The following is a 144179-nucleotide window of genomic DNA, read 5'->3' on the forward strand; positions in this document are numbered from 1 at the left end:
CCTTAGATGTGCATGAACCTTACACTTGCCTATAACTACTAAAGCCTGAGCAAGTAGAATGAGACAGGTGGGAACATTATAGATATCCTAGATAGATCCCACATAGAGCCTTTGATAGATAAAGAAACCTCCAGCATTTCTGGGAAATTCTGGCATGTTTTTATTATGTTTAATTCCAGTTCTGTGTACTAAATGTAACAGGTTAGTATGAGCTGCAGGTAGCTTTTGGATGGGGAAAAGCATCTGCCAGAAAAAAAACAAACTGCCCGACAATTGCATGCTTTCCTAGGGTGGTATCTGTTAGTGTGTTGGGGTTTCCACTGCAGAAGCAGCAATCAGATGCTGCTTGGGGAGTGCCTGTTGTCAGGCCACCATTTCATGTTTAAGGCACCATTCTTCAGTTGTAGTACAGGTCGGGAAGGGATGGGTTACGTGAGGAATGCGGCGGTGGTCTGGTGGTTACTTGTCCGTATGATGGTGCTCTGCTATACGTTGCGTGAGAAACTCCACAAAAGAAGCCAGGGAATGGTCTCACAGACTCTTCTGGCCGTGTTAATAACCACAAAGGTGGAAGGAAGCACGAAAACTGGAAAAACATCGAGGACACCAGGGCAGCCGGTCTGCCTTGTAGCAGACATTTCCTTGCTGAGAAGTGTATTCCTTTGTCAGATTGGGGGTTGTCTGTCTTTTTGGGTGGCTGCTTGAGAAAAGCTGGCACAGAACATGGTTAGAGAGGGAGAGAGCGGCTGGAAGACTGTGTTTTGAGCGCAGGGGATTTGTGTGGGATTACAGACGATGTGTGGAGTTAATGGAAGTGCTGCTGAAAGCGTGTGCGGGGTTAACTCTGGTAGCAACCCGAAAGCGCTTGTGGGGTTAACAACACCAGGAGGAGGCGGAGGGACACTGGCGAACCTCGTTCCCAGCAGGGCCGCCTCCCAAACCACCTCAGCGCCTGGCGGCCGCCATTCCGCGGCCGCCTCCCCTCAGGGCCCCGCAGGCGGCGCCATGGCTGCGGGACGGCGGCAGCGCATGTGCGGGGCGCCGAGGCGGGGCCGGGGGCTGGCGGCCGCCGCCGGGCTCGGCGGGGCCCGGATGCAGCAGCGGGGCCCGTAGGAAGGGAGGGAGGGAGAGAGGGAGAGCGGCGGGGCCCCGGAGGTCCCCGCGGAGGAACTGGGGTGGGTTTCTCCCCGCTTCTCCGCCGGGATGAGCAGCTCGCGGAACAACCGCGTGATGGTGGAAGGCGTCGGCGCCCGGGTGGTGCGGGGCCCCGACTGGAAGTGGGGGAAGCAGGACGGCGGCGAGGGCCACGTGGGCACGGTGCGCAGCTTCGAGAGCCCCGAGGAGGTGGTGGTGGTGTGGGACAACGGCACGGCCGCCAACTACCGCTGCTCCGGGGCGTACGACCTCCGCATCCTGGACAGCGCGCCCACCGGTGAGGGTGGGGGGGGGTTTGTGCCGTGCTCGGCCTGCTGGAGCCACAGCTGCTGGGGAAGGAAGGGATAAAGCTCGCGTTTGCTTCCTGCATCAACACCCCGGCTGCTGGGTGTCGATGCTGTGAGCGCGGCCGGCTTGGACAATGGGCTGGGAGCCGCACTGGCGTGATGCGGCAGCGGGAGGCTGGCAGGGGAACGGCCCTCCCAGCACCTGCTGCCACAGCGAAAACAGAAAAATAAGGTCGTTTTGGCCTCCCAGAAATAGGTTCAGGTGGTATCGGGCCCAGACAGCTTTCCTCAATAACGAGGTGCTTGGTTGGGTTTGTTGGGGTGCTTGAAGGCTCTGCTTTTGCAACATATATTTCATCTAAAGTACGATGGAGAAGAGAGACCATCTTTGAGCCAGCTGCCTGTTGTCTTACAGGTTAGGAGATCATAGCGATGGATGGGAGCTAACAGACTCCTGAGGAGATGAGGATCGTAGGATTAATTGTAATTAACTACACAAATGTTGCTAATCAAAAAAAAACAACACCACATTGATTTTAACGGTGGGCCTTTCCAGATGGATCTCATTTTTCTGTGGCTGGTCCTCGCCCCTGCATTCCTGGTTGGTTTTGCTGTTGTTTTGGGAGTGTAGACGCTGTTAAAACTTGAGCTGAAAAGCTTTTGGAAATGGCTTTTTGGATGGGAAGTGAAGAGCAGTCCTTCGGGTTGTGGATCCGTGTCTTGCAGGTGTTTATGCTTTGAAACTTTCCCTGCATTTGATGTCCTGTAGAAACCAGTGGGACTGCTTTTGCTTAAATGCATAAATGTTGAATTTATGAGCCTTGTGTGCTCATTATTCCAGCCCAGCTTCACTGCCTTGGAAGCTGATGGTGTAGCCAGCTGCATCTGGAAATGGATGCTTAACGCTTATTTTGACACCTTAATTTTTTTGCTTCTTTATTCCTTCTGTGTTTTTTTTTTTTGGTTGTGTTTATGCTTTAGTATTAGAATTTTAGATTCTGCTTCAGGTAGCACAATGTATATTGCTTTGGGGTTAGGTCATAAATGTTGCTGTTTTCAGGCTTCGCAACTGGTATTTCTCCAGGTTTTTGGCCGGAGGGTGGATCATCCTCGCAGAACTACGTGGAGCTACCTGGGGTTGCTTTTTGCTACACGGAGTTACTGTTCAGGTCACAGTTCCCTTGGGAGCAGAAGAGTACAAATCTATAAAGTACAAGTAACAAAAAGCGGAAAGGAAGCACTGTCGCCTAGTGGAAAAAGCACAGGGTTATGATGCTGTCCATTTGGACTGAAATCTTGGTTTTACCACGGGGTTCACTTTATTTTCTTAGGCAAATCTCTTCCCTTCTTTACTTTTCAGCCTTTTAGTATTTACTTTTCTCCACAATGGTGGCTATCAGTTGTTTAGTTTAAGGGCCCCTGACGTTGGATGGTCATTTGATGGCATTGCTAGGGTCGTTTGGGTTGTTTTGATCCAAGAAATAACAGGAAAAGTGGGTGGCAGGAGTTTATAACTGTGGCATTGCTCATGATGCTGTTGAGCAAGGAAATGTTATAAACTATGGCATGTTCTTGGTTTGCATGGTGTTAAATCAAACCTGGCTCTTATAGTTTAACACTGGGAACAAGAAATCGACCCTGCTTTAGCATCATAACATGGGTTCAGGTTTGTACTTGGGGAAAAAAATACATCAGGAGAAAGCAAAATGAGATTGTTTATTGTTGGGAATTCTTATTATTATATATTCAAAACCAGGCTTGATTATAGGCTCCTAAAAGCAGTCCTTGCAGCCAGAGTTGCTGCTTTGGTGAGTTTGAGGCACGTGCAGTCAGGATGATGCATCAGGAACCCAGTGTCTTGCAGAAGCAATGGATGAAGCTCATTTTAATAATAATTGAATAATAATAAAAATTCAAAACCAAACAAAAATCAATTTTCATACACATATGTGTATACACATGAACATTTGGTTTGGTGCCAGGACGTTTCCAGACTCAGAAAACAAGAACAGTAGGAAATCACTAGTGTTTTTTATTACCAGGCTGTTAGCAGTATTGCAAGACTATGTTAACTTCTTATAATACTTAAGTAGTGTTAGGGCAAACACTTTAGGACTGTTTTCCTTAAAATAAAGTCTCATTGGTGGTTTATGTGAAGTATCTCTTAGCTGTTTGCTCCAGGTGTGTTTGTTTGGGTGGCAAATGATTGCTGGTAGGAGGTTTGGTTTTGGTTTTCAGGGAGCTGTATTAGTACTGGTGATCGTATTTACATTGCCCAGCATTTCTTTAGCGGGGTTGTTATTTAATCCCTCTTAGTTGCTCTAAGAACCTGAAAAGAAAGGAAATTTTAGTTAGATCCTGCGTGGTGGGCTCCGAAATGGAGTAAATGGTGGGATGCAGTGCAGTGTGGTTGTCCTGATGCTTGTGCAATAAATCCTGGTGGTTTTGGAAGGAAGCCTGTTGCCAGGATCTAAAGAGAGATCCGGGGGAGTCTTGAGAGCCCCCGCTTCCTGAGAGTGTTGTGGAAGAAGAAAAGGATTATTTTTCTGGGTTGTTGAACAGAAGCTATATCTGTCTCAAATTGAAAGGATTAAATATGAGCAAGTTGTGTATTTAGAAGGGAAGGCTGTACAGCAGCAGGTTTGCAAAGAGCACCTCCGACCACGTTCACATAATCCTTGTGATCATTACAGAAACTTTGTGCTTATTTGTGAGGATTTGTTTTCTGCAAAGCTGAGGCAAACGTTTGTCTGGCATCCGTTTCCTCTTACATGTTTGGTTCGAAGTAGCAATGTCACTTCCCTGCGTAAAATATTTACCCGCTAGTGCTTGAATAAGGGGAGGTGGTGGAGGAGCTGGGGTCAGGAAATGAAATACTGACGTGAGATTATCGTGTGAGCGAGTGTGCTGCAGCTCGGGGAAACTGTGCTGTACTCTGCCAGGGTTAAAAAGGTAGGTGTTACCTGCTGAAGGTCTCGGGGGCTTTCTGTGCTTGTATTTCTGTGCTTCTGTTCTGCTGTAACCTGAAGAGTTACACAGATCATCATGCAATCACAAATGTCAGAGCATTTTAAAGGGCAGAGCACCTTGGATAATTCATCCCAACTATTTATTCTTGTCTTTTAGCACATCAGGTGTAAATTGGGGCACTTAAATTGGGTCTCGGTCAAGATTTTGCTTGGTGGCTGTTGGTTAATACTCACAGAACCCCTCACAGCTAAAAATCCGATAGTTTGGGCAGGGGAACGTGTGAAGCCTGTTTGATATGAACGTGTCCTTTGTTCTTCCTGCCCTTCCCCCATGTCTCCTGCACAATAACCCTCTCCCTCCTCGCCTATCTTGTGATATGGGACTCACGTTATGGTAAGTCTGGCATCGCCTGCGTGTGAGGATTGGCCAGCTAGCTGCTGCCAACCACGAGAATTAACAGATGAGTTGTGTTGGTGGGGGCACCGATTGGGGTTTTCACACAATTTGGCTGAATTTGGCTGATGTCTAAGAATCCTTTGTTTTCAGTTTGCCCGAAGTCTCGCCACAGTGTCAAAATTATCTGGAGTGGAAGGATGGGAGGAATAAAGCACTCCTACAGCTTTGTAAATTGGGGTGTAAATTAATTTTATAAGGAGTTTATGGCATCTCTTGCCTGCTGGTAGCATTGCCATTATGTGAAAGGATTTGGGCTTGAGTTCTGTAGAGAGTGGTGAGTCCATTGGGTTTTGTTGGTTTTGAAAACTAATTTAAATCACCACTGACTTCTGTGCATAGCAGTGAGTGGTATGGAGATGTTAAAATGTTCTTTGTGTGGATAGTTGTGTATTGCCACCTTTGAAAATGTCTTTGGTACAAAGGTGAGATTCCTAAGAAATTCAAGGAGCAAGCTGAACAACAAAGCTTCTGTTACATTTTATAGCTTTAAGAGCAACCCTGGGTTTTAAAAGCACGTGTATGTATGTAAAGGCTGCAAAATTGCTATATTAAGAAGTGCTGGCAGGAATTGTGGCCTAGGTAACCTGAAGAAGATGACTGTGGCAGAGGCACAAAGGCAGGAAACTGATTTGAAATGCAAATAGTGAAAATGTTGTTGCTAAGTTGAGATAAGGAATACTGGGTTTTATGGTGCCCTAACTCTGGAGGGACATTAGGAAACGCCAGGTGTTTAAAAGTAGGTGAGCATGGTGAAAGTGCCCTTCTCGTACTCAGTTCTTTCTTTTTTTGGTGTGCTATGAAGGATGATAGGAAACATTTGAAATATTTTGCTCTTAAACTTGGAAGAATATTTGGAGGTTTGATTTTTGCATTATCTCATTTTACAGAGCTAAAATGCTCTTCTAGCTCGTAGCGGACCAGCTGTAGTGCTGGCGTTTGAAACCTGAAGTCTTCATGGCTTTAACATATTCCAGTAATTTAATTAAAGCATTTTTTTCTGAATGTAAGCTTTGCAAAGCTTGTGTTTCACAGCCTTTCCTGATCAGCCTTCCTTTGAGGAGCAGGAGCAGTCCGTGATGGATCCAGCTTGCATTTAGGTCAGAGTTCCAGCTTGGCTTCAGATCCTATGCATGATCCAGTCTGCTGGTTGTTCCTGCTGAGCTGTGCTTCGTTACACCTCCCAGGGAAGTTGCAGAGCATGCAAACAGGTTTATTTTTTGATGAAATTGGACTGAGAGATGTGATCCTGGTGCTGGTTGAGCATTCAGTCCGTTGGGCTATACCAGAGTGAGTCTGAAGGAGTGCCTCTCTCCTTCCCTCCTCTGAAATATGTGTAGTGCCAGCATCAGCTCCTAAGTTTTGGCAAATAGATTGATTTATGTTTCGTCACATTTGCTGAATTGTGAAGGGAGAGGCGTGAGGAGGAAGGGGCAGCAGAGGGGAGCAGAGGGTGGAGGAGGGAGTGAAGGCATGAGGCTGAGCCTGGCGAAGTGGGGGACGTGGGGACAAGGTGTTCCTGGCCTTGTTTCTCACTGTGCTGCTCTGTTTTTCATTGGCAATAAATGAAATTTTCCCCAAGTCGAGACTGTTTTTCCCTTGCTGGTGCTTGGTTGGTGACCTCCCTGCCTGTGCCTCCACCCGTGAGCTTTTTCACCTTGCTTTCTTTCCCTGACCTGCTGGAGAGGGGGAGTGAGAGCGCGGCTGGGTGGGCGTATGGCAGCCGGCCAAAGTCAGCCCACCATGCTCACATACCTCTTTGCTGCCTGGTTCAAGTTAAATCAGTCTTTCAACTTTATTTAAAATATATTATTGATTTAAGTAGTGCGTTTTCTTTGTATTAGAGATGTAAGTGTTTAGTTATCACATTTTATGGCCTAGTAGCAGCACAGTGTTTCAATTTATTTTTTTAGTGGATGAAGTTTAAAACTACAGCTTAGTTCACTGTCACCAGAGGCCTTCAAACCTGCTTCTCTCTCTGGATCACTAAATGCAGTGGTCAGATGTATCAGGGAAAGGGGTAGAAAGGCTGAACTTGTCTGGGTGCTCTTTAGGGGTCTGTGACATTAAATGTGTGACCCTTTCAGTCAGAGACTCCAAATACAGATACACACTGATCTCTTTTAAGTCCCGGGCACTATAGCCAAGTGACTTTTGAATCAAATGTCTTTGTATATTTTTTTTCTTGATCTTTCTTAAGGAATCCAACTTTTGCCTAAGTGGTTTGAAATGTTTACTTTCTATTTAAGTTCGCTGCAGGACGGTCTAGTTCTGTGTTACAGGACTCCTCATCATACTTCTTTGTTGCCTCCCTTCTCGGTGCTTGGACAAATTTAAGAATCATGCAGGCACCCAATTCCTCAGTTCTTTTACATCCAGAATAAATGCGATCCTTGGCAAATTGTCTTCCCTGAAGTTCAGCAACTGTTATTTTGTTTCCAAATATGCACAATTGCTCTGTATTTGAAATACTGATTGACTCAGCAATCAATTTTTTTTAAACAAAAGCAGGTGCCACCACTCAACCCCACCACCCCAAGCATCATAGCTAGATAGGCCCCTGAACCAGGGCAACAAAGTAGTAACCTCACTTTCATGCATCTGCTCTTGAAGACTGCCAAAAAATGGTGTGATGGTCCAATAGAAGTCATAACAGTGAGGCAGCCATCCCAAGATCATAGTTAATGCTATTTTTTTGACTGCTGCAGATGTCAGCAGATAGCAGACATCAAAGTCTCAGTGTACTGAACAGGAAAGATAGCTTCCTCCATGTGGGGAGCGAGGTCATCGATGGTGTTAGGGAGGGGGAACATGCATGGGTGACTTCGAAGTTCATGTTTTGTAGAAAAAGTTACATTTTTAGATGTTGTTATGAGGCAGCAAGTATTCTTTAAATATAAAAGAAGAGCTGAAATGAACAGGTATGGTATACAAAGTGTGTTGTCCGGCAGCTGGAGTCAGCAAGTAACATTACGGGTTATAGAAACTGTGTCAGACTTTCAAAATTTCACCACAGAATTTGTGGTCAAGGAGTGGATGCTGCCTGAGTCATGTGCTGCTCCAGCAATTACAGCTATCGTTTAGCATAACATCAGCAGTTTCAGGGTTTTTTGTTGTCACCGAAGGCTATCTTCAGCTGCCCTGAAATGCTGCTCTGATCTCTGTGGTGCGCTGTGCAGCTTTTGCTCCAAGTGTGTTGGCTTTTCCAGCCCTACTCTTTTATTGCAGTGTTCATGCGTCAGGAGAGTCTGTAATCATGAGGCCCTTTATAATCGAGGCTGGAAGGAGATGGAGTGAGAAGCTCTTTTGGTTAGGAGAAATGGTGAACGAGGTACACCAGATGATTGTGCTGTTGTTTAGAGGGGCCTGGCCAGGCTGGAGAAACGGGCTGGCAGGAGTCTCATGGAATCCAGTGAAGGGAAATTCCCAATCCTGCACCTAGGGAGGTATAATCCCTGCACCAGTACTGGCAGGAAAGCAGCTTTGCAGGACCCCCGAGGGTCCTGGTGGACAGCAAAGTGACCAGGAGCCGGCAGCGTGCCATGAAGGCTGAAGGCAACATGGCTGCGTTAGGCCAAGTGCTGCCGGCGGCCTGAGGGAGTTGCTGAGGCCACCCACCCCTGGAGAGCTGGGTCTGGTTATGGGCTCCCCAGCACCACAGGGATGTGTGGGCCCACCGGCTGGGTCACGGGAAGGGCCACAGCGGTGTTTGAGGTGATCTCAGGGCCTCGGAGATGAGGAGAGGCATGGGGACCCGGTGGTGGTTGGACTGGAGAAGAGAGGGCTTAGGGGGTTCTGTCAGCGTGTGTGGGTACCTGATGGAGGTCATGAAGAAGTCGGGGACATTCTCTGTGGTGTGAAGTGACAGGGCAAGAGGCACGGGGCACAAACTGAAATGCAGCAATTTCCACTGAAGCATGAGAAGAAACACATTTGCTATAGGGATGATCACACGCTAGCACAGGTTGTCCTTGGAGGTGCTCAAAACCTGAGTAGGGGCACGGTCCTTGGTCAGTAGGTTTGATTTACCCTGCTTTGTGCAGTGGAGGTTGGATTAGAGGATCTCCAGAGGTTAATTCTAGCCTCAGACATTGCATGAGTCTGTGAAATAGTCAGTCGAGAAGGCATTTCCTCCAGTTTTGCCTCTCCAGCTGTTGATTTTTCTTCAGTGCTGATGCCTCAGCTGTTGGGCACAAATGACTAACAGGTTTGTAGTGAATTTGGCCATCATTTCCTAAAGCATCCCTTTTGGAGGGGATAAAAAACACTTTCTATACTCATTAATTTCAGAGAGTTTTTTTTATGGATGAGTAATTGGAATAATGGCATATTACTCCAAACCTTTAGTGCTCAGTTTTGTCTTGTGCTAGGTACTTCGTACCAGTGCTTGTCCCTTCTGTTGCTCAGGTTTTTCCAAAGGAGCAGAATTTGATTATCTAAAAACAAACAAACAAACAAAACAAACAAACAAAAAAAAACTCATGGCTTTTCATTGTATTGAGGATGCATGGACTGAAAGTGTTTGTGGCTGATCGCTTTCAGGCTGCTGAAGCTTGGCAATTCTGCAAGCGTTACAAACCTGAGAACCTGGCTTTTGTGGGAGGCTGGGAAGGACACACTCCAGTGCCTTACACCTGGTGTGCCTTTGGCAGATTCCTTTTGAAAAAAGCAACATATAGAACAGAAAAAACTTCAAAAATGGTAACAGATTTCCATGAATATAATAACATCTATCTAATAGAGCCTGGTTTTTGTCTTATAGGCAGAAGTGTAGAGATGACCGCTTAGTTTTTCCACTGTACAAAGTGAAACCAAGCATAGCTCATAAAATTTGAGAGAAGAGGAAAATAAGATGGAATATTAAATGCAATGTCAGTGATCTTTTTCACTGATTCATATGGACTGATATAGTGTCGCTGTCAGGCTTTCTTTATTGGTCACTTTCTAGTCTATGGCTTCAGATTGTCCTTGTGTGCAACAGATCTGTGTAACCAGGTACAAATGTTTTTTTATTTATTTTTCCTGTTTTTAACAGGTATCAAGCATGATGGGACTATGTGTGATACTTGTCGACAGCAACCTATCATTGGCATCCGATGGAAATGCGCAGAATGCACAAATTATGACTTGTGCACGGTTTGTTATCACGGGGACAAACATCACTTGAGGCATCGTTTTTACAGAATTACCACACCGGGAAGTGAAAGGTAATTTTTTTTCCCCCTAAAACTAAGTAGGGTACATCTCATTGTGGGTAACTTCTGCAGGCTTGGTTATTGAAACTTAGATCGGGTAAGGTATTATCTTGACGTATAGACTCAGTTACTGGTTCTGCCTCTTTGTGAGGTACCTCAGATAGGACAGATCTTTTGAGTTTGGAAAACAAGAAAATTTAGAAAGAATGGAGTAGAGAGAGAAGTTAGGATTTGATTATTCAGTTTCTTTTTAAACTCATTGCATGCTTCTTAATTCTTGTGTTATTATATAGCAGGTTTAAAACAAAGAGACAAGTATCTTTACACAATGTATAATTACAACATTATTTATCAGTAAATTCCTGAACGTGCAAGTTGAATTAGGTTCAAAAATGTCATAGACAAATCAAGAATTTCCTTATTGTGGACTGTGAAGAACATAGGGGTCTGGAGACAAAATCACCAAATTGAACTTGCTGTTCATTACCGAAAGCAGAGGAAAAGATGCTGTGAAGGGTCATTCTACCCTTGATTTTAATGTTTATTTTCTTGAGCATCTGGTACTTTAGTCTCCTAGAGAAGAAACATGGGGAAAAAAATGGCTTTAGTTAGTTCTCACCTAGCCTTCTTATGTTCTCTGACTTTGAATAACTTGTCTAAATTCAGAGCCCCTTCCTATCATGATCTATTGACTGGCTGAGTGAGAACAGTGATGCTTGCCTGTAACTAAATACTTAAAGAGCTGTATGAAAATACTATGTAAGGGCTACATGGTGTGGTATCACCTGTGTGATAACTCTCTAAAGTACGCTTATTATATCATTGGAAGCCTCTTTAAATGGATGTGATATGCAGTTGAATGTGACACGTGAGACAGAACATTGTTTTTCTTCTTGGCGAAGTAAGGTTTACGATGAAGTTGTAATTTAATAGTGTGCTTTTATCAGCACTTTTACAGTTGAGAGGAGTGGCTGGAGCACAAGGACTGGATTCTCATTTATTTTCTTGTAGGGACTGTTTATTGTCTCAGATGTTTGCTTTTGAGTTTTAACTATGGCAAAAACGCCCATGTCCGTGGTTTAATCAAAAAGTAACTTCTGTTTCTTTGAGATTCGTGCCAGTAGTTACCAAATAGATAGCATAAGCTTAGTATCTGAGTCACAAAGTTCTAATGCAGAACAAGACATAGATGTCTGATCCTCAAGTAGAAAATTCTGGCTTAGGGTGATGAATAAGGACTAGGTAGTAAAATACAGGTCTGTTTTACTGCCTTTTTTTTTTTTTTTAAATAAAAAAATAAATAAAAATCTCATTGCTTCTGAGAATGCTTTCCAGACTTTTTCATTTCCTTTATAGCTGAAGTTTCCTCTGTAGTTTTATGTGGTCTCTTATGGTGCGTAAAGAATAATTTTGGAGATAGATTGTATGCGGTGTATGGAATTGCCAGAAATCTTTTGCATGTTGTTGCTTTCTCTCTGTCTTTGTTTACTCCCATTGATATCTGTCTTGCAACTCTTACGTAGAAGGTAGCTTTATCTGCCAAGGAGCTGTTTCTATTGGGTAAAACTTAGATGAGAAGAAAATTGATTAGGTTAACTTAATCAGGGAGGAGAAGAGGGCAAAGAGGGAGGAGAAAAGGGCAAAGCAGTACTAGGGAATTTGAGGGATAGCTCATATGAAGACGCATCTCATCATTTTTCCTACGTACAGATGAAGGAAAGCATGAGCTCCACCTATTTTATTCTTAAATCTGGAATACCACGGACTGCGTACTAAAGTAATATATGCTGTTTTTTGTCTCAATGTTTTTAGATGTTGAGATATTTCTAAAATGCTACTCTAAACAACATATCTTTGTGTTTTCTCTCACCCTTTTATATTAGATAAAAATTACTAATATTTTCGTATGCTCTTTGCGTTGGTTTTAACAGTTTAACTTTTTCCTTGTCTGCCATCTGCTGGATCTTTAAAGTTGAGCAGGAGGGTGTTATACTTCCCGGAGAGGTCAGGAAAGGTTCAGAATTTCGGCTGAATACTTTTGTCTGGCAACATTCTTGTGGCATGAAATAAAAAGTCAGTCCGATTGCATACGGGTGGCTTTTGACATGACCAAAAATGCAAGAAAATGTTTCTATTTGTAAGTCCCCACTAGCAGTCCCGCTTGGGCTTATCTACGTCACTTCTGACTTAAGTCTGAAGAAAAGAAGAGTTTTGCTTTAGGCAAATAGCGTGTTATGACAAAAATAAGATCAACAAAATAAATGCTGATGTATTGAATGAAATTTGTCAAGATTTGCAACTGTAGAAAGCATACGAGACACAAAGGGGGAAAAGATGTAGTTATTCCATTTAATAGCATGATTCCAAATAAAAATGGAGTTGCAGAAAAGTAATTTTGGCGTAGGGTGCATCTGAGAGAAACAAGAATATATTATGAGAGTCTGTATGTTCCTTTACTGATTTTGATAATATTTAAATAATATGAGTACAAATCTATATGTAGATAGTTACAGGTTGTTGTTGGTAGTAGGAAGTCTGGGGAAGAAATTATTAGAATTAAAAGCTAATTCTAAATATATAATAAAACAGACTTGTGCTCTGCTGTTCAAGTTGAGAATTTAATGGAAGTGATGAAATGTGCATTTATGCAGTTACTCTTATTTCAAGATGGTTACCTTCTTTTCTACCCTGAAGGATTTTTGGACTTTATTATCTTGACATTTTTGGGTGGTTGTTTGTTTTTTTTAATAACTTCAGGGTATTGCTGGAGTCTCGCCGTAAATCAAAGAAAATTACAGCAAGAGGAATCTTTGCAGGTGCCAGGGTGGTGAGAGGAGTTGACTGGCAATGGGAAGATCAAGACGGTGGCAATGGCCGTAGGGGAAAGGTAAAATAAAAAAATAAATAGTTAAAATAAAAAGATGCATTTCTGCATGTTCATGTAATGATCTCAATGACCTTTCTTACTGAGGAGAAGATAGATCACCATAAAAGTCAGTACCTGAGTTCCTTAGTCATTTCTGAATCTTGCTCTGTAATGCTCAAGCACTTAGGAGGGGGTGTACAGTATGCGAAGTTCACTTAAATTTACTTTTTTACAATTTTCTTTAGAAACCTATCTTGGTTGTCCTAGGGCAACCTTATAACATCAAGATCTGGAGTATATTTCAGTGTTACTGGAGAGATGATGTCAAAACAGTTCTTGAGCATAGCCCTTTCTGGTCGCTCCTGCATTCTGTGGTCTGATTGCTTGTGGCTCACCACATTTGTTAATCTCTTGGTTTTGGCTTTTAAGAGCTTGCACCCTGAGTTTTTGTTTTTCATCTAATAGTCTATAGAGAGAGACTTTGCTGATGTAAAATGAAAGCTTTGCAAGTGTCTGTTGTGGATGTTATATTACTGGCTTATTTAGGACATCGCGAGCTTTTGGTACAGTTGTATGATAAAAATAATTTGATTTATGGAAAATTGGATTGCATGGAAAGACACGGAAAATTTTGCTAAGGTTATGGTTAGCAACACTGTAGATTTAACTTGAGAACTACTGAGAGTTTGTTGTAAGTATGAACGTAAAGCAGGTTGTGGTAAGATAGGCAATGACTTACCACCGTACATGAGATACTATTGAATGAGAATTGGATGCCCTTCTGTCTGGGTGAACTGATGTTTTTGTTTATGTTTAGTATCCTTAAGCAGCCTTTCAAATAAAGTGAGAAGTTCTGAATAAAATAGTCTATTTCATATCCTAGATGTTTGTAGAAACTTTAGGACCTCTGAGGATATCATTTTCAATTTTATTGAGGGGAAATAATATAAATCTCTTAAAGCAAAGGGTATTCAGATGTATCTTTCTTCTCATCTTGATTGGTTTACCCCTTGCTATGAATTTTCCAGGATGGTTTGAAATCTCTGAAACCTTGCAAAATGAGTCTTAGCCTGTGTTTATTTAATGTACTAAACTAGAATTAGTGGGATATTTTGCAATCTGAAGGTGTGTATAAATGCATATAAAGTGTCTTCATGATGGATATAAAGTAGGAAAAGCAAAAAGCAGAAACAGCTTTCAAATAAATAAAGGTAAGAATAAAGGCAAATTCTGAAGTTGATTCTTTGAGTAATAGAAGTGGTCTAAGAAGTTGCTGCGTAGCCTCATGATTTCAGAAATGTGAGGGAAAGTCCTTTTCACTTCCTTTCTTTTGTCCTGCTGTTAAACAAATTGGCTCAGGAAATAAAACCTTGTCTCTGCTACTGCCACCAGGCTAACGCAGGTTATACAGACAAATTGGAGCAATTAAAACGGTTTTCATCCTGTTTTTCTTAGTGCAACAGTAATTTTAGTAAGAACATGTCAAAGCATCATAAAATAAATGTTTACGGTGCTGATTTTATTTTGTACTTAAGTAGCTAGGTTATCTACTAGATATATGGAAGAAAGATCTACAAAGTACTTAGGCTTATTAAGACACCTAGGGAATGTTTGTATCAACAGATATGAAGCTTATTAAGATTTTTTTATTAAATTCAGTAAAATTGATGGTATTGTGAACTTGTCTGAAGGGGTGAATAAGATTTTAAGTTCACATCGTGTTTCTGAGTGTTATTTTTTTTTGTTACATAAACACTTTTCGTATTTGTAAATAGGTAACTGAAATCCAAGATTGGAGTGCGTCAAGTCCACATAGTGCAGCATACGTTCTTTGGGACAATGGTGCTAAAAACCTTTACAGAGTTGGCTTTGAGGGCATGGTAAGTATAAAAGAACATAAAGGGTGAAATGCTCGGAGGGGGAAGGGCGGTAAGAATAACGTGTGCTATTCTGCTGCTTTTGTAATATCCTTTGTCAGTGCGCTGCTATTAGTCAGGTCATTGTGAATACAGCTGTATGGATCATGCATATGCATTAGGAGGAAAGTCTGATCTGGGAATAAAACACAGGAGTGATTTAAAGTTAAGAGCTCCTTTTTGCCTGAGTATCGTAAATATTTACGTTGCATGCATAATTATCTTATTGTGCTAATACTGTGCTTAAACTGAAATTCAGAAAAGAAAAAAGTTTAATTGTAAACTTTTTAAAGACCCTGTTTTTTTTCTTCAAGTTCACTTCAAATTTTGGTGTGATTACTGCAAGATTTGCAGTTTTTAAGTTATCAGAAACCCAGTACCCTCTTGCGAGCAATGCAGGGGGAAGGTATGCAATTATGTTTCAACCTTAATTCGCTTTAGCACTAAGGTTTTTGCTTCCTAGGTTCTACGGCTATTACAGCTTTAGTGAGAAAATAGGTCAGACTCTAGCCTAAGTGCCTTCTGTTGCTCGGTTTTCTTATCCTAATGTGGGTCAGGGAAAGGTTACTTTGATTATCAACTGCTTATAACATCTTAATTAGCATTTTCTTTGCATGATTTTTTGTTTGATACTGCAGAGGAAAACCGTGTTAACTTAACATTGAGGCGTCATCTTGTCAGATGTGTGTTAGCAAAAAGATCTCAAACAATGACTAGTTGACTCTTCAGAAAGCAAAATTATTTACTTGCTAGCCTCACTTGGAGTAAAATACTTCCAGAATAAAAACGAAAATACATTTACAGCAAAAGTGGTATTCAGTATTATTTTATTATCAGGTTTAGAATGAATAAGTGCAGGCCAGCTTTTCTGGTGTATATTTTGGAAAGTTTGTTATTTCTTCAGCCTGAAACAGGAAGATGCTAAGGGTAAAATACAAGTCACTATTGAATGGCATCCTTCCTGGTCTCTTCAGTTCTAAAGAATATTTCTTAAATGCTGACAAAAGCGGGGGTGGTGGTGGTGGTGTTAAAGTATTTCATAGTATAATATTGTGAGACCAATGGTTCATGCCTTCTCCCTAATATTTGATTGTGACACATGGAAAAGGAGCACAGTTACCGAAGTTTAGACAGAATGAGTTCAACTGGTTTTTGTGTTGCAATTTTAGTTATATTGAAATTTATGGACTGTCTAATAGGAGATAAAATGTTCTGGAATCACTAAATATTACTATTGACTCCGCAACTACTACATGAAGATAAGCCATACTCTGTGAAACAGTTATTCCCTTAAAAATATATTTATTATTTGTAAACAAACTATTCTTTTGCCCAACTATTGCCACATAAGGAAGTGTTAAATATTTCTAAAATACTTCATTAACTACATCAGCTGCAAGCTGATGCTGGAGAAGTAAAGGGCAGCTCTCCCCAGAAGATGTGTACAAATAGAAATATTTGGTCAGTCAATAATTAACAAAAAAGAACTGTTAAACTGCTTATGAAACTAGATATATGTATAACATGTAATGGATAATATATACATACTATATGTACATGCATATATAAAGGATAATTTGAGGCCTTGTATGTAGTGCTTAACTGATTGTAATCCATTTCTATCAATTTCTGCATTCTTTTTTACCTTTGTCAAACCTTTTTATCAGATGCAGTTTTGACTTTAGGCTTTGTATATCCCTGACAGTCATTTGCATGTAAAGGTAGATTTTATAACTGATCAGTTGTGTGCCAATTTGTATAGTTCGTTATGATTATTTGCTGGTGTTTATGTACTGTTACAAAAAGCTGGCTAATAGACTGTCAAAGTCCATATAAAATTGGGACAAACTTGTCTGGGGACTTAAGAATTGATTAAGAATGTCCAGAGAGTGTGGAAACAATACTCAGAGTGTTTGCCCATGTAAATACAGCTGGGAAGAGACCCGTACTTGCAAATGAGTAACACTTGACTCAGACACAAATGGAGCTGATTAAAGAAACACAGCTTATTATCGTAAGTCAGGGTTGCTTATTTGATAGCTGACAGGCTGCATCTGGTCCTCAAAATGAATCTATCCAGCCTGCCAGCTTTTCTGTGGGAGAGACAAGGATTGGCTGGTAGGGCAGCAGGTGCTGGCTGAAAACTTCCATTTACTTGTGATCAGATCCTTTGAGTTTTTAATCGAGTTTGCTGTTGTGGTCGAGGGGTGCATCCTGTCTTTCTTTATGAAGTCTAGCATCTAAGTCTGGGTGTTTCTTCTGCTGTGCTGATGCAGGCCACAAATCCCCAAACTGAAATCTGATTTTATGGTACTGTTAGGTTGAATAACGTGTTTGTTACATCCATGGTAGGAATCAAGTACAGTTGGCTAGTATGGTTATCAACAGTGCTTGCATTTCATACCTATATGTGTATTCAGATCCTAGAGCCAGCCAAGCTGTTAACCGTGTTACCTACTTGTGAATACAGCCTTTTCTTATAGTGTAATCTGTTTATTGAAAATTAGAGAATTGAATGAGAAGATTGAGATTTAGCTTTTTGGACTTAGAGTTTTAATTTCTTCCTATCAAGCACACGAAGATGTAACGTCTATTGGTTTTCAATAAGCATTATAATTCTACTACTTACTGGTAGAATGATTTTGCTATAAAAACTGAAGACAATGGTTCCTCTAGCAGGAATGTCCTAAATCTGTTTCAGTATTTAGGAATTATTTCTGTGCTATTAAATTTCTTCGCGTTATACCACTTGCCTTTTCTGCTGTGATTAACCTCCTCCTCTTGTTTTTCATTATGGAGGATCTTCCTTTCATCTGTATAGCCTCTGAAAGAAGTAACTGTAGTTATCATCCATCATTGTCACAGTAATCTGTAAGCCATCTGTGTTTGTGTACTTCTTTTTCCCACAAAAGTCTGAATAGTTGAGTGCATGAGGGAGGCTAATATGATTCCTGGCCCTTACGTTTTTGATGTTATTTTTAAACTTTGTTTCTGATCCTGGCTGATACCCAATTTCTATTCATCAATATTTATTGGGTTACATTTAAAGGGTAGTCCTTTAAATTACTCCAGAGGATTTTAAGAGTGGTTTGTTAGCACACATTTTTAAATTAATAACAAGGCAAACCTCTTGTCACATGAGGCATTGCAGGTGAGAGTTATAAAATATGCAGAAATACTTTCTGCTGCAGTTACAACATAAAATGCAGGTCTTCAGACTGTTACCTTGTCTCCTATACCTCAAAAATGAGGAGTGTAGGAAGAATCCAAGAAATGAGAATTCAGTTCACAAGCAGCTGTGGAGTTGCTCAAAGAGGCAATTTTATCTTAATCCACAAATTTATCTGGAATGTTACTGGAAGCATAGAGTTGTTGATTCCTATTATTATTAATACAATGGCTTCATTTTCCATATTGGCAAGCTGTGACTTCAGTATCATTTAGAAAGTAGGGGTAGTTGTTTTTAAATTGAGAGAGGAGTGAGATGTTTATGTATACGTATATACCTTCTATATTTATTTGCATTTGTCAGCTGACTTTGTTTTGCTTCTCTTCACACTGCTTTATTTCTGTTCCTTCTCCTGTAGTCCCAACCAAGCAGCTTTTCATCTCTCCATAAGTGAGTTGCTTAGAAACATACCTCCCTTAAACAGAAATGCATTTTACATTTTTTTATTGATCATATCAATAAAAATATCTCTAAGGATGACAGTCGTGAATTTAAAATGATCTTCTCTAGAAACAAAAAGTTACATGTGAAAAGTTTTAATAAGTACCTACAGTCAATAGACCCTTACCATTCAGTCAGGATTTGTCTGTTTTCTGATTTTCCTCTGTAAGAAGCTGTTGCTGTTGTTTTTACACCTCATACCTCTTTAACATTTCAGTTATTTTTCTAATCTAATTTCTCCTTATATTGCTTTCATTCTTCTCAGCTTCTTGAAACTGAAAAAGATTTCAGTTCATTTAATTTGAAATGCTGCATTTCTTAATTTTTTTAGCTAGAGCTCATGGATTTGTCCAGTCCCTCATTGTTGTAACCCAGTGACAAAGCTGCATGCCCTGGCTTTCCTCATTTGCCCTGTGAGGGCATGTTTCCTTGCCAGAAGCATTTCTCAGTTTTGAGACTTAAAATGACCTTTAGGGTGTGTGTTCCCTCCTACATCAAACACCTGCAGCTGTGGCATGGTTCCGGCTGGTTTAACTGTCAGATCAGTATTAATTTCTGTCCTGGTATTTACTGCTGATGTAGGTGCTATTTCACAAACATTCTTCTTTTTCTTAGCACACCTGGTCTCCTTATTACGTCTGCAAACTTACCTCCCTGGTTTGGGTGGCTGGCCTTTTGTGCTGATGGGAATAACTCAGCTATCCCAACAGGCAGCTGCTCCTTCAGCACTGTTTTACTCTCCAAGGTCAGAGATGATGGCCCTTTTTACACCATCTGCTGACACTGCTGTAATACACTTTTTTTATTCCTGAAGTTTTTATGATGATGAAATGGCTGGGTTTTCATTGATATAATTAGATAGTAAGTCAAAGCCAGCTGTTACATCTTCTGTATTTCCCATTTGGCTGAGAAGATCATGATCTTCATGTAATCCAGTCACATACTGCTGAAAAGCAGAGAGTTTTTCAGCAAAGTCAGTAAGTAGATGGTAAAAGAATGAAGATTGATGTAGGCAGAAACTGTCATTACCCACCGAGTTGAGTTTTCATTTTAGTGATTTTCTGCTTAACTGGGGTTCCCGTCTCTTCTCTAAGCATACAAAAATTCCACAAAATCTACAGCTTGCTTTTCTGTTTCTTTTCTCAGAAGAGAGTCATCTTCTGGGTTCACTGAATGATTTCTACATCCAGTTAATGTATGGAAAGCTTATATTTTGTTTTCATCTTTGAATTAAATTTTTTCATCTTGAATTAAATGACTTGGGCAGAAGAAAGCATGTTTTCATGTTCTCCATTTTTGATAAAACTGGTATCTGGTTTGCTGCAAGTACAATTCTAGTTGGTCAATCAGCTTTCATGGTTCTGAAGTACGAATAAGAAGTTTCCTGTCATAAAACTCCTGTGTGTTTTTCTTTAGTGTTGGTTATGTTGTGTTTTATTTTTAAGGCCTATATTATGTTGATGTTACTTTTGTTGGTAGTGCTGTCCACAAAGTTGTCAAAGGAACTCTTTGTAAATACAGTATATATGAGTTTTACTGCCTTCATCTCTGTCAGTGCCTCATCTTTCTGTGCATTTTGAGTCCTTTCCAATTTTTTGGTGAAGACACACGTGTTAAAAATGAACACGTTACTTTGCTTTTCTGTAATAGATCACACCCTTTTCCTCTGTAGTAATTTAGCATTGACTCCCCCATGTTGCTGGAAGGAAGATGAGTGTAAAGCTGGTGCTGGACATCAAGCTACAGCTTAGTTGTGCACCCAAGTATATCATTATACTCCAGAAATAACCTGCGTGGTGCAGGCTGGCTAGTAAGAGAGCAGGTTTGGAGGGTTTTGTGTCACTCCATAAAAATCAAGGTATCCTAACCTGCTTCCTGAATATCTTGCAGCAGAAATTCTCAGTAAAAGGCTAATTACTATTTTATTTCTGCAGTTAGCTTTTAGCCATCCTTGCGTCATGCACGAGCATCGCCTGGCTGCAAGGAGACGCGTGTAGGGCCCTCCTGCACTCTGTGCTCGATGCTGTGAAGAAAGAAAACCAACTCTAGTGCCTGTGATTGTCGCCTGGCCCAGGAGGCTGTGTCCAGGGGATGGGACCGAGTGTTTCCAGGCCCGTTATGGGTCTGTGGGTGTCCCTCAGCTCGCCATCTGGGGCCCTCAGCGCGGCCCTTTTGTCCCCGGCCGACTCGAAGCCAGGGCCTGCCCACCGGGTGGCAGCAGGCTGTTGTACACGGCTGTTCCCTGCCCAGCTGACTCCTCCTTTCTCCTATTTTGCAGAACAGCTATATCTCATTATTTCAATCCAGCAGTTTCTGCTGTTTTTTCAGAAAGTGATGGTGCCTTCTTCGTAGGTCCGGGTCACTGGGAGAAGTCTGGTGGTCATCAGTGCCTCCCTCAGTGGCTTGGAAGTCTCAAACAGTTTATTTTAATCCTTTTGCAGGAGTACAGTCTGTCAATAAATCCTAGATATGGAAAAAATATTTATTAAAAAAACATTTGCTTAGTTTGGGTTGATTAGATCCCAGCTGCCTGTCATCTTTATTTCTTCCCCCATTCCCTTAGAATATTCTGCCACATGTACAGACAGCTCCCAATCTCCTTCCCAGCTCATCATGCACACAAAATGCCCTTTGTTTAGTGAGGATTGTTCCCCATAAGGAGCAATGCCAGATGGTAGCCCTTTGGCTTAAAGGGTTACGCAGAGAAAGAACTAGAGGAAGGGAGAATCACAGGAGCCTCCCCTGGCTTCCTGAATAGGAGCTGGTTATCACACTTGAAACTTCTGTGCCTCACATAATATAAAGTGATCTTTCTGCAGGCATATGCTTTTGAACTTCTGTCTTTAAATGATCACGTTTAGTTCAGCTTAATTTAAACCCACATCTTTGTATTCTGTATGTTTTTCGTAGGAAATTGTTCAGTTTTTAGAATTCAGGTGCTAGGTTTTATTCTCTAAATTTTTAATATATGTATATATATGTGAGAAAAATGTTTGGGAAGAGGGGACAGCACTGGTGAGCCTGAAATAATACTGTACAGGAAAGGCTGTGGCCTCAAGCATTGTCTGTAGTTACTTCTTTCTTCTTTGCTTATATTCATATGCTTTTTTTAAACAACAACTATATAGAACAATGCCAAGGAGATGTGTTATTTTACTACCTTTTTGGGTTAAAAAATTGTTAACTTTTATAGCCTTTTGTATTGGTAAGTGTTACTCAAATCTTGAGAATGTCAAGGCTGACAGCTTCGAAACTATTTGAGCTTATTTGCATCAGTGACTTTCATGGAAGATGTTTTTATACGCATAATTTTCACTTTTGCTTAATTGGGTGTATTTCAATTCTAGTTTCACTGATTTATGTTAACTGGAGACTCATTCACATTCAGTGAGGACTAATGTTGCCTTAATCTCTTTCGCTAGTCTGACCTGAAGTGTGTCCAAGATGCAAAAGGAGGCTCTTTCTACAGGGACCATTGTCCTGTGTTAGGTGAGTTGAAGACAGTGTAAATTTGTTTTGATCCATGTTAATTATACATGTGGGTTTCTTTTCAAATGTAATCTAAAATGACTGTCCTTCCTGGTGAACTGTAAATGGTAGCATTTCTGTGCATTAATAACGAACTGTAACTCCTTCCTCAATATTGTTTGGTATCAGTGTGCCAGACTGATGGCAAGGGAGCTGTTAAATGTTGAACGAGTAATAAATAGTCATGTGTTGTGCGGAGTATTTCTAAGGAGCTAAATATCAACGCATTCTTCTAGGACTTTTCGGTATTCAGAAATGTTTAACAAGTAGCATATGCTCGGCCATAAACAAATCTATTTGAACACATAATTTAGCATATTATTTTGTGCTAATACTTGAATATGCTGTGAAATCGTGGTTGCAGTTTCCCATCTCTGCTGTTGCACTGACACATTCCTCTTGTGTCTTAGCTGGGCTACAAATAGGTGCGGAGTAAATAATCACAGAATTTCTAGGTTGGAAGAGACCTCAAGATCATCGAGTCCAACCTCTGACCTAACGCTAACAGTCCCCACTAAACCATATCCCTAAGCTCTACATCTAAACGTCTTTTAAAGACCTCTAGGGATGGTGACTCCACCACTTCCCTGGGCAGCCTGTTCCAGTGTCTAACAACCCTTTCGGTAAAGAAGTTCTTCCTAACATCCAACCTAATATAAATAATAAAAATAATTGCCCGATGTTCTGTTGTTTTTTTTTTTTTTTTTTGAAATACAGTCAAGTTGGAATAAAGTTTATTAATTCCTAGGCACAAATGTCTCTGTTATCTAACACAGAATGTTAGGGATTGGAAGAGACCTTGAAAGATCATCTTGTCCAATCCTTCAGCTGGAGCAGGAACACCTAGATCAGGTCACACAGGAATGTGTCCAGGCGGGTTTTGAATGTCTCCAGAGAAGGAGACTCCACATCCCCCCCAGCAGCCTGTTCTAGTGCTCTGCCACCCTCACTGTGAAGAAATTTCTTCTCATATTTAAGCAGAACCTCCCATGTTCCAGCTTGCACCCGTTGCCCCTTGTCTTAATGTGTATCTCCTTTGTGAAACATCTGGTCATAAAATGGGATGCTACAGAAAATTCTGCTTTTTGCACTATTGCTTTTTGACAGCAATAGTAAAAAGGTGAAAACAGTAAAGGTTTGCCTTTTTTATAAAATAAATAAATAAATAAAATGTTGTCCAGAAGGCTATGTACTGTTATGTAGAGGAATTGTTTGGAAGTAAAAATGCAAGTTATTCTGATCTTTGTATCTTGCTCCTGTACTTGAAGTGAGTTTTGTCACTTGAGTCTGACATGAGTGGGAATAGGTTCTTTGTTACACACAAGTAAACCTAGGTCCTCGTGCATACCCTGCATTTATTTCAGTTCATGTTTTAAAAGTACAGGTCTATGCTTTCTACATGTAGATTGCTTTTGGGTAATACTGTGTTTGAGTGCATCAGTGTTAATCACTGAAGTTAGTAGGAGACTGTTTAAATTCTTTCTCTTCTACGTTATCAAGTTGCTCTTAATGGATGACAACGAACTTAGTTCATCATTCTAACCACGTTATGCTCCATCTTCTCGATCTCACTCTTTGATAGAACATCTGTCCCTTTCATTTGCATTCTAAACATAGTTCACAGATAAGTTCATGCTGTGAATTTAAATCTATGCTTGCACTAAAAGCTAGAAAGTTATATTTGAAGCTTTGTGTTATTTAGAGTAGAGTACTAATAACAGTTCAGCAGGGGCCTAATTAAAATAGTAGTCAGGACAAAATACTGAGGCTAATTTTGTTCAGTACCTCCTCAGTGACCTTTATGATGAGGCAAATCCAGTCCCAGAAAATCTGCAGGTGACACCAAATTGGCTGAACAGTGTAGTGGAAAGTAGAGCTTTATTCAGAAAAATCTTGAGAAAGTGAAGAATTTGGTGAGTGGAGACCTCACGGACTTCAACCAGAAGTGGTTGGAATGGTTAAAATAACACTATGTACCAGGACAGACGTGGAATTGTGCATTCCTAAGTGAGAAGCCTTGCCGAGGAAGACACGGGTGTTGCAGTGAATACCAACTACGGTGGCAGTATGCCATTATTGAAAACAAAGCAAACTGGATAGTGGGTTGGCTATATGACAGTCACTCAGATTGGAAAAGATCTTTAAGATCATCTAGGCCAACCTATAACCTATTATTGACACGTCCACCACTAAACCATGCTACTAAGTGCTACATCTATGCATTTCTTGAAGACCTCCAGGGATGGTAACTCAACCACTTCCCTGGGCGGCCTATTCCAATGCCTAACAACCCTTTCAATAAAGAATTTTCTCCTAATACCCAACCTAAACCTCCTGGCGGCAACTTAAGACCATTTCTTCTCAATGGTGAAGAGGCTGTATCCAGTTTGTGTTGACACTTTCACCCTCCACACTTTCAGTTCAAAAAAGTTTTTTTTTTTTTTTTTTTTTAGAAACTCTACAGGTTCTGTCTGATGTTGGTTTGCCAAAGTGGTTAAGGGACTGTGAGGAGATGATTTACAAGGAGAAATAGCTGGGCTTGTTCAGTCTGGCAAGGAAGAGGTGAAGATGTAATCTACCATCTACTGCTAATTGAAGGGTGACTGAAAATGCTCATACTATTGTAGAATGGCTTGAGTTGGACGGGACCTTGAAGATCATGTAGTTACAAGCTCCCGTGCCGTGGAGGGGGAATGCCACCCTCTAGACCATGTTGCCCAGGGCCTCATCTAACCTGACATTGAACAATTCCAGGGATGGGGCATCCACAGCCACTCTGTGCAACCTGTTCCAGTGCCTCACCACCTCTGAGAGAAGAATTTCCTCCTAACATCTAAAATGAATCTTCCCTCTTGTAGTTTAAAACCATTCCCCCTTATCCTGCCATTGTCTGCCTGAGCATAAAGTTGTTCTCTGTCTCTTTTAAAAGCCTCCTTTAAGTAGTGAAAAGTTGCAGTAAGGTTTTCCTGAAGCCTTCTCCTCTCCAGGCTGAACATCCCCAGCTCTCTCAGCCTTTCTTCATAAGAGAGGTGCTCCAGCCCTCTGCTCAACTTCACTTTCAGAACTGAGGTAGACAAAGCCGTAGCTGACCTCAGATGGTCATTGCTAGCTCAGCTTTGTGTGGAATATCAGACCAGATAACCTTCAGACACCCCTTTCTCCAGTTAACACTTCTATAAATTTTGCTCTTTCTTCCCTGTCTAATCATGGCTGTCTCTGGAGCGTTTGTCTTCAAATGATCAGTTTTCTCTCTAGTGAGTTTTTTATTAGTAGCTTTTCTGCAGAAATATTTTTTGACTTTGTCTGTGCAGGATTGGCTGTTCCCATGTTGTGAGTGTTTTGTTGCAAAGGTAAAGGGTGCGGACTCAAAATAGCGTTCTGTCTATAGGTCCTTTAAACAAAGACCACGATGGAGAAATCACTCTGACAATGTGGGTGGTCATAGAAGTCAACGTCCATTGAACGTGAGCATCCACTCATGGCCGTGTTTCCTCTCTCAGCAGTTTCTTCTAAAGCAGCATTGTAGTCTCTTCTTGACCATTAAGTCCTCTGCAGACTTTGACTGCTGCAACATCTGGTGTGGATTTTGGTCTCTGGAATTGGTCTCCCTCCAAAGAATGTCATTGTCTCTCTGCATCAAACTAAGCATTTCTGCTCACTACAATGTGAGGACCCCTCCTCCATTACTGCCTCTTGCTTGGAAGAGGAAAAACACTTTTTTTCCCTTTAAGGCAGCAGTGTTATTAAAGGCTCACCCTCTCCTTTGCCACTGATGTTGCTGTTGAACTCCATCTACATGAGTTCTGCAGTTGTCACTGCAGTTATCCAGTGGACAGTACCAAATACCATCCTCTTGTTCTGTCAGCGAGCAGATCTACAAGTTCATTCTCAGCAGTTAACACAGCTCGATGTACATGGATGTATGCTGCTTTCTCCCAACTTTTGACTTTTCACTATGAAGTGTCTCTTGAAATCAGGCATTGTCTGGAGAAGGTTTTTGCACAAAAATTCGCAGTATTTTTCTTTTTTGCCAATGTTTTCTCCACATTCAGGAACTGACCCAATTAAAAAAAAAAAAAAAAAAAAAAAAAACAACATTTTCTGTGGGCATTCTGCTTATCTTTCAGCCTCTGAGGGGGTACATGGCACTTTGTATGTGATGCCTCAAAACTATCAGAGCTTATTTTGATGTCTAGCACCACAGCTGTTACCCTTCCTGTTAGAGGTCAAACTAGAGTCTGTCACAACTATTTATCATTTACCATTTTCACTATTTGCCGTGAAAACTCAAAGAGAAATAGTTAATTCCATACCCAGGGACTCAGGGTTCTTTTTAACTTGTTCACCTCCCTTTCAGCTCTTGGCCATTACTGTTTCATAGATATGGAGAGGTTTTGTGGGTATCAGTTCTGTGTCAGAAATGAATTTGTGTTGTTTAGATTGCTTGGAAAATGAACGTGGTCATGCGAACATTTTCTTCTCTTTCCATTTCAGGTGAGCAAAACGGTAACAGAAATCCTGGTGGGCTGCAGATTGGTGACCTTGTAAACATTGACCTTGATTTGGAAATTGTACAGTCTTTGCAGCATGGTCACGGAGGATGGACTGATGGCATGTTTGAAACCTTAACAACAACTGGAACAGTTTGTGGCATTGACGAGGATCATGACATTGTAGTACAATATCCAAGTGGCAACAGGTTTGTTATGTAGCCTTCTGTCACTGATCTCACAGACTGCCTTTGCCTTCTGCACTTGTGATCACTTGCTGCCAGAAACATTCTGTTCTCCTTTTCTGTATATTAAGATTTCCCTGAGAATTTTTATATTGCTTTTGCAATGTGTTAACGAGGACTTTGATAGTGCAGCTCTCAGATCTTTAAAGATTTAAAGCTTTAGGGAGAAAAGTTTGCTCCCTCTCATACTTAGTGATAGTTTGAGTCCAAAATAATAAAGCTGTGGAGTATCTTATTTCTAAGACAGTGTTTTATACAGGTTTTTTTTTTTTTTAATTACAAAGCATCCCATGATTTTAAGGGGGAATGGTAATAGTAGTGCATTGTGGGGTTTCAGGAAAAGGGGTTGAGATGTGAGCTTCTTAAGTTGGGGGTCTCATCTAATCATAGACTCGTCAAGCTTGGAAAAGACCTCCAAGATCATCTAGTCCAACCATCCTACTACCACTAATATTTACCCCCTAAATCATGTCTGTGGGTACCGCATCCAAACATTCCCTAAAACACTGCCAGGGATGGTGACTCTACCACCTCCCTGGGCAACCTGTTCCAATGCCTGGCTGCTCTTTCTGAGCAGAAATTTCTCCTAACTTATAACCTAAACCTCCCCTGGTGCAACTTGAGGCCATTCCGTCTAGACCTATCACTAGTTACCTGCAAGAAGAGGCCGACCCCCAGCTCCCCACACCTTCCTTTCAGGTAGCTGCAGAGAGCAATGAGGTCTCCCCTGAGCCTTCTCTTCCCCAGACCAAACACCCCCAGCTCCCTCAGCCGCTCCTCATAGGACTTGTGCTCCAGGCCCTTCACCAGCTCCGTAGCCCTGCTCTGGACACGCTCCAAGGACTCCATGTCCTTCTTGCAGTGAGGGGCCCAAAGCTGAACACAGTACTAGAGGTGCAGCCTCACCAGAGCTGAGTACAGGGGGACGATCACCTCCCTGTCCCTGCTGGCCACACTACTCCTGATAGAAGCCAGGATGCTGTTGGCCATCTCAGCCACCTGGGCACACTGCTGGCTCGTGTTCAGGCAAGCATCAACCAACAACCTCAAGTCCTTTTCCTCTTCACAGATTTCCAGCCCCTGTGCCCCAGGCCTGTATTGCTGAATGGGGTTGTTGTGACCAAAGTGCAGGACCCGGCACTCAGACATGTTGAACTTCATCCTATTGGCCTCTACCCACTGACCCATCCTGTCCAGGTCTCTCTGCCCGGCCTTCCTACCTTCTGGCAGATCAACATTTCCCCTCAGCTTGGTGTCGCCTGCAAACTTGCTGAGGGTGCACTCAATTCCCTCATCCAAATCATCAATGGATGGTCCCCAACACCGACCCCTGAGGAATACCACTCATGCCAGCTAGGTTCAACTCCATTCACCACTACTCTCTGGCCCGGCCATCCAGCCAGTTTTTAACCCAGCACAGAATGTACCTGTCCAAGCCATGGGCTGCCAGCTTCTCCAGGAGAATACTGAGGGAGACCATGTCAAAGGCTTTGCTGAGATCTTGGTAGACTAATCAACAGTCATTCCCTTGTCCACCAGGTGTGTCACCTGGTCATAGAAGGAGATGAGGTTGGCCAGGCATGACTTGCCTTTCATGAACCCATGCTGGGGTGGATCTGATCTGGCCCTATAGGATTGTGACAGTGGAGGTGGAGTGGCAGGTCTCTTACTGTTTCCACCTGACTCTCGGGGGGATGACTCTATTCCCTGTTCCAGACTTCCAGGTCAGGAGGCTGAGTACCTGAGGATAAGTGGTATGACTATTAAAGACTTAAAAAAAAAAAAAAAAAAAAAAAAAAAAAAAAAAGGCATTGAGAATCACAGCCTTTTCCTTATCCATAGTAGTCATGTTCTCTACTGCATCCAGTAAAGGATGGAGGTCCTCCTTGGCCCTTCTCTTACTGTTAATGTATTTGTAAAAAAACCTTTTTGTTCTTTTACCACAGTGGCCAGGTTGAGCTCATGCCTTTCTGATTTCTTCCCTGCATAAGCTAGCAACTTTCTAGTCCTCTCCCTTCTTCCACTAGACATAAACTCTTTTTTTTTTTCTTCAGAGCAATTTTATGCTTGATGCACCCTAGAGTATGGTTGGCCCTGCTGGCTGCCAGGGCTCACTGCTGGCTCACATTCATCTTGTCATCAACCAAACCTCCCCAGATCCATTTCTGCAGGGCTGCTCTCCAGCCTCTCATCCCCTAGTTTGTACCTAGAGCCAGGGTTGCCCTGTCCCAGGTGCAGAATCCAGCACTTGCTCTGGTTGAACTTTGTGCAGTGCTGATTGCTCAGCAGTTTAATCTGTCAACATCAACATCACCTTATACATTCCAGTGTTCCCTCTGGATATTGTTTGTTTGTTTTGTATTACTTCGTAATATTAAGCTATTTTCCTAGCTAATGCGAGCTGAAGGGGTGCAGGTACCATTATTTCTGAATGTCTGCAGAGCCAGTCAGGGGAGGTAATCTGTTCTGTGGTTTCTTTCCTAACTTTGTCCTTTATAGAGATCATCCGATGCTTCTCAGTGAGATCAGACAGTTGAGTGCAAGTCAACCCCAGACCAAATGATATAAAGGACACACCACCGTATTAGATACTATAATAAAATGCAGCATAAAAACAGCTGAATGTCTGTAAACCAATAAAACTTACAGTACAAACAGGGATAGCTTGGTTAAAAATTGAGGTGCATCTAGGCCACGCATTTGATGGAGAACATTTTTAAAACTGACTGTTGCATCTTCTTACTTGGGAAGAGGCAAAGTCATGCATTCTTTCTTTGTTGTTCTCTTACAGTACAATCCTTTGTGAGATGATTTGAATCTTTCCAAACAGACTGACTTGCCTTCTTCTCGCCCTGAAAAAATAAACGAGTTGTATAGCTACTTTCAGGACTATTATGTTGTTGTGAGCTTGCTTCTCGTTTCCCTGGGAGGATATTTCTTCAGAAGCGTACATCTCTGAGGGTTACTTGGCAGTATTAAACTAAAGAGCCATAGATGTGTATAGGCAAAAAAAATGGTTAGCAGGATATATGATGTGATATCAAATTGTAGAGAGCTTTAGGTATACAAGGAGATTATTTTAAGCATTCTTTCACTTCCTAAGTTTATAGACTCTGCTTTAAATGATTCATTGTCTAGGTGGACGTTTAATCCAGCTGTTCTCACCAAAGCCAATGTTGTCCGAAGTGGAGATGCCGCTCAAGGTGCAGAAGGAGGCACCTCTCAATTTCAAGTGGGTGACCTTGTTCAAGTCTGCTATGACTTGGAGCGAATCAAGCTTCTTCAAAGAGGTCATGGAGAGTGGGCTGAAGCAATGCTTCCTGTAAGTACTTGTATGTTTGGACTATTAGGATCGTACAACTCATACAATTTTTCTGATTGTGATTATTAAAGTACCTGGAGGTTATGGGAGTCAGTTGTGACTTTGTTCTAAGTCGGAGAAAGTACATTTCACTAAGCAGGGTAATACTTGCTCAGCTATTGTAAGCTGCCTAGCCTGATGAAACTTAGTTAAAGGGATTAGTGACTGTACTATTATACAACAGACTTCATAAGATCTGTGTTTCATTATAACTTTCATATTTCTCAACATTTTATTTTTAGTATTATTTACATTTGATGTTTTCTTCAATGCAGACTTTGGGTAAAGTTGGTCGCGTCCAGCAGATCTATTCAGATAGTGACTTAAAGGTGGAGGTCTGTGGGACATCGTGGACGTATAATCCAGCAGCTGTCTCAAAGGTGGCATCAGCAGGATCCGCTATAAGTAACGCATCTGGAGGTAAGTTTGAAGAATAACCTGTAACGTCTGTATGATGAGTAGTGGTGTTAATCACAAAATTGTTAAGTACTGGTATATCATTTGTATATATGAGTTAATATATGTATATATGAGTTAATATTTGTATATCTGAGTTAATAAAACTCAGACTCAGGGTTCAGCTAATCCAATGTTAACTTCCCAGAGAGACACAAGAATAAGCTTGCAGTGGGTATGGAGATGTTATTCGATCTTCTCTTGATAAGATGCAAAAACTCCAAATTTGTGTTTCTGTTTGGCTACAGTACAAGTATAGTGCAAGCTTGGAGGGCTTTAAAACAGCGCAGCTCTAAGGGCTTTAAAATTGAAGTGATTAGAAGGGATGTTAGATTGGAATAGGCTCTGAGGCGTGAAGAGTGTGCCACTGGGTGTAGCAAGCAGTTCCTTGTTTAAAAGGTGTTGGGGGATAACAAGCATAAGGGAGGAATTTGTTGCAAGCAGCTACTCAGGATAGTATTCTTTCCTTAAATGTGTTTTCTTAAACTTAATTAGACAATCTTTAACTAATTGCAGTGGAAGATTTTTTTTTTAGTCTAACATGAAGTTGAGCTAGAAGACTAAAAAAGCCTGGTGTGTAACATGTATTTTTACACCCCCCCCGCCCTTTTTTATTTCATAGTAGACAAACTATTTGTGGTTAAATCAACTTTGTTATGAAATATGTGATGTGACGGCCTCTACTATGTAAAGGATACTGGGGTGCAGTGTTTCCTTGAAACTGAATAGTAAATTAAAGCTGCCATTTTATGGTGGTTTGTGTATTACTATGTACATGTTGTTAGGAACAAATTTCACACATTTTTCTGTTCTTGTGTGACTAAAATGGTAATCTTAACTGTGCTTTGTTTAATAATTGCAGAGAGATTGTCCCAGCTATTGAAGAAACTATTTGAAACCCAAGAATCTGGAGATCTCAATGAAGAATTAGTTAAAGCTGCTGCCAACGGAGATGTTGCTAAAGTGGAAGATCTGCTAAAGAGACCAGATGTGGATGTGAGTGTTCAGTTCTGGAGGGGGCTTGTTATGGGCACCTGTAATACTGAAAGAAGTTGTCCTAGATAACCCTTGCCAGACAGTACTGTGTCTGCTTAGAGGTAATACGACTGGTTCTAGTGTCTCTGCTATTTGTTGTCCTATGAAACGTGCTGGGGAACATATAAAAATGCTGCTTAGTACCTTTTTTCACTGGTCAAGTTTTGTGTTATGTTGTCTGCTGTGAATTAAAATACCTTTAGGCATGTGTTTTCCAGAGTCAGGGCAGAGAGACAAACGCTTGCAATTAGCAAAGGGTCTTGAACTTCTTTTGTTTTGAGATAAAGGGAAGGAGGATTGATTTGGGTGGGTTTTGTGTGTGCTGGTTTTGTTTTATTTTTTTCTTTTTCTAATTCATGAGGTAAACCACCTAATGTGCTTTGTCAGGTACTTTTTACCAAACTGTCTAATCACATAACAGTGAAAAATCTAAAGTAAAATGTTTAAGAATTATAGGACTTCCTTCAGGGAACATGTTTTGAAATCATGAGATGTTTTTCTCACTACAATGAAGATTAAACTCCAGTAATTCTGAGGGGTAATCTGTAGCTCAAGATTGTACAAAGCATGGTATTTTGTTCAGATTGACTGCTGTTCTTGACACAAATTAGAAAATGATAATGAGAGGGAGAGAGAGTTGTCATCATTCTGAGAACAGAGAACTGGCATCGTTCTGAGACCTGTTCTCAAAATCTTGCCTTTACAGTAGCCCAAAGGTGGTTGTTTTTTTTTTTTTTAATCCATTTGTCATTAAGGTCTTGATGTTTGAAGTAAATCCCTTTGGTGAGTCTTTCCTTCAATCCAGATAATTCTATAAAAATGATAAGGAGATCTTCTCCTAGGAGATCCTAACGTATGTCAGAAATACAGCTGTCTAAAAATAGTTCTGATAGCTTTATGTGCTGTGATATGCTGTTGCTTTAAGTTTTCTAAGACACTTGCATGTATACTGTGTCTCATAGGTGTGCATGTGTGTATCTTGCAGATGATCTCAAAGTATTAATATGCTTCCAGGTAAATGGACAATGTGCTGGACACACAGCTATGCAAGCGGCTAGTCAGAATGGCCACGTTGACATTTTGAAGTTGCTTCTGAAACAGAATGTGGATGTAGAAGCAGAGGTAAGTTAAATATTATTAAAATACGCTCTTTTTGTCCCTTTAAGTTTTAAACTTTGCTGTGTACAGAAATACAAAGTGTGCCTGGTGACAGGCAAACTGCTTTTCTTGTTGGTAGCTAACTATTGAAAAAATTGCAGTGTAATTGGGCGTGTAGGGAAATAAGGTTTTAAAACGGTATATAGCCAGGGTGCAAGGAAATGAATAGGACTATATTTTATACAAATTGCCTTTCTTGGACAGGGTCTTACAAAGTGTCATGTGTTTAGTACAAGATGTGTAGCTTTGTATTTAAAAGCTGCCATTCAGTGTGTGCATTTCTGTTTTGTGGGGCGGGGGTGAATGGGATGTGGGAGAGATGTGGGATTACTTTTCAGTTTCGTAGTGGCTATGACTTCTACAGCGCACAGGACTCTGACCTTCAGGATATTGATTCTGTGTCTCACTGATACCTTGTGTACACCTGTCCCTTTCCTTCCTCTTTGTTAGCTATTGGGAAATTAATTGCATTTTTTGCTGCCTATGATCAGTATTTGTAAGGCACCAAAATCTTTTAGAAAAATTGTTTCCTTGTTACTAGAACTGATTCCTTATTATTATCACTATCTTTTTTAAGTAGGCAAAATGGATCTTAGATTGTTCTAACTTTCACCTGAGGGTTAAATTTTGGCTTAATGGGGAGACAACATCACTTTCATTTAAGTAGTAATTCACTTAATCTTTTCTTGATAGTTTGCACTATCTGTAATGGCTCTATTAATGCTCTGTTAACTCTTTGGAATTACACAGAACTTATTTTGGCTTTCTTGCATTAGATGAACAGTAAGTTGCAACTGCATTTATTTTAAGAAAGTAGCAGCCTATTGGATAGCATTATATCTTCTGATAAATGTTTTTTTTAATAATTTTTATTTTTTTATTTTCTCCACTGGGGAAAAATATGGGAAACATAACTAAGTACATACAGCCTTCTGTAACGTTTTTATCTAGATGTAATTATTGTGGAAATGTTTTTTAAAACAATTTGATCTTGAATTTGCTCTAAGTAATGGGGAATTGCATACATTATTCCCTTTTTTCCTGTTTGGCTCCTTTTTCTGCTTTCCCTGCCTTGCACTGTTCAATGTGTGGGTCAGATAATTCTTTTAAATGTCACAGTGAGTGGAAACCCTCTTTTCTTACCATAATTACATTCTCAAACTAGCTTTCTGCTGACAGTATTACGAAGGTTGAATACCCAGTTCTTTAACACCTTTAATTATGTGAAATATAACCTGTATATAGAACTGTGTAAAGCTAGTATGGGGTTCTAGTGGATGAAGCCCCTTCTTAATTTCCTTTATTTCATTTCAGTAGTAGAGTGCAATAGGCCAGCATGCTGCTTGTGGCATTCAGAGGAGGATACCGTCAGGTGCTGCATCTCCAATGTCCGATACTTACCCTGTTCCTTATATACAGTGTTCACTTAAAAGAAAGTTTGAGGAGAGAGTAATACAACTGCCAACTCTCAGTTTAAAATGGAAGGATTTCTTGTTTATTTTTTATTTTTATTTTTTAGAATGATTGTTCCTGGGAGAATTTTCTACCAGCAGATTGTAATATTTGTATTTTTAATTGATTTTTACCTCTTTTATACTTAGACGTAATACATTGGTGGTGTAGCCTTTGTTCATTTTGTGGAGCACAAGAAGGATCCGTCAAATTTGTCTTTCTCAGAATATAAATTAAAGCTTAATAGAGTGCTCAGAAACTAACAGCGGGCCCAGTCATTGTTTGGGTAACAGAAAAACACCTTTCTATGCTTGGGCTCTTAGCATTATATTAACATATATTTTAGGCCTTAGAAGATGCTGCAGAGCCGCTCCATTAAGCACAGAGCAAAACTTTGGGCTGTTTACTTCACTGTCTGTGGCATGGAAGCAATGGATAAAAATCCTTGCTTTGCCTGCTTTGCAAAGCATATTTATTCATGGTGACATTTTCTGGGGATGTCCTGATACTGCTAGATAGAATGTGTATATTTTTATACAGAGATTCTTCATTCTCTACTGTTTGTATTTTGATAAAAATTTTAATTATTTCAGTATTTGGAAAGCATTGAGGTTATTTAATTTTCTTTCTTTGAAGAAATTGAGAATGTGTAATGGTTCTGTGTAAATTTATCATCTTGTTGAAAGGCAATGTGGAGCATGCTGGATCAAAATAATGTTTCTGCTTTAGGACAAAGACGGAGACAGGGCTGTCCATCACGCAGCCTTTGGTGATGAGGGTGCTGTGATCGAGGTTTTGCATCGAGGCAGTGCGGATTTGAACGCTCGCAACAAACGGAGGCAGACTCCACTTCATATTGCGGTCAACAAAGGTCATCTACAAGTGGTGAAGACTCTGCTGGACTTTGGCTGCCATCCTAGTCTCCAGGTAATGTAAATGTTGACATGGATTCACTTTTTAGGTATTTAATTTTGATTCGCTGTGTGTGGATGCTATGTATATAGGTGATAGAAAAATTATAGAGAATAGGATTGAAAGGAACAGATCTCGTGAAGCTATCTGTCCCAGCATCTCCCCTAACATGATGAACTGCAATAAAAATAATCCTATATTTATGTATTTTCTTGACACCTAGATATAGGCGCCTGACTTATTCAAACCAGTTTGTGTTAACTGGTATTTTCACAGCCTGTAGTTATCTGTAATTGTTAACTTTTTCTCCTGTTTAATTCCTCCTTTATTGAATCTGCAGCTGTTTGCTCCTTCTGCAAGCCACAGCTTTGCATTTTTTTAGCTGGTGATGCTGTGGAATGTTTCATTAAAAAAAAACAAAACAAAACTTTCTTTAAGAATTGACCTATCATTGTTAAAACTGTTGGGCCAAATTCCCTTTTAAATTCAGGCTTTTATCTAAAAAGCTGTGATGCATAGGGCCTCCAGTACCAGAATTACACAGGGAGTGAGTTTTATCCATAATTAATGTGGCGGAAGCTGCAGCATATGAGTGCAGCCTCCTGTTGAGAAGGTAGAGGAGAAACCAGCTGTCAAATAAGCAGGCATCCACGTTCTGCAGGAGCTGAATGCAGCCGCCTTGTGAATGCAGTGCATTAGTAGAAGAAATCAGAAAGGTGAAGTTTGAAGAGGTTTGCAACAGAAAGAAAAAGCTGTAGTGTCCCAGGAAAATCAAGATATATTGTAACGACATGTTAATTCTCTTGTTTTGCCATAATGTCAAAAAGGATTTTTGAAACTGTATATCCACATAACAAAAGATGAGCAAATGTTCTTAAAATTAGCAAATATAGTGATTGTCCATCTGCTTTCACCAGGCTTTGCAGGCACTTGCTTGATCTGGCTGAGGGATGAGCGGTGTCAGCTATCCAGCCCCTGTTTAGTATTTGTTGAACATCAGATCAATAAGGAGTCTGTTGGGTTGAGTCCTGTAAAGGGTGGCTGTTTCAATCACATAATGATGGATGAGGTACGGATAGCCAATGTGGTATATCGAGTTTAAGTGATAGAAGTGTGTTTGGTCTGAAAAGCTCAGTAGAATGGTGCTGTGAAACTCCACCTGGAAAATACAGTTGTCACTGAAAATACTGAACTTTCAGATCCTGCCTGTATTCAAAGGAACTCTCATGTGCAGCTGTGAGCTGGTGATTGATTTTGGTGGATCAGAGCACAGGAGGGGCAGACTGAGGCATGACTGGAATTTAACCAGCCAGCTCTCTACTATTTAACCCAATTCACTGCGTAAACAAAAATGTATATTAGCCTACAAACAGTAAATTCAGGAAATGGTATCAATTGAAGTGAATAAAAGCCACGTGGTTTAATTTTGGCAAACTGGTTGACACTGGTTCAAGTGTTTCTATTATTTGGCACTTTTTGTTTGGCAGCTGGTGATTCTCACTGTAAAGTTGGTAAAGATTTGCTTTCATACTGCAGTGTATTGCTAAAATGTTCAGTTCCTGTGTTTATCAGTTACCAGCTGAGTCAGTGTCAGTGACAAAAGCCTTCCTGACTTATATGGCATTAGAATTTTACTGGAAGCATAAATCTGGAGAGTTTGCCTATAGAAGCAAATAAGCATAAATGGATGTGTTCCCTCGCTGTTAGTCATGGGGCATTCCTTTTCAGTTCTACCATTCGAGTCCTTGAATAAATAATGCACAAATTACTTCTAGGAATAAAAAGCATTTTCCCTTATTTGGGATATTAGAAAAATACAGTGACAAGCTAAAAATATGAGTTCTTTGCCATCAATTATGCAGTGAAATACTTTCACATACCTTGTGTAATGTAATCTGGTATTTGCCATAACAAGTTTAAAAGCTTAATATTGCTCGTGACATTGGCTTTTGCTTCGTGAAAAATGATGTGCTTCAGTTAAAACAGCAGACGTGCCTAAGTTTCTTACTTAGACTACGTTTTGGTTTCTGTTCTGCTTATGCTTTTATTTCGTAGTGTCTTTTTTGGTATTGCCATTTCTGTGGTTAATTGCTAGTTTGATCTTGGCCATCATCCCTCAAAATTCCCAGCCTTCCCCTGCCTGCCTAGTCTCCTCTGTTGGGTTAGTCTTTGTTGCTGTTACTCAGAAATTGTAACTTGGGCATCAGTTCAATCGGGATGTGAGGCACGGGGAAGCTGATGCCTACACCGGTGTCTTTAGTTCTGTCAGATGGACGGCATGCTCGAACTCTGGAGTCCCGAGAACTGGGTAGCCACAGAAGATTGGGAGCCCAGGAATGGGATTACTGGGATTACCTACTCAAGGGTTTGCAAAACTGGAGCAGGATCAGAAGCAGCTTGCTCTGAACTCGTCAATATAGCTCCACTTTTAGGCGTGAAGAGCTGTTGTGTGTTTCTGTAGTCAGTTTTCCTAGTGATATCTAAATGTCTCTTCTCTTTAACGTGGATGCATGCAAAAACTGATCCAAGTTGTTTCTGGCTTCAGGATTCTGAAGGCGACACTCCCCTTCACGACGCCATAAGTAAGAAGCGGGATGACATCCTGGCCGTGCTGCTAGAGGCTGGAGCAGACGTTACCATCACCAACAACAACGGGTTTAATGCTCTGCACCACGCCGCGCTGCGAGGAAACCCCAGGTAAAGATCTGGTTTTAAAGATTATTTTGTCATCGCTCGTGAAAGGAAGGCAAGTGCATGGGAGTGTAGAATCATGGTGTTCTTTCAGCAGGTCCTGAAGCCTGCATATAGTTGTATTTCTTAGATGTTGATGTTGCGTAGGTAGGAATTCTTTCTAATAGTTGAGTAGCCGTGATTAGAATGAAACTGATTGTCTTAGGTCTTGAAAAGGCGTTTAGATGTAGAGCTTAGTGATATGGTTTAGTGGAGGACTGGTTAGTGTTAGGTCAGAGGTTGGACTTGGTGATCTTGGAGGTCTCTTCCAACCTAGATGATTCTGTGATTCTGCGTGCTCGTCTGCTCAGTTTAGCGCTGTGAAATGTCTCCACATGTGTGGGAAACTTCACGTGGTGGCTGTAGAATTTTGCAAATACGAGTTTGGACAAGTGAAAAGCTCTTAAGTAGGATCTTAAGAAAGCATTTGTAAAAATGTTCTTCTCAGATCTTGTAATTGGGAAAGGGATTTGAGTTTTTAGAAATACCTGAGTAATTTTTAAAGACACCGTGTGGTTATAAAGTCATCTTAGGGTTCTTGTATTAAATTGCATTTGACAGTATAAGACACATTTAATTTTGTTTCATTGAAAGCACCTACAGAAGGAATTTCTTATTCCAGGTTTTATATAGCTTCTCATCCTGAAAAAGTTAGTTTCAAAGCATAATTAGTTTTGTGCTAGCTGCATGCTGTACCTCTACATCGAATCTTCAGTTAAGGTAGTTTTCAAAAATGATTACATAAACTTTGTGGAAAAATTGCTGTTTGCTTGTCACATTGTGGATAAATGTTTTTTTTCAAGGCTGTCATTCTGAAAAGAGTTCAGTTATATGTTGTCGTATGGTGGAGAATTGGGTGTGCTTTGCACGAAGAAAGGTGTATGTTTACTTGTTTAACTTCACTATATTCTGCTGTTTTGCCTTTGAGTGAAGATGGAGAAATAGGAGGTGTTTATCTTAGATGGGAATGAAATCTGGGTTAGTCTCTTAGTATGTAACTGTCAAGACTGATGGCTAAAAAATAAATGCAAGTATTTATGTGTGTATAGGAATGGAATCACACTTCAAGTTAAAAGCAGTGGTTGGAGTTTTTGATTGGAACAATAAATGTATTTACAGTTTCCTCTAGGGTCTGGAAAAGGTCGATAAGAGAGCATTTTAAGGGTGTGGTTAAGGGAGCATGGGTTTGGTGTTCAGAAGGTGGTTCTTTCAAGTCTGAACTGATAACTTCCTTGTTTAATGTGAATTCTCCATATTTATGTAACAGCCTTAACCAGGAGTGCTGGTTGCTGTCTCCATTTACCTAGATGGAGTATTCTTTAGTTTTCTGTTTTGTGTTGCCTTCCCTAGGCTCCTGTAACAGTTGGCTTGTGTGAAAGTACCAATACGAGATGCAGGGAAAGCGTATAAAAAAGCATTTCTTTATAGGGATGCTGCAAATTTTTCTGTAAGTGAATGTTTTAGAGGCTGCGGGCTTTCTCTTTGATGAAAGGATCGAAATTGTGGTTTGAATCAGTTCAGTTGGACAGCTGGCAGAATGTGAGGCATGGCACAGTTTTTCCCCAAATCCTCTCTCCTTTACAAAAGTTTATACTGGAACAATAAGAAAATGGTTCCAGTATTAGTGCTTTGAACCCTGTGTAGGTAACTCCCATACGTGGGTTTTCACTAGCATCTGGACAGGTTAAACAGTTAGGTATCTACTTTTTTGGTTGCAGCTGTATCTGAGCACTTCTGAAACAGGTAAAACAGAGAGAATTTTATCCCCATTGTGGAAGGTGTTGTTTCTTTTGTTCACAGAATTAGATGTTTTACACATCAGCCTGGGAAGAAATGAATGGAAATAAAAATGAAAGAAACAGATTGTGGAAAATTTTCACTGTCTTGTGCTTCCTCCCCCTCCCCCAAATCATTACTTGATTCCTTTTATTTACAAGTTAAGCTCCGTTTCCTTTCAGACTTTAATGATGGCCATTTATCTCATTATGTTGATTATGTAGTTCTCCCACTGGCCCCTTTCTGAATGAAAACAAACACGTTTTTTATATTTGCCACCTTGTCTTTCTGATCTGATACAGGATGATAGATGCTGCCAATCTGTTAAATGCACTGGGCACGGAATGTTTAAAGCACTGATAAAAATAACACTCTGAAGTTTAGTTTGTAACTGGTATGGGTCACAAGCAGTACATATTATATTCTGCTTGAAACCTTACTTAAGGACCTGTCTTCCCTAAACTAAGCTTTCTTACTCCACCTACGCTGGAGTTTCTTTGTGGCTTCAGGCTGTGGTGCCTTATATGGAATGCACTGCACTAAATTCCCCTTAAGGTCAAATATATAAATATATAAATAATTGTTATTTGTATGAAAATTAAACATATATTCATGCATTTATATGTGCATATGCATTATATACATTCACAAAAACAACATACTTAATGTGTATGTAAGCATTGATAAAGTCCACATTCATATTCCTGGTTATTGATAATAAAGTGAGTGTGTGAGTGCTTGAACTCACACACACACTGAAGTGAAATAAATTGCTACAGATTTTTTTACAGTCGATATCACGTAGCTATTTGGGACCAATTCCATCTTCAGAGCAAAACCTATTTTAGTTCTTGAGCTCTGAACTGTGCTGACAGTAGGGAGATAAGCCTCCAAGCAGGAGAAAAAAAAAATCAAAACAGACAAACTGTTGAGGAGAGCACTTGAAAATTTCTCATTTTGCAGGTGAAAATACTTACATCCTATTTTTTAACATATGAATAGCAGACAAATATTAAGAGAAAAATAGCATTCTTTTTTTTCAAAATGCCTTTTTTTTTTTTTTTTTTTTTTTCTCAGCAGTTAATCCACAATAGTTTTGTAGTGTTTTCCAACACTAAATGTATAGTGTGTTTTGGAGAACCCCCTATTCTAAGTGGAATATTTCTCCTTTCAATGATTTGCTGCTGTCCATACCTTTTGAATTGGTACAGAAACTTCTTTTTTTGTGGTGATGTGTGATGATGAAAGTATAATTCAGGTTATGCTCTAGGTAGATCTGAACTTGTTCATGGAGATAGAGATAAAAACAGATTTGAACTGACATAGAGGGAAGTTAAAATTTTATTTCATACATAATTTTTAATTTTTTTTAAAAAATTAAAATTTTTAAAATTTTAATCAGTCATATTAAAAGTGCATTTATTTTGGACCTTTTTCAAAGTACTGCGAACCTCAAAGCTTGTCAGACTGCCTCTTCAGTGTTAATGAGATTTTTCAGACAGAAAAGAGGAGAGGAAAATCTGAGAATGATGTACAGATTGGGTATATTTCCCATGTTTTCAACTTCAGGGTATGTTTGATCTATTCACATACCTGTGACTGCAGAATTTTCATCTGAAGACACGACTGTGAAGCGTGGGCATATTTTCTATCCGTTGCCCCAGTTAGCTGTAGATTTGCATTGTATCTTGTGAAGAGAGCTTTATTCACACTGCACTTAGCATCTGAAATAGTGGCTGCTTTTTGAGCTGACCCCAGTTTGCACATATGTGCCACTAGTTCTTCAGACCATGTTGCGTTTTGCTACATTTTAGGTCAAAAAAATTAAAATATTGGGGTAAGATGCAGACTTACAGTGCTGTTCAGTAGCAAGGAGTATGTGTATCACATTTAAGTTCATAAACTTTAATAAGCAAATAGGAGGTGGTGTTTCAAAATGGAATTGCATTTTTCCCTATGGCTGTTGAATTACTTCTCATAGATCTATCCTTGGTTTTAGACTTGCAGATGGTTTGAACTGGTTGGCAATGGGATTTTTTTTGACTGCAGTGATCTGTGAGAGATGGGATGTGTCAGCTGTTGTAAGAGTGTCTCAGGGCTTCTGTGCACTATAGCCATGGAAGTCCTCAAAGAGACAAGTTCTGAGGTAATCGAAGAGCTGTTAAATTCTTTTCTAAAACAGTAAAAGTGATCTTTGATTTCATAGTTGCTCTTCAGAAAGTAAGTGAAGTTTAGTTGAAGCTGAATGTTTAAAAAAAAAAAAAGAAAAGCATGCTCTTAAAACCTCTTACTGAAGCATTATGTCAGAAATGCTTTGAAAGAAAACTTTTGTTCAGATTGGTTTGAAGAAGGAATATAATCTCCATGGGCAGACCTATAATTAGATAGCACATTAGCCTGTAGCTGTTGAGGTCAGTGACAAATTTGTTATCTTTAAATAGTAAATAATGTGCCCAGCATGTACAAGATGACAAATACAGCTCCTACCCTGAGGAGTTTCTTCCCTTGTATGATTTAAAAAACAAACAAAAAAACACAACTCCAGAAAGTAGTAGGCCTGCTGTATACTACAAATACTGCCCATATTTTCATAATTTTTTTGGTCAGTTCTGTTAAAATGGCAACAGACTTGAGAAAAAATACAGGAGACAATAAATCATTGGAAAATCTGTTTATTTTGCTGTTTGCCTATCTTCATAAAAGTTATGAGATCAATTTTCACTGAATATGGACAGGATATTAAAGACCAGTAGCTGTTTATTTATAGACACCACCTTGAAATCGTGGAATACAGAACTTACTACGCTTTTTGTTACCTTCTGTCTTCAAAGTACCAGGAATAATCGAACTCCTCTGCAGAGAGGGCTGCATAATTGCTCTGAAGAGGCTTAGTGTCCGGGTTTAAAAACACGAAAAGTCCTGTAGTGATCAATGCATAGCTACAGCTGGTTGAAGGGGACCAAATCCATTGAAGAGGTGATTTGGTTCCATTTTACCAGCTTTAGCAAAGCATTGGAGTGCAGGAAAGTTAAAATTCAACACAACATTTCTAAGGCCCTTTCTCTAGACAGACTGCTTACGAAGAACATGGGGCTTTCTCCTGCGTTATGTTTTGTTTCTAGCCACTGCAAATTTAAATTCTGTGATTAATTTGGAGAGGGCAACATGGTAAGCTATGTACCAGCAAGGACTGTACGGTACATGACTGTGTTTATTTCTCGAGGCTCTTTTGGAGGAGTCTCAAGTCAAATTACACTTGCAGTTTAAGCTGTTTTCCATCTCCAGTGACTAAACTCTAGAGCACTGACCAGAAGCAGCGTGCTTACAGGCTCTGCTCCTGTAGGCTTCCTTTGCCTCTCGATGTTAAACTGTACTGGAGAGGAGGTTTTGTTTTCCCACCTCCCTACCCCCTTTGGTTTTCTGGCAGGTTACCTTTTGCAGCTGCTCCAGGGCTGTGGCTGGTTAGCACCAGTGTAAATGTCAAGTGCTTTCAATTCCACCACTATATCTCTGGTTAGTATTAACTTTTTAGGAATGATTATATAATATAGCAGGGCAGATTTTTTTTTTTTAACTGTTGATTGAATATGTAAGCATGTTTAATGCCAGCAAAACACAGTTTTTAAAAGAATTATCTGGCACTGCGTCTGATTTTTGCTCAGCTAAGGTTCCTGCATACATTTGTGCATGCTTACATAGCTTTTTTTTTTTTTTCTTTTTACGTTGTGTGCCGAGTTCTTTATGAGCTTTGACTGCAGTGGGAAATAGGAGGCAACATGAGTTCAAGCTATTCCCTAATGACTATATCAAGTATAGTCTGCATCTGCTTGTTGCAGAGCCCGATACTGGTGAGAAGATTTATGTAAATGTATTCCCCACACCATGGATCCTAATAGAAGCATAGCAGGTGTGTCGCTTGGACTTAAGCATTAAAGACGGCTATAAAATGAGTTTCTATTTTTACCAGTTATACAGGAACTGTTTTACAGATACAGCTGCTCAAGTGCACTTTTGGATGGCAATACAGTTGCATGTACTGGCCATATCGGGACAAAAAACGGCCCTGGAAAAAAAGCCGTGTAGCATTTGATAATGTCAGCATCTGTTATCCCTGTCAGTCACACAGTTGAAATGTTTGAGTTACAACTGTGTCAGCAGATGCCCAAAGTTCAGCGTGTGCTCGGTTAAAATTGAACAGCTGATCTAAGTGATGGATGTGACATTTCAGAGCGACTGGGTATGTATTCTTAGAGACATGCTAACGTGGACCAGCAGGAAGCAATGTGGATGTGTAATTTTAACTTCTGTAGCGCTGGGAACTGTCATTTTGTTTCGGAATCGCATTGCGATGGTACACAAAGCAGCAGCGAAAGAACACAACATGACGACTTGTTACCAAAAACTTGTCAAAATAAATTGAAGCTGTTAAAAAGTTGGATTGCATAGCGGAGGCCAAATCAATTGGTGGCGAGGACAGGAACTCCTCAGCAAAATGCGTAAATGCTTAGCAGTTAACTTCTCTGTAAAGCTGCTGGTAATACCAAATTGCTTCTAGGAGCCTGGTCGAGTTCAGTAGCATCACTGCACTTAGAGAAGACACTACAGTTTGATCTGTTTCCCACTGTAACCCAGTTTTTAATTTAGATGTTAAGACGCCATTGCCTTTGTGCCAAAATATCTGCTTATAAAAGAAATAGCTTTCAAAGAAATTTAACATTTTACTTAGGCAAATGGTTCTGATAAGAGAATGTTTGTTCTTGTGTACGTGTTATTCTGTAGTTTCAGGTAACAAAAATAGCAGGCTATGTATAATAGCTATTTGAGAATTTATGTGAGTATTTAAAAATAAGGTTCTCCATCTAAAAATGGCGCCTATTTCTTTTCTTTTTTTTTTTTTTCTCTGTTATTTTTCCTCCTCCCGGACTTTTCAGTAAGCACATGGGTAGAGTTAGGACATTTAATCTGGGACAAACGTGTCTACTTTGCATGCATGTATCATGTAACTGTTTTTAGAAGGCTGCTATTATGAATAGGAATTGCTGGACTGATGAGCTGGGAGCTTTCCTCATATTTTCCTTACTTCTGAATTTTATAATGAGCATCATAGGGATGGTATGTTTAAATTAATACTGCTTTTGGAGCTCGAAACTGCTGTAGGACTTTTTCCCCAATGCTTTGATATTTCTCACAGAGGTCTTACAATTTCCTAGGTGCTCTAAAATCATATTTCCTTGGCCAATTTTCTTATATCTAGCGTTACAGTAAATTCAGTTCATTTGAAAAACAGTATTCAAGGGAACTTAACTTCTAAGTGTTAGTTGTCATTTGTGTTTTCATTTAGGAATCTGTCAATAGCTTTAATCTGCTGACTGGGAACTGTGGCCTAGAAATCTCTGTATTGTCACTTTCTGTGCATAAACCTGACAGAGCAGTTTGTGTCGCAGAGCTCGGTGAGCATGCTGAATGCTGCTTTGGAGAAAATTCTAACTTAAGTGTCACGTATTAAATGGCAGATGCTAGCATACTCGGTAATTCTGATGATGATCCTTTTCTCGAAATCACGGGCTGAATTTCATAGCTGGTTCTGCTTGTGTCCTAATTGCAGCCTGTAGGTGAAATGCCCTGTGGCTGATGTAAATTTAAAGCCTGCTATCTTAAGCACACAGAACTTGCTGTGATTAACCAAATAATGGCTTGTTGTGATTACCGAAATAATATATTTTGATGACCAAAATAATATATTTCGGTAATCATTTTGGCTTTTAAGGTTTACTTAGGGTCTTTTGAATGAGGTGTACTGGTAATCGTAATTTTCGCTGCTATGCTGCGATCTTAATTAGTCTGTTTTAATTGTTTCCAGCCTCCTTTTGAGTTTTTGTGTGTACAGCTAATGTTCTGCTTATAACCCACAAGCGACTTTTCCTACCCACGTTTGCAGTCACTTAATTTAAGGCTTTGTGATGTGGTACTAACAAGTCCGTGTTATTTTGGCAATACCAGCTGACCCCTTAGCGAGTTAATTTGTCACATGAATGTCATTCAAACAAGGGGGAAGCCTGTTTCTTCCAACAGCTGTTTAGTTTCCTCTTACGGGTTGTTCCGTGCCTGCCAAAAATACATACTTCTTTACATTCCATAGCATTGTATGTTCATATGGGTACATAAAGAAGTATGTGCTCCGAGCAGGTACACGCAGGGGTGCTCAACTACCCCTCAGATGAACCTGGAAAGCATTTTGCTTCCTACTAGTGCTGTCACTAGGTAAAATTCAGGCTGGTACTTCTTTGAAAGAACAATGTTACGAGTAACTGAGGGTAGAAATCCAAACTTAATACTCTAACTGAACTTGACAATGCAATTTACCTGCACAGAGGCTTAAAGCTGGTTAGAGTTCATTGCTCTGTGGTGGCACGGGCAGTAGGAGTGCTTATCCAGAGTTTTGCAGCCTCTCGATGTTCGTTCTGAGCAACCAAGTCTGAATGGAGAGTTGGATCTCTGGTAGCTTTGCAAAGTGTTTTCTTGGGATTCATAGTTGTATTCCACCATAAAAACTGCTTTCCTCTGAGGTCTTCTCGCAGACTCCCATGCTGGTGTCCTAAAGGGAAGTACAGACTCATTTAACACAGGAGTTACGAACTCTCTTACCCTCCCCAGCCCCATTTCCATGCATTTATACATCCCATACAGTATTCTGCAAACTCTTTGCAGGCTTCTGCTTATTTCCGTTGTAGTTCAGAGTGGTTTTTAAGGCGTAATTGCACGTGCCAGTGGCGATCCTGCTTATCGCAAAGATGATGACATTGAATTCAGAAAACAACCTCTAGCTGCTGTGACAGGATTTGGATTGTTGGGCCAAAGGTCAGATGTGAAAGCCAATATCTACTCAACACTTCTGCAGACGGTTTTCTGCATTTTTTTCCCTAAATTGGCACTCACCTGCTTCAGTTAAAATCTTGTCCACACTTGAAATATTCATGAAAATTAAAAATCCTACGAGAAAACCCAAACCACACAAACTAACGAAACCCAAATTTGTGCCTGTTGTGTCAGCCTGCGTGCTGTGGTTTGGAATGATAGTTAACTCTTTGATGTGTGGTGGGGGTTTGACTTCTAAAGGGCTGTCACACACAGCTTGTGGTTGCTTAATTTCTGTTTCAGGAGTTTGTTGGGGTGACAGTAAAGATTAAGCTTTGTCTGTGCAGCTTCAGAAGGTAAATTTAGAGCGAGCTTTTCGATTAGTAAACGTGGTAGTCGTAAGGCAAGACGAGAGCAGGGGAAGGAGGAATTTCTGCAGCTCCTGACAAAAACCTAGTGCAGCTGATGGAGAGCAAATCAGCGTGTAGCAGGAGCCAGCCCAGCACTACAAGGAGAAACAGCAATGCAGCATCGGAGTTACAGCGCTCGCCTTCTGGGGCTTTAAGTAGGTTGTCTCCACGTACATCTCAGATAAAGCACCTTGACATTTTTCCTTAGATCTCCTACAGCACTCAGCATTGCCCTACCATGCTGTTAGCTTTTTTCTTTTTCTTTTGGTACAGTTGATAACCCTTTAGTTGTGTCCTGCGTAGGAAAATAATGCATCTCAGTGAAGCTAGCTAGCGGTCACTGTTTATGAAGCAGTTAATGGCATCGCAGTGCTTGAGGTTATCTTCTTCTGCAAGAATTCTGCCCGTCGGATGAGTTGGGCTTTTTCTGCTACGGATTTTGGACTAACGTTGCTTTCTTTCAGCCTGCTCTTCACACTACAAACGCTTGATACTCCACCACACTCAAACTGCTCCCAGCGCGGAGGGATTATTAATGCAACAATTACCAAAGAAAAAAAAAAAAAAGACCGAAAACGTTCTAGCAGCGAAGTTAGACATGCAGCAAGTCACAGGCATCCTGGCAACGTGCAGAGCAATGCAGGTCTGCTGAGGGCTGTGTGATTTACCTGAGAGCTTAGTGTCTGGCATGCGGCGCTGGCAGAGAGGCAGCGGGTGGGTGACCTAGCGGCACACCGGCAGCCGCCATCTGGTCCCAGTGCCTCATCTCATCTGGTCCCAGTGCCTCATCTCATCTGGTCCCAGTGCCTCATCTGGTCCCAGTGCCTCATCTCGCCTGGTCCCAGTGCCACCACCACCACCTCGCCTGGTCCTGAGGCGCTGACTCAGCTCTTGGTGAGAGGGCAGGGGGCGAGTTTTGGGGCGGGTGCTGCCTCATCGCCTTAAATGCATAAAACTTACCCCCCCCCCCCAAACCCCTCCCAAAATCGTAATTAAGGGGAAATAAGGGTGTGGAGGCACCTGCTTGGGGTGTCTGAGGCGGAGGCTGCCGTCCCGAGGTGATACCTGAGGTCTGCGGGGCTGAGGGCTTTAAGAGTCCGGTGCTGGGAAGCCGGGGGGAGGTGAGACATGAGGAGGGGAATCGCAGCCAAAGGAGGAAAAAAAAAAGGAAAAAGGGAAAAAAAAATAAAGGGAAAAAAAATAAGGGAAAAAATAATAAAGGAAAAATTAATAAAGGAAAAAAATAAAGGAAAAAAAGGGAAAAAAAAAAAAAGAAAAAAAGGAAAAAAGGGAAAAAGGAAAAAGGAAAAAAAAAGGGGGAAAAAAAGAAAAAAAAAAGGAAAAAATGAAAAGAAGAAAAAATAAGAGAAGCCCCAGAAGTTGGGAGTCACTTGAGGAAAAAAAAAAAAAGAAAATAAATAAAAAAAATAAAAAATACGAAGCGCCTCCCTCTCTCGCCCCCCCCCCCTCCCCGGCGGGTCCCCGCGGCCCCTCAGCCCCGCGGGCCTTTATAGGCGGGCGGGCGGGCAGCGGGACCCCGCGCGGCCGGGCCGGGCCGGCGGCTGCCCGCGGCCGGCTCTTCCCTGACCATATTTAGTCAACCCGCGCCGAGGTGCGCCGGGCCCCGCCGCGCTCGGCCGATCGATTGAGCGGCCTGGCGGGGCGCACGCGGGGACGGGGGGGTGACCGTTACGGACGGTACATTTCAAATCCCCCTCACGGACGGGGCGGCCGTTGCGTCCTGCTGCCCCCCCCAAAGTTTACCTTTTGTAAAAATAAATAAATAAATAAATAAATAAATAAAGACGTAGTTGGCACACGTTGACATAAAGCCCTGTTAAAGCACCAAGTTTTACACACATTGTCAATAACCTCTGAAGCAACTTCCAATTAGCCGTGTAATCTCTAACAGCTGAATAAACCGCAAAATGATTATCCGGAGGAGTTCTCTCCAGCTCATTTCATGGTTGCCATTAGATTTGCTGATTTCTTTTTAGCGCAATTACGGTGAAAGAAGTCTGTTTTCTGTTTTAAGAAAAGTTTTCGGGACCCATGTCAGAGTGGCACGGTTCGGCTTCGTCATGAGTGCCGTGTGGGGAATCGTGAATTAAGAGTGGCTGTGTAATGGGCATGTAGCACTGATTCACTGACATGGCTTTTTATGGTACAGTGCATGCTTCGTTCAGTGAGAACTGTTCTGAATGATAGCCGCTCAGCCAAGCTGTCAACGTTTTGGCAGCAGCTCCTGAAAATCCTGCAAAACTGGATAGCAGTAGCAGGGAAGCCTGAAATGAAGAAACGCAGTCGTGTGTGTTGAAGGAAGATGCCTCTGAGCTGGTGGGAAGGAGGCTGCAGCCACGGAACATCTCACAAGAATTTCCCATTGGAGGCATGTGAATGCCTTGCTGCATTTTAAGGTGTCCTGTCCACAAGACCATCCTTCCATCCCGCTGTCCAGTAAGTTAGCGAGGTCTGGGCGAGAGGGAGGCGTGATCTCTGACATGCACAGGCAGAAGAAACTGAGTATTAGTTACCAGCCCTCTGATGCTTCACGGAGAGAAGTAATACAAGTTTCTGTTTTGCATAGAGGTTGGTTGTTTTGTTGGTCCTACTTGATTCCCAGTAGGAATAAAGCGTTTTAAAAGCATCCAAAAACATACCAGGCATCTCATTTATACAAGATACTGTCTGAGCCCCCAAATATTTTACAGATGAGCTTCAGAAGAAAGCCTTGCTGGTGTTTGACAGCAAATGAAGTGGGAAAAGATTTGAAAACAGAACTGCTGAGGCTGAGTGCTCTTGCAAATATTAGGATGAGTGCTATTTTTCATAGCATATAAAATTACTGCATTAATTTCTTTATTTTCTTTCTTTCTTTAATTTCTTTATTATTCTCTTAGAGATGAGGTGTTAAAGAAATAGCAACAGTAATGTTTCTGAAGCATACTCACTTCCTGATGCATCTGTTAAAGTACGTGAATGTACCTTAAGTATTATTTCAGTTTGGTTTAGAGCTGTGGAGTTGGCAGTGTCCTTATTTCCTTATGGAAGGCAAGGACGTAAAATGTAAGCTGGGTTGGCTAAGGCTGTTCCCTGTTCAGTGACCAGAACCACTTCGGAGACAGGCTGGCTATATTTAGAGCGGGGCCTGGGGCCAGAAGATGCAGTTATACTTTGTGGTGGTGACTTTGTACACGCTGAATTAGGGGAGAAAAGTGACCAGTTTGGTGTGAAGAGGGTGAAACTGAGGCTTTACCTAGTGTGCTCTGCAGGATTGGGAGAATACAAGGAGATGCTTCAGAAGTCAACATTGTTAGTCCCGGTAGTGCAGAGGAAGGAATGCATGTTCTTACTGACACAGTAGACTACCTCAGGGACTCTTATTTCTGTTCATTGGAGTGAACCATGCCACAACCGCAGCTTTTTGCTTGTTTTATAGGGAACTCGTTGGCTTATGCTAGGACAGAGCTCAGGAATGAATTGCGTTTATGCCACGTGGATGTGCAAGGTAACCAGTCAGTGGAATGAATTAGGAGCTAAGTTACTGCTTACCAGGGCAGATGGCTTATTGTTATCCGCTGCAAATATTTTTTGAGTAAAAGGTTCGCTTTGTGAGAATGTTTATTGAAACTCTGCCTTTTGAATATCAGGTGGCTAATGAAGAACCGTTGGATTCAGTTATGGTACCTACATTGCAAGGCAGTTTGTTATTCCGTGCTTCCACTTGTGTTGGCTAGTATTGGATTTTAAAGCTTGAATTTTGTGAAGAACCCCTGTTTCTCCTGTGAATCACACCTTGCTTCAACAGAAGGGAAAGATCAGGTTGATAGCAGAGGTTTTCTAGAACAAGATCATAGCGGTTTCTGTTTTTTTTGCTCTTTGAGCAACTGCCTTAAGGGAGCTACGTGTACTGTCCACACATATGAAATGATAAGGGAATCAAGTTTGGTTACCTGCCTATTCCAAAAGCTAGATGAAGACAGGTGAGCTTTGAGAAAAGTGTGTTTCTGTGAGAATACAAGATAGACCAGTTTGTTCATCTAGCGCTGCGTTATTAATGCCCTTATCACTGCCTTCTTTGCACTTTGTGGATTTTAGCCTGCTTTAATACTACAGTAATCAAGTTGCTTTTTGCCACCCTTGAATTTGAAGTGTAAGATAATAAATCCACTTCCCTTGGTAGGTGTCTTGATAAGCACATGGAGAAGTGGGCTAGAGTACTGGACACTGCCATGGTTTCTTAAACTCAGCTGCTCTCTGTTACTGAAATTCCCGTATTCCACTAATCTCACTTTACACTTGCAGCATTCATTTCTTCTGTTCCTAAAAGGACTTACTCCAATTTTATCTCAGAAGTAGAAAGTCTTAACTGATAGGGACAATAGCATCAGTTTATGAAGTAGTGGTTCTCAAGAAACCCAACATGTAGTAAAACTTGTTTCTTAAATATTTAAGTAAAGTTTGCTACAGAGATTTTCAGATAGAAGCATTTCTGTCTTCTGTGTTTCAGAATCTTTGTGAGTAATATTTAGGGTACGTTTTGGTGCCGGGTGATTGGCTGGTTTGTTTGCATACTTCTACTGGAAGGAATTGAAGATGAAATTTTTAGACTTTGGAACCGCCGATACAACTTTTCACCCACTTTCTGTTTTTGGAGAAATGGCTAATGTTATTTCTGTCACTACTGCTTTGTAGTTCTGCAAATGAATGTTGCTTTTACTCTTGTCCTGTTATCATTCAGCAAATACTTCACAAATGCCCTTATGCCATCTCTGCCTATTTATTTCAGTGCGATGCGCGTATTGCTGTCCAAGTTGCCGCGACCGTGGATTGTTGATGAGAAAAAAGATGATGGATACACCGCCTTGCATCTGGCAGCTCTCAATAACCACGTGGAAGTGGCTGAACTTCTGGTGCATCAGGTAGGGCTCTTCTCTCAGGAGGATTTAAGTGGCATGCTTTGATTAGCCATCTGATGTGAAAATAGGTTGCTGCTGCTGCCTGCAATCGCGGTGCAGAGGCAGTGGAGCAGGGAAGGCCGCGTGGTAAAGGTCAAACTTGCTTTTGAGATCATTGCAATGGACTTAAGAGTGCAGAGGGACTGGACAGTTTGATAACTGGTTTGATTCAACAGATCAACATCTCAACAGAGAGCAATTAAAGTAGTTATTCACTTCTGCTCTCAAGTATTCAAAGTGGGAATCATACTGAGCGTTTTATTCGGGGCTTTAATCGACTGCCTTGCCTGTAGACGAATTGCTGGGATGGTAATGGTCTAATGCTTTGAATATCTCGCAGGGCAATGCTAACCTGGATATCCAGAATGTAAACCAGCAAACTGCTCTGCACCTTGCCGTTGAACGACAGCACACACAAATTGTTAGGGTAAGTATCTTGTTGCAATCAGCCATCAGATGAATGGTGCTTTATTTGAGCTGAGTAAAGCTGTTAAGAAAGAGATGCTTCATGAACTTTAAAAAAAAAATGTTTTAGCAACATGTTACAGCTACTGAATTCTTGTATGATTAATTCTGATAAATTTGGAAACCCACCAGCTAGTACAGAAGGTCAGTAGGCAATACGAAGGAAATTTCGGGAATGCTAAATTTTTGTGTATGTGTATTATGGTTTCCTCTCTGCGGCTGCTAATTCCGGCGTCCCTTCTTGTTGAGTGAAGGGGACCTTCTGTGTGTTCTTCTATAATTTGTCTTGAGTCTTATGGTCCTGTAACAGACCTCAAAATAGCATTTTTGATGAGTAATTATTTTTGCTCGTGGCTTTCGCAAGCTAACTAGGTGAAATATCATTTTTATCAGTTTCACTCCTGACTGTATAGTTTGCTGTTCTTAGCTTGGGAAAGCTATAAGCAGTAATAAAATCAGCAGTGAAAGTAATGCACTTTCTGTTCTTGCTCACATGATTGCAAAAGTTTAATACTTTTTACAAAAAAAAAAAATTAAAAAAAATTAACAAAGCTGTGCTGATGGCATAGGAAACTGCGGTCTAGCACAGCTTACCCACAGCTGGCATGGATTGCTAGTGTGGGCTGTTGAGGCTTGGAGAGAGTGCTCAGTGCTGTAGGAAATGTTTGCTACAAGTGAATTCATCGGCCTGGCCTGCGACCTCTGTGTAGTTTTTGTCTTAGTGTTGTGAGAATCATCCTATATTAAAAAATGACTTTTACTCAGGCTCACAGAGAATTGTGCCCCTGGTGCAGAGCTGTGTCGGTGCCTCTGTCTGGCGTTATTTTGCTGTAAGGCTTCTCCATCTCCACGGGTTGATGGACGTGATCCCATTACAGTGAAACATGTGATACGGCCCTATATCTGGAACCACTTGCTACCAAAGAATGGTTTCGGAGAGTCACTTGCATTCTGCAAGCCTTTCTGCAGCTATATTTAATTGGTGAGCTCCTGTGCCCTTCGGGAACTGACAGGGCACCTGGGAACACAATACCAACGTAGCGGGTGACAGGAAGGTAGGCACGTTGGAGCACGAGTACGTGGCTTGGGTTGACACGCTTACATCCAAGAATGTTTACGTGAACGACCCTATAGAGTAGCCGTACTTCAGAGCTGGATTAGCGTTGAGAAGTCCTAAAATAACTCATGCAGCCATGCAGAGAACATGTTGGCTCCTATATTTCAAATTTAATTCCTATTGGGTACTTTCCAGGGTTGGGTTGTACCCTCAGGCATCTGTGGAATAGTGGTCAAAGGTAGCAGGGCTCTTTTAAAAGCTCCGCAGTCATGACAAAGGGAGATTTTTTATTTTATATCTTTTTGGCCTTTATTATTATTATTATTATTATTATTATTATTATTATTATTATTATTATTATTATTATTATTATTTTTAGCTTCTGCAAGGGCTTTGAATTTCCCATGGTAGACAAGGATTCCAGGTTGCTCTGAAAAGAGTTTTCTCGTAGAGTTTTCTTCAGAGGGATTACTAGAAACCCGTAGCAGTGACAGGGAAATTTCCATAACATGCTACTGTTTCCAGGAGAAACTCTGAAACAGAACATGGCTAGTGGCAGGCAGGATGTGAGTGTAAGAGAGAAAACTTGGGTCAGAGTAAGTCCATTTAGAGGGTATAAGATGTCCAGAGGACTGCTGAGAGTTTTAGCTTTTTTCTTTCTTTTCATTCATTTGTGGAAGGGTTTGGGGAAATGATAAGCTGCAATCAATTACAGGCAGGTATTTCCTTGACACATGAGTTCTGAATTCCTTCTGAGGTATTTTCATTTTAGCCGTTCCTAAAGTCTGAGATTCTTCAATTCTGAGGCTAAAATCCTTGCAAGCAAGCTTTTTCTAAAGAGGGAGATTACCCTTTGTATATCCCTGTTTCTAGGCCATGCTTTTTGTCTCCACTGCAATTCAGAGTTCTGCAGAGTAGCAAAAGTTCAAAACTAAAGTTAAAACATCAGCTGCTTCTATCTGTGGGTTTCTGAATAGCACCAACGAGTTTTGTTTTTTTTTTTTTTTAAGGGCATTGTTATTTTTCAGCATGTGTTGGCTGTTTTGTGTAACAGCATATTTAAGAAAGTTCTGGTGCATCAAATCAGGGGAGAGCTGGGTGCAAGTGCAGCATGAATGGGAAGGCCTTCATATCATAGGAACTGGAACATATGTCGTAGGGGGCATGGCTAATTTTAGCCTTCAAGATGAGTCTTACTGTTCATTACTTTGCAAAGTGTTCGAAGATAGTGGGTAATAGTGGTTTTGTTGTCTTCTGCTGCATAAGGATAAACCTAAATATGTGCTTTAACTATTTTGTTAGCTGAGGATACTGTACGTTAACAGGTTATTTATACATTAAGTTGTAAAGCTCAGCATGGTGTGAAGGTGGTGATCTTTGAGGTCATTGAAACCGATTATTACGGAATATACACATACCTAAAGTTTTGTCCACTTTGTTCTGTTTCTGATATGTTACCCTAATAGATTGCATTGTAGGCTCTCTTGTAAGAGTTAAAGGTAGGAAGAATCCTGTAAAATGCATCTGTCTCTCACTCAGCCATGCACGAGGCTTCTGCTGAAATAAAATTGATGTTTGAAAGAGGTAAATGCCTCAGTTGGAGGCTGAGCTTGAAGCAAGAGAAATAAATTTAAATAAACTCAACTGTGAAATGTAGCAAGGTGTATAACACGTAACATGTATATATATATAAAACCCTTTTGGACCCTAAGTGCTTATAACCCTTTGGTGCATCCCAAACCACAGCTTCATTGAAATTACTTTTTAAATGGAATAAGTAGCTGGTTTTTGGTTTCTAAAATGGAGTTCTCTCTCTTTTCAGCTCTTAGTCCGTGCAGGTGCTAAGCTGGATATTCAGGATAAAGATGGGGATACTCCCCTGCATGAAGCCCTGAGGCACCACACCCTGTCACAGCTCCGCCAACTCCAAGACATGCAAGATGTGGGCAAGGTAGATACTGCTTGGGAGCCATCAAAGAACACAGTAAATAAAATGCATTTATTTATTCCTTTTTTTTTCTATGCGTTTATCTCTTTATTATTGTAGCTTATCTAGTTTCTGTACTGTTGAACTGTTTTTTGGCAGCATAAGTTAAAATATATTCCACATTACATTGCAGTGTAGGCAGATTTTTTTTTTATGGAGTTTTTAGCATTTAGTCTCTGCCTTTTGTTAAAGAAAAATATGGGTTCAAAATAGTTCTGCAACACTCTTTTCATAGCAAATATACGGCTGCCAAAAATCAAAAGTACAGTAATACAGTACAGAATAAGACTAAAATTATGTTTTCTGTGGTTTGACATCTTGCATGACTTTGTAGCTTTAATTGTTTAGCCGCTTCTCTAACCCTCTGAAAGCTTTTTCTGTTAGAACAAAGCATTCTTAGTCTTTGCATGATGACTTGTTAAGTATCTTTCCGACAGAGTTAATTTCAGAAATGGCAATGTGGTAAGGAAATAGTCAAAACTCCCTTTAATAAAGGTCAAAATCTTTTTACTAAAAAAAAATGCTTACACCTGAGAAGCTGTGTGAACTTTAAAGATGAATTTTATAGTTTTGCTGATAGGAAAAGGAAAATTATGGAGTGACTTGAATTGTGGAAAGCAAACAGCATTTTTTCTGTAAATAGTGAAGATGTGCAGCATGACAGGGAATCAGATTTGCTGAGTCATTTGTTACCAATATCATAATACTTTTTTCTAATTTTAACTGTATGTGATAGTTACAGCATTTCATTCCAAAACAACTTGATTTAAAAGTCTTTGTTCAAAATAATAATTCCATTGTACAACAAATATTTTTCAAATTGGCTACTTCATTTCACTGAAATACACTGGCCTAGTTATGGCTCGTATATACAAAAAATGCTTGTGTCCTTTTAAGGGACAGGAAGAAACCAGTTACAGCTAAGTTGTGTTTCCATTATCTGAAATGGACTCTGTGAAATTGGTCAAAATCCTTTGTGTGCATGCATTTAATTTTGAAATGAATGAGCAGGAAGCGAGTGCTCTTTCTCAGATTCAGCATTTCATATGTCAGTCATTTCATATGTCAGTTGCCTATCTTAGTGATATCCACAACGAAACTGGATGAGTTGTGTTTGGAGTTTTTTAGATGTGTATTTTTCACCTTTTAAAATTTATTTTTGAGTTTTATGTTTCAGAGAAAAAAATGGTTTTGTTTTTGTTTTCTTCTCTATACTGTTTTCTTGTAGTTTCATTTGAGCTGTATTGGTTTTAAAAAAATTTATACTTTTGGCTTCATTTTGGTTGGTATCTTAAATAGAGCAATTTTGGGCTTTTGTCTTTGAGATATCAACCTGCTGAGCCCTAGGGTGCATCTTTGTAATATAACACTTCAACAATTATTCTTTTTCAGTATTTTCAACTGAAATAAAATTTCACTTGCAGGATGTTATATTTTGGATTTTTCTTTCATTTATTGGTAAGCTGTTTCATGTTAAACAGCAACATCATTGAAAATCTACCCTTTGTTACTTTTTCCTTCAAGCACAGCTTAAAATACAAAACACACTTCACTGACACTGGGAACTTACTTCATAAGTGGAATTTTATGGAATGAATTCTTTAGTATTGATTTTAGTAGTTCCTTGTGAATGTCAGTATTAAGCCGTTGTAATAACTGAAGCAATTTTTGTCAGTTTTGTTCAGTTGCTTTTTTAATATGACAGACTATTTAAAATGCATGTTGTCAACAGTCATGACAGCCCTACCGATTTTAGGCATCAATATGAAAAACAAGTGTATTTTATTAATATACTCATTATGAAGATTGTACAGTTGGGAGGAGGAGAACTTTTCTGAAGTCCAATCCCCACCAGGACAAAAAAAAGTCATTTTGGCTTCTTTATTACAGATGCAGTGTTCCTTAGCCTATGACACTTTTTATTCTAAAGAAACATAATTCCACAGGCTTATAGGATGTCGTGTATTTTAATACAGGCATCTTCTGGACTCTTAGCACACTTCTAAGATCTAAAATGTAGCCACTGCGGAGATGCTAGTTTAAGCTAAAGGAGCTCTGATGGAAGTTAGTTAGGTCACTTACTGGTTAAGGGGTCAGTAGTTAAAATAACTCAGACAGTAACTAGTGTTTGTGTGGATTATGCCCCAAAGAGACTTCTCTCCTGCAGGTGGATGGGCTGGGACTGGCTTGTGCTGATACATTTTCGATCCAGCCTCCTGCAGAGGGGACTTGCTGCCCCTATACTGGCCCTAAGACATAGTGTCTTTTTTGCTTGTTGTTTTTTTTCTCCATTCTGTGTGCCTGAAATGTTGCAGACTACCAAATGTCATGTGTTGTGATACTGTCTTGATGATTTTAAAGCATACAGCATGCAGAGGTATTTTAGGACTCGAGATTTTCTTGAATAATGTTGGTGACTGTTCCAGGTGGAGGAGCCAGTCTTGGCATAGTGTGTGCCCATACCGAGTGAAGGAAAATATCCTGGTAACTGTGTTTGATTTTCCTCTTGGAGAAACAGTAGTTGTTTCATTCTGGAACAGCTCAGAGCCCGTGAGGTGCAAATGTGGATGGTAAGAGAACTCGTGTCCCAGGAACTGAGAGAGGACTAGAGCAAATTGGTTGCAGGCATGCCTTCAAAGAACGTCTGCTCTGCCAGCCTCAGAGCAAATCAGCTTTCACTGGGCGTTGTGCTGCCACAGCTGGATTACTGACAGGACCCAAGGTAGACAGATTGTAGATAAAGTCTGTGCTTCACTTCAGCTACTGCTGTAACTGAAGTGCAGAGAAACGGGCTGAATTTCTAAACAAAACTGGTTTTGTGATCTGAACGCCACAAAACAACTTCTCTCTGTAACTTACTGCTTGTCTTGTTATGAAATCTTTCAAGCTATGCAGTTTTTATTTGGTCATAGGAAAGTGAAAGTGTGCTGGACCACAAGTATCCGTGAACTCATGAAGCAACCTTCAAGAGTATTGTAGCATCTCAGTAACATGTATTTATATAAAAACTTCCAACTAGGAGGAACTGTAGACTGAGGTTTTTAAATTAAAAAAAAAAATGCTTTCCTAAACCTAGATGGCTGTATGATGACAAAGATATCTTGCAGATAATCAAGGCAGGGGAGAGAATTCTGAGACATACTTCACATGCTGCAAGGTATGGGCCCAAACCCAGCTTTGTTCTTCACAAGTCACCTCTGAGGGCTGGGAGACGTAACTAGAGAGGTTTTGAAAACTATTTTCATCGTGGTTCAGACTCAGAGGTATGCAACCTTTGGATATGGGACAGATATATGGTATTTGAAATTTATTCCTATGTGCTGCAGCATCTAAAATAGCACACCCTAGTTCTTTAATCACAAAAGATCATTTTGTCTGGGGTAATAATCATTAATTTTTTTAAGGGTGGTACTTAACATCCAGCTTTTAGAAGAAGAGGTACAGGGATAGGCTGCACAAAACAGAAGTGGGATAGAATAATGTAAATCGGTGAAGTTGGGTGCTGAAATCAGATATTGGGAGCAAGGTGTGTAGAAAATCCTGCCTCTCTCCCAGTGTTGGAGCCTTCGTGACTCCGGAATTCAGCACTTAAAACTCCTTGAATTGAATCTGTGCCAGCTGTGCTCAGGCTGCTCCTTTGAATAACAGTCTTGTGTGGTTTGCTGGGGGACTCTTAGCAGTGCCAGCAGTTTCACGTGACATGTAGTCTGCATTACACTTCTACATTTTATCTCATCAAGCTTTAGTACAAAAAGGTGCTGGGAGAAGGCCCAGAATACTCCAGAGTAGGTGAACCCTGTCATTGTGGGGCTGAGGGAGTGAGCCTTCTCTCTTTGTTTTCCTGGCTGGCCCTGCGGGTCATGCAGAAAATACACAGTACAGAAAATACACAGATACAGTCGTAGCTGTGAAAGGGTGAAGGAGTGTTATGTGATTAGGACAGGTAGGTGAGTTTAAATCCCTCCATGCTGAGAAGACAACTAAAATTAAGTCCGTCTTGGGCAGGTGCATTGCTCACTAGGCTACTAAAAGTGTGCGTTCATTCTCTGCCCAGCTGTGTTTTCCGTCCATATGCAGTGGTGGTAGCATCTCATGTGAGCTCGGCAATTTTAGTGTGCTCTGGCTGTATTTTGAGTAGAGACCCAGTGGGACTATGCCCTTTAATGTTCGTGTAGAAGGACAGCCCCTTGACAAGTGTGTAGGAGATGGAGTGCTTCAGCAGGAGAACTACTTGCAGAATCGTAGTTCCTTAAAGGAAAAACGAGTACAGAATTAAGCAGCCATACAATAGCTTTGGTTTTAGTTCTAGAGTCGCTTCCTTGGGCTTACAGATTTGTGTGTGTGTGTGTGTGTGCTCGTGCTTTCCTTTGGCCAGCCTGCTTGTAACTGTAGAGAGTCTCTCAAGTTGCTTACGTATTTGTTGTCTTTCAGTTAATAATGGGACTTGGCACTCAGGGAGCAGAGAAGAAGAGCGCAGCATCCATTGCCTGCTTCCTGGCAGCCAACGGAGCTGACCTCAGCATCCGTAATAAGAAGGGGCAGTCTCCTCTCGATCTCTGCCCTGATCCTAGCCTCTGCAAAGCACTGGCTAAATGCCACAAAGAAAAAGTCAGGTATGTATATTAATAAAATACCCCGGTTTTCTGTAGATTAACTGATGCATTTAAAACACCATGCTTCTACTACCTATAGTGTTAAAACATACAAGCTTTTTCTTGACTTCTATTCATCTTTTTGGTATTCTGTGATACAATGAATACTGTCTACACATACATTCCTTGAAACATCTGCAAATCTTACAAGAGTTTCACACTCTGAAGTTTGAACTGTGCATCATTCCCAGGCCTTGCTCCTCCTCTGGCTGGTACCAGCCTCCTGTCTTGTAGCTGGGTCTGAGTAGGGCTTGCTTACCATTCTCGCCCACCTCCTGTGCTGAGGATTTGCTTGCAGGCATTATACCTGTCTGATGGCCTGACTGTGCTTCTGTTTGGAAGAGCTGAGGTTTGTAGTAAAGGAAAAACAGCTATCTGACCAGGCTGTGAGGAATTTTACTGGGAGGGAGGGAGACTGAATAGATTTGGGGTTTGGTTGCTTTGAAGTGGCTCTTTCTAAGCAGGAACGGGTTGTAGCAATTTTAGAGAATTGGACTAGATGTCACCAGAGTGGTTTTATTTTTTTTATTATATATTTTTTTTTTTTCTGAAGCTTGGTTTGCAAGGATTTTGATGAGTTGGGAAGTAAACAACACTGGTTATTACATTCAGGCAGGGTGGAGATTGCATTACCAGGGCCTAGAAGCACAGCACAAAGCTTGTTCATATGGGAAGGGGGGGGGGAATGGGAAGGTGGCAAAATGCAGCTGCAGGTTGGTAAAACTCCAACTCCAGAAAAGAGGTGGGGGGACATCACTGAAAGGATAACTGAGCCCTGGGACTGGTTGCCCACAGAGGCTGTGAAATAAGACTAGAATGGAGAAAAACCCTGAATAATGTGAATTCAGGGATGATCCTGCTTTGCATGGAGCACCTTTTGAGTACCTGTCAGGCTGAATGACTGCATGACTTTGCAATAAGAAAAAGAGGGGTTAGGCCTGGCACCTCAGAAGCACTTCTTTAGGAATTACAATTTCACCAAAATGTCATCGAGTGCACTTAGTATGAGAAGTTGTCCTAGTTATATTCCTGTCACTGGCTTACATGATTCTTATCCTTAATTCCGGCTCAGAAGTCAGTGCATGGAAATGAAAAACGTACTTGCAAAATGTCACGAAGAGAGACTGTTCTTGTTGATGTTGCCCTAGCATGTAAGGTGCTTAATTTTCTGCAGAGACTTTTTGTCTGTCTCGGCCTCATCACTGTGGCTGTTCTTCCTTCTCGCCACCTTTTATGGGCTTGTGAGCGTTGTAGGACTGAGCTGTTTACATTTAACCCATGCTCCCTCTGCTGGGTGAGCTGCAGCATTGGACACAGATGCAGGGTGAGGTCACTTCAGGAGTTCGGGGCTTCTTTTACAAGTTTGCCATTTGGAAAGTAATACAAGTATATTCAGGCTTTCCAGGTGGTAAGGTGTGCCGTTCTGAATCTATACGTTATTATTACTCTGTTAAAAACTAAACTCATGAGTTGGGAGGGTAGGGTTTTTTTGCATTTACAAGATGCTATTCCAATTTCTGTGGGCTGTTTCTATAGAATGCCTTATCTGAGTGTGAGACCTCACACTTGTGTCAACAGTACACTTGGGAATATACATTTGGGATTGTGTTAAGATATACACTGATCCTTGAATGTATAGGAACATACAGATAAGCAGCGAATTGATGTGCAGTATGAGTTTTAAAAAAAAAAAGCCTGACTGCAGGTTTTCTTTGTAGTGGCCAGGTTGGTTCCCGAAGCCCGTCTATGATCAACAATGACTCTGAAACCTTAGAAGAATGTATGGTGTGTTCAGACATGAAGAGAGACACTCTGTTTGGCCCGTGTGGACATATTGCCACGTGTTCTCTGTGCTCACCACGGGTGAAAAAATGCCTCATCTGTAAAGAGCAAGTTCAGTCTAGGACAAAGGTAAACATTTCCAAAGCTTTCTGTTTCTCTTTCTATTTTTAATGGAAAAGTAAAAAAGAGGTCAAGGAAAAGTGTATATTTTAAGCTGTATTTTGCCTTACAGGCGTTTCACTGGATGGAATTGTCAATCTTTTTGATATCTTGTCCCAACATTGTGTGTTAATCTTGTCTGTTTCCCTGTACTCGTGTCCTATCTGCTCCTCATTCTCCCCCTCCATGTCAATGTCTTTTTTTTTTTTTTTTGCTCTGGTCATCAGACTTCATAATACAGCAACCTGAAGTTGTTTTATTTTTTTCCTGGTATTTTTTTCCCACGTTAAGATAAATCGCTGTTTCTCCTGAAATATAATTTCCTCAGTTATACTGAGTTCTTTTATTCCTTAGGGCTACTTGGAAAGATTATTCATCTGTAGACTGAGTTAGTTTTGTACTAGTTTTTATTCAGTATTCTTTTCATCTTTCGTTTTCTTTCTTTATTTTTTTTTTTGAATTATGAATTTTATTACACTTTCTTCTTCAGAGTATCAACCAGCTGTGCCCTATTTCAGGGACCTAATCCCAGTAAGTTCCTCATGTTTCTCAAATGGTTGCTCCCGGGTATTTGTGACTACACTGGGTGCATCCCCATTGCTTTTCTGTTTGAGTATTCCTTTTTTCCTAGTAATCACCAGGCCTTGTCCTTCTTGTTGCTTTTTGGCCATTAAAAAAATAATAAATAAATAAATAAATATATATATACACACACATATATACATATATAAAAATCTCATATTCCACTTACAAGTTTTCTGATCTACAGAAAACCCACTCTTTTTTTATCTCTATCCAAACACCTTTGGCTAATCGGCTTCTGTGTTTCTTCTCTGTCTCAGAGTAAATATGCAACTTGTGAATGTACATTTGTACCGCTTTTACTGTTCACTATTTTATTCTTCTTACACTGTTCACTCATTCTGCCATGCATATTTTCAAAGACAAAATGTTAATGCAGTGTGAGCTCCTTTTCTGTAGACTTTCTTTATAGTCAGTGGAAAAGTTCCGCCACAGTGGTTCAGAGCAGCAAAGTAAGTCTGCTGCCCCCTCATCCATCTGAAGAAGACGGTCTACGGAAATCAGCTTTCCTAGGTGAAAGCTAACCTTTGTGGATAACCTTCCTTGGATTTCTTTTGCTAATTTGGAGAGTATCTATTCAATACCATCTATTTTGATAGTTTTCTAATGTTCTGTGTAAATACTTAGGGTAATATCTGCAGTGTTAACACTGTCAGTAATAGTGCTAATATCTGTCAGTGTACTGAACATTTAAATACTGCCAGCAAATATGTCTTCAGTGTGATAATTCCTTTAAATTGAATTTTGAGGTGATGAATTAGTAAATATAGCTTAGATGGAACTTCTTAAAGTCCACATGCCTTTCCAAAGAGAATGAAAAAGCAAATTGATGTCGACAGTAGGAGATAAACTGTTCTCATATCTATGTTTATTGCACTTTACAGATTGAAGAATGTGTGGTGTGTTCAGACAAAAAGGCAGCAGTGCTTTTCCAGCCTTGTGGTCATATGTGTGCTTGTGAGAGTAAGTAGACTTGACAGGATGTTCTTTTTGAAATAGTCCTGAAACAGAACATTTTTAATAAAAGATTGCTGAAAGCTCATTAATGATCTGGCTTGGAGTACAACTTGATAGTTTGGTGTGATAATCAGAAGGTTGGCATTACTTGGCAAGCTGCTAATGAAATATTTAGAGGACAAAGTGGAGATTTCCAGAAATTTAGAGAGCAGCTGCTTCTCTCTGAATTATTTAATAGTGAGTAGGTTTGCTCAGATTATAGTAGCCTGCTGTTCATTCATTGTTTAGTTACAGTTTTCTGTGCTTGTTCAGATGTGCAAATCATGTTTTAAAAAAAACTGTAAGTAAATATTTTAATATGCTTCCTTAGTGATCTGCAGATTTGCACAAGGGCTCTAGTTTTTCTATAGCAGATACATCATGTATCTTGCAAAAAGACATAGAAAATTTCTGGAGATCTCCTATCTTGAGAATAATTGGATGAGAATACAACCACCACCTTGTCACCAGACATTTCAAGGCTTTGTTGAAGGGTCATTTGCCTAGAGAAGAGCAGTGCTTGCTGCTGACATACTATAGGAGGGGGAAGGTAGTCTTTTCCAATAAGTAATTGCTTGTTTGGTCTTGTTAAAGAAATCTGGTTTCTTTCTCTCTTCTGGCTGAGAGACCTAACATTGCATCACTAACTTTAGTGTTCCTGATCCTGATCCCAGTCCTGATCTGGGCTCTTTTGCAGTCTGCAGTTGAAAGATGATGAGAGAAGTTTTTTAATTAGTTTCTCAGTAAAAAGATTAATCGCTGTGGTGAAGGATTTCAGCAGTGAAATACTAATTGCCAAGTCAACACTGTAACAATGACAGCAAATGGCTCTACAAATGCAAAAGGTTTCTTTCCAGATTATTTTCTGTAGATCCTTTCTAAGCATGATGAGAAAGAGTCCTCAAATTTGTATACTTCATAGGAAGTATACTCTGTTGATTCACAGTAACCTTTGGCAATTTTGAGACATTGTCACTTGCCTTTTGCAGAATAATGCTAGCTTTCTTTCTAGGATGGTATCAAAACATATGGGTTTACTCTTTTGAGGGCAAGGAGCCACCTCTGTTTGCCCCTGGCATATTAGTACAATATATGAGGTCCTTGGTTATGGAAGAAAAAGCAGGTAATCAAGACAGTCTTGGAAGTTCTGGTCTCAAATGGGTGTGATTTTACTTTTTTAACTTCAGTAATTCTTGTGGAATAGATGTTTGGTTGGAAAAAGAGGAACCTGCTCACCAGAAATAATGTTAAAAGAAAATAAATAGAACAAGTTTGCTTTGAATCCCAAATGAGATTGTTTATGAGTGTGATTTACAGAAAATGAAGTGAAAACAAACACAAGTAGATATTTGTATTGTAAACCTTTGTTATGGTATTGGTATATCGTTACTGTGAAAAGAATAAACACGCTCATGTTAAGAGAGAAGAACAGTGAGAATAGCAGGATTTATTTCTTAATTTATTTCTCTGTCCTCTCAGATTGTGCAAGCTTGATGAAGAAATGCGTACAATGTCGAGCAGTGGTAGAGCGAAGAGTGCCTTTCATAATGTGCTGCGGAGGGAAAGGTACAGAAGATACCACTGATGATATTTGTGAGTGACTCCAAGACCCATACTCTTTCCCTTCCCTCCAACAACTTCTTGTTTTCTTTCTTATTCTTTGAAATGACCTAAATATTTCCTTTTTATTTTGAAGAAAAGTTTAATAGCCATGTATCAGTTACCTGTTTATGCTGCCTCCTTCTGTATTGCTATCAATGCTATGATAGCACCAACCATTTCTCTAAAGGACTGCCTACATTGTCCAGAGTAGAAGCTGAAACATACATGACTTCTTGGAAACTTATTAATGACCTACAAAGAAAAAGCTGAAGATTGACTGTGATTGTGCATGAGAGTCCATACATGTATTATTTTTATTTCTGGAACTGTCTGACTAATAAAGAAATAGTAACTGTTTAGCATCTAGATATAAGCAATTTCCTTGACATCGTTCAGTTTTACATTACCTGCTTTGATTTTCTAAAACTTTTTGTGACTTTTTTGAGTAATTTCTATGAATTATTTTTATGGACTACACGTGTGGTATGCAGTGTTTGAATTTAATTTTATCTGAATTGGAATGTTAAGTCATTCTTTTCACACTATTCATAAATGGAGAAGTATAATCCTTAAAATCAGGCTTTTAATATGTTGTAAATTTGAAATTTGTCATATGAAGTACTTCTCGATTTTTTGGTTTTATATAGCAACATCGCTTCCTGGATCAATCAAAGACAAAACATAACCTGAGTTGCTTTAGAATTTAACCAAACTATTTCCATGATACTTGTGTATAGATTTGATCACCAAATAGAATCAGCTATGTGGATAAAAAGGGTTTTTCAGAGTGAAAGGGCTCTGCTTGATTTTATTTTTTTTTAAACTTCACTGGAGGAGCATCACTGACAAATAACTCTGAAAACACTGAGGTGCTTAGAGGCATTTTGAGCATTATTATTGAGGAAATATTTGCCAACTTTGTTGCTACAAAACTCAAAAGTTCTTCAGGAATTGAGCTGCAGTGAGGTTATAGTGAATTAAATTAGATGATCAAATCTATTTGAATGACATTATTTTAGATAATTGAAAAATTATAGCTAGTGTTCTGGAAATAATTATTCCTGTTTCATTAGACGTAATCACATATCTTTATTTTCTCTAAATTACAGCAAGTGGAAACATTCCAGTTATGCAGAAAGACAAAGACAACACTAATGTCAATGCAGATGTACAGAAGCTGCAGCAACAGTTACAAGACATCAAGGAACAGGTAAAAGTGCTAGATAAAAATTTTATAGACCACTAAGGTAACTTAAGCCAATTAAAAAGCCGATACATCTTCTGTTATTTAAAACAAAATAACACATTGAAGTTACTCAGTTCTTAAATCTTAGTTAACCAATAATTTTTATGATGTATGTTTGTTGTCTGTGTACAGATTTAAAAATAAAAACAAAAAACAAGTGTCCCATGCTTGTTGAGCTGACTGAATGTACTAGCTACAGCAGTTGTTGTTCTCACAGAACACTGATGAAAGTAGATGTTCTTCACTGCTCTGTATCGAGCCGAACCTTAACTTGTCTGTTCACGAGGTGCCTTTGAGCAGTGGCTGGCATTTAGCTGTAGCATCTAGTTTATGTACTGTTAAAACAATTTGTGTCTGGTTGCAAAATGAAATCCATGGGGTGTAAGCACAAAATTTGAATATTTAGAATGTAAATGAGAGTTTTTTTCTTTTGTAATTATGCATCATATTTGCAGGTGGAAATCTATTTATATTGGCTATAGATAGTGATAATTCATTGGTTAATTAAGTTGCATGCCATTTAGAAACCTAATAAAAACAAAACACCTCAAAATTAATGTTTTAGAGAATTGAGAGCCATCTGTTTAGATTTGTTATGCCTCTAAGTCTAGTTTCATGAGAATTATTGAAATACTATTGAAGTGCTGTCTACATGCGGGACTTTTCCTGTGGTAAATCACTACATGGTTTCATTGCTTTTAGAATCATGTAGAATCCTAGAATCAGTTAGGTAAGAAAAGACCTGTAAGATCATCTAGTCCAACCTTTGAACCTTTTCCATCTGAACAAATGAAAATTTGATATTTTTCAGCAGTAAAAGACTTGGGTATTGGACTACAGTATGAACTTACTGTCTTAGAAGAGAACCCTGATATGTGATTTTTGACTTCCATATAACATAATTAGAAAAAAAAAAAAAAATTAATGAGTATAAGAGACAAAGAAACCTTCTTGTTATACTACTTTCCTCTTCTTCTTGGAGGCTTAAAGCAGTCTGCAGTACTTCATCCCATCTAGCTGAGATGGTTGTTACTCTCAGCTGTTCATGTGCATGAAAGTTAAGACTGAAGTTTTGGGTCACTAGTTCTAGGACCCATACCTAAATGCCTTATATTTGAGAGCTGATATGCTGTCGAATTTTAATCTTGGTGACATGTTGGTGAAAACCTGCTCCTGTCATATGAGAGCTGTCCAAGACCCTAGCAGCAGTAAAGTTCTAATATCTGATTAAAAGCATACTCTTTCATAGTCTGTGTCTGCAAAAGAACATGCAGATTAAAAATTGTCATTTGAGAAATGCATGTCTTCCTCAACGGTAACATCTGGAGCTAGTGCAGATCTGTGACTTCTTAGATCTGCTGTTTTATTTCAGTTTTACTTTTTATAACGTCGTTGGATGAAAAAAGTAACTTTGTTGATAATAAGGTTACTGCTTTGGCATTTAAAATGATAGATCCAAACATGCAGATGAATGCTCTAATCCAAGTAATCTGTTTTCTTCAGATGTATTTTTTTTTTTCTGGTTACTTTATTTTATGAGTTTATAAATGATCTGAGTTCTGTTTGGATGTGGTAATATTTTTTTAATGGAGGGATGCAAAAGAAAAACTACTTCATTTTACAGTTTTTCTCCTTGATTAGACGTGATCTCAGTTGTGGGTTTTTCAGTCCTCGTAAGGTGCTCTTTTATTCATAATAATTTTGTCTTACCCTAGGGAATTGCTATAGCAAGGAGCTAATATCAGAAAGTTATGTTGTATTAGGGAGAAAAGAATAATTATTTTATACATGTTATTCTCTACTTGTATTTTCTGGTTTTCATATTTGCAGTAGTAAGAAAGATTTAATACTGGAATGCTTTGAGAATTGAGGTCCATTCCTTCACTTTGAAATGCCCTTTCGTCCATTAATATTTATTTATTTTTTTTTTAAATAAGTATCAAACAGGTGATTATTCAATACCTGTTTGACCAGAAAGAGATGGTTCTGGTCATTCTTGTGCAGATTTTGGCTTGAGAGCTTTCTTGTTTGCTTACTGTCTTTTCAGCTTATTTGAGTGAGGAGGCAAGTTTTGTGTCACACTTAAGAGTAGCAAGTAGGATTTGATTACAGTCAGTCATCTGATCTTTTAAATTTGTGCCTGAATTGATGCATAGCATTCAACTTCAGTCATGTATTCTTTTGCTTTGTGCTTTAACAGTTCGCTCTTTTGGTTACAATGATAGTTTTGTACTTAAAATTAATTTGTTCTCTTTCAGCAGGTATAAACCTGTTTCAACTCATACCTTCAATGATAATCTAATATGTTAGTGCAGCAAGCTTTTAAAACCATTTCTCGTGCCAAGCAGAAGTGATGCCTGATGTCAGCTGAATCTCCCACATCTGACGACCACACCATTCTTCAGGGATTCCCTGAATGTGAACCCTTTTGACTGTAATTGTGATACCTTCACCCCATTTCATACATAATCATCATCATCTATCTAATACCTTGTGTATGTTCCTTCACCATACTTACATCACTTTCTTTCTATTTAAAAATCAATTTATTTTGTCACTGTGCCACCTGTATATTGTTGGAGAAAATGTTTTTAGTAATAAGGAAATATTTCAAACAGTTTAAAACATCTTGTTAGTGGTAAAAAATTGGTTTATTTGAATTACCAGGCCAAGTTATAATTATAGGTGTGATGAATACTTTTTCAGACCTACTTTTACTATCTGTAGAAGTTATTTTTACATATAACAGATATAGTGCCTTTTTATACCATTTGTTTTCCTTCAGGAGACGGTAGTCAAATGATTCACACATGTAAAAGATGTTAAATGTGATTTCATACAGAGAACACTCTAGCAAACTATTGGAAATAGATTCTGCTTATTTCCTGCTGCTGTGGCACAAATTGGCTGTAAGGCATATAATGAACTTTATTCCCCTGTAAAAGTGCATATGAGCAGGTAGTTAAGCAATGAAGGCTACTAATAATTTTCCTACTTCGTGAAGTAGCATAAATGTTGAAGTAGTATCATATTAAGTATTACTACTTACATATTATATTACTAATTACATATTACTAATTACATATTATAATTATAGTAATATTAGTAATTATTATTAGTAATTATTAGTAATTAATTAGTAATTATTAGTAATTATTAGTAATTACTAATTACTAATTACATATTATATTGGTGTGATAGTTTAGAAATTCTGGCAAAACTGGAGCATGGTGTTTGTTTAATTTTTTTTTTTGTATCCTTTTTTGTATAACAAAGTGACATGAGGTTTTATCTGGCAGTTTGACGTATCTACTAGCACATTATATTGATATCCTGGAAATCAAAATAGGCATGTGGCCAAATTCCATGCAAATTTCAGCTCTGTTTTATTTATATATGTATTTATTTTTATTTTTATTTTTTATTTTTGTCTTCATCTAAGCAATCAACATTAGAAAGTAATATCTATTAATTCCATAGAAACTATATTTTAAGATTATACTGGACAGGGATCCTAGTATGGCCTATATTTCTCAAAAATGAACAAACTGAAGTAAACTCCCGGCAGTTAGTATAGAAACAAGTCACAAGTGCAAGGCAGTGATAAAATGAGTTTGTGGTTGAAGTCTTGTACCTGTTAGCATTTCATATTATATATAAAATATACATTGTGTTAGTGTGTCTCAGTTCTGAGCACATCATAGATGTGATTTGTTGGACTGTAGAACAATATTAACAATTATCATATGTTAAATATCTATTCATTTACTAACCTTTGATAAACCTCTTAAGATGAAATCCTAATATAAGATACGCTACAATATACTTATGGTGAAGGAACATGCCTTACAAAAACTTCAATTTCTACATATGACAGGTGAAGGACATTGTTCCTTATTTATTCAATACAAAATAAACTTTGCTGTTGAAGAGCTTTAGATCTTTTTGGGCATTGGCTGTCACTTTAATATTCATCAATTAAAAAGGCTTTTAAAAGTTTGCTGTGCTATTGTTATGACTGAAGGTCACTGATTTATTAATTGCTCTTCATATACAACTTGGTATTCTTTTTGTAGAAAATGTAGATTATTTCCATTAGTAAAGACTGCAATTATCAGAATTGAATCTTTACATGTAATATTGATTATGCAGCATTTTTATTGTTTTTTGCATATGTTTAGTGCGTCTTCTGTAAAGGTAAGTACCTGATTAGCTAGGGAGCCTGAGAATGAATTGGTAAATCATTTACCTGAGCATTGCATGACATAAAATTTTATGCTTTTTGTTCCCTGAAAGATTACATCATGTAAAAGGGAATGTTGCTGAATAGTGTCTTAATTTTGCAAATTTAGGTGATGATAATGAAAATTTGGTATCAACCTACTACTTGGTTGCCTTAGTTGGAGATCACATCTGAGGAAAAAAAAAAAAAAAAAACAACAGAAAGCAGACAAAGCAACAAAAAGCACAAGCTTTGTGTCATGAAAAGCCCCAAAACCTTAGATCAATGTGATGTAAAAATGTATGTTTTAAAAAAATAATAATAAGGTTTTGGAATATATGCTCAGTCACTGGGTTATGCTATGCCAATGATCTGTTACACTTAAGATGGCATATTTATTGTTAATTTTCAGTAATTTATCTATTGCATTCTCAATACTGCATCATTGCTGTCATTGACTATGTAACCTGTCAAAATCTTTTACAGACCATGTGTCCTGTCTGTTTGGACCGTCTGAAGAATATGATCTTTCTCTGTGGCCATGGAACGTGTCAGCTTTGTGGAGACCGAATGAGCGAATGCCCGATATGCCGCAAGGCAATCGAACGAAGGATCCTTTTGTATTAAACAGTGGAACGAACCAGTGATAGATCATGAATAATAAGGACATCTGAATGATTTAAATCTCTGCAAGTCTGAAAGGCAGTAAAAGGTTCTAAAGAAAACATTTCTAATACTGTAGCACAGGTTCATTACATGGTAATTCTTTAAAGACTGTGAACACACCAAATAATAGAACAGTATTTGAACAGTCAGCTTTTAACTTTACTCTTAAAACTAAGATCTGAGCCTGAAGCTAATTGACAGCAGTCTTTTTTTAGTTTTCTTTCTGTTGTTTTCTTCCCCTTAAAATGTAAAGGGACAATCTTGTTTTGGTTTATTTCGTGTTTTGTAATGTATGTATAAGGTGTCAAGCAATGTACTTTTTTGCCCCTTTTTTAATATATTGTCAGTTATTATTGAATATAAATATGTAGTGCTCTTTTGTTTAATGCTTTTCTGGAGAACGTTCAGATTTCCTGTGACAGTTACGATTCACAAGAATTGTTATCTTGAAATACACAATAACGCAAAGTCAATACAAAGTGCGTAAACAGTAATAATAAATATCCTACTATTTCACTAAGACCAGGCCTCAAAATACAATGTTAAGCTAATTTAAACTTTAATATGCCCTTTCTGAGGATGGGTTGGGAAAGAAACAGGAAAAAAGAAACAAAGTAGTTTGGAGATGTTGCATTCCTCAAACTGCACTTTAGTGTAACAGGTTCAAGGTAACTTAACTAGTGAACTTCTTGGGTCTGCTAGCCACACAGTTACACATGGAATTGTTTTTAACTTGGTTGGATAGTAAAACATAGGAGCAGTGGGTTGGTTGATCTGTCTCGGATGAGTGAATTTGGTCAGTTGTGGGGGAACAAATATATACGTAGGGCCATTTAAATATTCTGGGTCTACAAATTAGAAAAAACAGATGAAGTTTGCAAAAGTTAACCTTTAATGTTGTATCTTATGACGTATGAAGCAAGCTACATATTATTTTCCTCTCTTAAATTAGTTGTGTTGTCTCCAGGCGAAGGGTATCAAGAGCAAAAGTAAAGATTTAATACAGCTTATTCATCTGTGCTGGGTGTTATACCAGAACATTAGTGACAAACTGTTAATAGGTAATATTGCAGTTCAGAATATTGCTGGAAGAGCAGTTAATTTTGAGCCATGCCTAGGTGAGCTGAAGTCAGCTGAGGGAGATAGCTGTCACTGATGTGACTGAGACGTATTCATGGACCTGAAAGTACTACTGTGAGGGCTTCAAACTTAACATTTTGATAACAAGTACCTCCTGTTTTTTTTGGGTGGAAGAAAGTATACTGATTTAAAGGTTGCTTGCAGCTAACAGGAATGTGGGCTTTACTCCTAAGAGATTCAGCAGATTATTTAACAGAGTGCAGCTTATGTAGCCCTTTGCCATTGTGCTGGCTTTGTTTGAATGCAGAACAACAAAGAGATATAACCTGGAGTCATTCAGGTGCCTCCCTTGCAGCTAAGATGAATTTCTTATTCCATTCTGATTGCATATGGCAAAAATACGGCAAAAGGGGTAGTTCAGGGGAAGATTCAAGTAAGCATAAAGAATAAAACTGATCTCCTTTTTAAAAATTAAAAATTAATCTCAGTCTTTTGATGACACAATCATTATCTGGAATCAGCATAACATCCTGTTTAATTTTGTATACTAGTAGTCATTTGTTCTTAAATAATCTATGTATTTGTCATCTTGACCAAATTGAACAGCCCTCCCTTTTCTTGCTTGGGTCCCTGTTCTACAATACCAAGATTTCAAGGAGCTTTGGAAAATTTTTGATAAAAGGCTTTTTTTCACTTCATTATTTCACTATCTCCACTTAGGCTCTGATTGCACACAAGTGTCCAGTGCTGGTTTTGTTTGGACAATGTGTATGTCACTAACACTGATTTTTTTTTTGGTAGTGTTTGGCAACTGAACTGTCTACAGTAGGCTTCAGCTTCTGTCAGTGTTCCTCCAAACATGATACGGTCATAAGACATGCCATTTGTCCATCCATTCTGAGTTTTGTCCTGGAGTGCCTCGGATCTGTACCTCAGTTTCCTCTAGTTCTGGCAGACACATTTTGAATGTTGTCTCTTATTTACCCTTTAAGGGAACCTCTCTATATGGTCAGCACAAAGGCAGGGTGGATTTCTTCATGATAATGCAGCTCAAAATTGAAACCTCAATAGCAGCTGACATTTTCCTAATTCTTTCTCACTGGAAGAAGTCAGAATTACTTGAAAGTAGTTCAACTTCATATTAAAAATTAAATAATTCACCTGAGCGAGAACTGATCTAAAGCATCCTGTGTGGAAGACTGGAGTTGAATGTTAAACACTCGGGGTCTGCAGGAGGCACAGATGGTAGCATGAGTAGGTAATGTTGTTAGGCTTGTACTTTACGACAGAAGCTGTAAGTTACTTTATAACACTCTTAATATTTGCCTGTCATCACAGTCATATGGATGTAGGCACAGTGACTGAAGGTATCGCTGTAGGAGCATTTCCAGGCTTCTGTGCTGCAGTCACACCAGGTGTATGTGACTGCATAAAAGTTAGTAACTGGACCCATTGGACAGTGTAGTGTGGCAGATGAAATTAAAATATCTCAATGTTGGGGATTTAACTCAATGCTATCAAGATATTAAGAGAAACAGCTCAATTAGAAAAAAAAAAAAAAAAAAACAAAACCAAAAACAAAACAAGGTAAACTAACTAACATACTTGCTTACTAACTACGCTACTTGCCTTTCAAAAGACTTCAGAAAAATACTTGCAAATCCAGTGTCACTTAGGACAGACCTGTAGATTCACACACTATCCTTGGATTCTGACTGCCCAAGGTGACCTGGTGTTGCTGAGGCAGCTAGCGAGCTCATCCGCTCCCCTGAGTCTTGGCTCACCTGGGCAACGTGCACAGGGTGCAAATGTTTAATTGGGTAACACTTAAACATGGAGGATGAAAAACAGAAGCTTGATTGGAAAGCCAAAGAGGATCATAGGTAGCAAACAGGAAAGTTGAGGGTATGTCATCGTGCATCTGTCTTCAGCAGGAGATGAAAGCATAGATCTCGTTATTATCGTTAATATTGGGGAGCAAAGTGAAAATTAGATGAAAAACTGGTAAGGCATTTGCCTCTGATACACTGAAATTTAAGGGTTGCAGGCTTTGTTTCTTAAGATTGTCCCCTAATATTTAATAGCAGTTTTGAAATTAAATCGCATATACTATCTCCACTTGTTTCCCAAGCAAATCAAGAAGACACCTGATAATAAATATTGTTCAGATGTGAGGTATGCACAGATGGTTACAGCACTTCTTTCAATTTAGTGAAATACATAAATGGTCACATCAGTGCATGGTGATTTAAGGGTATGGAGACAACCTAAAAGGCTGATACAACATGCTAAATAGTTGTAGCTTGTTAACTTTTGTGTGGTTATTGGTTTTTTTCCCAACCTACTGTGCATCGTTTGCTGTACCCAAGCTCCTGTTGAACCGATTTGGCACTTTTTTAGAATTGGGGCTATTGGTCCATGCCTTGCATTTGTTGAAATACTCTCTGCTGGTATGTTAAGATTTGGAGGAATCCGATTTTCAGCATACTGAAAAAATAGGCAGGAGAATAAAGAAGTTACTTTGTAAATAAGAAAGATGGATTAGGAACTATTGCTCTTAACTTGAATTGAGTAAGGATCTAGCAGATTTGCACAAGTACTTGTGCCTTGTTAGCATAGTCTTACAATCAGTATTTTAGCTTCTTCTAAAGACGTGAAATGGTCTTTTAAAATAATATAAGTCTTTATCGTGTAGCTATTTTCTAGAGATGAAGTTTTATGTATGCATACTTACTTCTAGCAGTATTGCAGTGTTCGTAAACACTACATTGTTTGAAGAAGTTGCTTTGGGCTAGTGATCTGTCTAAGCTTCTTCTGTAATACTGCACATTACGTGTCAGAAACTTAATTTTACTCTTCCAGTAGCAGCTGATGAACCGAAAAGCCTATACTGTTCTTTGTGCTACATAAGTTTTCACTTAAAATATCACTCCATCCTAACTTTTAGTAAGGCTACCTCCTTTCTGTCAAAGTATTGAATTCTTTGCTGGTTATTCTTTGTCTTTGGGAAAGGATGGGGAACACTTCAGTTTTATTTTGCTTCATCAGTTTCCATGTCTGAATTCATTGCGAATGGTTTTTACTGACTGTATAAATTGCATACGACCGAGCTGTATGATTTGCCACAGTGTACGTTGTATATTATTCTTGCAGAAGTTGCTGGAATCTGTACTCTTGTCTTTTTATGCATTTCGTACCTTGTTTGTGCTGACAAAACAAAACTTATCACAGAAGTTTTAGAATTAAAAAAAAGTTTAGAGGTTTTATAGCTGAGCCTGTGGTTAAAAACAAACAAAGAAAAAAAAAAGTTCTGACTCAGGGCTTTTTAACAACTTAAAGAAATTCACAATATTCTTCAGCACAGCGTGGGGAATACTGTGGATGCGGTGACTGTACAGTGCCTTGGTAGAACTAAGTGATGGGCAGCAGCTGTCGAGTCCTTACAGAGTGCAAGTATCTTTGGAGGAGTTTCTGTTCATAGAACTGAAATGCCCCTGCCATGGATTTATATGCTTGTACGTGTTTTCTGTAAAGGAAATCGGCAATATTAGGTTTTGCTAAACTTCCTGTGAGTTGTGTCATTGTTGCACCAGTCCTGGGGCTCTGAAGGGCATAGCGTACTAATGTACAGAAGCAGCATTTGTGGGAAAGAGAGCTGACAAAATGTTCTGTAGGGGATGTCTTTGGTGTCAAGGGAGAGGCTGTTGTATAAACCAACGTGTAAAAATGCCTGCTTTATTCTGGCCCAGTAAGTTGTTGTTTTTTTTTGTTTTGTTTTGTTTTTTTTTTTTTTTTTTTTTTTTTTCTTTTAAGAAAGAGAATCAGCAACAAATCTCTATGTTTGCATGCCATTTCATGTTATCAACAATGTCTCGTTTTGAGCTTCTAGGAAATACTTTTTGTCCCAAGTCTCATGTCTTCAGGAATGCACATTATTCATATTACAAAACAGGTTTTACTGAACCACAGGAACATTTTTGCTTCTGTTAAAACCAACTTTGTATTTTCAGTAAATTGTAGCTTTTGACATGACTGTTTATTGGAGAAATTTAAGGTTGTCTGTGTGAATGTAGTGGGTTTCTGTATGCAGATAGCATTATATAATTGCTTTCATTAAAACTGCTTAGCAAGGTCTAAGCTTTTCAAGATAAATGCTAATGTACTGTATGGTTAATAAAACTTGTTATATAAGATACACGCTGGCTTTCAATAGCTTTGATTTGAACATGTTATGAGACAGAATTAATACTGATTTCTGTGCACACATCATTGGGAAGGATGTTTTTTTAGCTCATTTAATTTGATTCTACTTGTAATGAAGTTAGATGTTGCCACAGAAGTAGAAAATTGTATACCTGAACAAATGTCTGGTAACTGTGAGTTCTTGGCAGGTAATCTTTAAAGACCCCAGACCTTATCTAGTGAGGGAGATTGTAATCCAAAGCTCAAAACATTCTGGTTCTTTAGAATATACCACTGAAGAGTGAGTTTACAACAACATCAGAAATGCTGAGTGCCTTTGAATTTTCCAGATACTCAAATATTTCTTAAATAACACAGCAGAAGTATGAAGGCATATTATGTTGTAACAACAAAAAGTTTGACCTTAAGCTTTTTTTTTTTTTTGTGCAAATTTTTGTATCTGTACACAATTCATTATACTAATTAGAGTTGCTGTTAAATTTGTGTTAGATTCCATCTTGTTAGTGAACAACCTGTACGGATCTGGCTATATGAATGGGATCACTTAAAAATCTCCTGCCAGATATAGTAGCTCACGTTCTCTGAGACAGCATTTACTGCACCAAAGTTTGTGCTTTTAGGATTCAATTTAATGGATACATTCAAAAATATATCTATATCTATATCTGTGTCAAAGGCCTTACAGAAGTGCAGGCAGATGACATTGGTCGGTCTTCCCTTGTCAGCTGATGCAGTCACTCCATCATCGTTAGAGGGCCAGCAGACTGGTCAGGCACAATTTGCCCTTGGTGAAGCCATGCTGGCTGTCTCGGATCACCTTTGTCCTGCATGTGCCTTGACATTGCTTCCAGGAGGATCTGCTCCATGAGTTTTCTAAGTACAGAGGTGAGGCTCACCGGTAGGTAGTTCCCCAAATCCTCCATCCTACCCTTTCAAAAAATGGGAGTGCTATTTCTCTTTTCCAGTCACCACATGGCCTGACGGCCAGGACTTCTCAGATATGATGGGGAGAGGCTTGGCAACTCCCTCAGCCAGTTCCCTCAGGCCCCTGGGGTGTATGGCATCAGGCCCCATGGACTTGTACTTGTTCAGTGTCACCAGGTGGGAGGGACCTTTCTCTCCCAGCCCTCATCTTCATGTTTAGGGAAATGAGAGATGCCTACTGCATCTCAGGTATACTGCATCAAGAGGTGGCAACAGCTTTAGTATAGGCTTTAGGATGTGGTCTCCGTGGTCTCTAGGGTTTCAGCCCCTAATGTTGGTCATGGTGGGTGTGGCTGTGGTGTTAGATATTGATGTTTGTAGATTTGAGAAGGCTTCCTCCACACTGAGAAGGGTGGTGGACCCAAAAGAAAGGGCAGTTTACAAACACGCCGCTCTGTATCTTAATGCACCTTGCACTCCTAATTAATTAAAGCTGTTTCCAATATGCAGCATGTTTAAGGCAGGAAAAATATGGCTGTGGAGATTTCCTTCAGATTTGACGTTTCATAAATGCTGAGGGTGGTTCTTCATGAGTGTACTTCATCTTATTCAGGGGAGAAATGTTAGCAGCAGTATCTGATTTAAAAAAGAGAGGTTTCCTTAACAGACTTTGTTCTCCACAATATGGAAAGGTAATTTCAGTCAGGAATGATACTGTTGAAGATCTAATTTTCATGCTTCATGCAGCCTATTTCAAGTCAATACAGCAGCATGCACTGGAAAGCTTTTTTTTTTTTTTTTTTTTTTTTTGAAAGAATGAAGTCTATCAATGCTGTTACTGGTGTTTATGAAAAGCTTTTGTCTGGAAGTTACCTGAGGGATTTAAACACTTCGTTCCCTTTGCAGCAAAGGAGGAGTATGGCCAGGCTTGCCAGGAGATACTCAGAAATTCTTCTAAAAAGCAGTCTCTAGAGGGCAATGCTGTGATGTGCTGAAATAGGTTTAATCATATTAGGAACCAAGAAATGTGTCAGCTGATAATGTAAAACTTTTGTTCTGCTATAATTCAAAACAAAGTTGTAGGAAATTTAGTGTAAAATCTACTTCTTACAATTATGGTTTGCTTAAGCTTGCTTGGCTGCCCTGGAGAAGTTAATACAAAATTTAGCTCCCTGCAAAACAGCATGAGGTCAGGAAAATACCCTTGTGAGGTTATACTGACCCCTCTCAAAACTATGACACCGTTTCACTAAATTTTCTTTAGCAATAAACCCGTGGGAGTTCAGTATACGAACTTAAATCTGAGCTGGTTTAGGCAGTGACACTCGGGCACCCTAAAACGTCGGAGTATTTCTCCCACAAGGGGTCAGTAGCACCCTCCGTTTGGGACAAGGTTTGTTTTTTTTTTTTTTTTGGCAATATAAGCGCAGAGCAAACAAGGGATAAGGATAATGATGATTGCATTAATATGTGGGTGGACCAGACCTCACTTGTCCCCTTCTTCAAGCAGGCTAAGTATAATTAGCTTATTTGCTGACTGCAGTAAGCACCATATTCTATCCTCTGACTCTCATGTGACATGAACATTGCTACTATTGATTAGGGCAAAGTTCCAATGGAGTGTTTACCTTTAGCTCTAGTTGAAAGTACTCATTTAGTCTAGCTTTTTTTCCTTTTTTTTTTTTTTTTTTTTTTTTTTTTTTTCTTTTCAAAAGCATGCAGTTGGGGTAGATAAACTCTAGGAGAGAACTTGTCCAGTGAGCAGGGGAAAAAAAAAATTCTTGCATGAGTGTCCCACATATTCTTCGTGATAACCACAGTCTCCCTAGATGGCTAGAGTTGATTAATATTTTCCACCCAGTTGCAGCACAGCTCATGGTTAAATATGCTTTGAACCCTATCAGTCTGCTCAGTGGAAGGAATGTCCAAGTTCTTAAGTCTTCCCAGAGCATGCAAGCAGCTTGGAGACACAAATTTCAAGTAACTCAGTATCTTTCTACCAAGAAGCTGAACAGACCAGACAGCTATTCCCTAGACAAAATTTTCCAATCCTTTTACAAAAGTTGTATTTCACAAATAGGAACCTAACTACGATCAGTGTCTCTCAGGTTGGCACAGTTTCTCACTTGCACTTGGTGAAGTAACAAGGGACTTTCCTTACCTTTGTGTTTGTAACTCTTGTTCTTCTCTGTTTTCTATCTCTTAGGGTTTTTGCATTTCATGTCTGCACTGATTCTGTCTCCGACTGCTCAAGTCCTCCACTTTGATTATTCCTGTAAGCCTGTTTCTGATAGCAGAACCGTGTCCCATCCTTCTCAGTGCAGTTCTTTCCTAGACCCTTTAAAATTAATCTCCATTACACTGAGGTTAGCACAGCGCCTTGGCATTAGTACAGAAGGACCTAATCCTTGTGTTTGACTCCACCCTTAATTGCATATACAGACAGGAGGAATTCCTGAATTCAGTCTTAGCAAAAATTCACGTTACGTTATCAATAACCCTTGTTTCTTCATATTGGCAGTATAAGAAAGAGCTCGTGGCTGCCACCTGAGGAAAGGGAATGGGTGCTGCTTTTGTCAAAACTGTTCTCACCCATATGAAGAAAACAGAGAACAAGTCACTGATTCAGGTGTTATCCCCCCGCCCCCGCCCCCTTTTTTTTCCCTATAGGCTGCCTCAAATTTCCATTGTTACCTTATCTCAGATCCAGTTTTTGGTGACACCCTTAGGTACTTCCCAGAGTAACTCGTTCTGGACAGAGGTTACTGTCTCTCAGTCCTGTGTATTTTGCCCACTTACGTTGACCAGAAGTCATCTGCTCACGACAGTGGGATCCCTTGTATGAGCATGGGTTGCCAGCAAAAAGAAGGGTTCTGTTATTGGGCTGCCTCCATGGAGTAGCATGAAAACATTCTGCCTCTTTGAATAAGAGTAAATCTGAAACCACATGCCAAATAATACTCTTCCTACTAAGCTTTCATAATCCTTACTGTTTATGTGATCATACGGTGACTTGTGATACTCTGTATGAAAGCTATATAAAATAAACAGCAGTTATACAGCATGTAGTTCCCAAAGGACATGTTATATGGTTTGTTGGCTTTGAAACACAATGCTGTCATTCTTCCTCTCTTCTTCCTCCTTCGTGGTGAGACCTGTAAATAAAGACTACTTCAGATCTATGTAGGCAAGGCTGATTTTCTGAACACAAAGGGCTTACTTAAGCTGTTTCTAGTATAGCCTTACAATTCAAAACATCAAGCCCAAGGTTTAATTGCATTTCTCTGATCTATAGCACAGGGCACTTAGATCACTTAATTCATATTGTTCTTGGTTTTTCGTCAGGTGATTCTTATTCTGTATAAGGCTGAAGGAACCTTCATGTAACTCTTGTTCTCTGAAACTGTGTTCTCCCACTACATACAGAGGATGTAAAGTCTGAAAGCCCTTTATGCATTCTTGATGGCACAGAAAAGTGTGTTAGGACAGAGGCAGTGGGGAACCTAAAACTATACTCCAGCCATAGGCCTAAGTCTAAGGAATCTGGGAGATGAGAAACTCAAATGGCAAATTTGATTGTGAAACTCTTGAAGAGTTTTAATGTGTTCAGTTTGGACTCCTGAGAGCTTGTATCATGGACACATTGAGTCCTGCTATAACCCTGTCATCTCCTTTGTCTTGCATGCCTCATAGGTCCTTCCACACCAGTTCTACCCATTGTAGTAAGTCCTGGATTTACACTGGAACTAGAACATGTGGAGAAGGAAGGTGTGCAAGTTGCAAGCCAGTCCTTGTAGATTTACTGTGCTGCCTCATACAATTATTTCCCATGACACACACACCAGGATGTAACGAGGTAAATGATGTTGGATTAGATTTACTGTGAACAGTGGGTGCCTGCAAATAGGCAGTGGCATAAAAAGCTACTGCAGGTCAACGGCTGAGTAATTACCTGTGTGAGGTGCTTGCCCTGCAGCAGGCAGGGGCAAAGTGTTACAACCAAGCAGAGTTGAGTGGGCCAAGCCCTCGAGGCATTTAGATGTCCTGAGCTGACATTGCTTCCTCAGTAAGTAGCATGTAAATGAGTTAGATAAGAAAAACATATCTTCAGGAGCAAGACTGGGACACCAGACATTTAATTTTAGACTTCATCTGCTGTGCTGAGTCAAAATGTGACACCCAGATTTGGCAGGCCACTCTTCCTTATCTGTTCCCCACTACCAGCCTACCTATCCCTGCAACGTCCTTCCACAGGGTGTGAGGATGCACTCGTGGGTCTACAGGACAGCTAGTGGTATCCTGCGTAACTTTCCAGGACAAGGAAAGGACTTTATTCTCTAATGGTTTTTTTATTTGATATGGCCTTTTTCTTTCTGTTCGTGTTCAGTTACCAAATAGGACTGCCTTACTTTTACAGATGATATGTAATTTTGAGAGAAAATCAATGTAGGTATTACAGTTGTGCCTGGAATTCTTGGATTTATCCCATCCTTTCCCACAAAATTAGCCCTGACCATTTTACCAGATACAGGTGTTCAACCATTAAGCTAAACAGCTTGAATGCTTTTAAGGTTATTCATAGTGGTGGCCTGCAGCTGTCTTTTTTTTTTTTTTTTTTTTTTTTCTAGAGAAGGCAGGTAAGGACTTGACACATCCTAGGTTATGCTCTTCCCTGTCATGGCCGAATGCTGACTTGGGCAGTGCTATGGTAAAGCTGCAGCATTACGCCTTTGCTTGAATGGTAGGGATTGCTTGAGACATCTTCATGGCATGATAACCTGTCAGTGGTAACTAGCAGTGAGGGTAGCAGTGCAGTATGGCCATGATAACATAATATTCTTAATGAATTAATACATTGGCTTTTGCCAAAGGGTAGCTATCTGAGACGAGGTCGGTAGTACCGCAGCTGTTTCTGTCACCTTGCCTAGGAAGCTGGAGGCACACCACCACGTTGTGCCTGGTAGTTTTACCCCTAAATGCTTTAGAAGGTTGCTAAGAAGCTGTCTATATTCTTGGATGAGCTGCCAATGGATTAGAAACACAGCACTTGAAAGGCACAGACTTTCAATGCTTGAGTGAAAATATCCCACCACATTCTTTCTTTTTTTTTTATTATTATTATTTTTTATTTCCTCCTGGTACAGGAGGAACATCTGAGGGATGAAGGGGAAGCTAGCAAGCCTAGCTTATTTTGCTGTAAAGTGTGTACATGCAGCAGTGGAGAACACTGCAGATATCTGTGAGTCTGGACAGGTTAAAAAAAATAAAAAAGAAAGGGGAGGGGAGGGTTAATGAACTGTTAGGTGACTGATGGCATTTCTAACCCGAAGGAGAGCTGGCCGCCTCAAAGCTGAGGTTGGTGGTGTTACCCACAGTAACTGCTAGCTCGTGTTTGTGTGTAGTTCATTTTTATTTTATTGTTCGGGTCAAAGATAAGCCAGTGGCTCTGTTAAGTGTGGTGAATATCTGGGAATAGCAGCGTGGTTCTGCTGAGCACCGCTGCCAAGACTCGAGCAAGCCAAGGGAGAGCGATCCTTTTGTCAGGGACAGAAATGTGGTCTGACACAACTTTCTTATCAGAGGGAAAGATTTTTCACTTCAGGAGGAAGTTTGGCTGGGAATGCATTGGATAACATTTCTCATTTTTTCAGGTCTGCGGGAAGTCCTGTATAAATGAATTTTCCATTAGCATAATAGCTGTGTTACTGTCCCTCCTCTCTAGAGAATGTGAATGTGGGAAATAACATAAAGAAGACTAAAATGCTCTTAATCTATGTGAGTCAGCAAACACACCTTGCATGTTCACAGCCAGGAGCCATTTGCCCTTGGCTTATGCCAGAATAGGCAAAAAGCGGTTCTCTCTCTCTCTCTTTTTTTTTTTTTTTTTCCTAATTTTTCATTCCAGGAATTTCTGAAGTTTCCAAGCCATCAGGCTGTAGTTAAATTAAAACATGGTCTTTCCTTTTGGTGAATACTTCGTGTAATTGGCAGTATTTGTGTGGGTCCCAGCCTCAACTTGGATCACTTTGTTTAAACGTTGGGAGCCTACATGTATTATAGAGAACCTGCATTAATGAAGTTGAAGAGATGTGTCTTCTAATTGCAGCCATGAGACTGGGATTTGTTAGATTTGATTTTTGAGAGTTTTCTGGGAGTCTTCACCCAAACCACTTAATTTGTGTTTCCTCTCATTCCTGTGTGTAAAATGAGGAAAAAATAATACTTGATGGTACTAGAAGAGATCAGCTAGTGTATGCGAAAAAGCCTAAAAATAAATAAATGAGCTCCTGAGCAGCTAACATGCCTCCCCTGCCAGCTCCTTGCATGGTGGTATACCCGCTATGTAGTGGTGTCAGACCTTTTTCTGGTGGAAAACTAAAATCCAGCCCTAGTGCTAGTTCACAGGCCTGCCAAAGACCAAACAGGCACAGAATGGACTATTGTCTTCCACCTCCCAAGCAGTGGGAATTATTAACTTATTAATTAACTAGTAATCACATACAAATATATATTTTATTATAGTTAACAAGTAACAGTTGTTACGTTTTAAAGCAACTGGTGGAAGAAATCCACATTGGATAAAGGCATTGAGCTGCAATATCAAGGAAGGGTGACGAAGTGCCAGCTCTGGACGTCCTTGGGTTTCGGCCTCGTGGTGCTGCGGTGTTGGGTGAGCTGCCAGAGGGTGTCACTGCACGCGTTACGGAGAGGGAAGGACGAGGTGGGGAAAGGGAATAAAAGTTCAAGTGTAAATTTCAGTTTCATTGTTAAGCTAGAGATAAATACAGAAACATCGATGAATCAAATCCTCGCTTTTCTGGAGATTACAAGCATTTCCTGGAGATTCTTAATTATATTTAAAATGCTTAATTATATTTATTTATATATATATATATATATATATATATTTTTTTTTTTTTCAAATAATTATCCCAGCTGTTCAGGACCAGATCCTCTGATATAAAAAGTCACATTACTGCTGACTTCCATACCCATTCTGTCCCTGAGTTGTTTCCTACTGCTGAATGTTATGCACGGCGTGGATAATGCTGGTTTAAAAAAAAAAAAAAAAAAAAAAAAGCAAGAGAGAGAGAAAAAAAGAAAACCAGAGCAGGCTCTCCTCAAACCCTTCAAAACCTCCTGTATGAAACTCTTGGTGTTTGCAGACCTCAGTGCCAAAGGTCGCTCTGGCTGAGGGTGCCCATCTTCCCCCGCCACCTCGCCGGCCCCACGGGCAGGCTGGCTGTGGAGTTAGGACCCCACAGGCCGCTGCCACCAGAAGATGCCCGTGTGCACGCTCAGCCAGCCCGAAATACACCAGCCTTGCCGGCTCTGGGCTGTTTACGTGATGTACATTACTACCTCACGGTGCCTGCACTTTCGGAGAGGCCTCTTCCCCGCAGCCCGTTGCCAAGGCCCGCGCTGTCTCCGTGCGTGTTATCGCGAGGATGACAGTTTAAACAGGGCTTATCGCTGTGTATTCAATCAAGGTTTATGAGGGCTGATAAAGATGTCACCTAGTTGCTTTGTGTGTTCATTAAAACGCTATTCCTCGGTAGGACTTTGCTGTATTATGTTGTGTTTTTTTTGTTTTTTTTTCCCTTTTCTTCACTGATTTTAGCTATCTTCTGAGGAGAGGTGTACGTGTATGAAGGGGAGGTGCCGGGCTTGCTTTAGCACCAATATTTCTGCAGGGAAGAATTAAGAAAAGAAAAAAAAAAAAAGTAATTTGGTTGACCCAACCCTATCTGCATTTAATATCTCGTGTTATCAGAATTGCTTATTTAATAATTCAGTACACTTTTCCTAGGTTTAGCTTGCCCGTGGCAGTAAAGCGATATGTGTGTGCTTTATCTGCTGTGCTGTGCTGTGGCTGCAGCTCGGGGGGGTGCTGCTTGTCCCCAGGGATGCTCGGACGTTCCTCACCGCTCACTGCACGCAGATCCACTCCTCTCTTTTCCCGATGCATGGGAATGGTGTACTTGCGACACAGAAATGTAAACCTGCTTGGTGAATTGCTTCAGTTGCAAGTCAAAGTTCGAGGAATGATTGCTAGAAACAAATAGATACTTATATAAAATGTGTTGATAATTTTCACGTTATCCGGATATGATGAACAGTAATAGAAAATGGACAAAATATATTTTATTTTCTTGTGTTCTAAGCTTCATTTCTTTTCCCTTCTTTCCTTATTTTTTTTCCCTTGATCCATATCCTTTTCCCAGCTATAGTTTAGAATAAGCACACTGGCCTAATTGTATCTGGTAACACTTCCAGAGTTCTGCCGATCTTCAGAAAATCTCATTTTTACAGTAAGCAGAAGTTGTTCTGTTGCATTTTTGTTGTTTGAGTAAAATTTGTTGTAAAACAAAGCAGATACACAAAACCATAATGAAAAATGATTAGTTGCAGCTGTTTGCTGTGTTATATAAGAAGGGAATGTCTAAGGGATCTATTGGCTAAAAAAAAAAAAAAAAAAAAAGTTGAAAATATCTAACAGACTCAGGACCCTAGCTCAGTCAGAAATCAGTTGAAATTAAGCCTGCGTGTTTAAGCTTTTTTTTTTTTTTTTTTTTTTTTTTGAAAAATGGGAGGAAACTGAATATCCAGTTGATTCCTTAGAGCCCCAGGCCACAGCAATTTCTTGTTGTTTATGCTGCAGCATATTGTATGCAGCCCTCTCTGTATCCTACAAACTTTGTGAATACTGATAGCTGTCAGCATTTCGCAAATGATTCTTTCACTTTTGTTTACAATTGCTGCTCGCAGGCACTGGGCTATCTAAGGCTTTAATGCTGTGCATGTGCTTTCATAATAAAATGTTATTCTATGAGGATAATAACACTTACTAGAGATCAGTATTAAAATTAAAAACAGAGCCTCTCCACCATCACTTGTTAACACTTCTAATGATTGTTTGCTTATTAACACAAATTTGTTATACGCTTCCATTTTAGCTCTGTGCTGTCTGGTCTAAGCAAGAGGCACTTCTGTGTATAATAATTATGAATAGCCAGGCTGATCTCTGTAATAAAAGTTACTGTAGCGTGATCTGGTCTGCTTTCTGTGAAATGTTTTATATTGAAACCAATTGTTGACCCCTGCCTTATCAATTCACTCTATCTGTTTGTCTTTAAACAGGAGTCACGGTAGTCTCTGGAATATTTCCCTGGGATGAAGCTATTTTAGCTGCTGCACTGGTGTCCATTTAGCCTTGGTCGTGGAATACTCGCTGGTCATCCAACAGTACGGTACTTTCTGAAGCAGCATTGCTATTGTTTGTGAGTAGAATCTATGGAACATAGCAGAGTGGAGATCCTTAGGTCTTACTACTTGATGCTTTCAACACAATACTGTGCTTTTTACATTCTGCTCTTTATTATCACTGCAAAGCCTCTGTGGGCTCTAGAAGGGAATTAAGAGACCACTTTATTAATGAATTGTGCAAAAACATAACAAAAATACAGGTTTCACTAGACACTGTGTGCAGCAATACCATCTACCTGCCTGCTTATATGTGGAAAGCATTTTCAGATTACTCTATCATCTTCTGATCTGGATAGCTCTAAGAAAGCTTTATTCATTTTTAAGATTTTATATATTTTTCTCTGTTTTGTTTCGTTTAACAGTCTCTCTCTTTTCCTACCTTAAAAATAAACAAATGCAAAAAAAGGTTGTCAACTTCTTGTTTTTCTTAAAGGATTCTACCATGGGCAGTCTAAAAGCATAACTGATTTGCCTTTTGGTATTTTTTGGAGTTAAAATAGAAAGTACCTTGATTCCAGCTTGCTAATGGGTTCAGAAAGGCTTATTCACACAGTAAGCCATTTTGTCAGGGTGTGGAAAGGGGATCTGAAGCAAGGCAATAAAATATGCTTTTGGAAAGATTTCCAGTTTCTGTGCAGAGGTCCCATCCCAGATGCATTTACTTACACAAATTCTGCTAAATCACCAGAACATGACTGCCATCCAAAAGCTCACCTGTCTTTGAATGTACATTGATTTCTATTTCCTCGTTTAAATCCAGAATGTTTATGTGAGCAGAGTACTGATGGGGCTGAAAATCTGGCAATAATTCGGTATATTAAAAAAGTAAACGGTCTTAAATATTAACAACACCAAGAGATCACTGATCTGTTTCTACCTAGCTGAATGGGAAGGCATTATCAGTGCAGAATAATTAACAATTCCCTTCTGTTCTTCATTGGGTCAAACAATATATTCACCTGTGTTCTTACAGCTCTCATTTTGGCCACGCCTGGTAGTTGTTCCACCTACAGTATCAAACCTTCAATGTGTAGTTGGGCAGAAACTACACTTCATTACAGCTCTTGGCATTGGCAGTTGTCTTCACAGTGGGATCTTAGGCTGCTATCACCTTTCCTTGGAGGAGTGTCAAGAGGTCTTGAAGGCTTGTAGTCACTTCTCCCCTTCCATGTTGAGAGGGGGACCTTGGCAAACGGGAAAGAAGAGGGGCCCTGTTATGGGAAAAGCTCCGAACAGTTGTGTGTGCCAACCCAGCTACCTCCCCTGAGCAGGCTGCTGCCTCGTGCAGGGAGGTGTGTGCGGTGCAGATAAAAGCACCGTGGCGGTGCTGGTGGTGCCATTGCTTTGCTGCAGTGTGTTGCGTTGTAGCCATGGCATCTGGTGATTTATGAATGTGTGTAGACTGTTGCTATGTTGAGGTGTGATTAGGTATTCATTGATAACAGCCATGCTGTTTCTGCCTAAAAGAAGACTGAGGCCTATACAGATCTGTTGAGAAGGCTCACTTCCAAGTTTGCATATGTAGGCTGGGGTTTATGGGCACTGAAGGCACAATAATGGCCAGCCTCATTAACCCAGACCCTATAGAGAGGTTAGTAGCTCCAGCCATTGCCTATGAGGCTGTGGCAATCGATTTTCTCAGCTGAGAAAGAAGAGGAACAAACCTTTCTCCATCTGCTCTTTTAGCACAATATTGCAAGATTTGTTCTCTCCTGGTCACTCAAAATGCTCAGGGATATATAGTGAATGTAATCTTAAATAATAGGCTTGTTTCTTCTTAAGATACCTTCCACATCCTTTAAAGCAAACCTCAAGGACTGTTGATTGAATACCATTACACTAGAAAGCATACGAGCTAAATACAGTCAGAGGCTTTAACCCACAGGGATTTGTGTGCTCCCTCAAATTTATGGAAATTTCCATGGCACTGTATAGCAACTACAAACACTTCATTTTTTTTTTTTTTTCCTAATTAGTGGAGTTACACTGCAGGCCGGTCAAAGTGTTGTTGTTGTAATCCTTATCCGCCTTCCCTGAAATGTTACTGCTACTTGTGCTAATCTAAATGTAAATTGTAAGCTCTGTGGGACAGTCTGTCCCTTGCATTTGAAACATCACTCTTCGTTCTTTTTGTGTGTGTGTGTTTTATTCAGTGTGTGTGCACGATCCTCAGAGCAGAATGCCTATCGCTTGCCTTATATGCTCCTTGACAATTCTTAAATTCATGTCCCTAATCGAGACCACTCGTGGTCTCCCCTTCCGACCATGAATCAGGGTATCTGCAATAATCCAGCAGCATGGAATGTATTTTAAGGTATCTACAGCATGTCCCACCAGAGCTTCCTCATTTCCCCAGTGACCAGGAAAAATGAATTGCCTGTGCAAGATGCCTGACAATCAACAAACCAGAATTGTTTGGGAAAAAGGAAAATAAATGTGTGGGCGGAGGGAGTTACAAAGAGCCGGAGAACACCCTGCAGTTGCCTCTCCCCCTCTTGTGAACTGAGGTCCTGCTCCGGTGCAGCTGCGGCAGTAGAGCCTAGGCTGGGAGAAGACTTTTGGATGTGTAGGCTCCAGGCCATGGAGGGGTTTTACGGGTCAAAGCCAATACCTGTATGTTAGTCCACGTAAATAAATCATATGCCTGTAAAATACATGCTAAATTTTGCTGCTGGGTCCTGTGGGAGTAGGAAAATAATTTAACACAGCTGGATGCTCGTTCGTCTTCTAAACTGTTTTTATGGTTTAAAAGAATAGCTTCCTAAATTGAAGTCCTATGAAAAAACAGGGAGTAGGGCTACACCAGAGTGCAATGCACTGGTGTCACCGTAATTAAAGGATCTGCTCTCCCACTTACCTTCCACAACATCCCCGTTCCCTCTAATGAAGGAATTTGTACCTAATCTGCCTGAGCAGCTGTTGTCTGCCAAATGGCCGGGCTGCGCTCCTGGCGGAGTTAGCTCCGGCAAGAGGAGTTCTCTGGTTCCCATGCTCTTCCCTCAACTTGAACTCAAGCGAGGAGTCCCTGCGGTGCGTGGATAGTGAACTAGTAGTTGCAACAATAAATACTCATTTGCAAGGCTCCCAAAGACCCTGCAAGCACCCAGCGCCACCCAACCTGAGTCCTGAGGGGAGATGCTGGAGGGAGGTTGGGATGACAAGAATTGCTGTGTGGCTGCTAGCCTCAGAGCTTAACCAGCCATGTCATTTCTTCACCGCTTCCCTCGCCAGTGAAAAAGCCAAGATTTTGTAAGGCTGGTGTGAGCTGTGTGAATAATTTGAGGGACTTTGAAGCCCACAGGTGTGGAGTTAGTGATAAGCACAGCTCCATTGCTCAGGTACCCTTGATTCAGGTAAGGGAGTGACCTGCCCAGGCCCAGGTGCTACAGCAAGTGTGCTTGGAAGCTATGGTGGATCTGCTGGAAAAGTCAACTCGGCTCTTTGAGGAAAAGGGGGAAACCAGTTCTCATACTTGATCTATGCAGCTAGCAGCAAACAAGCAGTTGCTTTCAGCTGGAAGACTGGTGAACGCCAGGCAGGCCAACAAAACCTTACGGTGTAAGCAGCAGCGATCCTAAAGGCCTCTTGGTTTCTCCTCCATTTCTGGTCTGCTAAAGGCACTCTGGTAGGTTCTGGCAGTGGGGAGTTGGAAGAAAGCTGTGTGGCCATGGGTACATGGAGAATGTAGGCCCTTGTCGGCTCCATGCTCCCTTTTAAAAATGCAAATTGATAAATAAACACTGAAACAATAGGGCTCCACTAATCCTTTTACAAAGGGCAAATTGCTAATCTAACTCCCCAGCCAGGATGGCTGCTTTGCTTTAACAATAGCTGCATTTATACCTTATGTTTTACTTGCAAACTGACATGTAGTGAATTGGAAAGGGTTTGGGCTCACCTGCTCGGTGGGGCAGGCGGCTAATCCTTTTATGCTCCCAGCGCTCAGTGAGCAGTGCTGCCATTTGATCGCACTGGAGGGAAGGAGGCCAGCGCGCCTCTGCCAAATTTTCAGCCACGTTAGACTTGGTTGTGCTTTAACAATGCCACCAGTGTCTCCAGCACAAGGAGGGAGAAAGATCTATTCATGTCTTCATCCGCAGGACAACCGGCCTGCACACCCAGTGCCTGATCTTCAGAGGCACTGGGCACCCCATGAAAAGGTGCTGAGCTAGCTGACTTTTCCACTTTTCCTGTTTTTTTATCATTTTTTAAGTGTGATGAGTCCTTGCGGGTGAATATTGGCATCAGGGAGCCCAACCAAGGCATGAGTATGCATGTCTCTGACATCCTGGGCCTGGCTGGGCCTGTGCGAGGCCATGGTAGAAAACCAGCAGTGGTGGAGAAGGGGCTGAGCGTCCTTGTCCACCAAGCTCCCCAGGCTGGGAACCCCAAGTCTGTTTGGTGGCCTACCGAAGGTGAATCGGTGCCAATGGATAGGTTGTACCAGCCTTTGCCTTGCCTAACACTCGTTATTTTATCCTATCAGTTTAATAGATGTGCTTGTGGTACCTCTGTCCTAACTAATTATTTTTGTTGTTACTTGGTCTTGTAATTCCAGCACTAGATCTGGTTCAAAGAGATGGAAATAAGATTCTTTCTCAGTCGTTTTTGTAAGCAAAATGACTCCCATAGAAATCCATGAGCCTCTTCGGAAATTAAGGAAGTGATCCATAGCTGTAGGAGTCACAAATTGAGGGCAACTTGCTGCAAGGCAAGGATTGAAGGCGAGCATCTCAATAGGCAGCAGATCTGTGGGTCCCTTCTTCCATGTAGCAAGCTTTATATGAGGTTAGTAGAGGAAAATCAGGACGTTTTCCTACTTATATATTTATTTATTGTCCTTGGAGAGATTATATTTGTAATCTCCCAGTGTCATGGGAAAATAACATCAACCTGCATGTCTCAAAGGAGAAATTGCAACTTGCATCAGGCAAAGAAATTCATGCCACCTGTTTTTAAAGGACTCATTGGAAAGAGATGCAGGAGCAGTCATGGGCCATATGTGCCAGACAGACTGAAATCCACACAGCTAGCAGCAACGCTGCACTTGCTCTCAGTCAAAAGATTCACAGATGCCAGACAGCCCAACAAAATGTTGGAGGGTCTTGTTAGACATTGCTGGTCTGTGGTCTTCTCTTTACTACTATGAGGGAACTGTTGGTGCAGCATCAGCTCAAAATAAAATATAGCCAAGTAAAGGACATATATATATATTTTAATCTGTTAGCAGAGTGAATTACAGATTGTGTGAAGTGGATTATTAGAATTTAAAACCTACTAGGTCATAAAGAACAATGATTTTTGTTTTGTTTTTTAACAAGGATTTTTACTTCAGCTAGCTTAAATTAAGAATTCTTCTTCCCTTTGCTTAATAAAGGCATGTAACACCCATAAAAGAGTTATAGAAATAAGCTGTTTCATCTCCTTTTCCATCTCACAGTACTAAGGAAAACTTACATGTGAAATACAAGTAATGCACATGAAATACATGTCATGATTTTTATTAGAATTTTTGTTTCTAACTATCAAATTTGGGAATGATAATGCTTAATGCATGATAATGATAATGGTTGATGAACAGCAAATAAGTACCTATATTTTAGAAGACAGTGTTATGGGATTTTAATACTTAACCCCCTTGTCAATCCAACCTCCAATACTAAGTAATAATAATAATAATAATAATAATAATAATAATGACAGAATTTAGTTGAAATAATTAAATACATGCAGGCAAACATTCAAGAGAAAAAAATAAACTAGCAAAAACTGGTCATGATGGACTAGCAGGATTGCTTTATTTTATAATGTAACTGTATTCATTGGTAAGAAAATACAAATATTTTCCATCATTCACATCTTTATTAAGCATTTCTAATATTTTCTAATATTTCTAATATTATTCAAGTCAAATGAGAGTATTTATAATAGAACTGTAATATAGGTAAGGAACTGGCTAATAGTGCAACAGCAGTGACTTACATGGGAAAAAAAAATAATAGATTCAAGGGAGTTTTCTTGGCAGAGTTTCATAAAAATAAATCTGCTGACCAAAGTGCATTAATATTTTCACTGAGCATCAATGTAGGATCATGCTGATGACCTGAAGCTGAGAAACATAATCCATAAAGAGCAGGATTTGGATCTCTACAAGGAGAATGAAGTAATCACAGTAGCAGTATGCAATGTAATGCTACAGAAGATGAGATCTTGAAGCATTTAGGGAGAAATGCAGGACCAATGCAACCATTTCAGGGAAAAGGGGAGCTTTGTGTTGTTCATAGCACCAAGCCAAGTACCTCATATGAAATGCTGTGTATGGCTCTGATCAGCTGTGCTCTTAGAAAGAATTCAAGAAAAAAATAATCTGCACTGAAAAGAGGTGGAGTGTAGGCCTAGCAGAACAACCAGGGGGCTGGAAAACCCGTAGTATAAGAGAGGCTGAGCCAGCTTCACCCATGCTCAGAAACTACAGAAGGGGAAAGATGGAAAGGAAAAGTGGCAGGAACTGAAGGTCAGCGAGTATAGGAAAAAAAATATTATCAGTGAATATAAAGAATATACATGAGCCATGAATAGGCTGTACATATAGGAGGAAATTTCTGCCATTGGAGCATTGAGGTTCTGGATGAGCTTTCCAAGAGAACCTGATGAAGGTTTAAAACATTTAGTATGCATTTACTAATATGTCTTTGTCATATTGGCAAAGACAGCAGGCAACCAAACTGTCAGTGGGCAGGGCAACATTCATTGTAACACTGGCTTATGTTGGAGGAGCCTGCAGTTCCCAGAAATGTTGTCTCAAGATCTGCAAAACACCTTGCCTTTTTTGTAGGCATCCTCGCTTGCAGTAGGCAAGAGCGAGAATGTTCACGAGGGCAGCAGCCCTTGTGCTGCCTGCTGGGAGGTGTTAATCCCCACGTGGAGCAGGATGAGAACCAAGCACTGCCTGAGCCCATGCTTGAATCTTAGAAACTTGCAGTCTGCCCAGCTAAGTTGACTTTCTGGTTGGGAGCACCACTGTGTGGAAACCTTCTTGTAAGACTCACAAGACTCTTGCTCAAAGAGCAGCTGAACAAAGGTCAAACCCAGAAGGGGGAAGAAGAAAAAAAAAAAAAAGAAACCGAACAAGAAACTATAAAACCTGTGGGAACAATCACGGAAGGAGAGGAAGGAAGAATGTTTCCTGGAAAATAACGAACCTCGCTGAACTTCAGGTCTAGCCCAGACACCCCGAGTCAGCCCTGTTATGTTAGAAAAGCTTGATCCAGCAAAAATTGGCAAGAAAAAGAAAAGAAATTTAAATGGTGGAAGAGTGAATGATAACTATGTGCACTCATGTCATGCTCCTTCACATCCCTACCATGCTGCATGCCACAGAAGGATGCTGCGTGCAGCAACCCCTGTGACCAGACTGCTTTGCTTGTAGATAGAGAAGAGGGGAGAAATAAGTGTGGGAGGCTGAAGAGTCTTGATTTGGATCATCAGGAGAAGAAGAAAGTAACTCCAGACAGGCAGCTGGAGCTGGCCTGCAAAATGCAGCCACTTGGCTGCACAGGAGAAGCCCTACGCCGCAGTCCTAAGCATACTCAGTGCGCAAAAGTTAAAAGCAATTGAAAGAGAACCTTAATGCCATATTAAATGTTGATTCATACGTGGCTGGAGCCACTGTGACCCGGAGGGCTGGTGTTTGATCCAGGTCTAAAGTGACAAATTGATCTGTAAATTATGCCAGTTCCCATGAATGGCAAAAGTCATCAGATAGAGACCGGCCCTGAAGGGTGTGACTTGGGGCTGGAGCCACGTCCTCCTGGTGTGCGAGTGCACGGCGGGCAGCGTGAGTCACTAATTGCCCTTGGGAATAGCCCTCTGCAAAGGAGTGTTATCAGCACCTCTCCGGGCCCGAATTGTTCCCCACAGACCCGCGTCTCATCGCTGGTCACTAACGGCCGGGAGTTACGTGCATGGGTTCAGTTTCTTCTGCCTGGGAAAGGGGCAGCTTTAGCAAAGAATTGCTCCTGATTTGGCCCACGCCAATGGTAAACAGCTTTTGCTTCATGAATGGAAGCCACAAGGACCATCCTGACACCATTTCTTATTGTTGTAGCTTGTTTTCGGTCACTCAAAAAATAAGGAATATTTTTTAGGAAATAGATGGGATTTTAAATGTATATCAGATGTTTAGGCCAGACGCTTATTGAGCCAATGAATCACTTGCAATTGAGAAATATTTGCTTTGTCCACATGTTACTGCCATTAGGAGTGCTTTTGTCATGGAGCAGATGGAGGAACAAGTCACTCTCTGAGCAGCAGAGTGAATTGAATTGGATTTTCATCAGCTTTCTCCACAGTGGATTCTTCGACCTTCAGCTTTTCCATGAGTGGAACTGCGCTGGTCTCTCTTGGTCTTTCTGTCCCCTGCCCTTCCTCTCTCCCTTATTCCTTCCTTTTATGCAGCTGTGTATTTTTCTCAGACTGTAAAACTTAACATCTCACAGTTTGGTTTGTCAAGTTTGGTAAAAACTGTGGCCGACAGGATTGTACAAGTTTTAGTCCCCTACAATGCTGAGCTAAATACGAAATGGTGTAGGCTTTGCAGCTAATTTCTGATCAGTACCATAAATAAGAGGAATTATCTTAAAGTCAGTGATCACTAATGAGTATTAAGAGATCAGTGTCATCTAACCGAAATGAGTTCTCATTAATAACCAGTAAGTGCTGTCTGCCTTGTTTTCCTATACCTCTGAACTGAGGAAAATATTTACAAAATGTCAGAGGTGCTGAATTTAAAGTCCACGCATGTTTATAAAATGTTTACAGGCAGACCTCTGTACTTCATAAGTGTGTTATTATTATCCCAGCTAGGTCTGCAGAGAAAAAGAAAGTTTTCTGAAGCACCCAAGTAGCAGTCTTTATCCCAAATTAAAGCTGGATATCAAGAAGGTAAAAAAAAGATATTAATGATCTTCAGCTGTGAGTAGTTTAATGTTTTTTTCCATGTAGATTCAAAATAACATCATTCTTCTAAGAAGCAAATATGCTCACATGCTCTTACATAGATGAAATTCCATTATATATATATATATATATTTATTTCTGATGTTTTTATTTCTGCTGGTGGGCTTTGGGTGGCAGTAGGGCCACTTCTCTTCTGTGACACCTGCTTAATCAGAACTGGCTGTAATATACGGGCTGAAATTTTTGTGTGGGTTATCAAGACCGTAACAGCTTTAAGGATTCTGGCAACAAGCAGAGTAACAAGTGTCACATTTAATCTAGCTTAATTATTTAGTTCTGTGGATAGTTCATTGATGCCATTTCAGCAGTAGGTCATGTAACCATTTCCCCAAAGCTATCTGCACAACAGGAAATCATGAAAGCTTTAGACGTGTGCCAGCTGAAAAATTCCCCGCTGAAGTGCCGTGGGGTTTTGCTTTATTTTTGCAGTAGGTGCTTTTCCCTGAGCTCGTGGATGAAGAAACCTCCCAGTCATCATTCCTGGACTGGAACTGGACCAGAAAGGAGAAGCTAGACAATGCAGCAAAGTTGACGTTTTGAAACTACTTCCAGTTATTTAAACAAATCTATTACCTGTTTGAATACCGGGAAGTACTCCAGGACTTCAACAGTTTATAATTTTCTCTTGACTAGCTCCCCTGGTTTATTTTCCCAGGCCTTGTAGCTGCCATCTTGAAATGTTCCCATTAAGGCAGACGGGTCCCCATTTTTGCTCTGTCTTCAACCCTGCGATATGAGGGCTGGTATGACAGCCCTGCTGTGTTATGCATCCATCCTAAAAGCCTCTTATTCAAGGTTCATGTCTGCAAAATGGGTAAAAAAGAAGCTGCAGGGTGGTGGTGAGCAGTGGTAGCCATCCTTGCTATGAGGAGAGGTGATAAAATTTGGCATTCAGTGACCACAGCGGGAGATGGAGGGAGCCAAGCTGCCTTGCTAGGACAGGGAAATGTGCAGTGCTCTGAGGGATCTTGCTCAGGACCTTTAGGAAGGGTGAAGTTGAGCCCTTGTGGATGGGCACATTATTGCTTTGGTCGCAGTGGGAAATCACTGAGACGTGCTGTTTTAGAAGAAGGATTTAAGAGCAGCTTGATACATACACACAAGTGCTCTGTGGCATAAGCAGCTGTATTCATCTAACAAGTTAAGTTAAATAAAAAAAAGCGTTGTGAGGTTTGACAACTCTCTTTCCTTTGGGCTAAAAACCAATTTCTCGTTGCACCTTTAATTCCCCTCCTCTCTCAATAATAAAACGATCCAGTTGGCCAGGTGCAATGTCAGAAAGTGGTCCGTGTCAAGCAGCAGCATTGGCTGGTGTCCATGGGGCTTTATTAAATAATGGAGTACCACGGCAAAATGTGACACAAGCCCAATGTGACTGACCGCGAATAAATAAAACACTGCTCTTTGACCACAGGGAAAAACTTGAGCTATTTTGCACACAAATCTCTGGCCCAGACATTCCCTCTGGGGGAAAGGAAATTTTGCTCCTTTAATAATATTAACCAGACCCGTGTCCTAGGCAGCACCGTGCTTGCCATTTCGTCTTTTAGCAGCGTTTTTTCTGAGGGAATGATCTTGTACCTGCCCCTGGTACAAGGTAAGGCTTGGGGCAGTAATCCAGCTGCAGAGGTCTTGTCTGCACCTGAGTGTGGCCAGCAAGGCTTCCCTTCCAGCCCTACTACTGGGGGGTTCTTCTGCTCTGCCTTTTGCTCCTTTGCAGCCTGTCCTACCTGTGCTGGTAGGGCAAAGCTTAGCATCAGAGTCCTCTGTGCTGTCCTCTCCTACCTGTCTGGATTAATAACACAACTTCTGACTGGTTTCCCTCCTCAAGTCATTTTACTAGCAATGTATCTCATCTTCTACCAGGTGGGAAAGGCTTTGGCGTTTTCCTGTTGGTTTTGTTTGTTTTGTTTTTTGAAGAAGGAAGAAAGTGTGGATGGGGACAATTGTTTCCAAAGAAGCCAGCTGCTTGGAGTAGCTCTTTGCTGAGATGCCAAGATGGGCATTTTGCAGTAGATTATTCAGCTGCTTAGATGGTTGGGGACAGAGGTGTTTCAGTACGGACTCTGATGCAATTAAGAACCCATGGCTTTTAAATATTTGATCTAAGACCTCTAAAGAATGACTGAATTGTACTGTCAGAAGTCCTGATCACCACTTCCAGCTCCACTTCAGTCTTATTTCCAGTGTTTTTGCACTTCTGAATATTCTGTGATTTGTGTTCTTGAGTTTGCAATTTGCAGTCACAAGGGAAGTCCCCTGTGTGCCTGAAGGGCCCTTTCCTATTGCATTTTAGCTTGACAATCCTCACCTCAGCCTGTTCCTTCATTCAGTTTCTGTGAACGAGGAGACATTCCTGCTGAGAAACATCTTCCTCCACAGCATGAGCCATGGCTGGGGGAAGGACACCTACCTCTCAGCTTGAACACAGCTCCAGCCAGGTGGTAAAGGCAGGCCAATACAGTTATTTCCTTTCTATTTCTGTAGCTTATAGCTATGTCCCATGATACAGTGCTATGAGCCCCATCCTGCTCGTGCTTCTGATTTGCTTGCCTGCCCTGCTTCAAGCAGTTCCTGGCAATATTAAAGTTTGGTTTTCCTCCTTTTTTTTTTTTTTTTTTTTTTTTTTAAACTTCATTCCCTTTCCTTTCCAGGCCACTTGGCTATGGCTCTTGATCTTCTCTTTCTGACCAGCCACTGTTGAGCTTCTAAAGTTTTGCAGAGGCCACACTGGAAAAGAAAACCTGTTCTGTTTGAAAGCTGCTTTTATTTGCATTTTCCTTTACATGGTATGTAGAAAATTAGTCAGTCATGTGTGAGGAGAAAAGCTAACATCCCTTGTAACCAAGCAGTTGAATGCTCTATATACCTGGGCAAACAGGTTGTAGAAGCTGCAATTAACCACCTCTGACTGTATAGTAACTTCAAGTTTCCAACTTTCATGGCCACTCATTGGTGTTTGCAGAGCATTCCTAGAGCATATGGTAACCTTTAGCCCAGCGCTAACCTTCAGGAATAAGTGCAGGATCTCTGTCAATCCCCTGTGGGGCATATGGTTAATATTACACCCTAGCCAAGCTCTTTTTTGTTTGTTTGTTTGTTTGTTTTTGCTCTAAGTACGTCTGAGTCCACCAGCTCTCATTCAGTGTCGGCTCTAGGGCTGCCAGAAGAGCTACGTTGATAGTGAAATACAAAGCCCCTCGACTGCAAGACCGTCACACATAGGGTTCTCATTATGCCGAGTGCTTTGCAGACACTTAAAAAGAAGCAGTTCCTGCCCCACGACGTGCTCGCCATCTGAAGAAGTGCCTCAGAACAAGGGGAGGAAGCAGCGGCAGAGAGCAGTCCTGCGGGCACTTGTGTGCGATGACACAGCCGACGGCCAGGCTTAGGACCCAGAAGTCCTCGGCCGAGCTGCCTCCCTCAGCCGCTATGTTCCCAGGGTTGGTTGTTATTTTAAATGTTTGTGAAACATCTGCATGTATGAAAGAACAAATCATAAACCAGTTGCAGTTTTCGGCCTTTCTGTTCTGTCATAAGCATTGTTTTAGGACCAAGGAAGAGGGACAGAAAGATCTGTTAAGCAATATCCCACGAGCAATATAAATCTCCTGAGAAAATAATGTGGCTTCTTCATCCTATCTGACTCCTGAAAGGCCTCCGTCCCTCGCAGGATGGTACACGCTCGGTGTCCCAACACCGCTGTGCCGGGCAGGCAGCGGAGCCCAGCTGTGATCCTGGCAGGGCTCTGGAGAGGGGACGGGAGGCAGCGGGTGTCCTTGCCTCCTTGCTAGCCTTTGGACTCTGTCACTTCTTTTGCTGCAGTTTAAAGCAGACAAGGGCGGCTGTATGGAAATTAAATCTCCCTCCTAAGCATTGAAGAAGGGTGTAGTTATGCCTGTGCCTCCTTATTTCAGTTGTTGCCACATTATGTTTTACCTTTGTGCCTGTCAAGTGTTTATTTTGCTCTTCTGCTCCCATTAAACAGAACATGTGGGTGCTCAGAAGCCTGACGCTGTGAATGAACCAAACCAGGCAGCACCTTTCATCCAAACTCATGACACAGGACAGTTGCAGGAAGGCTGGCAACAGGGCATGCACCGAGGACTTGTACCTACAGAGGTGGCCAAAGTGGTCAACAGCATCCATATCCCCGTTTCCCCGAGGTGCCTTTGGAGTTGCTGTCTGTCTGCAAAATTGCCTTGATAAGACCTTCTATCTGCAGGTTTCTCAGCTCTGCAAGCACCAGTGCTCCCCACGGCGTCCCCACCGACCAAATGAATTTTGTCCCCATCTAGCACAAGTCTAGGCTCTGGGTGCCTCAGAGAGCCAAGCCATGGACTTCCAAAATTAAGCACCCCAATAGAAGATGACCCAAATCTAAAGGACTTTTTTGAAAATCTGAATTCTAGCAACTTTCCCTGAAGCTACAGTGACTTGGCGTGAAACAAAACCTATTTCCCAGTGCATAGAGACAGGCAGCTAAATGTGTCAGTGCTCTCCCCACCTGATTATCTCAGCACTGAAAAACTGCTGCTTTTGGAAAACGTGGGTCCAAGCTCTCTGAAGCATGGCTGGGAGAGGAACTGCAAGACCCAGTTGGGTGTCCTTCCCTGCCCTCCCCCCGGCTGGCCATCTAGATTAGGATAAGAGCTGAGTGGGTTACTTTTCCCATGGCTTTTTTTTTTTTTTTTCATACCTCTGCCATGGAAGCAGGGTAACTGATGGAAAAGTAAGTGACCTGAGCAGTTGCTGAAGGGACTGAGGTGTGGGGAAGTGAAGGAAGACAAACTGTCGGAGAGTAATGATTTTTGCTCAGTTTCTAAGTCAGTCTCCCTGATCGTGACTGTGCGCTAATTTAAAACATCAAGAGCTTAAAAAATGGCTGCCTAAACCTAAAGCCCTTCAATGTATAGATAAGCATCTAAGTAGAGGGCCTGTGTCAGTATGTGGCAGGAGACGCATTCACTGCAGTGGGTTTGGGCTGGATTTCTGAAAAAGCCCCGAGCGTCCACCAGCTCCCATTGAAGTCTCTGTTAAAAGTATTTTTCCATTTCCTGAAGTGCTGAATTATGGACTTTAAACCTCAACTTCAGGCATCAGTTTGTCTGTGTGAATGATCTTGTAACAAGTATAATAAAATAAATTGTACTAATATGATTTATGGTGTTTTTAATTTCTTCTAGAGAATAGATTGAAAAAATCATTTAAAAAAAAATATATATATATTTTTGATATTTCTCAGCCAGCAGGGATTGTACTGGGAGTAGTGCTAGCAGCTCTGGCCTCCCAAGCTCTCCTCTGAACCAGGCTGATGTCCCCAGGCCCACATAAGAGTAGGGTCCTGCAGTTGGTGCTTTGTGCCAGTAGGAAGTGGTGATGAGCCATCCCTGTCCTCCCAGATGAAAGATGTGTCGAGGAAACCTTTGAAATCTCCCTCCTCACGTCCTCCTCTTTCCAAAGATAAATCTTTCCCATGCAAACCCTACCCTCAGTGCTCCACTCTGCCCACTGTGCGTGCCAGAGAAGATGTCTTTGAGAAAAAAAGACAAAAATGCACCCAAAAAAGCCCCTGGCCACAGCAGATCTGTTGAAACCCTGCTGCATCTTTGCTGTTGCAGCTTCAGCCTCTGGCTGGAGGGCCACATTTTGTTATTCCTAATTAATAGCATCTCATGGGGCAGCCGGGCAGCACCACAGGCCCCGTACCAAGCACTCCCTCCCACCCTGCTCTCTGCTGCCTGCCACTTTGTTATACCTTTTGTCGCCATCTGTACCTGGTTAGCCGGAGAATGTTTATTATATAATTTAGTTAACTCTCGACTCGCGAGTCTGCCTGTTTGATGTGCCCTCCTGTTAATGCAAAGCACACCATTACTAGTTAATGATCATGAACTGTCATCGCAGTCACTTTGAAAAGGTGACAGTGACGAATGGAGCCAGCGGCTCCCAGGGAGGTTGATCACTGAATGGACAGTAAAGTTTATTTAAGCCCAGGCCTGATAATGGCTCTGCATATTTCAGATGGGTTGTTTCCAGCCCCTTCTGGGATAGCAGACATTCCCCAAAGCGATGCGGCCTGCTGCCCCCCCCGGCCCCCTGCCCTGGGCTCCTGCCTGGGGTAAGACAAGAAATCGCCCTGGGTTTCTGCATCTGCTGGCCAAACAAGGGGAAATCCCTGGGCAAAGTTTCCTCAGAGCTTGGCAAAGAAAGGCAAAGCCCCTCACGGGGTTGTTTCCAAAGCCTGACGGCTCCACAGTCTGGGGACTGGGCCCAGCTTTAATGTACCAGGTCTCGTTGGCTGAGCTGGGGGCTCTTCCCTAATATAAGCAGATCAAAGCCATGCTTTCTTTTCTCTAGGACAGACATTTATCCCACAGTGCTCTAACCAGGAATCTGGTTTCTGCCTTAAGCGACGCAGGTACTTCTGCATTTTGGGCCTATCCCGAGATTTTCACTAGGACCAAGCACTGCATGGGAGAACATCAGCCTCAGTAAGGGCCGCTAAGCTCAGCTCTCCGTGGGCTCTCCGTGCCCAATTCTGGCCCAGGCCTGAAGGAAAGGGGCTAAAAACAAGCCCCGGGCCTTGCTGTGCCTTTCTCAGAAAAAGCGGCGCTCTGGGGCTGGGAGCCTCGAGGTCCCAAGATAAACAAATCTGCCGGTGAGAGTGACCAGCGCTGGGTCAGGCGAAGGGTCGCTCGAAGGTCAAGCCGCCCCGCAGCCTGCATGTTTCGGTTGTGTATTTGCCTTCCCGAAAGGCAGGCGGTGCTGGAACGACCCCCAGCATCAAGGACACCCCCGGGGACACCGCTCCCCGGGGAAAGACCCCCGGCAGAGCGGGGTCTTGGTGGCACTGCAGGGAGAGGGAGGTGGCCTTTGTGCCAACATGGGCAGATCTGGGGGCAGATCGAGGGGCAAGGGGCGATTTATGTGGATGGACCCCCCAGCTTTCATTTTAATGCATGCTGCGTGGGAGATGCTGGTGGTGAACACCAGGCAGGATTTCTCAAGCTGTGTAAAATCCGGAGCCTCAGCACCTGGGAGGAACTGGTTAGACCCAGCCAGGCTGCCAGGTTGCACTGCCAGAGCATCACACGTGGGGAAATCAGATCTGGCTGGAAGAGCTGGAGGTTGCTGAATACCCAACAAAACAGAGAAAATCTGAGACACTCCTCACTATTTTCTTTCTGACCTCTGAGTCTTTAGAAGATCTCTCTTTCGAGCTTTCCTGTGCAGCCAGGAAGGCTCAGATGGCCTCATCTATTTTCTGAGGCATGCAAGTAGAGACATTTGGTGGGAGGACCTCAATAAAAATATGAGGGTTGGCATACCTATGCCCACAAAGGTTGCACAGCTGTATCACTGAGAAACCCAGCGGTACCTGCCCTCACCCAGGGTGCACCAAGTTCTTCTTGTCACACTGGTCAGGGCATGCTGGCTACAAACAAGCCAGTGATTTCTGCAGTTATTATCATACAACAAAAAATTAACGGCAAATAGATGCTCTGGGGCTAATCTTCACCTTAGCTAAAAGTACTCTTGCCTTTCTGTAGCAGTTCTCATCCACATATCTCTGGCTGAGCCTGATGGAGATGCTGGCTGAACCTAACGTGAAGAAGGAGCATTTCCATCTGCTTGCCCTGCTCTCTAAGACCTGTTATTCATTGCTGCAAACCAATTTCATGGTTGCTTTGTGCTTTGCCTAAATAAGCACAGTCCTGTGAATGCCTGGATGTCCAGCTTGCTCTCATGGCTCTTCAGGGATGGTCCTCCCCAACCCCATGTAGCCTCATGGACACACTCACAGGAAGGCTGACAGGGTGAGGTGAAAAAGGGACATCCATCTGCACAGGACAGGTAGACCTTGAAGCTTTAATAAAAGTGCCCAGATGAGAAGAGGGCAGAAACTGGGGGACACAAAAAGGCTGTGGCAGGGACAAGAATGACTGTTTGTTGCAGCCTGGGTAGAGCCACAGCCTGGAGGGAAATGGTTGGAGTATTTCTAGAGACACACATAAATGTCTGAAACAATTACACCAAGAACACTTATTGCTACATAATTTGTGTTCACTTCTCCATCGTGGTCACAGGATCCATGACAATATTTTGGGGCTTCATCCACATTAGGGGGATGGGAGGGAATTTGTTGTCCAACAGCAGCTTCTGGACGATCTGCTGATACCTGGTACTTGTACGGCGTGATCAAAACTGGAAGGTGCTAGGTCCTAGCTGCACGAGAAAACCATGTCAATGAAAGCAAGCAATGACTTGTCTTGAGTTTAAACAATATCAAGCATTGCTTTCAAAGCAAAATAAGGACACTGCCACAAGGGAGGCACATTAAGTAGCCCATTTATAAACCGACATGGCTTTTTCTGGTAGACAAGCCTATAAACCACTCTCTGGTATCTCAAATGGCAAGTTATCATGCACATTTAAGCGGTAACAATGGGCTTTTAGGAAAAATAAATCAATGAGTGGAATTAATGATCGCTTTCATTGTCAAAACAAATGTTTTAAGTGAGCCACGGGGAGGGAGGTGAATTATTCTCATGCAGCCCTGAGGTTTGGGGGCGATGCCAGAGAGCTGCTGGCTGCCGAGGGCTGTGGCGCCCAGGCAGTGCTGGCGTTGGCAGCAGCATTTCAAAGTGAAGCCACGTCCTTCGCATCACCTCCCGAGGTGCCTTCATCCAACAGGGCTGAAGGTGGCCGACCTCATCCCCCAGCTGCTCTGCCAGCCCTGTGCACCGAGGGCAGGCGGGGAGGCAGCTGTCCTCTTAAATTTGGGCTGAGACATTTTGCCCAAGTGTCTGCAAACATTTAGACACAGAACTGCTGCTGCTAACTGCCAGCCCATTGTCTGCGAGTGACAGTTTTCTCTGAAAGTTACTTACCAGGGGGCGAATGTTGATTGAGCAAATGAACACAAAGCGGGCCGAAGCCGCTGGCTGTGAATTGTGCTGCTGTTAGTTTAAACAGCTTGGAGAGAATTGCCTTTATTCGGGGAAACGGGGGAGGAATATTCACGGAGGGCAAAATTTGCCGGCAGTGACTAGCACGGGGGCGAGATGGATGGATTGTTCTGCCGTGATTGAGATGTGACCCTGGCCGTGCTTATTGTGCAGGCTGTCCCTCCTTTCCCGTGTGATTTAACCCAGGGCTTCTCCCTCCCCCATCATGGTCTTTATCCTTCTGCAGTGCTGGACCTGTGCTCATCCCTCCTGCAGGCACAGCACCATCAAACCGGTGGTTTCCTCCAGCCAGGTGGTTTCCCCCAGCTCAGGAGGCTCCCAAAGGTCTGCACCGGTGTGCTAACACCCAAGTAAGCACCCTGGAGGTGGGGATCAAAGGGTCTCTGCTCCATGCAAATGCACACTGAGTCCCCCTGGCTGATGTCCGTGCCATGGCTTGGCCACTGCCAGCTTTGCTATGCGTGTGTGGGAATGGTTGCACAGGTAAGAGGAGTTTCCACAGTCTGACACACATCACTGCTAGTGTTAGAGGCTTTGTCCAAGAGTGGCTTCGCTGTAGTTGTGCTTGTCACAGCCTTATCCTGAGACCTTTTTTCGCCTCTGCCACCGCGCTCGCTGTGCCTAGGTGCCTAGCGTGAGATGAACAACTTGGCCTACAAAGAGGAAGGTGGAGAGGAGTGAAATCCCTGGGCATTCAAGGGGGTGGGGAAACCAGGACCCAAAGTGGATGACGTCTGATCAAATGAAGGCAAGACGAACATTTAATAGAGATAAAACACCTGATAAATTGACAGCTGCATTAAATGGGATCTGGGCTGATTCCACTGGGTAATTTGTTGGTGTGAGACATTGTGGCTGCAGACAGACACGAGCAGAGAGAGTTATTTATTTTATCACGTGAGTTTGCTCAGAATAGGGGGGATCTTCCTGCCTTGTGGCCTCTGGGGGGTGGCAGAGTTGGTGCTCTCCATCTGAGTTTCCCGGGGAGCAGGATATGAGATTACAGGAGACAGGAGCTTGCAGCTGATGGCATTACGGCTGTTTTCCCAAGCTGGTGTGAATGCAGTAAAGCAAATCTTGGACAAAAGGGCAAGCCTTGTGTGCTGCCTACCTGGAGGGCACACCGTTTTGGCTTGCTGCAAGAGGAATGTGACATCCCACAGCTCAGAGCTCTGCACTGGCAGTAGTGGGAGCCAAAAAGCTCCTTGTGGAGGCAAAATGATTTATCTCATGCATGGTGATGTCTAGCCACCAAGACAGTCAATCTGTGGTTTGTGTTAAGGATGTGGAGCTGGTGGTGTCCCTGTCCTCCTCTCCGCAGGTGCCGTCTGACAGCCTGACCCTCTGTGCAGAGCATGTCTGCTCACCTGGTGTTGGGGAGGAGGAACAGGACGAGGGGTGGCACTGGCGACACCTCTTGGTGTCCCCAAGGGATGTGGGGTGGCTGCTATTTTGTCCATCAACATAGCCACGGGGCTCAGCCCCCAGGGTAAAGTACGGCTGCTGGTTAACATCCCCCTGCCAAAGCAGGAGGTTGCCAGCCTGCCCTTCGGCTTGCTCTGATCTGGGAAAATGCACCTGGAGCCAGGGTCAGGGCAGTGCCCGGTGTTGAGAGGCAGGAGAGTTATCTGCACGGCTATGCACTGCCAGGGATGTTCACCTCCAGAGCTGTAAGCATCTCTGGGCCTGCTGCTGGGCTCCCTGCAGGGCAGAAGGTATTTTGGGGCAGGGCACACCTGGCATGACAGAGACATCGCTCCGGAGCCACCAAGCTGGGTGATGCAAAGCGAGCTTAATGCCGTTTTCACTGCCAGACCTTCATTTGCACCTCAGCCGGCACCGGCCTCGCTTTTAATCCTTTTACTCCGTGTGCTCACCCAGGGGATGCTCGGCGTGCGGTGAAGCATCCTCGGGCACAGGGAGAGGGCTGGGCATATGCAGGCTGTGCATAGCTCTGGTCCCGGACAAAGAGAGCCTGTAAGGCTGCTGGGATTTGCCTTTATCAGCGGCCGGGGCAGGAAACGTCCCACACCACAATAACCTGAACTCCACCTTATGTCAGCAAGCCCTACAAACAGAAGGACCCGGCCGTGGGCTTTTGCACCGCCTGGTACTGTACACCGTAGCCTGCTCACATGGTGAGCGGACGGAAAAACAACACGGCTGGCCTGTGCTGATGGCAAGCAGATAACCGCTCGCTCCGCTCAGACGGGTATTGTTTCCTTCCCACCGGCCTTCTTTCTGCCTCCACCGAGAGCACGATAAAGCCCTGGCTTTTTATAGGGCTTCTGTTTGAGTTTGTGCTGATTTCAATGCAGTCATTCAAAACTAACACGCTCGGTGAATTGTTAATTCAAGCTCCCTGGAACACGGCAGCTCGGGAAAAATGTAAAGATTATTCTTAACCAGTTAGCGCCGGGTGGGAATTCCCACTGCTGCTGGCGCTGGGGTTGGAGCTGCCTGGGCTCTCTGTGGTTAGGGATTTTGGAGCCAGGGCTGGAAAGGAAGGAAGGGATTATGAGTGGATGTAAGGAGCGGCATTTTGGGTTCTGGGCCATTATTTTGGTCAAACTCTGCTGATGTTGCTGTTTTACATCCATGTGCAGCTAGAGATAGCAAAGACCGAAGGGACTGTTCAGAGCTCCTTGTGCTGGCTATTCCCTGAAGTGCTGACAGTGATTTTAGATGTTTTGCTGAGTTCTCAGTGCGTTACAGCAGCTTACTGGGCCACCTGCTAATAACCTTTCCTCCCTCACTGCAGCACCCGAATGGCAATAGCTCATTTGGGAGAGGTAAAACGCCCGGCATGCTGAGGCACGAGTTTGGGTTTGTAGCGTGATGGTGCCACGACACGGCCCTTTGGAGACTGTGTAGTGCAGGTACTGCTGATGGCCCATCTCCTTTCAGTGCAGGGATGTGGGCGTTCGCCTTCATCAGTGCTTCCTACACTATTTCCAAGCTGAACACTCCTCCAGGAGAAATAAATGGATCACGAGAGCTTGGCAGCGCAAGCTATCAAATGCTTCTCTCTCATATACAGCCCAACTGCAGCCCCGTTCCTTGGCAGGTCCTCCACGCTCTCTTCTCTCCCACCCAAGTGGATCTCTGCAGCAGCTCTGTATTTTGCCCTGGATTATCTGCAGCAGCTTTTTGTGTTTCCCATGTCTGTGAATGGGTTTGTTTCTGCTCTGCTCCCCCTTGCCGCATTTGCTGCGCTCGCTGCACCTCGCTGCATGCTGTCTCTCTGCCTCCCGTGAAGAGGTTAATTTTGGTTGCCTGAAATATGCGGTGGGGACATGGGAGAATCTCCCATCCTTGTAGTCATGTGCTTCTGCTCTTTTCCAAAGCCAAACAACACAATACAATTGCAAAAAGACACAACAGCCCGGGCTCCAGCGCAGTACAAAGTCACCGCTCCGTCAACACGGGCAGCAGCGCTACTTGTCAACATCGAGCGTGCCCAAAGGTTTGGTTTGGTGCTGCTGCTGCTGCTCGGATTGTGGAAACAACCACAAAATGGCTTTGCCACCCTGGTAATATGCAAAGCTTGAGTGAGAAGCAGCCTCTGGCCCGAGGAGCTGCAGTCCTGTTAGACACGACATACGCAGGCAGGGAGAAGAGGCACGGAGAAAACAGTGGCAGGGCGAGGAATAATTAATCCCAGGTTTCTGCTCATGGAAGGCTCTCCAGGGCCCTGGGTTGCCCACCAGACCAGGCACCAACTCTAAAGAACTTTTTGTAGCCATTTTTTTCTTGATCAGTGAATGTTTAAGGCAGTATTTTGATGTCCCTGCGCTGATTTTACTCTGATTTCTGACAAGTTATTTTCCTGCAGCAGCAGCTGACTAAACAAGCAGCTCCAAGCTGAGCTGATGCCTCCTGGCTTGGGGGTCCTTTTTGGAGATGCTGTGATCCACCTGAGGGAGGGCTTTGCCCTGGTGTGATTTGAGACTCTCTGGGTGGCATACGCAGCTTGTGAAAGGTGCTGAGAGTCTTGCCTAAGAGCCTAATGAAATTAAACACTGTGACAATTACTGTGGTCGGAGCAACATCTGCTTCCTCTGAAAAATCGCAGGCATGGAACATAACAGGCCAGAAGGGGCAGGAGAAGGAAAAAAAAAAAAAACAAAAACCAAAAAACAACAACAACAACAAAACACCAAAATATTATAAATTAAAAAAAAAATTAAAAGTCCTCCAGCACCTACAGAGCATTAGTGGTACGTGCTGGCACCCACGCCTCCTGCCCTTGTCATGGTGTGGGGCTGATGGGGCGGGAGAAGGGCAGTGCAGGGCACTACTGCTCCTCGTGTCTCCTGTCCTCCCTTGTCATACAAACCCAAAGCACGGGGACTGGGACCAGCAGCATGTAAAACTGGGGGGCTTTTAACATGCACATGGATGTTTTAATGCCCATGTGCATGCAGACTTCAGCCTCGGGTTAGATTAGTTCTGTGCAATGCAGTCAGGTCCTCTGGTTATTTCCACCTATTGCTCTTCCATTGCCTTCACAGGAGGTCTGCAGTGACTCTTGCACCTGAATCCTCCCCTCCACGACAGAAAAGAAATGTTTGGAAAAGTTTTCAGCTTGCTGCTCCTCCTCCTCCTTGTTAAATTTAGCGCAATCTTGTAAAGCACCGTCAGGAACAGCAATTAGAGAGCCGCATGTTTTGGTTCATGGTTATCTGCAAGGTCAGTGAGAAGAACAGTTTGTGTTGGTGAAGGTTCCTTGGTTCTCCTGCAATTTAAACAGGGAGGCAGCACGTTAAAAATAAAAAGCAAAGCAAAATGTGTTAGCCTGTCGTGACTCTCGCAAACTGAACTCCCCTTTGTAGATCCCAGAAATTATTCTTTTCCTTTGTAATATTGATGAAATTTAATTTGTGGTGTTTGATTGAGGGTAGCTTTGATGAAGGCCAGGAAAGTCGATAAACCACCTGCCGTCATGCAGGGGTCCCAAAATATGCCCCAGGCTGTCTCCATCTAAGTGGGGAGACCTCCAAGCTAATGGCATCCCACTAGACAGCAGATGAAGCCGGAGGATTTTCATGCTACGAGAATTTCATCCTCCTTTTTTTTTTCTTCCTTTTTGTCCTCTTTTTCTTCTTATCTTCCCTCTTCTGTGGTGCTGGTGGTGGCAGGACACGTAGCAGGCGTGGTGGAAACGAGCATGCTTTGCAGCACGAGGAGGGAAGGGGAGCAGGGCGGAGTGCCAGCGGCTGTGCCCATCACCCTGGGGACGTGCGACACCTCCACCCCCTGGCACCCCTTCGACGGGTGGGCAGCGCTCCAGCCCGCGTCCCATCCCACCCCTCCGTGTCTCCCCCTCTCCCTCCCCCGGCCTCGCTTCACGTAATTCCCATTGTGGCCAGAACACGCTCTCTCTTTCTTTTCTTTAATGGACCCCGGCTGCAATGTGCCTTACGGTATTTTTAGCCGAAAGCTTGGCAGCCTGGCAGCCCCTGGGCGTTTTGCCACCTCCAGCAAAAAATGTGCGTCGGCCCGATAAGGATTACAATGAGGTGCTTGGGGGGCCTGTGCACGGGGAGAGCGGTGCCGGCTGCCTACCTGCTCTGGGGGGCCCATCCCTTGCCCCTTGCACGTGTCTAGAGGTATAGCAGGAGGCTTTCCTGGGGAAACTACCCGAGCAAAATGGCAGAAAGCTGTCATATGGCTGGAATAATTCTTTATTTTTACTGGGGCAAGGTGAACGCAGCAGCACGCCCCAAAAGCTGCCTCGACACGAAGAAGATGGGGAGGAGACCAGCACAGACAAGGACAGCGCCGGGCGCTGGTGGCATTTGCAGCAGTACCAGGCACGGCCAGCCTCGGGCTGCTGTCCCCTGACGTGTCAAGCAAGGTGTTTGCATGTAGGGATGGCCTGAAGTGCTGCCTTCCAGGCCCAATCCATGAGGCGCTGTTGTGGGGTTTTCATTTGAAAAACAAATATCACTTTCAGGAGGATGTTTTTTTGCTATCTAATTTCCCTCTTACTGTTCCAGGTTCTACACTGCATTGAAGAAATGGCTGCATTGAATTATATGTCTTGGGAAATGGATGCAGGAATGCTGCTTTTGCTAAACAGGGCATTTTGGGGATGAACCTTATGAACCACGAGGTGAAGCTTATGAACCCAGTAATCTTATCTAGCTTCCTGATCACCCTGGCTAACCCCATAGTCAATGAAGGGAGAGAAACTCCCTCAGGAAATATTTTCAGGGGTAACACAGATGCTCTAAATAGTCTTCAAATAGGCCTATCTTCTCTATCGATGCTCTGGGGAGAGTAAGTGGCTGGCTGTGCTGGGGCCAGCAGCTGTGCCGACCTTTTCCAATCCACACTGCTCCGACCAGACCCACCAGGACGCGCCAGACAAGCGTAATCCCTGCCTCTGGACAAATGGCTCCATCACTGCTCTGTGAAAAATGGAATAATTTCAAGGGAAGCTGTGGTGGTGAGGATGGTTATTTGGTGCTGGGTGGCTGATGGCGTGTGTGCATGCATGTGGCAGGGGGTTTCCGTGTCTGTAGGCACAGAAAAAGACAAGAGGGCTGGAAGAGGCCTCCAAAAGACATCTCCTTGCCCAAGAAGTGACCAACTGTGCATGCACCATATCTGAAAGATGTTCTTACACTTCTGTTAAGGACACCCCTTTAACATCAGAAAGGTTTTCTTTGACTTATTTCCCTCTTCATCTGAGAGCTGTCTTACGTAGCTGAAGGTCATTGCTATGTCCTCACCAATCTTTTTGACCTAAACTGTTTTTTCAGCCTGCCTTAGCAGGTCGCATTCCCCAGACCTCTGCTTATTCCCGTGGTCTCTGCAAGGAGTCCAGCTCTCTCCTGAAATGCATTGCCCCAAACTGGACACTGCATCAGCAGCCATAGCAGGACTGCTCTGAACAAAAGGAAAATTTCTTCTGTTGTATCAGCAATGATGACCTTTTTTCCTTCCAACATTTTTTTTAATCTTTTGCTTTTTTGTTTTTGTTTTTGCTAATAGTGTGACTCAGCCATTTATACAGAACTGATGTCTAAGCGGCCATTTCCACCTGGTATTTGTTCAGCTGATTATTCCTGCCTAATTGTAAATTCTTACACAGCTCCCCACTGAGTTTCTTCACATCACTTCTGTAATTCGATGAAACAATGTCTCTTTTTTCCTTTCTTTTCTTCTTCTTCTTTTTATTTTTAATATTTATTTATTTATTCTTAACCTGTACACCAAATACCTGTTTCTGCCAGGTTTGTGGCCACAGACTAAGTTGCCTCTTGCTGTGGCAAAGGAGACACAGGGAGAGCTGGGCAGTGGCCCCGTGTCCTTAGTGACTCTCCCCATGACAATGAACCTCCACCAGCTGCTCCGTGGACTGGGTTATCCAACCAGATTTGCACTGGAATTGTGTTTTCCTGTTTTGCTTAAAGATATGTGAGACAGCACCAACCCTACCTGCAGGCAAGACGGCTGGAAGGACACCTTGGCACAAAACCCATAGGATTTAGATGTTTTGCCACTCAGCTTGGTACATCCCAGGTGGCTGAAGGGCTCAGTGGCATCTGGGCAGAGAAGTGGGGCTCCCAGCTTTCATACTTTTGTGCCTCTGGGACCTTTAAGGCTTTATTTAGGTACCTGTGCCTGTTGCTGGCTCTTGCAGTGCAGCTCTCCTGGCTAGGCCAAAGGGCACAAATTCACAACAAACAGAAATGTTGCTTTCAACCGAGTTCACCTGCTTGGAGATGTAATTTTATAAGTAAAAGGCTCTAGACTGAATTTTTTTTTTTTTTTTTGGAAAACTTTTATGTCCAGGAAAACACCTAATAATGGGAAACATTATTCTAGTTTACCAAAGTGAACAACGATCCAGCTACCGGAGAGTGCTGCAGCCTGCGAGATCCCGACTGCCAAGCAGCTGCTGGATTTTCGGTTACCATTAGTGGCTTGTACTAAAGGCCAGCAGGTTGCTCCACAAGCCAGGATTTTGAGTTACCACAAAACCTGCACCTCACCTTCCCCTCACCCCTCCCTGGTATTAAAACCTTGAAGAGCTGCAGCACCCAGAACAAAGGAGAAAGCAATAGCAGAGCGGCAAGGTCACACATCTGCTGCTTTCCACACTTTCTTATCTCTGACATCACGGGCCTGAAGGTCTTTCTTCTCATTAAAACAGCTGAATAACTGCAAACTGTACACAAACTGACTAAACCTGTGGCCTTCTGCCTTAGTCATAATATGGGCTGTCTCGCCAGGAAGACGTTTCTTGGCTTGGCTGGGCAGAGGGGCTGAAGGAACGAGCTGACAGGCCACAGGACACCCCACTGGGGTGGCCTGGTGCCATCCACGGTGCTACTGGACACACAGGGATGTGGCCCCATCTCACTCTGGGGAAAGGCAGGGCCAGAGGTGTGCTTTGTTAGCGTTGGAGGAATAAGCCAGGGATGGGATGGGGAACTATGGATGGGGAGAACTGGGGAAGAACAGATGACAAGGTATGGTAGGGGTGAGGATGCATTAGAAAAGAAAAGAAGATAGGAGGGTCAAGTGCCCTGAATCAACAATTCCTATATACAGCTTGGATTTATTCAAGAGATGCCAGCCTCAGCTGGTCCCACACCCCTCTGTCTCTTGCATCTGGTTGTGTCTCTGCCTTTTGGACAATCCCTTCTCAGGACTGGCCAATGCACACACCTCTGCTAGCATCTTGTGGCTGCCATACCTCAAACAGCTGCCAGTGGGATTTCTGAAAAACACCTGCGACCACCACCCACTAGTCCTGGTGAAATTCTTTAATGGCAAACCATTTGTCATGACTTAAAGTAGGATGTATAGGATCTGTTTCTGGTGGTTGTGCGCATCCCCCCCCCCTTAGTGATTTGTGTTTAGCATCTGGAAATCCGATGATCTGGGAGAGCTGGGGGCACAGCAAGTGGATGGGGGTGGTCCAGACTGTGAAAAATTATATGTGCACTGAAGTAAGTGGATAAAGATGCTTATGCAATTCCAAGGCTTGTCCTGCAGGAATACAAAGGATTGCTAAAGATGAAAATTGGAAAGAAAGAAAGAAAGAAAAAAAAAAGTGTAAGAGGGGGCTCCTGGAAGCAGCAGTGAAACACAAGTGTTAGCAGTTTTAGTCCTTCCCATGTTACTTGTGAGCAGTTGGGAGGGGCTGGTAGGACAGCGCTGTGGGACTCCTGCCTAACACCAACCTCACAGCTCCCCCCTGGACTTCATCCCTGTATCAGTATCAAAGGAAGCTTGCTTTTGGCTGAAACACACCTGCCAGCAAGGCTGTGGCCCTTGGCTGGCATGCTCTTCATCCTCACTGGTAAAAATACTGTTCTGAGTTCTCACAAAGAATTTTTTAATCTGTCTTCAACTTCCAGCTATTCTTATTGTGGCTTTCTCTGCCAAAACCAGGAGGCTTTTGCTATGTGACATTGTCTGCTTGTGAATGAATTTGTACCATCATCAAGCCAACTCAGCCTCTATTTAAAAAGCTGAGATGATGCCTTTGATCTGTAATTTCCTGCACAGCCTCCAATTTTTTGGTGTTTTTTTGGAAGCGTGGACACCCTGATCAAGAACCAGTAACCCACCAGAGCTGTCCCCACTACAAGCAGATCCCTGCCCCTACTTGGTGGGACCCCGTAACACCATGAACAACATACCAGAAGCAGTGGGGGCAGAGGAAGAGCTGTTTCCCATCAAAAGAAAGCACAGTTCTGCAGGTGCATTATGGTTTTATTTTTCTCAGCCTTCTTTCTTTAAACGCTGAGTCTTGACTTCTGCTGGAAACAGATTGCCAAAGTTTTGAGCAGCTTGGATTTTCCTTGGAAGTATATTATCTAGCAAAGTTTCTCTTTTTTTGACAGGTTCTTAGATCAACGTGCTGCTTATCTGATGGAACATTTATCACAGACAGCTTGTGGCGTGTTGCCACAGTCTCGTGGCGCAGTTCCTGTGTCTTTGCTCAGTTGCTTGAAGACAAAAGAAGGCGACACCGCAAACAGTAAACAGCAAATACTGCCAACGTGCAGGTATCATTCAGGTATCACTCCCTAGTTTGAAGAAAACCCTGCTCAAATATGGACTGTAAAATGAGCGAAAGATGGCAGGGCTGAGCAGTCATCTGGAATAATGATGTTCTCACCAGTCCGAGCTGCAGGACTGCAGCAAAACTTGTGGCTTCTCTTAGACAGAGATTGTTTACTCACAGATTACTAAATCTTTTAAGTGATCTGTCTCTGGGCTCTGATCCTGGGGTGTTAGTACCTGTGGACTGATGCCCACATGCAGCGGAAAATAAGAATAAGAAATACGCAAACCAGCAACAGCTAACAAACACGGTGACGCCTGGCGTAACTGCAGGATATAGTAAAGCCTGGGTGGAACAATTTTTCCCTTTGAAAATTCTAAACATTGCATGGAAAATTTCCAGTCCTGGTGGCACTGGATATGTTGAAACAAATCATTATGTCTGCATTTCATGTGGAGGCTGAAGTTGAAATCTGCTATTTCAGCCTTTTGCTCCAAGTAGCTGTAGGTTCTGCTTAACTCTTGCATTGCCTTTGGCAAAGTGAAGTTTCCTGGAATTGTCCCAGCAAAGCCCTCCATAATATCTATTCTGAGATTTAAAATAACAATTCAGCTTTTTACTTTGGTGCCAAAATGGTGCAAACACTTCTAATGGTAAAATAATCTGCAGAATAGAAATAATATTTTCTAAACACCATTAATGAGAAATAACAGCGATCCAGGACTGTCAGAGCTGTTACACATGGAATATCCCCTAGATAAGCCTATGATTGGTGCATATCTCTAGATCTGGGTACAGGCACATCTCTTTCACATTTCCACACTGACGCGAAGGGCTGTTGCTCGCTCCAAGGCTGACCAGGTCTGGCTCTCAGGGTGTATTGCAGCAGACACCAAAATGGACAAAGCACAAAATTCTGTTTCTATTTTACAATGCAGACAGGTAACAGAGCAGACTTGAGATATTTGGCATCAAGTCTATGGGTATGCTGGAAGCCAATGGTTGCCCATGCAGTGCTGCGACTGGTGGAGGCCAATAAAATGCTTTTGGTTGTGTTGTTCAGCTTCTCCTGAATGCCTCCATTTCTCTCCTCCTCATGCTCCACTAAGCTCAGAAGCCAGAAAAATACATCTGGAGCAAGCATAAGAGTGTCAGGGATAAAAGACCCCAGGAGAACCATCTCACTGGTAGGTCTTTGCTGATGACCAAGGTGGGACTCCCATGAAGATTTGAAAGGTGTCCCCCCGTGCTCTGGCCTTCCAGGTTCAACAGCATTTCCTCAGCCTTTGGCTTGAAGCTCTCAGCCTGAGCATACTGTCTGTCCACCCCCAAACATTTCTCCCCCACCAACAAAGGATTATCAGCATTTATTACAATGTCATCTGTAATGGATTACAGCTGCCCAGGACCCAGGGAATCATGACTTCACAGCCTCTCACCCCTCCTCCTGTTAGGATCAGTCATGCTGCTGCAACACGTTGAGATGTGGGGTTCTGCTGGCCTCTAGGATGCTTGTTACTTAGATACCGTAGGGTACAGTCAGATGAGCTCATGTGAGATCCTCATGGCAGGTCAGATAAAGAGGTGAGGTACAGGACCTGAGTTTCCAGACTCCCACCCCAGCGCCTGAGACATCAGTCTCAGCTTTCCCAACACCCACACATGATCTGGAGCAACAGGCATTGCTCCTGGAAGATGTTGTCTCTTGTTTGTTTGTTTATTTTCTCCCCTCCTCTGACAGTGATTTTCAGATCTTCAGCCTCTTGGCATCTACCTGAGATGCTTATACCCAGAGTCTTCCCTCAGGGAGCACCAAGCACCACTGTGCCTGCAGATCTCATACTCACCTTCTGCCCAGTGTCCCTCCACCTCCCCGCTCCCCCCACAGTGGGAGCACTTCCAACCTCATCCCTTCTCCAGATACTTGCCGGAAAGCAGTGCAGCAAGGAGGACATCCTGCTAAAGATAACATTAGTCATATAACCCACTACTGATTATCTCACCTGTGAACACTTAATGAGGTTTTGCAGGCTGTATCTTGCCCCAGAGGAGGCTCTTCCTCCTGTTCAGAAGCTGTAATGATGTGGAGCTGGCTGTCATCCAGAGCCTACAGGAACGTGTGGCCTGAGCAGGATTAATCCCATGCAACCATCCATTTGTGATGCTTCCCTGCACAGCACCAGTATCTAAACTGGTCCCAAGTTGGTGCCTCAGGCTGCAAGAACATGGCTTTCCTTGCCTACGTGGCCCAGTCCTGCAACCAGAAGATGGAAGAGGTGAGAAGAAAGGCAGCCTGACTGGAAACAGGGAACACTGGAGGTCCTGAGGGAATGGGTTCAGCTCCTGTGGGAACATCATGAGGACATGGGCAGGAAATGGAGTGGGATGGAGGGAGAGGTGACAAGCGTGGCCAGAAGAAGGTCGTACAAGTCCCACCTGCCTGCACGTGCTGGGTTTAACCTCCTGACACCAGGCAGCTGGGGACTGGGCAGGGCCCTGGGGAGGCCTGTTAGCACAGCTGCGTGCAGGTGGGTCTTGCAAAAGGGAAGAAGTTGCTGGAGTCAGAGGGAAAACTCTCTCTGCATGAAGATGGGGAGGGAAAGAAGATTGGCTGTGGCTGAGTAATAGGCCAGGGAAATGCAAACCAGGAGGACAAGGCCTGCATGTAAAGTTAAGTTTCTGGAGACATGCAATAGAGAATACTTGAGGTGAAGTACTTCAGTAGTCCAGATCTCTGCTTTTTTAACAAAACCTGGGGACTGAACCCCGTCAAAGACTACCCTACCTTTCTTCTTCCACTGCAACAATCTCTGTTCTGTTATCAAAAGTCACCTGTCACTCAGACCAGGCACTCCAGGTAGCTACTGTGTTCAGAAGGACGGTGGTGAGGATGGTTTGCTGCTGAAGATTTAAGACTTAGCTGGGCTACAGCTGTGATCCAAAAGTATGTATTCTTTATTGAAGCAGCAGCTCCATACTTTGTTTCAGCAGGTGCAGGATAAAATACAAGAAATGACTCTTGGTTGCAATATCATCTGTAGGAGCAGATCCTGTAGTAGGTTTCTGAAATGGAAAATGAAGAAAAACTGCTCTTTGCAGAAGCTCTGGAATGGAATTAGAGAACGGGAATGAAGAAAAGTGTAAGACCCCTCCCTGAAAAATAAGAGGCAAAGCAAGACTAAAATATAACATGTGGCCTAAAAACAAAGCTGAAAAAAAAGTCAGAACTGAAGTGAGAATTGTGCATCCTCCTCTGAAGCCAAGTTGCCATGCCACTGTAATCCCAACACACTGCTTCAGCCTGTAGGCTTGCTGTTGTCTAATCTTTTATTTTTCTTGGGATTCATTGCCTCTGATTAGGCCCTTATTCTGCAGATATTTAGGGATTTGAGTTAAGTGGCAATTACGGAGTGTTTCTTGAGAAAATTGTGTTTTGCCATAGAGCCCGTGACACAGTTCCTGTAAATAAAAAATGTTTGAGGCTAATAATGGTTTTCCAGAAACAAAACAGTTTTGATTCCAGTTAAAAGCAAAGGTGTGGCTCTTTTTTTTTTTTTTTTTTTCCAAGTCCTTGCAGCATTCTTTTGAGTCATAAATGTTGATTCTCTGTAGGGCAGCTGTGAACAAGTGCAGGAGGACAGATATGTTCCTGATCCCAGGATTTGGCCATGGACTGTGTGGATATCAACTGGTGCAGTATTTATGTGCTCCCACAGAGATCTGGACCCTAATGTGTAACTATAAATATCTGTGATTTGGTGCTTTTTCAACTGGTGCAATTTCTATAAACCATATGCTGAGTTTTGTACTGTTGTTTAATATATTAACTGAGAAAGTATCTCAGGGCATGTCTGGACCACGTGTACCAGCCCAGTCCAGAGCTAGGCACGTTTAGAAAGGCTTGTCACCTTGGACCCAGCGTGGCTTGGACTCCTCCTATAGCCAAGATGGTTCGTGTCAGTCAAGAGCAGGATCTTTGCTCTGCAGGCACTCCTTCAGGGAAAAATCACCTTGCTTAAAGTAGTCTAGATGTGTGGGGGCCTTTCCACAGAGGGAAAATTTTTCACTGTAACATGTTCCTGATGAGCTCCTCATCTTCCAGAGCAGCAGATTCTCTGCCAAAACTGTGTAATCCACTTCAGACTTGGCTCTGGGGTTTTCTGAGCACAGTGCCTCCTCTGGGAGGAGAATGGCTGCAGACCCTTAATTAAGTGGCTCCTTATTTATTTATGTGTGTATTTATTCAGACTACACATCCATTCACATTGTATTCATTGAGCTTTGGGTCAAATCCTAAGTCATTGTCTGCCTGCACACAAGTATTTATCTAAAGGTATGGTTTTAAACTGATTAACTCAAATCGGTGCAAGCTCCTATGTAGGCACCAATATTGGCTTAATACCTTACACAGAAGTACTCTGGAGTTGGCTAAGGTCTTGTACAGATCCTCTTCTTTGAGAGTAAAGTGTTTGCACAGTGGCAGGACTTAGCTTTACCGGGTTGTACAATGGGTGAGTTAAACTGGTACTGTGCTGAGGCGCATGAAGTCCCTGCGTCTGGGGGAGCTTGAGATGAAGGACCTTGTGAAGTGAGTGGGAAACTGCCTTCTTGGTAGTGGAGGCTGACTTTGTTCTTTCCAAACGTTCAGCACGATAACACAATTTTGGATCAAGGTGAGCAAAAGCGGCTGGTCCACTCCCGTGTGTCCTTGCCCTGTCAGGGAGCAAACTCATTTGCTTTGCAAAGCACCCGCAGATGCCTGGAAGTGGAAAGGGGGTAGAAACGCACCCGTTCTGCGCCGGCCCTGCTGCAAACAAAATGCACACACTTTTTTTTTTTTTTTTTTTTTTTTTTTTGCCTTTGGGGTTGTTTTCCTGCTTGGGTGTATTCAGGCTGCCTCCTGAGTAATTTAATCCTCCTCACCCACGGGAGAGACGGGAGTTGCAGAAGCACCCAGCTTTATCAGCCGCGTTTCTTCCCTCCGCTTATCAACAAACGAACTCCCAGTTGGCTTTGTTTGACTTCTCCGGTTTATTGGATTTGTTGCTTCCCTTCTTCATTTTCATATTAAAGGCTGACGCGGGGCTGTGATCCTGCCACCGCTGCCTCCAGCCCGAGAGCTGATACTCGGGGCTCTAATTGCTCAGCTGCCTGATGTAATCACCAGGAGCTGCAGCGTGTGTGTGTGTGGCTACAGGCACTTCATATTTTCTCCCCAGCCAGATTAAAAAAAAAAAAAAAAAGAGTCAATTGGCTCTGGGTCTGTCAATAGTGACTAATCAGGTGCTGTACAATTAATTATGAAGGGGTGTCATTTTAAAACAATTCTGAGGTGGGAAAGAACAGGCCCGGGCCCTTTACCTGCTGGCACTGTTTGTGTTGCTAAGCCAATCCAGGCTGCGTCCTCTATTTCATTTACCTTTTAAACTATTGCCCCCGCATAAGTAAACACTTTCTATAAAGTGTATGTGCATGCATGTGTGTAAGTGGGTGGAGGGTGATCTGGGAAGCTATCCACCCTAGAAAAGATATTAATAATGGAGGAAGAAAAAAAAAAAAAAAGAGCATAATTTGGCAGTAATTTCTGAAGAACAGCAGAAGATAACAGGTGGATGAAACAGCAACAGCACAGATGAGGCTGAGTCCCTGTAACCTGAGTTGCTCTTAGATGGGGGGACAGGAGCTATACCCTTAGGGATGGGCGTGCAAATGTGGGACTGGCCCCAGCTCCTTGTGCTGGGCTCTCTTGGTGGCCACAGGCCCCATGTGCTGGGGAAGCATCTCCCTTCCCACCTCAGCGGGCTCTCCCAGCTTCTCTTGGTGGTGGCCAACATCTCCTGCCCGCTTGCCAAGAGACAGGAAGGTGAGGGTAGGATGGTGCTCCTCCTCTCCATCTGGCTGGCAGTCATGAAATGCCCCTTGAAAGCCACACTCCTTCTTCAAGGAGGGTGAAACTGGTGTGGGGAAAAAAAAGAAATGCATCCACAGAAACGACAAAACCTTTTGGTATTAACGCAGAGGCAAGGTGGTGATGTTAAATGGCTGGTGTTGAGCCAGTTCAAGACTTGGGGTGGCAGAAGAGAGAGGCAGGAAAGGCAGAAGGGGAGGTGCCCATTGGGAGCGCCTCCGTGAAGTGCTGACCTCAACAGGCATCTTCTGGGCATGGGTTATGTAGTTTGATATGAGGAATAGGAAGTACCCTCTCAAATTGTTTAGCTTCCTATCCGAAAGCTACAAAATGCCATTTGCTGGAAATCTCTGCCTGGAGTGCTTGCAATTCTGATCATTCATAGGCATGAGAGAAAGGTAAATTCTTGTGTGTGTCTGTGTGTAATTACTAACACCGGTTTTTGCTATAACAAATGTAGAGTTATATGGGACAGTCCGGATAGACAAGTGATTTACTAGAACATAATTTAGGAAGAAAATTGCAAGGCACACCATATTTCGCTTTGAACTTTTCAAAATTAAGCTTGTTGGCTCTTATTTTTATTTTTTCCGAATTCTGTTTCTTTTTCACTTCATCAGCTAACATACTTCAAATGAAAAGATTCATTAAAGATTGAGCAAAACATTCGATTAAAATAGGTGTGTATTTTATTTTGTCAGAAGACTTCTAAAACCTTATTCAAAGCCATTTTTGGAGCTTTGCATCTATCTCGGTGTCATTGCTGACAGCTTCCTTCCTCCCCCAGTCTTCAGAAAAAAATACATCACGTTGGCTTTGCTAATGGTGAAACATTTAGTACACTTAGCCTGAGTTTCTGTTAGCATTTTGATGACAGCAGCTACCGGAGCTCTGCTGCCCTGTTTTTGTGCCATAATAAAATGGTGGGGCTGGAGGTTTTTGCTGGAGGACTTTGCAAGGCAAAGGAGAACTGCCTGCTACAGGAGAAGCTGCGGCAAGTTTTGTGCTGAGCACGTGGGAAATGTATTGCCCAGAGAAAGAGCTTTTATCCAAATTGTCCCAGTAATTAAATACGTCCTGGTTGTGTGAGTCTATGCTCCTGCCCAAACCCTCTTTAACCACTAGTGGCGTCATTGTGGCAACTGCAAGGACATCTGCTCCTCTCCGTGCCACCGAAGCCAGTGGCATTTGGTGACAGGGAAGAGCACTGGGTGAGGTAGGGCAGTCCCTGCAGCAGGGAGGCAGTGGCACCGTGCGATGGGTGGGTAACACGGGCTGTGCAGCGAAGTGAAATTAACGGATGTAGAAGTGGAGGTTACAGGGTAAACACGCGCTCAGATACCAGAGTAATGAGCGTAGTATAAATATTTGGATGTGTTCCTACATCTAATTCTTGGCCTCATAATTCTTGTGTCAAATGGTTTACAAAAGGCAAAACTATATTTCAGTTGCAGGCATGGCTTCATAATTCTTAAGGTTAATTAAAGCAGCCAAATGCTCTTCGTGCCTCAGCTTTGTACAAAGCTGCTTATAATTAAAGGCTTTTCCTGTCAGTGGCTGTAACAGCAGTGATTATCAGCACGTATGTAGCTGAGATGTTAGTCTAGGTGACAAGCAGCAGCAAAGTGAGCTGTCCCTGCATCTCATGTAAGCATATTGTTGCCTGTGTAAAAACTGTGTGTCTGAGAAGAATTAATCATGGCTCTTATATTAAAAATTATTATATATTATATATATATAAATGAGTATATAATCCTCAGAGTATTGCTGCCAAAATGCAGGTAGCACAGAGGCAGTACATGTCTCCGATGCCCAGCCTGTGCCTGTTCCTCCCTGTCTTGTGAAGGGGACAGGGTGAACAACCCTGCCACCCACCGCAGAGGGGACCACAGGGCATCTCCCCGGGGGCCGGGGCTGGGCTGCTTGTGGTGGCCCCAGTGCCTGGGATCAGCCTGGTGCCAGGCAGGGAATCCACCTTTGCCAGGGGAATCCCCAGCTGGCGCTCCACAGCGTTTTTAAGGACAACGAGGAGCCTTATCGAGCCTCCGCATCTGCCCCAGATGCTTCGCATTCCAGCGATGCGCCGCAGATGTGCTGAGCCCTACAGCACCCCGCTGTCCCCAGGGCCAGCAGCTGACTCCTGGACCCCATCCCAGGCACAGGGGATGGGCATGGCAAGGCTGCCAAGGATGTCCCCGCGGTGTCGAAAGCGGGTGACACAGCCCTGCCCCTCGCCCGTGTCAGGGGGACCGTGTGGCGGTGGGTGCCGCCTGCACAGGGAGGCCGCCCTGCATGCAGCCAAAGTTCAGGCAAACAGAGGGAAGAGGAGGCATGGTTCCAGCCTGGTGGCACCGAGGACACATCGGCCACCATTGGGTTTCACCTTGAACCACCACAGCTGCCAGTGCCTGAGGTCTCTGCAGCAACAAGCTTGCAGTGGGACATGCCCCTGGGGGAGCACCCTGCTCCCAGCAGAGTAAATAATTAGGTAAATTAAGGCTTCTAAGGCATCTTCCCAAGTGCTGGTGTCTGCCAGTCCGGAGCCAGGCCCCTGTGGTTCCCCATCACTTCTACGAACACCACTTGTGCTCCAATATTTCCCCATCACTCGTGCTCCATCTCTCTATCTTCCATTTTTTGGTGTCGTGCTGTTCTGGGGCTTCTTTCTCTTTAAGAGGAAACTCGGCGGAAGCCGAGCTATTCAATATTGTTTCGTATTATTTGGTTGTGAAACAATTTAATTTGTTTATGGCTCTAAAGGTCAGATTTGACTGTTGCCCAAATTTCTAAAGAATAAAGAATGAATCAGGCTGAAAGGGACTTTGTGGCATGATAAACTGGAGAAAGAGAAGGGGGCTAGTGAGAATATTTAACTGGAACAGCAAGACAAACTTACCTTCAGTTCAGGTTTAAAAGCCTAGTCAATCATTACACATTTTTTATTATTTACCTGGTACAAAATCCCCCCAACAGAAGAAGCAGAAAAACTCACGGGCCACATTCTTTCAAAATTTTAGTAGCTTGGTTGGCAATTATTTTTGTTTCTGTAACTCGGGAAAATTCAAGTGGTATGGATTGCACTGGTGCATTTATAGATTAGAAATAAAGTGGAAGTGCATGGTGGCTGTGACTCCAGGCAGGGGATGTTTGTAACACTGATGAGAGCAGGGCCAGCCGGGGACTTTGAGAAGGAAGGTGATTCTCACACAGTGAGCAGAAGACAAAGGTTGCATTTACACCTGGCCAGAAGGTTTAATCATCTACCATTTCCAAACATTGCAGGCTCACAATCTGTTGTGTCTGAGATCATAAAACATATCACAAACTGGAGACAAGAGAGCTGGGGCTTGATTGACCAGAGCTTATCTTTTCTTTTTTTTCTTCCTTCTTATTTTTCACTCAATTTTCTGCTAAAAAAAAAAAAAAAAAAAAAAAAAGGATGCTTCTTTACTGGTGTAGCAGGAAACATGATGCAAAGCAAAGCAATATAGTGAAAATCCAGGAAGAGTGGGTGATTTCCATTCCTCTCTGCTTCATCACACCAAGCACTTGGGAGACAGATCACCTGGTTGCTCAAACCTTCCTCCCAGGCCTGCAGGGAAAAGAAATTGTGCAAAAAGAGAACAAGAAGTGGAGAGGAGTTCTCAAAGAGGAGTAGGGAGAAACCTCTTATAGGTTGGTTTTCCAGGCCCTACCCCAAAAATATCTAACACTGAACAATCTGAAACACTGGGTGTAGGTGACTTTCATCTTTTGGGGGGGTGAGGTTTAAATTATGGCAACATTTAAAAAGGATCCATCTGTGATGGGAGGTGTTTTGTTTTTTTTTGCAACATTAGCAGCATTTTCACACTTCAGATCTGCTGTTGGTTTCTCCTGTTCCTGTAACCCATCGCTGACAGTGAGGTTGGCGAGTTTATTGGGCAAGACCAGTGACTTGTGCTGCTTCCTTCTGAAGGCCTCTGCAGGGTCGTCACCCTTAGCTGTGTGATGGTGGCCAGGCTGTGGAGAGGAGCGGGGGCTTAACACGTGGGATTTACCCCTGCTATCCGTGATGGGCCCTAGGAGCAAGCGTGGAAGGGCCATGCCCTGTCCACAGCTCCATCATCCCTTGTGAGGGTTGGGCCTGCCATGCTAGGGAGGAGATGTTGCTTTGCACCTCGTTTGGGTGCTTCAGCGCTGATTCATCAAAGTGCTTAGTGCTGGGGGGAGGAACAGGCCTGGTTGGGATGAAGGTTTGCACTACGGACTTCAAAGGAGGCCCAGTTTAACCCTTTGACTTCAGCGGGGTTAGAGCCCCTGTTTGTAGGCAAGCATGTGATAAGCTGGGTTGGGACCACCCTCTCTCTGTTTGGAGGGGGGTGTAAATACCTTGAGTTTTTGAGGTATGATCACCTGTCTGATGATGCCTCTGTGAGTTTTACGCCTACCAGCTCTGTTACCTGCTTAAAAAAAAAAAAAAAAAAGAAAAAGTGGAATAGGAGCAATAAGAGTTTCCCCAGGACAAGCTCATCAATCAAGGCAGGATGGAGGGCCATCTGCCCCTGGCATGGCCAGGTGCCCTCGGGGTGTCCCTAGCACCCTGGGGCTGCCCACGACCTGATAACAAGAGTGGCATCTTTGATGTTGCCTGGGGCAGCAGCCACACAGAATTGCATAATCAAGGTCACTGGAAAATTACACAAAACTTTGCCCACATCTATTGGAAAAATGTGAAACACTTGGAAAAAAAAAAAAGAAAAAGAAAAAAAAAGCACCTAACCCCACACCACGCTGTGAATGGCACATCACAGTGATGGGATTTCCCTTAATGTACCGTAGAACTATTTATGAAAAAATGTAAGCGGACATAACGGCAATTAAAAATTTTCACTGATAGCCACATGAAATCAACTCTGTGGTTTCCCCTCTCTCTTCTTCAGATAAAGTTTTAATTACATGATAGCATGTGAATATAATAAGTAATCATCTCATACTTTGCATTGCTAAGTTCTGTCTCTCTGAGGAGTTTAAGGGGTGAGTTGGGTTTCACATGCCCTCAGGAGCTGCTAAGCATCTGCATGGCTACTTGCAAAGAAGAAATAGCTAAGCTGAAAATATGTAGATGAAAATAAAGTGAAGAAATTTTAGAACTCGTCTTTGGAGAAATGTCTGATACTCTCTCAACATTTTCCTGTGTTAATCAAAATTTACATTAAAAAGCACTTTTTTTTCTCCTGTGTTCTTGCCCTTTTTTTTTTTTAATAATTTTTTCTTTTTTTTTTTGTTTGTTTGTTTGTTTGTGAGGAAAAACAAAACAAAACAAAAAAAAAAAACAAGTCATGGAGGTGGCATAAAGAGGAACAGTTTGCAGCATGAAACAGGCCAGGACTAGAAAGTGAATCAAAAAAGCCCAAACATAAAAGGTTAAACAAAAACACTAAGAAAAAACTTTAAAAGTGAGAACTTCAAAAATGAGCCTGAGAGGCCTTGTAGGCTGGGGCTTGGTGGAGGGGAGGCCTCAAGGCCAGGCCTGTTTGCCTCTGTGGACTGGTGAGGGCCACATTTCCCAGCTGCACCCAAGGGTTCCTGGCTCCTGTCAATCCAGCAGGATGTCCTGGCATTGGATACAGGATGGGGCTGTCTACAACACCCATCTTTCCTCTCCATACCACTGAATTAGAGAGGATGCCCCACATGCTGCTGGTTTTACATCACCAATATCCACATGGTACACAGGTCCAGCAGCTGATGCACAATGTATCATGATACCACTTAGAAACACTTATGCCATTAAGTCTGGGGGCTAAAACATTTGCATTTCTGACTACACCATCTCACAGCCAAGTCCTTTCCCTGTAATTCAAGTGGGTCACCTTCCACTTTCCAGTCTGCCAAAGCTTTTCTTCTGAAAGCCTCTCCTGCCATCCTGAGAATTGTTCCTTGACTGTTGATATTTCTGGTGGTGAGAATATTGTGGCAGAATCGTTTAGCTTCTCCTTCCAGAGACACATGTAAATTAATATCATCTGCTGTTCCACTGCTTCATAATTTCTCATGCTTGAAGAAGTTGTTAGTAAACATCCACATTGCTTTCCTGGCCAATATGCCATGCCATCTAAAAGACAGATTGCCCCCCTTAATCGCATCCATAAACCAGGTGACTTAATTATGGGACAGGAGTTAAAGTGAGGACACAGTTCACCCTCTAGAGTTTACATTATGCTTTAAACAACAACAACTGCAAAATTTGACACAGTGGATATAAATCCGTATGCTCAGGACACTGAAATTAATGGGGTTGTACCACTTATACCATCTCTGATGGGCACTTTATTGTGCCTTGGGATTAAATTTCTGTTGTCTCATTGCATGCTACAGTGAAAAAAAACCTCTTTTGTTCTAGAGAGCTCCTAAATGCATGTGAGGGGCTGCCTGAGGATGGAAAATCAGATATTCTACTTGACATCAGTTACGAGTGTCTCAGTCATTGAAAAGAGAAACACTTCCCAATTATTTAGGTGCAGCTTCAGCGCCTGAGCTATTCAGGCAGCACCTTGTCCCCATGGCCGAGGGGTAGTTTTGCGGTGGGGAGCTGGGAGCTACCCAGAGGCATCCGAGCCTCTGCTGGAGTGCTCAGGCCAAAGTCGGCTTTTTCACAGAACCACAGAGTGATTGAGGTGGGAAGGGACCTGTGGAGGTCATCTGGGCCAACCCCAGATCAAGCAGGGCCCCCCAAAGCAGGGTGCCCAGGACCCTGTGCAGGCAATGTTTGAAGATCTTCAAGGAGGAGACTCCACAGTCTCTCTGGGCAGCCTGTGCCAGTGTCACCCACCCAGCACAGAAGTGCTGCCTGGTGCTCAGAGGGAGCCTCCTGTGTTCCAGTTTGTGCCCATTGCCTCCTGTCCTGGCACTGGGCACCACTGGAAAGAGCCTGGCTCTGACCTCTTTGCTCCCTCCCTTCAGGTCTTTATACACACTGATCAGATCCCCTTGAGCCTCCTCTTCCTCAGGCTGAACAGTCCCAGCTCTCCCAGCCTCTCCTTGGAGGAGGGATGCTCCAGCCCCTTCATCATCTTGGTGGCCCTTTGCTGAACTCTGTCCATGTCCCTCTTGTACCGGGGGGCCCAGCACTGGACCCAGCACTCCAGGGGTGGCCTCAGCAGGGCTGCCAAGAGAGGAATCAGCAGAAATCCAGTGAAACCCGCTCCTGACTCATAGGGGTAGTGGGGCAGCTGCGGGGCCCTGGGCAGGGTTGGGGGGTGGAAAGCGAATAAATTCAGTGACACCTCTTGGCTGCTCTGTGCAGAGATGTAGCGGCACCGGCTGGAGTACGCTGCTCTTCCACATACCACAAGCGGCTCCTGTCACCCGCAGAACATTTCCTGGATCAGCAGAACTGCTCATCAGCTATAATTTTTGTTGAAATATCTTGCTTTAAACCTAGAGAGCACCAATGAAGGCCTCAAATCTGTAAATCAGCTGCACTTTCGAAAACAAATCATTGCGGTGGAGTTTTGCCAAGCTAATATTCTGTGCTCATTCATTATTTGGTTTTCACTTTCTGAGCTGATTTAAACAGACCATGCTCTAACTGTACCAGTTGCATCCAAGATATGAGCCTGATTTACACTTTGAAGATGTGAGCAACCCTGTGGCTGTGTTTCTAGGATGAAGAAGTGCTACAAAGAGGAGCTGTTGGGCAGCAACTGCAGTTCCTGCAGACAACAGCTTGTAGGTCACCTCTGCTTACCTGCTTAAACTAGAAAAGTGTTATTACTGCAAGGAAAGCAGTGATCTTTCCATGTGCTACACCAGAAGTGGTGTCTTCCAGGAGCAAGATTGTAAGACATTTCCAACTGTGATTTCCTAGCAGGACCCTGTGAGAAGATACACTGGGATAAACATCTGTGAAGGTAAAGCAACACCTGGAAAAAGGGTAACAGAGGAGAGGTGATGGAGATGTGACATTAACATCTGCAGTCCGGAAAACAGAAAGGGTAACACCATGGGAAGGTCAGGAAGAAACCAGTGGAAATTAAGTAATTACTTCAGTGGCCAAGCAAAACTGAGCTCAGTGAAGCCAGGCCAACACCCAACATGCCTGCAAGGGGCAGGGATACAGCCCGTGTGAGATGTGGTTTCACCAGCACTGAGACAGAATCAGAGGGGACAACAAGGGCTTTTAGCTTCTGTTCTTGGGTTTTGGGGGTTTCTTTGGTTCTGAGGTTTGCTATGGAATAGTGAGACAGATCTGGTTAAAAAAAATAAAACAATTACTTGATTCAAACACTTATCCTGAACCATAAATAAATGCTATTAACCTTAACAATGTATTTAACAGAAGTCAACCTATTAAGAAAACTTTCTTAATTTTCAGCCTTATCAACAGTACTTATTTTTCTCTGGGACCAGAAATACAGGTAAGATCAGATTTCTTTAATTGCCACAGAAGACCAGAGCTTCACCTAAAGTGACCTTGTTCTAGTCAGAAGCAATGAAATATGAAAGTAGAATTGTTGTGATGCAGTGCAGTTTCAATCCTATATTACAATTCCTGCAAGCCTGTGTAATTAGACAGGCTTTGAGATCAATCCTGGATTCCCCTTCTTCATTCAAGTGAAAGCCTCTCAGGGCTTCCTGAAGGTTACCACAATTATGCTATAGTTGCATGTTGAAAAACACCTATCATGTCTAATAACACAGCTATTTACACATCATAAGGCTTTTTTAAAAACAAAGGGTCTTTCTTCAAAGGAAAATAGGCTTCCTTGTTATTATTGCTGCATGCTTGTTTCCCCATCTTGGTATAAAAGCAAAATCAACATGAATGATTTCTGCCTTGTGTACAGAAATATAAAATTCAGGTCTGACATATGTGCATGGCTGAAAAAGAAAGAAAGAAAGAAAAAACCTGGCCTTGTAAAATTATCAGATTTCACACTTGTCATGGCATAGGATTAAGGAGATTTAAAATAGATGAACAGGTTCACATAAGAACAATTGTTATAACTTCCTTCACCGATATCCTCTTTAAATTTATTGTGTTGCCAGAAGCAGAATGAAGAAGCCTTTGTGTAAATCCACATCAGGTCCCCTGTGCAAAGATTGCACAGACCACAAAGTGCTTGGAAGAGCAGCTGCTGGAGTTGATGGAGTTTATTCCAACTTCTGTGGAGTTTCAGGTACATCTCTCCAACAGCAAAGAGCAAGGATTGACCCCCATGCCTTTAGTATACCAGGGAAAAGCATAGCTCATGTGAGCCTGTGGTTTCGTCTCTCAAATGTCAACTTACAAAATTAGGTTGTAACCACCATTAAGTCTGTTCTTAAACCACAGATTTATTTATTTATTTATTTTTAATATATATATATATATATATATATATTTTTTTTTTCTAACAGGCAGCGGGTCATTGTGGATATCCAGAACTCATTCATACAGATATGGAATTTGATGCTAGCTTTTAGGAAAAGACTGAAATGTTCCTTAGTGTGAAGCAATTTTAACTAATTTTTACACGTGAACCTCAGTGAGAAATCAAACTTTTATGCGAATTGAGCAAGTACCTGGAATTGGTGATACACACAGCAAAATGGGATAGTAGTTAGTAATGATAACCACCCCACCTGGCAATCTGAGTCATCACCCCCTTGGTCCAGCTCTGGTGTTTCAGCTGGTACCACTGTTCTCTTTAATGTCATCAGGAGCACGTGCCCCATTGTCCTCTTTCCGTGGAGATGGTGGCAGTCCTTTGTTTTGGCTATATCCTTGTGGAGCTTCAGGTGGAACCCTTGAGACATTGCTATCTGCACTTCAATGCCTCTCGCCCTGCTGCCGCTGTAAGCTTTTTGAGCCACGTCTTCCTAGCATCTCCCTTGTTCTTAGTGTTTCCAAGAAATCATCCTGATGAGACATCCAGGAATTGAATGTGGTGCCAGCGGCAGTATGGGCTCCCCACGAAGACAAGTGCCTGCATTTTACAAGAGCAGCCTTGTGCAAGGACAGGCAGGACAGATGGCTGAACCTGCAGAACTAGTTTCAGCCATAAATGCTCTGAGCACTGTAAATGTTCGGTGGCTTTTTTTTTTTTTTTAAAGCTGAAATATATTTGGGAAGTACTTGTTCAAACTACAGACCCAGTCAAATATTAACAAGTGGAAACTGAGCAAAAAGAAAAAAAAAAAAGATACTTTGAAGGGCTCAGGCTTGTGTAGGTTCTTGCTGTATTTGCCAAACTACAATCGCTGGGACCACACTTGCGACAGGCTAAAACGTTGCTGTGAATAGAAAGTATATCATAAGGGTTCTCAAATGTGAAAGTGGGGCTGGAACAAAGAGCAGGCACCAGACAGACTTCCCCTGTTGACGACTGCTGGCGTGTCACCCTGGTGCCAGCAGTCTCAGCAGTGCCGGCGGCAGCGGGCGGCAGGATCGCACCCAACGCCACCGGGCTGCTTTGAAACCCTGCCTGCGGCCGCATCGCAGGGCAAGGAGCTTTATCTCTCTCATTTCAAGTGTGTTTGCTTTAAAGATGATTTACCACACTTGACAATTCCCGAATTTCCTAAATTGGGCCTGAGGCATTGTTGTTGTTACCTTGCACTGTGTGGAGTGGTGCCACAGTGCTGCAGATCCAGAAGGTTGCTCTCGATGAGGTTGCTCTCGATGCACGCTGGAGATCCTCCAGCACTGCTTCCTTCTGCTGTCCTGCTGCTCCAGGTGCTGGTGGAGACACGAAAAACTTCTGACTGAAGGGATGAAGCCAAACCACTGCCCTGTCTTGCAGGAGCAGCATCCCACCATTGGGTGAGGACTTCTCTCACTGCTGTTTTCTGAAGAACGTGAGCTGCAGAGTTCATGTAGCAGAGACAAACACACAGATGAAAGTGCACCCAAAAAGTTTTCAAGTCTTCCTTCCTTCCTTCCTTCCTTCCTTCCTTCCTTCCTTCCTTCCTTCCTTCCTTCCTTCCTTCCTTCCTTCCTTCCTTCCTTCCTTCCTTCCTTCCTTCCTTCCTTCCTTCCTTCCTTCTTTCATCCATATTTGATTCTATTAATCAACAGAGTAACATCTCCAAAACAACACAGACACATCAATAAGAAATGTGATCTATTTGGTGCTGATATGGTTTGCTTTAATGATGTTGTTGCTGACTCAAGTGCTGCATAAATGCTCTTCCTCCACTTGAATAGTAGGCAATACAAAGAGTTATTGTTTCACGTATATTTTGCTGGGAAAACTACCAAAACCTTTATATTAGAACATTGGACGACCGTATCAACAGCATTTCCCTGGACTGCTGCTTAATATATTTTTATTTGTTTTCCATATGTTAGTTCTTTTAATCTGTTCTTATTAAAGTCATCCATATTTCAGTAATATTTTCACCGTGTTTCTTTTGAAGGAGGCAAGTGTGTGTACCAAAAGATTAGATTATCCTGTTTAAAAAAAAAGAAAAAGAGTGAGAGAGAGAGAAAAGGGAGAAATGTCTTCAAAATGAAGTACATCAAAAGTAAAAGTAGGTGACAAATGTTAATATTTGCAAAGTGCTTCTGCTTTGATCCTGCATTTCTATTTTTTTAAGAGCTTGACAAATGTGTCCTGTGGTTTGGCTTCAAACCTCTTTGCCTAGTGCTTTACTTGACCCACAATCCATTTGATCTTCCACTTGTTTTTTCTTCTGTCCAGGAGGCCTCTGGACTCGATAAAAGGATAGTTCTTATCTTCCACTTGCTGCTGTTCAGAGGCATCACTTTTTTATTTTTGGTTGGATTATGTTATTGTGTCTGTTTGCTTAGGCAATTTCTGAAGGGATATTCGTATTGCTGTTACTGTTTGTGATGGTTCCCTTCCCATTTTCATGCCAGTAACAGCTAGATCAGATCAGGATCTGGATCCGTCGACTGATTCTGGCACAGGATGTGAGGAAGAGGCAGGAGTCGCAGGGCAGGATGGCAGGCTGCCACTTGATTTCTATCACATAATTTCCAGGCATGCCGCCTCCGATACCTGAGCGGAGTGGCTTTCTATTATTTAATAACCAGATACCATTAGGAGCTCTGCATCCCACAGCCACCCCCTGTATTAACAATGCCCCCGGCTCCAGGGCACCTCTCCTTGTGCAGTCCTCGGGATGCTTCTGCTCTCTTTAAAGAAATGGAGAATGAACCACAGCCTGCAGCAGATGTGTGCCCACTTCTACGTCAGTCTGGAAAACATCTCCCACGAGTAAATGTGTCCCTGCAGTACTTCAGGTGTGACAGTGAGGTTAGCAGTACCTGCACTGCTACCAGGCATCAGGATAGCGCTTCTGCCAGGGCTCCCCTCTGCTGTGCCTTCATTTGCTGGTGGCAGGTTTAGGGTATCACTTGCACTTCAGGAAGTGTGGCTTCTCTGCATTGCACTCCAATCTTGTCCCCTGGAAAAGATGTTGACACCGGTGAGATTAATTCCACTGATGTAGCAGAGGGTATGTGCGTTTTGAACATGAACGTGAACCTGAACATGAGGAGAGAAGGGGAGCTTGCTTTTAGGAGCAATAGCTACAATGCCTTTCTTAACTGGGGTCATTAGGCAGGGTGTTAGAAATACCTTTGCTGCTGTATTTCTTGTCTTTAATGGGAGTGCGACACCTGTCAGCTTGCTGTCTTGTTCTTTCTCCTGCAGAAAGCATGCTGTGTGAGCGGAGAGGGGAAGGTATGCAGCAAAGCTGAGCAGTGTGGAGATTTTTGTGGGTACGATTGCCTGTCAGTTAAAAAAAAAAAAAAAAAAAAAAAAAAGAAAAGAAACTAAAAATTACAAGAATGAGGAAAACCCTGATGATGGCACTCAGAGATTCAGGGAGAGCCTAGCTAGGTAAACACTTCATCACTGTGCCAGCCTCTTCTGTGTTTGTCTATCCCTTTTCTTTCACTCATTTTTGATTCAGAACTATTTCCTTTTGCTCTTACAAGTACACGAACCCTTCTGCGAGCAGCTTTGTATCTTCTAATACTTTACCCTTAATCAGGCACTCTGCCTTTCACAGGGTGTCAAAATGCTTTTCTTTTCATTAGAACTATTTTGTTTTCTTTTTAAAAAAATGGCACCAGGGTTTTGCACCTTTTTCATTTCAAGGAATATCTGCAGCCAGATCAGCTCTTACTTTCCAAAGCTGTTTTCACAGACATTTCCTGAAGATGGACTATCAGATAAAATGCTGACTTTAGCCTTTTCTTTATCCTCTGTGTAGGGTATTATTTTATTTCTCGCTTTTGTTTTTGCAGTTTCTTTTTTTCTATGTTTTACTGAGAGCACTTTTGCTGGTAGATCAGGAGACTCAGTGCCAGCAGTGTGTCAGCTCAGGGGCTGTGCTCATCTCTGCTGGATAAGTCCCTGAGCATGCTTTATGATTTATAGCCAAACTAAGATAAACAATTAATCATAATTAAGGAATGGATTAGACAAAGAAAAGGCAGTCTTTGCAAGGATTTCTCTGCTTGGGGGATTCCTCTGGCGGACAAAGGTTGCAGTAATGTCTCTTATTCAGAATCACAGGGAAATTCAACCTCTCAGCTTGCAGATGTCCAAGTGAAGAGTGGAAATAATCAATGATCGCTGCTGTGCTGTGGTCCTCTGTGCTGGCTTGACAGCCTCAGGATGCCAGAAATGTTATCGATCTACTTCTGCACACGTCCAGTGAGTCTGGAAACTTTCGGGGGCGTCTAAGGCTGGAAGGCTGCCAGTTCTCGTCAATGGTTATCAGCAACTGGGTGCAAGATGTGGTTACTCCTTAAGCACAGTGTTTCTTGGTGAAATAAATAAATAAATAAATTGTTTTGTTTTGTTTTGTTTTAAAGTTTCTCTTCTCCCCTGCAGCCTTCCTTCTCTTACGCCCTCTCCCCATGCAGTTATCTGCCTATACAAATTTCCTGGCATTTCCTGGAGGGACTCAGGGAAGAGCAGGCATGATGCTTGTGTCCTGGACAATGGTGTGCTCAGCAGTAATTGCCTGATTTGCCTGAAGATGGAAAATGCCATTGCTAGAGGTGTGCACACGGGGTGGAGTGGGGGTGCCAAAAAGCAAAGTTTCTCCAAGGAGCAAGCCTCCCCCTTTGGATGAACTGAGCCGCCTACTGCATCGCCTCGCTGAACTCCAAGCAAATGGGAAATGTGTCTTGTAAAAGGCAGGAAATGTTAAGCCACAGCTAAGAAGCTGGGACCCAAGGGATTCACCCCACTTAACTGAAAGTTAGATGGTTAATTTCAGCTAATTGCCCAAGATAATTGCTGGTGAGAGAGATTTAATGGCAGGGATGGATTTAACCTATTTAAGCCTGGACTCCTATACTATGATGAAACAGGTCACCTTACAGGGTTGCCCGTATGGGATTTCCCCATAAAACAGGCAGCCAGCTTACCTAGGTGCGTAACTTTTACAAGGCTGAGAATCCAGCCTCCAAATATTTCACATTGCTCACACACTGCACGGATTTAACAGGTCCTTCATTCCTTAAACTGCTCTCGCTTTACTGGAAAGAGAGTGCCATGGGATTGTGAAAGCACCGAAGACAGGACTGTGTGCATGTACTCCTCCACAGGGGGCAGGAAAAAAGAGTGAGGAATGCCAGCCTTGGCCATGGCAGGAGACCCATGCACAGTGGCTCTTCTCAAAGATGTGCAGCAAGGGGAAAGGCCGTCTTTCACTTCTGCATTTGCGGAAGCATGACTGGCTTTTTGCCTTGGCACTAGCAGAGCTGAGAAGCCTCCAGGGAGGATGGAGTAGCCGGAAGAAAAGTACGCACTGCAGCCTGCAGAATGGAAACTTTTATAAGTTGGGGTGGTTTGGTGTTGTTATAACACCTGTCAAGGGTAGGAAATAATACCTTGACCCTTCCCTTGTGCTGCTCAGACAGGTGCTGATACAGTGATGGATGTTACACAGGGATAAGGGAGAGGCAGGAGGAGGGGCTCGTTCATTCCAGAGAATTAAGTATGGGAAAAGGTGTGGATTTAGCAGGTCTGAAAATGCTGGGAAAGAGTGATGAAGGATAAGCATGCCAGAAAGCATGTTAACAGGAGGCAAATGAACATAGCTTAAAAATAAGTGAGTACACAGATTGAATCTGTTTGGCCAAACCTGAACCAACCTTACACTGAAATTTGGAGTTTGAATGTGTGTAGATAGCCCACATGAATGATTTTCCTTTTTAAGGAATGGCTTTCATTTCTGGGTCTGATGAGAATAGGCTTGCAAGGTGTAGCATCATGAAATGGTCAGGCAAGATTTGTAGCCCACCTTGAAACGGGAAATACTGGAAATCACATGAGAATTGGTGGTGGATTTTTTTTCCGTTTTGGAGAGATTTGGTCCTGATCCAGCAAGACAAGTAGTTGTGCCTGACCCTCAATGTGTGAGTAGCTCCTTTATTTTTGTGGGACTCTGCAGAGGCTCAATGTTATTACAGATGTAGAAAGATACCCCACAAAATCCTTCCTTCATATAATCTTTCAGGTATCCAGTGTTTTTCGAAACGTCCAAAATGAGGTGAATGCCACCATCTTGCAAAGTTAGCTATCACCGCAGGCTGCTTCCATTCACTCTTTTGCCCCAAAAGGTGACACAAATGTGAGTGAAGCAAGTAAAACAAGTAATTTTAGTTTAATACCAGCATCTCTTGGGAAAATGGCCATCATGGCCTTTATTTTGATCATCAGTGTGACTGTGGCTGTATCCAGATCTGCCACAGACCTTTCCTAGACCTTTCCACTCTGTGCTTGACAGCTCTGGAAGTTTGGCATTCTGCCTTACTTGGCTCTTCCATGGGCTTAAATGACAAAATAACATTTAAAGATAAAAAAAAAAAAAAAAAAAAAAAAAAAAAAAAAAAAGAGGATTTTTTTTTCCCCAGAATAAATGTATTTGATTAAGTGTGTCTGAAAAATTCCAGGAAGCGATCTCTTTTTCAACCCATCACACCCAGTATTTTACCCATCACACACTCTAGACCCAGTGATTTAGTTCAAACAACAACCAAGGAGGTTTTATTTCTGCTTTGGTTCTCCTTTGCCTTCCTCCACATCTTCCATTTCCCCCTTCTATTATTACCTTAAACAATGCCTTCTTGGAAAGCATACTCTTTCTAAAGGTGCTTTGTTAAAAAGCAAAACAAAACCACAAAAGCAACGGCAAATAACAAACTTCTCCCTAAATCCCCACAGAAACAAATAAGACAACTTTGAAATTTAAAAGCACTGGCACATGGTGCTGCTGAGTTGGATGCTACAGTCCGGGTAAGCCGCAGTTGCCCTCCAGTTGCTCTGTTGACTTATTTTTGCCCTCCACTTGATGCTCTTTCATCGAGCCTCAAGGTTTCCAGGCTTAGTTACCAACAGCCACAGAGACCAGCTAATTGGCAATGAGAGACAGGAGTGTGTAGAAAAATCATGTTCCCTCTGCTTCTTGACTCCATGTCTTTCCATCCCAAAGGTGCTAAGCTGAACTCTCAAGAAAGGTGGCTATGAGGAGAAAGGCATTGTAGAGACTATATTTTCCAAGTGTGTAGACAAAGGGAAGCTGAGAAAGACCCTACTGAGTAGGAGCAACTGTCAGGTACCAGAATGATTTTTTTCCCAAAAAACTGGAGCTGCCGTTCTTTCCACCTTAGCTCTCATGAGCCTCATGGGAAGAAGAAAAGCAGGTGCCCCATATGTGTAGTCCCACATGCCCTTAGCTAACCCTTCATCCTTGTTGCATGCAGAAGACAGGTGAGCAATCCCTTTCCAGGCAGGACCCTGAAAATCCCTCTTTCTTTGCAGGCTTATTATTATAAGGGTGCCAACAGCAAAATGACTATGCCATGGGAAGGCGTAGCTTGCTGCCTTCTTTGCACTCCTTGGTGTTCATGAAGGACAAACAGAAGGGGGAACAAGGGAAAATGCATGCATAATCCTTTCCCATCTCTTTTTAAAACCATACATGGCTTCTAATGTTACAGCCCCACTGAATATTTGGAGGCTATGTTCATTGTCTTACTTTTGGAAGGACCTTAGACCTAGTGGATTTATTATATCATTGTCTGTAGAGGAATTTCTGTACTTTGAGCTATCCTCTGGGCCCGGGGCTGTGTAAAATGCTCAGACATTTTGATAGCACACGGATATATATTAATTGTAACTTTCTGCCACATTTGCGGTGTTGATATCACGGGACTGATTTCTCCTGACAGATACTCCTGGGTGGATCTGAAGTAGCTCATGCAAGGACCATGCAGCATATATGACTTGAGTGCAGGCAATTGTATATGGCCTTCTCTGCATTGTCCTACCAATGACCCCTTCTGTAATCAGGCAGAAATCATGCTCCTGAGGAGTGGGAGGTAAAGCTGCTTCCATGCTGGTCTGTTCCTGGGCCCCCGCTGTAGACATTGCCAACAGTAACAAATTGCTCTGAGTTATGTGCAGCAGTTTAGTGATGTGGACCAGTTATTTATTAGAGAGGGAGCTGTGACAACAGCAAAGGGCAAAAGAGGGAATTAAAAACAAAATCCAAATCAAATTAAATGAAGCTGCTTTGTCTAGAAAGCTTCATGCAAAACAAATCTCCCATTTCTCACTTCTGGATCACATCGTGTTTATCTAATGGGGGGTCACAGGCAGAGTTTTGAATGCAAACTCCCTACAAATAAAGAAATATCCCTGTGGCTGTAGATAAAGGTGACAGGACTGTACTAAACTGCATATCCAGGGGTGACAAATTAGTTTTATTGCTTCTTTAGTCATAGTTTCCTAGGCATAAACCTGGCTCTGATGTTGGTTGCCTAGCTCAGAGGCACCTTTCAATTTGGAGAAGTGTGATAAAAATAAGGGACCTCCTCCCTTGCACTTGAAATGAGAAGAGGGGTGAGTGAGGACACTGTCTGGGACAAGCCAGGTCAATGGAGGTCACTGGAGCAATGTTGATTGCCAGGAGCAGAAAGCCAGACCCTGTGTTTGTTTTGACTTGGAAAAGAAACTTCTGCGTTTAGTGCCATGGGTCTATAAGGTGGAGGTTTCAAAAATGAGAGAGGAGCTGTTCATGGTGACCCTTTAATTGCTGTAATGACATACAAAAGCAATGCCATTAGACTACTGCTCTGCAAAGATAACTAAGTTTCACCCTCGTTGATTCAATTCAGTTTGCCCAGAATAGGATTCTTTCTTCCTTTCCTCCCTTCTTAAAGGTCAGTGATATGAACGCTTTTACTTGAGGCAGAAGGCTGAAGGGTTGGAGATGCTCTGGAGATGCTCTGGAGAGGTACTTGTTCAGCAGGAAATTGCCAGCTCCTGGGGTGCAAAGGGCTTCACAGGCAGAACAAGACTTGGAAGCAATGTGTCCCAGTCTGGAGCAGAAGAGGTGGGTGGGAAGAGGTGTTGGTGCAGACTCAGTGGCTACATCTACTTGGGTGAAGCACCGGAGAAGTCAAATGAGAGATTGGCTTGATTCAGGTTGAATCAGCTTCTCCCCAACAAATCACAGTACAAAGACCCTGGGCGTCAGTGACGCTTTCAGTTAACAGCTACGGATGGGCTGAAAGCTGTATCCACAAGGACTTGCTGCTGAGGCTGAGCCAAGCTATATGTTGTGCTGTGGTTATTCACCTGTATAAAGGCAGGGATCTCCCATGGGCACCACTTTCTGCAGGCAAAAACTAGCAGACCACTTGTGAAAAATACACATATATATTAAACAAACAAACAAACAAAAACCATGAAGCTTTGAAATACTGGTTTATCTTTTCTTTTCCCCTTTCACTTTTTTTTTTTTTTTTTTTTTTTTTTTTTTTTTTTTTTTTTTTTTTCCCATCCATTATCACATATCACATTTTCCTCTTCATTCCTTTTGCCTCTCCCTGATGTTTCTGCATTTCCTCAGCTTTGGAGGCACACTGACCAGTTAAAACAAAAATAGATGAATCCTGATCACCAGAAAAGAAAAGTCAGTGGAAGAGAGATTAAAACTTTTCAAAGTGTTTCACACATGCAGGTCTCAAAATGATTTGACAAGAAAATCTGGTAAGGACCTGAAAACTGGAAATACTGTTGAAAGTCCAACTCAGTCCTGAGATGGCATTTCTGTTATTTGGCCACCATGAGCAGGAAAGTATAGGATGCTTCTCATCACCTTGTGAGGATACAATGAAAATTTATGGGAAGCTGCAGTGTTTCCAGTCCTCTGTAATGGACTTTAATGCATTTTTTATAGACATCAGTAACAATGTGTCTAGATCCACCCAAAACTCCAAAGCCAAATCAGCTTTGGGATAGAATGGAGGAATTTACTTTTTCCTCACTTTCACTGCTGGGACAGACAGCCTTCCTCCCTTATGAGGTAATTTAATTTTCACATTATGCTTTATGGGATATCCTTTATTTACCTAATGCTTTCCTGTCGAGTCTTTTCAGACTATGAATCTTGTATATTTTATATACACAAAGGTGACTTTTCCTTCCTTTAATGACCATGGCTTATCAGTGCAGGCAACCGATACTGGACTCATAAATATGTCACTCTCCGGCCTGCGGCAGCCCCTTCTGCTTCGTAAGGCTGCTCCTTGCTGCTCGCTCCTCCCTTCGCTCCCCGCATCTCCGTGGTCCACTCGTCCCCTCGACTCCGCTCAACTTGCCATTGGCCTCTATAAATAAATCGCTGATTTAAGCTATAGGTGAAAATCATTGTGAAAGGAGCACGCAGAGGAATGTAATACAAGGTCGGTGGAGCCAGCGCCTTCCGACTCCAATTAAATATTTCCTGTAAGCCAGTGCCAATTGTGCATCTTGTAAGAACATTTGAAAGCGGGAGCTTGAACTCCAAGGGACCCTCTCGCCTCAAAACCTGTTTCCTGTTTAACAAGATTTAACAAGCAGAACCAAACATGCGCCATCAGCAACAAAAGTCATTGTAAACGGCTCCAATGTGCAAAGGTGCTGTGTTTCCTCTCTGCCCTGAGTGCCCACCAGCCCCACCAGCCCAGCACAGGGTGGCTGCAGTGCCATGGGACAGCACAGGTAAGTGTAGGCTGAGTTGCTTTGCTGAGTGAGGTGTAAGAAAAGAGCAAAAAGAGCCTTCTCCAAAGGGGTCAGAGCTCGTGAGGTGAAAGCTTCAAAGCTTTGCCCCCCTCTCTGAGCTTTTATGTATAGAGGGTGACTTCTGACTGTCTGTGATAATGTTTGCTATGTGATGTCTACCTCTTCAGCCTTGGTGCTTATGAGATGCCACATGGACAGGCTGTATCTGGGCTGAGCTCTCTGCCCAGGCAGAAGAAAAAGACCAAAGCAGAAATCAGCCACCACCTGCCTTTTATGTGCAATTAGTCTGGTCGTGATGGCCCAAATATTTAGGAAGTCCATGTGATACCCGTTTCTGGCTGTAGTTGCAAGGGTAACACTGAAACTGTGTTTGCTGTGGCCAAGGACTGGGCACACAGGGATGCTTCTTAGAGGGCTGCACAGTGGTAAGAAACATCCACCCACATACATACATTCATACGTAAAATAAATATGTGTAAACAAATGTGTATGCATTTGCATCTATATATATATAACAGGTACAAATTCCAATGTATTATGATCACTGTACCTCTCCCCCTAAGCCAAAATATTTAGCACTTGGCATAAATCCTCCAAGTGCTCCTGAGATAACCTATATCTAGGGCAACAATCCTATCCATTTGCTGCGAACAGTAGTGGCATTCATACACCAAAACCATACAAATCTGACTGAAGTTTCCATGTGCACAGCCTATGTCTTCTGGAATTAGCTGCTATTCCCACCTGTGACACCCTAACGCCAGCCAACATCCAGGCAAAAGCCTATGAGCAAAGGGGGGATGAGTGTGAAAAAGAACAAGATAAATGCTGTGAAATGGAGTTTAGTACAATGAAGGCAGCTCCATCCTCCATAACTGCTCACACACTGCTCAATAACTTTCAGCTGTGGATGTTAACAAGAGGATGCTGTGAGCTTGAGGTACGAGACACGTTAAAGCTGACTGTTCATTGTTAGGGTGGAGTAGAAGCTGAGAAATGGGATGCAGACTCTTCAGCTACATGTTAAATAGGTTGCTTTTTATTTGACATCCCTCATTTATGGATATAGCTCGAGTAGGGCCATCACTAACACAGATGAATAAAAGTAATGTATCCAAACCGAGGGCAGGAAGCTCCCTCACCTCTCCCTCCGTATACACACAGTGAGGTGTTGTCTGAGAACCAGGCTGGGAGAGGAGCCTGGGGCTTCTGAACTTGCATGAAACCACCTGGGCAGACATCAGAGAGGGACAATACTTCTCCAGGCTGCAGTATTAGGGTGTGCTTTTAATTGCTCATAATTGTTCATAACTGTTATTACTGACAGCTGAAACATTAGCACCATGCCTGGGAGTGGGAGAGAAGGTATGATGGGAGCATCCAAGGCTGCTGTCCTTCCCTGGAAAGCAGGGAATTGAGCAACACAGCTTGAGCTGGGGCTGGTGCCAGCCAGTGGTTTAGTCTGGGGTAGAGCTGGAGTATGGCTGGAAAGGGACAGGCTCCCAGTTTCCGTAATCTAGGTCATGGAAACTAATAATCTAGATAGCATTCATTGCTTGTTATTAATTTGGTGCCTGTGTGCTGACGTGGCCAGTTTTATCATCCTAAAGTGACTCCAAAATCATGTGTAGAAAAGGGAAGAAGGATGTATTGGTTTTCCCTTGTGCAGAAGGGAAACTGAGGCACGTCAAGACCCTGTGTTTTGACTCGGATTTCTACAAAGTGTCTGGAGCACAGCTGGGTGTTAAAATCAGAAACTGTCTCATTTCTGTGCTTGGGAGGAGGAAGGGATGGGCAAACTTTTCCAGACAGGCGGTGGGGTGGATTAGCACTAAAGGGGATGCAGACCTCAGTCACTCAGCTGCCAGCAGAAAGGAGGGGGAGTGCAGCGAGGCAGCTGGTGGAGAAACAGGTGTGAAGAAGGTTTCCCGATAGCTCTGCTGTCATCCTGCTTTGAACCCTCGGCTCCTCCGTAAATCTTCCCTTTTGGAAATCTCTCTTCAAAGTTTCGTTTCCTCACGTTCCTAAAATAGTTCTTGATAAGCAACATGTCCTGCTGGTAAAGCCCTTTTGGTTACTTTCCTAGCAATCTATTTTCATGTTTTCTCACTGTGCTTCAGCTGCTTGCATTCCCATTCGGAAAAAAATATTGATGAAAAAAAAAAATAAATCTAGCCAAGGCTTAACACAACAAAAAGGGAAAATATTTAGGTTTAGTAGCGCAGCAGGACCTTGTCTGTCAACTGAAATTCCAAGAAATGTCATAGATGTGTGTTGGTGAACCTGTACCTAACCTCTCACTGGAGACACATGGGAGCTGTTCTGGAACAGGGCCTCCTGGGCAGTCCCGGGTGGTTGGGGAAGCAAACTGGCAGAGTATATGGAGACTAACACCACCAAATTGCCTTGAAACCCAGTCCACGTCCCAGTTGTCCCCACCATGTAGGAGGAAAGTGGGGAATCACTGCTATCCCCAGTTAATGAACTTCTGCCAGGACTCCTCCCTCAGCTTTCTGGTGCCTGCGGTGTTGTGTTGTCCCACAGCTCCTGTCTAGAAAAGATTTTGGCATGTAGGCACGTAAGTTTGCCTGGGAGAAAGTTGGCCATCCCTCTTTGTAGGGCAAGAGTTCTCACAGAGACTCGTAACACCATGGGAGTCCAGGACTGCTGCAGGAATGGGGGTGCTGGAGGGAAAAACAAGTGTGCAGGTGAGGGGCACTTGGCTGTTTGTGGTCTCTTCAGGTGAGCTCTCTGCCATTTCTTGTGACAAGTGCAGAGTCTCTGTATAAAAAGCCACAGCAAGAGGTTGAGATCTTATAGAGACGGCACCCAGAAAAGGATGAAAGGCTTTTCTGGAGTGGTTTGGATGCATGGTGTTAGAAGAGTGGGACATCTGGTGAGAGTACCCAGAGAAAAGGGCTCCATCTTATTGCAAAGCTCAGGCATCAGCTTTGTCAGTTCTGAGGACCAGGAAACAAGATATCAGGACTGTTGGCTTCTCTTACGAACAACTTTCTGCTGATTTTGGGTGTCTAGCCACAGATGAAATAATTAGTGCCAGTTCTGAGGCTGTCATTAGAGGCTGTTTCCGTATGATCTGCCAGGGCTGTTCTTTGCTGTAAGAAATGCAGGATGAACATCGTGCTAAAAGTGACTTGCTCGTGACAACCCTGCTTTTAATTCCTCAGAAGTGTGAGGTAAAACCATAAGCTAAACATGGACAAGGTCTGCCTGTAGCCTTCAGAACAATTTATCCAGCCTGTTCCCTGGCCCTGGTAGCGTTTTCTTCTGGGAACCCCTTGGCAGCCTGGCTGAGCTATGCTGGTATTGCAAACAATCACCTCTTCTTTCAGCGGACCTCTTTCCTCATCGTGCCAAGCCACACATCCATCTGGGGCTGGAGAAAAGACCTTTTCCCTTGGGAACATAGTGGTTGGGAAGACCCCTCAAAGG

At 42.3% G+C, this 144179-nt stretch overlaps 1 protein-coding gene and 1 long non-coding RNA gene across 4 annotated transcripts; one reads left to right on the forward strand and one right to left on the reverse strand.

The window, feature by feature from the left end:
* The first annotated feature begins 1073 nt into the window (after positions 1-1073).
* On the forward strand, positions 1074-71814 carry MIB1 (MIB E3 ubiquitin protein ligase 1). 3 transcript variants are annotated; one of them, XM_084510342.1, is made up of 21 exons: positions 1074-1432; positions 9901-10072; positions 12818-12947; positions 14702-14806; positions 21935-22001; positions 26535-26739; positions 29914-30097; positions 30412-30556; positions 31455-31588; positions 32642-32749; positions 34967-35164; positions 37695-37846; positions 51710-51842; positions 52219-52305; positions 55223-55384; positions 59819-60000; positions 61758-61950; positions 63447-63525; positions 65038-65151; positions 66270-66370; positions 71115-71814. In XM_084510342.1, exons 1-21 carry the CDS (start codon positions 1204-1206, stop codon positions 71253-71255), a joined length of 3021 nt encoding a protein of 1006 aa, XP_084366468.1. In that variant the 5' UTR covers positions 1074-1203; the 3' UTR covers positions 71256-71814. The 3 variants fall into 3 exon arrangements, with proteins under 3 accessions (XP_084366468.1, XP_084366470.1, XP_084366469.1); XM_084510344.1 differs by having other exon boundaries at positions 55223-55351; XM_084510343.1 differs by having other exon boundaries at positions 65038-65124; positions 71115-71388.
* Positions 42395-47925, reverse strand: LOC311431635. Its single transcript, XR_014689553.1, has 2 exons — positions 47589-47925; positions 42395-46250 (listed from the first exon to the last, which is right to left on the reverse strand). It is a non-coding gene; the product is annotated as an uncharacterized lncRNA (long non-coding RNA).
* Positions 71815-144179: the final 72365 nt, after the last annotated feature.

Source organism: Aythya ferina (genome assembly GCF_964211825.1).
Source record: "Aythya ferina genome assembly, chromosome: 2".
Classification (NCBI taxonomy): Eukaryota; Metazoa; Chordata; class Aves; order Anseriformes; family Anatidae; genus Aythya; species Aythya ferina.

Bases quoted from the DNA above. Each gene is read 5' to 3' on its own strand.
- MIB1 (XM_084510342.1), top strand. From the start codon at position 1,204: ATGAGCAGCTCGCGGAACAACCGCGTGATGGTGGAAGGCGTCGGCGCC. The intron at 10,073-12,817 runs GTAATTTTTTTT...TAATAACTTCAG, and splicing joins ACCACACCGGGAAGTGAAAG to GGTATTGCTGGAGTCTCGCC. The intron at 55,385-59,818 runs GTAAATAAAATG...GTTGTCTTTCAG, and splicing joins GGGAGCCATCAAAGAACACA to TTAATAATGGGACTTGGCAC.